The sequence below is a fragment of the Lutjanus erythropterus genome, chromosome 2 (assembly GCF_056507025.1).
Source record: "Lutjanus erythropterus isolate fLutEry1 chromosome 2, fLutEry1.hap2, whole genome shotgun sequence".
Taxonomy (NCBI): domain Eukaryota; kingdom Metazoa; phylum Chordata; class Actinopteri; order Lutjaniformes; family Lutjanidae; genus Lutjanus; species Lutjanus erythropterus.
In genome coordinates, this window is record NC_139318.1 from 11,838,173 (window position 1) to 11,979,538 (window position 141,366).

Here is a 141,366-nt window from a genome sequence, read left to right on the forward strand (position 1 = left end):
GAAGCTAAATACACAACACCAAAAATGTCATGGTGGGAATCAATAATGGTACAGTGTTACTTCAAGGCACCGTGTACATTTTAACTGTTTTATATTAATTATCAAATAAAGTGCATTAAACAATTAAAAATTAAAACCATGTGAGCAAGCTTGCAAAAAAAGGATTCAACATGACCTCCAGATAGTCATGTGACAAATGAAAACATGTCTTTTAAAGTATTGCACCATAACTGAGGATGTGTTGTTTGAGTGTAAGAGGACAGAATTAGATATGTCATCTAAAGGCAACACTGTACCATAATAATAGATTGTGAAGCTGTTGCTCTGCATCCTGTAAAACAGTAGGTTGCTAACAACAAGATATACAGAAACCACAACACTGGTTGTTGGAAGGACATCAAAATCTGCAGTTGTGTCCTCTTGTACAAGCACTTCCATCCCCCACTTGTCCCTCTGAGCTACAGGAGCCTGTTAGTGACACAACAATGCCAAGCAAAGCAAGCAAATTTGAGCTGAAGATCAACACAAGCACATGTAACCACACAAAACACAATCAGGGACCATTTCAGCATTTCTTCTGACTCTGATAGTGATAAATGCTTTTTTTATTTTGAGATATATGATCTGTCCAGAGCAAAATATAGTATGTAATAAGTAAGTCATTCTTGGTAGAAACCTTGGTCATCTCATTTTCACTTATGGGGAGCCAGAAAAGTGTTGTAAAAAATAAAATATTAGTCAGGTTGTAAACTGCACAATATTGTTAGGGGATTTCTTCTGTCTCTTTAGGGTCAAAGTTTGATAGCAGGAAAAGTACAGCAGAATGAGTATGGAGGACATCTACTTTATCCCCCAAACCTCTAAAGGGCAAATACAAGATCTCCCTGTACATAAAGGTCCATGCTACTTTGTGGCTTGCTTTTTGAATTAGACGTGTTGCTCAAATCATTTGTGAAAATTAGTCGTGTTCCTCACATAACTACAGTGAGGTTACACTGATATCAACATCAAAAATAAACGTCTGTGTAGATTAATGGAGGTCCGCGCAACAATATTGGCACATCACCAACATCAGTTGATAAAGGCCTTAAAATTTCAACCAATATGACAGGTTGATAAGATGATGCTTTAATTATGTGCACACAATGTGAATATGTCTGTGGTCTATTGCTGTTTTCAATACTTGCTCAGCGTCAATCATCCAAGGAGGAGTCACATCTCATTCCTTCAACACTACAAATTTAACTGTCCATCTTAAGAGCTCTCTGCATGTCTTTTCGTATTTTCCTATTATTTTGCTGTGCTCAGGATGCTTGGACCAACCCAAAATGTTGGTTTCTTTCTGGTGTGTTTATGAACAGCTCTGACAATGCTACTGTTTCTAACATTAAGTCAATATTATATTGCCAGATGATGAAACTCATTTATGATGCTTTAAGTAGAAGAAAAATTAAGTACAGCATTTAACAGAGAGCAGATAACTGCTAACGCTAAATATGACAGAAGGTGAATCAACCTAACTTTATCTGGTTGCTAGGTTACTGACGTATCTGATTGTATATTATAACAGCATTAACCATTTAAACACATTAACTTATATTTGCTGGGGCAGACTTGAAGACTTGATTTTCTCTTAAATAAGGTGGAAAAAATATGTGCATATATGGTTATCGCCATCAGCTATTGGCAAAAAAAAAGCTGTAAAATATCAGCATATTGGATACTGGCAAAAGCCCAATATTGTGTATCCATTGACTAAGGATTCAAATCTCTTCCACCTTAATTATATCAAACAGAATCAACAGAAGACGAGTGCTAGAAGCAGTGTGTTCATCAGGGACTGTAATCTGCCTCACATGCTGCCTTTTCATGGCTGCACATGTCCTACAGTGAGTTCAAGGGTGTAGATGTCATCAAGAGGCAATTAAGAGGGACAAGTGCAAAAGCAAAACACAACGTCTCTCTTACCCACTCGCCAAGAGTGTGGAAAACCCCCGTCAGCTTTCCCAACAAGCTCGACAAAGTCTTAGGAAGCCACAGAAGAAACGCACAGGTCATAATGTCATTATGATCAAGAACAAATGTCCTTAAAAAATGAAATATTAATGAAGAGAATAATAAATTTCAGGTTTCACACCTGTTTATCTCTGGAGCTTCTGTTCACTGGCAGGAGGTGAAAACATCAGCGGGGAATGTGATGCACAGAATCCGGACATGAGTGAAAAAAGCAGAACATTTTTCTTGCATTTAATCAAGAACACCTCCATCAGCCTGGTGCTCGCAGATTCCTTTATTATTGAACCTAAACCTATACTTGATTGCTAATGCAGCGTCACTAACCTGGGGAGCTGGTGACAGCAGGGAACACTGGCAGCTGCCACAGCTTGGTGTTGGCCGCCAGTTTCTGGATGTAAACGTCGTCCACTCTCAGCAGGATGTTTTCTGGCTTGATGTCTGTGTGGATAATCTTGCATTTAGTGTGCAAGTAATCTAAACCCTGCAGAACCTGTGATAAGGAATAAAAACACTGTCACTGTCACCGCACTCCATGTCAGCGAGGAGCAGAAATAGAAGATAATCTGTTCACAAACAGAGCTCAGTCAGTGGTGACAGACGGGGAAGATGGTTTAAGATGGAATAAAAGGTTGCACAGCACCTGTTTGAGGATGCTCTTAACGCAGGGCAGGGGGAGGCCAGTGTAGTTGGATTTGACGATCCACCTCAGCAGCTGGTGGCCCAGCACCTCCAGAACCATGCACACATCTGGGGAGCAGTTGAGGACCTTGTTTCATTCTGTACAGCGTGATTATTTAGAGCTTATTGGATATTTGGAGAAGGCAAAAACACCCTGCAATGTTTCCTAAAAGTTCTCTCAAGGTGATGAATGTCCCGAACCTTTACAGAACACTAGAGACGCTCCTCAAACATCCTCTTGGTTATGAAAGTGCTGTAGTTCAAAGTTCCTTAAATGGAGAATGTAAAACTAACATTCAAAGAGAAGATTTAGGACACAAAGGGCACATTTCCATATGGTCCCCTGATGGCCATATGAGTATATTTCTTTGAGGACCAACACTATAACATTTTGTTAGAATACAGAACATGTTGCACCTGCCCATTTGCCATTTTGTAATATTACAGAACATTAACGTTACAGAACCAAAGTGTTTATGAAGAATGTATGGAAATGTATGGAAAATCCAAAATAAGGTCAGAAATGATAAAAGAACTACTACTGACATGTGACTTCTAGCGTGCTTTGGGAGTACCAAGTCCGTCAGAATAATCAGAAATACTATATTTTAGCCATCCATGTACCATGTCAGCAAATGTTCTGAAAACGTTCTGAGAAACATGATGGAAGGACCTAAATAGGGCCAAAAAGAAGTATAGGTTGTTCCCTTGGAGGTTTCTGTAATGTCACTAAAGGTTCTGCAAAGGTTATAGGAACACAGTGTAGACCTAGAGGGAATGTCTTGTAGTAATGGTCCCGTAAACCTTCCCAGGATGGCCAGAATGCGAAATAACATCCTCCTACCTTTTAGAGAACTCCACATCGTGACCTTTTTACAATCTCTTTGTCTGTGTAGGCACTACCAAGAACAATACCTGGTACAAAAGCCATTCAGTATCTGCTCCACAGGTCACAGAGAAGGTGACTGCACTATACATCTCTGTAAAGGATACGCTCTCCATTTACTCCACTGATTCTGAAGTCATCAATGAGCTGCACGATTCTCTCACGTTTTGGATCTTTGGGGTCACTGTCTCTTACCTGATGGTCGTATAGAGAAGATATGACAATATCAACAAAAATTGAGATGTGTCAAAATGATACACAAAATCACACTATGATAAAAATGACTTCCTAAAATGCAATAACATGGCAACTAATAGCCAAAGTGAGAGATGCTGGCGGTGTTGTATTAATATTACCCAGACTGAGAGCTGTCAGAGAGCTCCAAACACAATATTATCCCAGTGTTTGTGCTATCACATACTCATTTTTTCATTCCTTTCAACAAATGTTCCATCCTGTCTTTCTCTCTCACACACACAGTGTAACCAGTGCATTATTTCACCCTCCTGTCTCTTATACAACCACCAAAATGTTCAGAAAGACTATCTTCTCCTTATGATAGACTTTCAATATCAAGTATAACCCACAAACCTATCTCTTATTTGAGAGTTTAAAGGAAAATCAAAAATACATTTTTCTTCTTACCTCTAGTGGTACATATCCATCTACAAACAGATTATTTTGGTGTGAGCTGCCCAGTTTTTGAGATATTGGCTGTAGAGGTGTCTGCCCTCTCTTGAATAAAATGGGATTATATGGCACTCGGCTTCTGTGTCTTTCTTAACACAGTGTCTTAATGCACAGAACCTGTTGAGACCAGCCACAGCTGGGAAGTATGCATCTACACATGGAGGCTCATGCTAGTGATGGCGTGGTATGTAAACATTAAAGGTCCAATGTGTGAGATTTACAGGGATTTTTTGGCAGCATATGACAGAAATGGAATATAATATGTAAATAAATATGTTTTCATTAGTGAATAATCACTGAAAATAAGAATTGTGTTTTTTCATTACTTTAGAATGAGATGTTTATATTTATCGGCACAGGTCCTCCTTCACAAAGTCCACCAAGTTAAACTGCCCTGAATGGACAAACCAAATATTGACTCCAGATTTGGCCTCTCACTTTCTGCACAGGTTTTGTGGCCACTGTAGGTTCTCCTGCACGCATCGAAGGGGAAAATGCGGCAACATGTTTGCAATTTGCAAGCTCACCACTAGATGGCACTAAATCCTACACACTGGTCCTTTAATGGCATCCTCCTTGGCTAAGCTGTGACGATTCATCCATAGATGCACTCTTTCCGCTTCACGTTGATACAGCAGGTGGGTGTAGTTCAGTAGAAATTAAATAGTTACATGAAATTGTCCACAACAAGGTCTATGGATTATCTTGAGAACTAGGTCATGAGTTCAGTGTCGTTGAGTTTTTAAATGTATGTGTCATCTAGTTCCATTTTATTGGACAGATGGCAGTCATCGCTATGGCCAGTATCTCCAAAACTCTGCAGCTCACACATAAACTATATAGCACCACAGGCAAGAGGAAAAATATGTACTTTTGATGTTGCAGTGAACTGTCCCTTTTAATTGACATAAGAAATGGCATTTAATGCTGCCATTATTAGTTGTGCTTATTAGTGAACCTTGCTGTTCCACAACCACCACAGTGGAGACAGACCACAGACCAGACACTTAAATTATTCTTTAAAGTACTCTTACACTAAGCAAATAGTAGACTTGTGTAGCGCAAGAATACTCTAAAGTGACTAAAGCCTGCTAAGTAGACATCTTAACCAAAGCAGTGTGGTCACACTGACACATTTCAGAAGTTTGATCTCATCCAGTGCCGTCTCTGTGAATGTTTGAGCACTCTTCACCACCTTCAGAGCCACAAAACGCCTCTCCCTGCATGCAAACAATTATGTCAGTTAGCTACTGTTATGTTTAGGCAACATTATATTATCACTACATTAAGTTATTATGTTTTATGAAAAGTGCAAAGATCAAACATGTACTTACACCATATCCCAGCAGAGCCATACTGTCGAGAAATGACCCCATCCCAATTTTTTGACCACTTGGTAACGGTCAGCAAAAATTTCTCCAATCTCTACGCGGTAGTAACCACCTGCAACACAACAAGTCACCTGCATCAAAGAAAAGATCTCAACCAGTGTGCTGCAGTTTGGTGTTGGGGTGCTGCCTACCTATGCCATAATCTGCAGGGTTCTCCTGCTGCTCATCATAAGATCCCAGAGGCTCAGTGTGAGGATGTATCTGTGCGGCTGGAGGGCGAGGGGCTGCTTTGCTGGGTAGGGGGGAAGGTTTATGACTCTGTGCTGTATCTGCAGAGGGGTGACGGCTGGGTTTGATGGGTGGATTCAAAGTGTTGGTTGTAAGGAGGGCTGATATAGCAGCAGCATATGCAGACGACATGTTTAACTGGAGCCTGATGATTTCAGGCACGGGTCCCAGATGACAGCAGTACTCAGCGAAGAAGCTACAAGAAAAATGTATGTGCATACTTTCAAAAATAGCAGAAAATCATGCTCATATCTCTGAAACAAGAGTTCACTGGCTGTTTGTCTCCGGCAGCTTGTTTAGTCACTGATTACACGAGGTTGTTTGCAATGACATTTCAAATGGGCCAGTGGATGTGTATGTGTATTTTTAGCTGGACGAATGGCATGTCAACGTAAATAGCTCCTGACATCGGCCCAGCTGCAACCGAACTCTTCCTGATTTTGCATGGACGACTCCAGTGTGGGTGCCTCTCTTGTAAACATGAACGGCTGGCAGTTCAAATTAATTCATGTTCACAGGATCCAGAGCAATTATTTTTGTTAAAGTAATTGGAAAAATATGGCCTTTCAGACAGCACTCACTGGACTCGATAATGATAAGGTTATTTTTGTGTGGTTCAACACATGGAACTGTGGGAGGAACTGGTGTCTATTAAATAGTTTTGGTATTCAAGTGTGGCTGAAGTTCATTGATTTAGCTGTTTTGAAAAATGTGTTGGATTTAATCATTGCTCATAAGCCACAGCATGATAACATGCAAAACACTTAAATTAATTAAAAAACCTGCTGTTGGATTTTGACAAATGCTGTGACCGCAACCTTGTAAAAAATTGGGTTATTAGTCAGCCATCTGATTATATATAAGTCTAAATTTTTTGCCAGCACTATATCTGTCTTAGTTTATAATCTGATACTTACATCCTGTCATATTAATACAGTATAAACATGCACTTAATAGCTGTACATAAAAGAGTTAGCTTATTTGTTTGAAGATATAGCTTGACCAGCCAAAACTGCACAGTCCTCCCATTTTTTCTCATGCAGTTGGGTATTTAACCTGGTTAAATTAAAAATGAAAAACCTTCGTTTCAGCAGCAAAACTATTGGTTTTGACCAGACAACATGGCTGGAGAAAGAAGCCCGGTCACACAACTGGAATGTTTCACGTTCAGCTGAAGCTAAAATAAACATTCATGTAAGGTAGTTTTGTTTTTAGTTTGCCAGTTGCCACGACGTGTCTACAAAGAATAACACTTTATAGATAGACCCTCATAATGTTTTCACATTCTTCAGCACTGCTTGACAGTTAAGTCGTTTAATGTTTAGCGGTGCATATTGAGTTTTAAAGTATACTTACTATGATACTTGCCGTTAATTAATTGATTTATGTTCCTTTAAACTCCCGCAGCGACAGTAACTCAAACATACTTTTATTCTGAAGGTTTTTACGGGAAGTCGTTTAGAAGTATTCTCGCGCTGGACTGAAGCGCAGTCAGCTACATGTTGCTAATGAAGAGACTTTGTGGTGCAAAAACTCAGTGAGCCTTATTAAATACTGAGCAACATAAGAGGAGGAGCTTACTTACCCTGAGTGTCTGAGATATATCCAGATTTAATATTTGTAACGCGGGAAAGAAGACGAGTCTGGCACGAGGACAGCTCAGTCCGTCAGCCCGCGTGCTCTGCTCCTCACTCTGCTGACCTGTGTGACTGAAAAACACTCAGGGACAGGAATAGAAAAACTGCTGCTGTGTTTCTGACAGTTATCACTATGTCTGCCAGACCGCGGCTATTTCCAGAGGTGGAGGAGGTCATTCTCTTATCTGTTCATTTATTATTTTATCAGTGACCTTCCAACAATTAAATTACACGTTTTTGAAGTACTACAGGCCACCAGGAAACAATTATGGTAATCCTATAAGAAATTTTTTAAAGGCAAATTTTCTATAGAAATATAATGTTAAAGAAGTATAATGTTACAGTTAAAAATATATAGAAATTAATAATAAAATTAATTTCCAACACTTTCCCTTTGAGATCATTCGATTTTTGTTGCGCCTGTTGTTATGTGACAACTTAGACCTTTTGCATTTTTACAAGTACGTAAGTGTGGTGACATGCACTTCCAGGAATTGGCTTTTTTTTCCTTTTTATTCAAGTATTTTTGTCCATTTCTTTCAGTAACAGAAGAAGATTTACTTAAATGAATTAATTTCCCTTGCATGGCAAGTTAGTTTTTTTTTTTTACTCCATGCCCAGGGGCATTGCAGCAAACATTTTGACTCATCATATCAGGAGAGCATCACTTTTAGCCATGATTCCATGGGTATTAACACACCCCTATACCATCACAGATTTTGTCTGGTTGGTCCTGAAAACAATCTGAAATGTGGACTCGTCGGACCAGAACATACTTTTTCTACTTTGCATCAGTCCATCTCAGATGAGCCCAGAGAAGTCTGGAGTGTTTCTGGATTTTGTTGATATATGGCTTCCCTTTGCATGAGTTTTAATTTGCATTTGTAGATGCAGCGGCAAACCAACAACTGTTTTCTAATGTGTTCCTGAGCCCATGTAGTATCCTTCATACAATAATGTGGATGTTAATGCGATTTTTAATGCAATGTCATCTGAGGGGTCAAAGGTCATGGGCATTCAAAGTTAGTTTTTGACCTTGTCCCCTTCATGCAGAAATTTCTGCAGATTCTTCAACAATAGATCCTTTTGACATTGAATAGTCGGGTAAAAACGAGGTCAGGAACTGGGTCAAGATGCTGCCATTGTGCATGCTGGCTCACTAAATGGAATGGGATCTTAATTATCATTGGTCACACCTGTGTTTACCCTCCTATTTCATATCAATATGGCTGCCATGAAAAAAAGTCTATAGAGAGAATGAGGACTGTGGATTTTGTCTTCCATTGGAAGTACATTATGAGGGATTTTCTTAATGGCAGATAGAATTGTTTTAGCCAGCAAAACCATTTATTCATTCATAAAAGCACCGAACATTGTTGTAAAACAGAAAAGTGAATCCCTCATTTAACATTTTGATTTTAATATAGTGAGAGAAATTGCCTGTCCTCTTTATTTACAAAAACAGTGGACTTAAAGAGTAAGACCCAGAAAGGAAAATGTATTTACGTGAATAAAAATTGATGTCTTACAATAAACAAACAATTGTCAGTCTGTGCTGATTTCAACATGACACTTTATTTAGTAGAATGAATGCACAATCTCATACATACAGTATAGGGCGGGCCTACAAGTCTTATTTCATAGGCCTGGTTATAAAGAGAGGAGGGATAGAGAAAAAAGCTGCACTTAAATATCTAAAAAAAAGTAAGAAGAATCAAATATTAACACGTCACACTGCTGAATGAAATGGTTTTAACACACAGTTCCCGCACTGATGAGAAAGAGCTACAGTAGATAGCTACAAAATGTTATAGGTTCATAAATATAATATAGTTTGAATAAATTTGCTTCAGAGCTAAATTTATATCATTTACTTTCAACTTACAGAGTACATTATATGAAAAATACATTTACGACCCCCAGTGCACAGCAGTTTGGTCTTTGATTTCAGGTTTTAACCAGCTGGAAGAAGCTGCATGAAGCTGGATACCGAGGATGTGAACACGTCAGACAGAGGAAGAAACCAGGTAACATTCAGTGTGCTACAGTTTCTGACAGAGTAGAAAACATCACTTATGACAAACAGAAAGAATTACATTCAAATGAATCCCAAGGTGGCCAACGTTAAATTGAAAAAAACAAAAACAAACCAAAAAAAAAAAAAAAACTTAAATATGTTTACCTTTGTTTACACCAAGACAAATAATTCCTTGAGGATTTCCTTTATTATTCTGATTTTTCTTCTTTAAATTGCAGCTGTTAAGACTCTGATTACAAATATATTATGACACATAACTACTCTGGTTTAAAAAAAAAAAAGAAAAGTTAATTCTTTAAACAATACAAGCACATGAAAGATGTAATCATTACAAATACAAAAATCAGCCAGCATGAATTCTCATTAACAAATTTACTGGTATGAGACCTGCTCACACCATCATTCAAAAACTGCAGCAGCCCTATTCTGTTCACACCACCAGCCTCACTTTTTTTTAACCAATTAAATAGTGCTCACTTGGGGGTGGAATGAGTGAGGGGAGGTTATTCTGATTAAATACTTACGTCGTTAGTTTAAAAATTACATTGTTAGTACGGGAATAAAATATCAGCTTGAAACTCATCAGTACAATCCACACTATGTACAGACTAACACTCAGGTAGACCTTCAGTAGATGTTGGCAAAACCCACTTTTCTCAACATTTCCAAGTTATAAACCCTGTCAAAACCATCCGACTGCCTGTTATCTCTCTTGGAGACAATTTCATAGGGAATTAAGGCTTAAGATGTTCATAAAGTGCTCCATATGACACTCAAATCCTCTGCAGCTAACTGCAGAAAAAAAACTGATTTGATATGAGGAAATTACTGTCATACAGTCTTGTGCTACTGCCATACAGTAGGTCTCACAAACAGCCCTCAAGTTTTTGCCAAAACGGGTCTAATTCACCCATCCTGACCCCTTTTTGCTCTGTGCTCCAATAATGTTGAGCAAGCTTGGTACCTGGCAGGACTCGGTTCAACTTTCTCCTTCCCTATTTGCTGCACTTGGATATGCTTTATATGTATATGTACTGTATATATAGGTGTGAGGCTCGTCCTTGTTGAAAAGAAAATCACATTTTGAAAATGGCCAAAAAGATATTGCTAGGGGTGCTGTGAAAGCAACCTATACAGACCAATTTTCTGTTTAACAAACAGTTTCTTAAACATATTAGCTAACACTAGCTTGCAAATTTTATTTGGCTGAACAACAACACAGCCATGGTAAATGTTCGCATGGTTATATGACATACTACTCTCATGTGATTTGTGTTCACCTTCAGTTTTTCCTTTGTTTTGCCTCCAGCAACACCTTGATGTAATCATGTGGTCAGTGCTACAAGGGTCCTCATAGTCACATTTTAAGTTAGCTAATGTTAGCACAATAGCCCACATCAATCATTAGCCAGCTAGTTACATTTGATAGTTAATATTAGCAAAACACACGTAGCTAGCTAATCTACATATACAGTTAGCTAGCTAGTTAGCAAATGTTTTGCTAACATTAGCTTACTGAAGATGTGACTACATATTTTGTTTTTACAGGTGTCCACGCAGCATCTTTTAAACGTCTTCAAAATGTAGTTTTCTTATCACTGCAGACATGCCTAGCATAGCATAAGTACAAGAAACAGGAAAGGAGAAAGTTGGCATCACGCTTGCTCATCTGTTATTGGAGCACAGAGCAAAAAGGGGTGGGATTTAGGAAGGGTCAATTATTCTGTCAAGGTCAGCACAGAGAAAGCTACATTTATCGGCTAGCACCGAGCTGAATCTAGAAAACAATCTGGAAAATCACTATATATATATATATATGACATCATTCCAAATACCCTAATTTAGTGACATCGTGAACTGCTTTTAGTTTTTGATTAAACTAAGCTCAAAAAGGCTTAATGCTAGCATTTCAGATCATTAGAAAGCACTTTAAAGTTCTCTAACCAAGGTTTAGTTTTGCTATTAAAACTTTTTAGGCACTCCCGTCTGCTACACCAGTACGCTACAGTTCATGGCCCATTTCATTTATCAAACATGAAAAATACAAATGGCTGTGAAATCAACGGCAGATGAGAGACCGAAGCATGTTTTTTGCGTTTTATATAGTTTACAAACACACATTCACCGGCATGTATTAATAATTTTTCAAATGATGTGAGCTCATATAACATCTTTGTATATCACACGATTAATGAGCAATAAATTACCTCTTTAATATAACTGTTCTTTATATCTGAGAAGATACAAAATAGTGATTTTAGAGTTGTATATATTCTGTAAAAAAGTATATCTTGGGAGACTTTTTAGGGTTATTAGGAAGGATTTTACTGCTCGTGTTGGACCAGAAATATTGATATATGAAGTACAGCATGACCATATTGTTATTACTTAACTCCAGTGCATGTCCATGTTAAGAGTACTGGGTTTGAAGTTCATATACTGGTGGGACTGCTTATAACACGGGGAACTTGCCAAGGCTTTTTCACACTGTACAGCTACAGTTTGTCATTTATTCCAGTCTCTTTCTGCTGAGGTTGCCGTGTTTTGCTTCGCTGTTGAGGTCACATTGTATCAATTTGTGTGTGTATGTGAGTCTGTGTGTGAACATGTGTGTGTGAGGCTACAGTGTTTTTGCTCATATAATGGATAGTGTGTGTGTGTGTGTGTGTGTGTGTGTGTGTGTGTGTGTGCACGTGTGTGTTCTGCTGCTTCAGACGAGGGTGCCTGGGTCTGCACTGGGTTCCTTTGGGGTCACCTCTTGCATCTGCGGATGAGGAGTCTCCTGATAGAGAGAGAACTCCATCGACCTGTTGGGGAGGAAAGACAGATCAATACAGCGTTACACAAACAACGGGCAGGAAGTGGAGGGTGAAATCACACTGAGAATACATCTTCATGAAACAAAGAGGATGGATCATGGTCGGAATATAACGGAGCCTGGAGAAAGACGCCCTTGAAAGTTCAGGTGTGAATGTGACTGCTGTGAGAAAAGTGAGTGTTTTTGATCAGGAGACATCCGAGTGCCTGCATGTTGGCAGACAGCAGCTGATAATGCTGACTTCACAAAATACCAACACAAACAAAAATAAAACGACCACGCTTGTAAAAGTCACAGGATGATGGATGGATTGGTTGGCAATAGAATGAGAAAGAGTAATAGCATCATCCCCTGCTGAAAGCCTTGCTGCCAGCTTCCAATGAGACAGATATTCAAGTTAATCTCAGTGGTGAATACTGAGTGAATCACTGTATTTCCCACAGATAAATGTATTCTTCCACAGCTCCTATTACATACTAGGAATGTATTTACACCTGGTATTACGATGAGATCTGTATCCAGACCCCTTGTCTGAATAAGAAAAAATGCCTGTCAGTGCAGGGTGTAAATGCTTCCTGATCAGATCTGCCTGACTACGTATGGACGTAGTTTGGCTTGTATTGTTTGGATCTTGCATACGTGTACCTATGATCTACAATGTGTTGGCATCTGTAAACAACAAAACATTAATACAGATATTTGTTTTTGCCCTATTATGGCCTTATTGTTGCTGCCCCAGTATTGTTAACTAAGCCATTAGTCGGGGAGAAGAGTCTAAGTCAATCATGTTTTCCTTTCTTCATTTGTTGCAGAAAAGAAAAAAAAACATCTCAAAATCCATTTGGGGGCTGCCCCTCACTGTTAGGCCTGGGGGATTGTTGCACTGGACACTGTAGTCACTAGTGCACTGCACTTAACTGTGCTGTAGCTGTTATGAGCTAGCTGGGTTAGATGTCCTACTGGACTGAGACACAGAGTCACAGACGGATGGAGGCAGTCTTGATGACTGGAAATACAGCAACTTTTCTGAGGTGATGCACAGGGAAGATGAAAACACAGCAGGTTCAGGCAGGGACAGGAGGCATAAAGTGATTGAGGAACAGGTTTATAGCAAATTAATTATTAAATATATATCATCCATGAGTACAAGTCCATGAGTATTTGTTTTTGTGTAAAGTTGGAAGTTAAAAAATGCTCTGTCTTTTTGCTGGTTTCTTTGACTCATTACTACTACTAAATAATTAAATTAATATGATTTTCTTCTGTTCCAAAAGATGCATTATTCAATAGGAAATGAATAAAAATGGCATGAAAAAATGAAAGCAAGGCTGAAGTGGGAAATAAATGATATTCAGAGAGAAATAACTGTGTGTGGGATGGTGGGAGCTGCACTCATCTGTGCAGCTGATCTGCTGTTCCCAGGGCACAATTTATCTAGGCACAGAGTAGTCTACATGCTGGTATTGCAACACACAAACTGACACAATATTTCTTACACAAAGAAAGAAATAATTTCATGTATAACATTTGCCTAATTCACAAAAGTTAAAAGAAGACAAAAAATTAAGAATATATCATAGACAACATTTCACAAAGTTTATAAATGTTCTCCTGACTCAACAACTCACAACATGTCATGAAGTCTGGGGCCGATTTGCCACCACCTCAAATTATTCCCATGCATGTTTTGCTCCGAAGATCAAGATAATAAGAGCAGAACAAAAATACATGTGTAATTTCAAAGGCACATTTGAATTGTTTATTATGCATAAAGATCCCATTTAAATACCAGGTGTAAATGGGGTCAAAATGCTTCTTAAACTCAGATAAAATTCTATCTCTTAAAGTGATGTACAACATTTCTTTTTTTTCGAGTGAAATGTAATTGTCAAACGCAAATTAATGAATAACAAATTGAATTTCCATTCCTTGTTTCTTTTTTCAGGTTTTTATGATGTGTGCTTGAATTCTAGCTCATGACATGACAATGATTCCCACCAATAGAGATGTAAGCAAAATAAAACAACAGAAAAAAATAAATAAATACTGACCTTCCGTGCAGTGGGTGACCGTGGAAGCTGGCTGACTGGGGTATCTGAGACCTGTGGAGGTTGGCTGATTCACCTTGAACAGACTGGGCCTGGTGCACCAGTGGGTGGGGGTGTGAAAGACGAGAAATCCCCGCCTCATGGCCCTTTGAGGCAGCGGGAGGGTAGCCAAGGGCGTTCCTCAGGTACCAGTCCCTCAGTCCCTCCAGAGCCAGGGCTTTATGCAAGCTTCTCGTCGAGTCCTCCGGGGTCGGGAGGGAGAACTGTGGGGGTCTGCGGCTGAAGGAGGGGCCAGACAGCTCAGTCTGGTATGGGTGCAGGTTGGGGATGGAGGATGTGGTGGTGCCAGAGGCAGGGAGGGGAGACTCGTACGCTGACAGCAAGATGGCATCCTGGGGGTGTTGCTGCAAAGGAATAAAGGGTCCACAAGATTTGGTTCTGGTGACTTTGACCCTGCGCAGCTCAGCCTGGGACCCTCTGAGGACCATGGGGCTGTACGGAGGTGCAGCACTGGGGAGGTGCACCTGGGAATGGGAAAAGCCGTTGGCATGAGGAGGCACGGCCGCAGTGGAGGAACGAGGAGAGGGCATGTCCTGCCAGATCCTGCCTGTGGACTGATACAGGTGATGTTGCACTTGCATCCTCTGCTGTTTCCCCCAGATATAGTCCATCAATAGCTCATTGTAGCCCCCACCTGCCGCTCTACCACCCATTGACAGACGCATTTTGGCCTGTTCCACAGAGCCATCGACGTGCCTCTCGGGGCTGCCCAAGTGGATGTGTCGCAGCTTGCCATCAGTCAGTGTCTCTGAGCTCTTGTAGGGCCCTCCTCTGGGGGGCATCCCGTTTCTGGGAGCAGGATCATCAGGGAGGCTCGATCTATCCAGCAGGGCCTCTGAGCTGTTACTGCGTCTGGCCCGGGAACTGTAAGGACAGCTTCGTCGGTCAGAAGAAGAGCCCTCCTGGGCCAGAGGAATCATGTAGGGCACATCCAGGCTGCCAGACCACTGCTTCAACCCATTCCCACCTGACGCATCCGACCTGAGGCGGAGATAAGCACAACAGCTTACATTAGGAGAGGACTCGGAGCAAGTGTGGATAAAGAAAGGCGAGTGAAAGCAGTTTTAATCAGAAGCGTGTAACTGCATTTCACAGAAAATCACTTAAGACGGGACACAATTTTTATGCTTAAAGAGCAGGCGATGAGCTCAAGCCCTCGCTGGTAGCTAAATATGACACTAATCGTTGTTACAACCCTGACTCTGTGTCTGCATTCGACTAAGTCATTAAGCCATTTTCAAACACACATTTACCACAGTGGGGGGGAGGTGTAGCTGTGCTGCATCAGAGAGAAGAGACTGTATCACAGGTTACCTGACGTGAACGCTGATTGGAGCAGTTCGGGCTAAGAGAGGAGTAGCTGGAACACTTCTGCCTTCAACGTTAGATGCACTTCTTGGTAAAGAGTGAGTTGGGCTGTCAGAAAAAAAACACAAGAAAACATGGATGTATGGCAAGACACTATAAGCAAAAACATTGTTTTTTCAGGCTTTGAGACTAGTGGAAAGAAAACATCCAAAATAGATGTTTTTTTCTAGCAGAAAAGCCCTTGCAAAGGATTTGGATGAAGCGTTTGTGCAGTTAGAGAAAAGAAATGCTCCATGTGTCTGGCCAATTTGCTACCAGATATGGGCTATTCTGTCTCTATTATGATGATGATGTTATGATTTCTGTCTGACATATAGACAGACATGACCAGAACAAGCTTCTACATTTTTTTTTGGTTACAAGGATGATGGGTCCCCATCAAGTGTAAGATTGGTTGCCTGGAAAGGAGTGACAGTGACAACACCAGCGCTTTTCAACTAGAAGCACTCCAAGCAGCCATGCTCTGAAAAAAAGACGCTGGGTGCAGTGCTTTTTGTCTTGGCAGCCACCCACTGTTGCACACGCTCTCTCGTCGGTGAAAAAGTGCTGGTGCTCAGAAAAAAATGCTACATGCACAAGCTGTCAAGAGTTTATTTTACGACACTTCTCTACTTGAATCAGTAGATTTCTCCTAAATTCACCTAAAGTTAGAATTAAATAATGCTTCATTTGCATATTTAAACATAACATTTCAGAAAATTTGCAATACAAAAAATAGTTAATAGTCCTAATGTAAGGAATCAACTGAGGAAGTTGCACTGTGACATATATTAGTTATTCTTTTTTACCCTATTCACCTGTAGTGTCTTGAAAAATATATGAAAATTTCGATACGTTTAAAGGTTTTTTTTCTCATACAGCAGCAGCTGTAAAACAAAAGCAAACTTTGAACCAGGCTTTATCCAATGCTCAGACTTCTGTTCTGGAAACATTTAATTAGATAATGAGTCATCTGCGTATTTAGAATAATTTCTGAAAACCTGTAATCCAAAAAATAAGTTTCTTAATTTAAATTTACTGGAGGAAATTTCATGGTGATATCTATTAGTTAAATTTTTGATAACTTTGATAATTTTTGATATAACTTATAGTGTCTCCCTTAATACCTAAGCATGAAATCAGTCATGACTGTATGTACACTTATACACATTCAGTCTGCACATCTAGCAGACTGCACAGCTTGCAGTATAAATTCACTTTAAGATAAGTACCTCACAGAGCTTGTGACGGAGTTGCGGCGTGTCCTCATCTCATAGTAAATCTCGACTGGAGACAGCTTCCTGCTGATCCTGTGGTCAGGGCTGCCAACAGTGAGCCGGGGCTGAGACAGAGAGCGCTGGTCAGCGGCCACGCTGGGAGAAGACTCTTTTGGGAGAAGAAACACAAAGAAATGATCTTTTAATGAAGCCCGCTCACAGATGACAAAAAGAACTGATCACTTTCATTAAAAGCACAACAACCTCAGTGTTCTATTTTGGGTTTACAACTGAAATGTGACTGCATTTTATTTTTTGGTGTCAGAAGTGCAAATGAGTCTCCCACCCACTAAGTGTGAGTGATGTATTTTGAATGGGATGCAAATATGTTGAGCTAATTCTGCTGCCTGCCTGCCTACTACTGCGCCAGTTAAGCTCATTATGAATATGGATATGCAGTATATCCACCAGAGACACAGATAGCTGTTCAAAGACTGTTTGTATTCGGTTGACTCACCATTGTCATGGGATGTTGAATCTGACATGGAGCTTGTACTCTCAGACATGACAGTGTCCTCTAAAAGACAACAAAACAATCAAAGCTCACAGATGATGCAACATCTAACTTGATATATTTGTTAAAGACAAGTGCAAAGCAAAGCATGTTTTTCTAAGCATAAATCATTAAAGGGATAATTTGGATTATTTGAAGTGGGGTTGTATGAGGTACTTAGTATAGTCAAGGAGAAGCAACCAGTGTAGGAAGCTATACAGTGCACTGCTATGAACAGAGTCAATAGCAAAAAATATTTTAACCACTTAAAAGAGGCTAACCTATAAATATCACTTCAAGTGAAAGCTATATTTATAATATTTTTACAGCTTTACATTGCCATCAGACAGCCTTTCTGGCAGGAAACCGCCATTATGTAAGCCACGTATTGCTCTCTCCAAAGCCACTGTGAAATCAGTAATTTTACCTCACAGAACTCAGACGTTGCTGGTCTAGCACACAAACAACTCAGCTTATTGTTTGTTTATTATTGTGTAACTTTGGTGTTTTCAAGGGTTAGCTTGGATTCACCAAAGTCACCCAATAGCAAAAACAAACTAACAGATCGAGGCAGCCACTCCTGTGTTTTGTTACTGATTTTGTCAGGTGAGTCTGGTTAATTTTGACAGAGTGATATTTGGCTTATATAACAGAGGTTTCCCATCAGAAAAGGCTGTCTGACAGAAAGGTAAAATGGTGAAAATATTCAAAATGTAGTATACACTGCAACTGATACATATTTTTTTTTTTGGAGGACCGTTTTTTTAGGTGGCTAAAATACTGTAATAATGTTTTGCTAAAATTGCATTTAAAAGACATGAAACATGAAAAACATGAAAAAGCTAAAGCAAACAAGTAAATAATAGGTAATACACTGACTATTAATCCAAACTATCCCTATAATGAGAATGTAGCTTTGTTTTTATTCAGTTATACCAGATATATTTGTTTGAAGTGGGTGTGTGGGTGAAGTTTTCATGTAACGATACCTGTGTGACAGCCCCGGTGAACTGTCCTCTTGCTGTTTGGGACATTTCTGTCTGATTCTGAGTGTCTGCACAGAGCACCGGTGAAGATGGCTTTCATCTGCTTTCTTTGGGCAGCCTCATCCTGCAGTCAGGGACAGCCGCCAGTGTTAGACCACAAGTACACAGCGAGGTACAGCTGCTGCGTAAACACAATTGATATTCAAGGTGTTGACTTACCTCTGCCTTGGTGTTGGGCGCCAGGCCAGCTCTGCGCTGCACCAGTGGGGGTTTCTCTCCCGTCTCCAGGGGGAAAGCACGTGGCAACTTCCCAGTCAGCTCCTGCAGAGGACATTCATTAGCCCCCAGTAACTAAAATCCATCTTCACACTGGCCTGTGAGCTCCAGACTGTTATATAAAATCATACCACTTAAGAGATTACTTTAAATCTCAATAAAACCAGCCTTTAAATAGTTGACTGCACTGAAATAGAAATGCCAGAAATGTTTCTATCATAATTTTCCTGTAAAGCAGAAACAATAAATGTGCATCAAATGTCTAAATTAGCTGCACAAAGACAACTTGTGAATTCCAGCAATAGTGTTCACAGAAACAGAGTAAGTCAGTACACACTGAGCTTTAAACAGGTGTTAATGAAGAGCTGAGGCAGCTGTGGCTTCATCAAGACATGCTGACAACTTCTCTGAAGTGATCAAGCAAACATTAAAGGGACAATTCTCTTTAAAATCAAATAAATGTTTTTTTTTCTCTTACTTGTAGTGTTACATATCCATCTAGACTAGACTTTTTGAGCTATCAGCCACATAGATGTCTGCCTTTTTTACAGTACAGGGGACTAAATTTCACTCGGCTTGAAAAATACAACAAATTCAACACCAGTGTCTTTTTCCAGAAATCACAACCCGGTTACTCAAGATAATCCACAGATTTTGTTGTGAGCAGTTTCCAGTAGGAAATATTGTTTTGCTAGTAGCAAACAAGTAGATCTGTTAGATTCTAATGCAGAAAGAAAGTTGTTCCTACATGTAACTGCTCATCATAAGGTCTGTGGATTTAGGTTTGGTGCTTTGAGCACCACAAGCTGAGTGCCATTTAGTCCCATGTAATATATTGCAGTATCTTTAGTAAAAACACAGTAAGTGAACAAATCAACAAACTTAAAATTTGACAGTGTTGTACCCTGAGCTACATATCATTGCTGTCCAGTAAAAACTTATCTCCAAATTTGAATTTTTTGATCAAACTGAAGGACAGAGTTCTCCTTTAGGAGTTGAGAAAATTATTATACTCTTTCTTTAGCCAAACAAACAAGTTACAAAGCTACTGGATGATCTGGAAAATGCACTGCCTCACAGCTGAAGACACGGCTGTTTTATTTAGCTCATGAAGATAAGTGACTGAGCAGCGACATTATCTTTTAAAAGTGAAGTGCGAGCCACTCACTGCTTCCTGCAGACAGACTTGTTTGAGCTCTCCCACTCTGGTATTGAGGAGAGCCTCCAGGGCCTGCTTCCTCTCTTGCAGAGCTGCAAGCCTCTCAGCCTGCAGCTTGCTGTCCTGGCAGCCTTGAACATCTACACAACACACACATGTAACACATCTTCACAAAGACTGAATTAAAGCTTGACTGGCAACATTCAATTTTTTTTCTGTCAACACATCCCACAAAAAGATTCAAAACAACAATGAATTGTTCCTATTGAGAAGTAATGCCTGTGTATCATGAGTTCATTTGTTGTCCGAAAACTATAAAACACATCAATTAGCTGTTGCAACAGTTTCTTCATGACCTTGTACATGCAAACTGTAGTTTATTCTGAGTTTTTTATTTTACTGCTTTAGTGCATGATATGAAATTTCTGCTGTGAGGTCTCTAACATTAAAACAATAACAAAAAATGTAGTTTGATGATGTTGTGAAGTAATGTGGAATCATGGGAGTTGTTCTCTTCATTATTAACGAACCATAATTGGAGATGAAAATCTATCTGACATGACTCAGGCAGATATCACGTTCATGTATTATTAATATTTAAAGTTTTATTCACTTTATGTTTAGACACATTTGTAAACTTCCTTTTTTACTCTCTAGATACATCTGACACATCCCATGTTTTTCTGGAAGAAAAAAAGAAACTCAACAAAATATATAAAGCAGATCTAGCATTTTTAGACATTCTAATGCAGAAATATTACACATTATAGCAAATATTAACTATATTAACAAATATACAACAAAAATAATATAATATAATAATAGATACAAATTTCCAGATATTTTCAGAAATTACTGGCTATTGTTTAAAAATAAAATTTTATATTTGATACCTATTTCCATCAGTACAAACCAGTTAGCTTGGTGCTGAGAACCACAGACAGGGTAGGGAAGTCAGAAACACTGTTGGTTTTTATCTTTTCATGGGATTTGTTAACTATAAGAAAAATTCAGATAAATAACAGACTCTTCCTTTAAGAACAGGAGACTGGACATTTTAAGCCAAATCATGAGAATAAAGATGTGACTGATTCAAATTAAGAAAATGTGACCATTTAAAATACTCTTATTGAATTAGGAAGGCATCATTTTGGTCTCAGCTCTCTCACAACAGATACTTTTTTAAAGTGGTTCTAACAATATAATGGCTGCTCAAAATACTCTGATAAGATTATCTGACAGCTGCCGTGACAACACGTGAACAAAAGGCCTTCACACATACAGCTGTTTTTTCAGCTGGCTGTTCCCTTGAGAAAAACACTTTTGTTTTCCTTCTGTTGGACGGTTAAAAAAAACACACGCTGATAGATTTGTCAGGCCATTTCAGGCTTGTCTAGACATGACAGTGTGTCTGTCTTTAAACTGTGAGTGAGGAGTCACTGTTACTCACCAGGAGCCCCCAAACCCATGGATGTGATCAGATGTCCTTTGACCTCCATGTGATGTAATTCTGGGGACTTTACAACTCACGCTCCCAGCCACACCCTCACCTGAAGAACAAGAAACTGAGAGTTAACTGCTGTTGATGTGCAGCAACAGAATATATTCAGGTTTAGATGTTTTCCTTTCCCCCTAACCTTGCAGTATCAGTCATGTGTTTTCTGGAGGTGTAAAGTCAATTGTTGCAGTTCTGGCAATTCAGCAGTAGATAAGCATGAGTATCACTTATATCAGGCACCATCAGGGGGAGCCACTGCACCTCTGTTCAGGTATCTAAAGGTGGATCTTAGAAAGGGTTAAAATATGTATATTTTTAATACAGCCTAGGGAGAAACCGGTGATGGAAAAATATTTTTATTTGTCTGTGACTATAAAAAACTATATACACAAATCATCAGAGACAGAAGCAGGGTGAAAGTCAATCTGTCATACCCTATGTAAAGAGAATCTATGATCAGGATAGCAACAGCTTTACTAGAAGCACTACAAACCCAGATTTAACTATATATAAAGCCATATTAAAAGGTATCTTTGTATTTTTCATATTGTCCCATGTTTTGTTAACTAATGGGGACATCTATTTTTGAAATTGGTCCAGTACTGAGGGAGACTGCCACAACAGTCCTTATGGGCAACTGTGCACTGTGAAAGTATGTCCACTACAAGTGTTTGTTTTTGCCACTGACAGGCTCAGATTGTTATTCTAAGTGTCTGACAACATTGTAGAAAGGACCTCTACAGAAAGAGACCCTGTTTTTAAGAGTAAGATATGTTTTGTTTAACCTGAAACAGCGATTTGATTTGCTCTCGCCAAATACACCCGACTCCCTTATGCAGAAACAGTAATTTTATCATTGTAAAATGCACGTCATTAAAACTCAACAGAAACAAAATTAAAGTCATCAAAAAACATCTTGGCTCATCTCTCTACTGTTTCAACAATCACCAACTCTGGTTGTTTGGTTGAAATAAACCGTGACCCCACAACAAACTTATTTCTGTGTGATAAGTTTACCACTTAACTTCAGACTGCTTTCTTAATGAGGCCTAAAGCATTCACTTCAAAACTGATGCTCATGAATCGATCAATACTGACTTCAAACTTGGAAGCTTTAATTGCCACTATTTTTGTGCTATTTTTATTTTGCAGGTTAGCCTGTTGTTGCATTAGCATGTTGCACAGTTGTGGCTAATATATATGAGGGGTGACTAATGTTGTAATATTGAGGGACAGTCAAGAGAAACTGTGAATGTTAAGCCTCATTTGAAGCCTGCACAGTAGAGGTTGATGTGGGACATCGCACTGCTTTTTGTGGAACTTCATACTGCAAAGCAAGCTCAGCTGACTTTGTTGTTTAACAAAAGCCTTACACACTTACACTTGCATACTTTCATTAAGGCTTTATTCTTTGTGTTTTCTGCCAAATAAATACTGTTGAGATGTCAAATCCAGCCTTTGTCTACCTCTGAGAATAAATCACATGACGGTTTTTAATTAACTTACATTATGGAGCAGGCTACTTTTCCAAAAACACATGCAGGCCTATACATAATTTTTATTAAACACATCTGTTTGTTTCATTATTTTTTCTTTCATATATATTTTCCCTTACATTACCAATAGAGTGAAAAGAGATAGAATCATGTCTTGAGTGAGGAATCACTTACAATACTGCCACTGTAAAAAAAACAAAACAAAAATACTGGGATATACTTTTTTGGTCATATCACCCACCTATAGTTGCTGGTTGTTAGAAAGACAAGCTAGGATATTTTTGGTGAGTTTTATTTTGTTTCTGTCAAGTTTGCATGAAGATGACAATGACAATGAAAAAATGTTAATGTTTTATAAGGGAGTCTGCTTAGTCTGGCAAGAGCACTAAAACAGCTGTCTCCGGTTAAACAAAACATATCTTATTCTTTAAAGTAAGGTTTATCTTTATTGCGATACGTTCCATAAAGTTGTCAGACACTTAGAATAACAATCCGAGCCTGTCAGTGGCACAAACAAACACTTTTAGTGGATGTACGATGTACAATTGCACCTAAGAATAACATTTTAGCTTGTTACTTGGCTTTCGGCTTCAGCATGCTCCCTCAACACTGGACTGATTTCAAAAACTGTTGTCCTCATTAGTCTCTTAGACACAGAAACATGAAAATAGGGTCCAGCCTGAAAAATACTAAAGTTACCTGTAGTTAAAAAAGACTTAAAGAACATTTAGAAAATAACAAATGTTCAAAAGCAAAAAGTCTCATCATAACGTGCAGCTTAAGGCATTCTCAAAGTGAGTAATACTCTAAAATTAGCTCTCAGATACAATTAGCAACCAATTACTTTGAAAAGAGAGGGAAGAACGAGACAGGAAAAGTAACATTAATAATGTATGAACAGAAACAGCGAGGGAGAAACTTAATCCCTGTGTGTTTTATGTCTCAGTAGCTCAATAGTTGCTGGTACAGAGAGAGCCAGAGGGATAGAGCCAGGAGCAAAGTGATGGAATAAATAACACAGGCAGGGAGTAAAAGCAATGCTCAGTGGAGTTTCCTCTTTGCTGCAGTCATAAATAGGAAGGTTTACATGAAATTCACTTTGCATGGAATTACCTTTACTATATTTTATAGCTTCTACATATCAGATTGTCTGGGATGGGTCTATTGAGAGGCAAAAAATTAAACTGTTGCCTAAAATTGATTTTAAAATAAAAAGCAGCCTAAGACAAGAAATGCTGCCTTCACTTGTCTATAGCAACTGAGCAATGTCTCATGTGCACTTCTTCTCACATAATGGAGGTTCATTACAAACAAAGCCTCTTCCCTAATACCCAATAGAGACTTGACATCCAAAAATAGCGATAGCGTTTTCTGCCAAAAGCCTCTCATTCAACGCTGCTCACAAATCGCTGCCATAAACAAGCATCTTGCCAGACGAGTAAATCATAAAACGACTCCATTCAACCCACAAATCTAGATGGAAGGCCTCGAGGGCTGAATCAAAATTACCCGTCCAAAGAACTGCTTCTGCCAGCATCACATATTTCAAACGGAAACATTTATCTATCAGTTACTGAGCAGCAGCTGTCTCAGAGATCTGCATGCAGCTGACCAGATTTTCGAGGGCTTTTTTTGGGGTCAGTAAGACACAGGGTTCTGTTTTCCTCAGTCAAACATAAAGAATGAGGCTCACTTCATGTGAGGACATACTTGAAATATTTGTGCCGAGTTTGCTCCTGTTCTGGAACTGAACCAGTGGCTGCTGTTTGCTCCTGTACGTGTGAAAACCCCCAGCATGCTTGACCGCCCATCGACAGACAAGTAGGAGCCTTTCACACAAACAAGTGGCAGAGTTACGACCGCTGCTCAGACAAAAGCTCATCACATGAACCCAGTTAAACAAAAAACGGATCCGTGATAATCAGATTTTAGGTTAATCTAATATACTGAGAAGGACTTTCACCTGGGAATGTACAAGGCAGTGTCATGTCTGCTCTCTGCTGAGCAGCGAGGCAGAGCAGTAAACCCGCTGAGAGAAGCAGTCAAGAGAAGACGGACAGAGACATTTGGTATTCATCTGGACAGTCGCTGGGCAGCTGAATACAGGAGGCAAAAGGCTGCTGTGCCTCTTAAGAATGGCTTTGTACAGCAACCAAAACATTTGCTTGGAAACTTGGTGCTTTCCTTTTTACCCACTACAATGTGTCCTTTGTCTCTTTTACAAAACTAACAACCCCTTGACTTAAGCACTCTGTGTTAACTAATGTTTCATTTACGCTACATTACACTACTCATCTGATATAATACAGTCAGTTAAAATGTAACAATGTAACTTTTGAAGGAAGAAAAAACTCATTCCTCCTCTTATAAATGAAAAGTTAAAAGTTATTAGCAGTAAAACCGACCTTTGTTCTCTTCAACACTCTCAGGGGTTTTGCATTTTACAGCCTTCCTTGGTCCAGTATGACCAGTAGCTGCTATGGCTAATGTGAGCAAGTAAATGTTTCAGTGAAACTGACATTACTAAGTCAGTTTGATGATATATATAATAAGATATATATATTTGCTTGAGGTCTAATAAGAAAAGATGCAGTTTGATGATGGGAAGTGGTGTGGGATCATGGGAGTTGCTGTCGTCATTGTTAAGCAGCCACCATTGCCGATAAAAATCTATCTTACAATCTATCTTACGTTTCAGTCAGAAATCATGTTCATGGATGAGATATATATATATTTATATATATTTAGTCATGTACGCTGACTTCCCTCCTCACTCTCTGACACTTTGGACGTATCCCCTGTTATAGTATCTAGCAGCCAGGTTGCAGTAGGAAACACACCTTGTTACCTCAAAGAAATGATGGATTTCTTTGGGTTTGACCATTTTTGGGAACATTTGGAATAATCTAAGTACACAACTCAGCAAACTATATACCTACATCAGGTGTTTTTAGGCATTTTATCTTGGAAATGTTCGACATTATAGCCTTAAAGTGTAAAATGTTACTTTTAATGAAAGAAATAACACATTCTTCCTTTTGCAAATAAAAAGTTAAATATATTAACAATAAAACCCACCTTTGTTCCCTTCAACACACTCAAGGGTTTTGCTGCTACAGCCATACTTGGTGTGGTATAACCAGTAGCTATAGTGGCTAATGATAGCAAATGTTGTTAAGCCAGTTCACTGACTTAATGACCCTCCTGTACATACTTCAGTATAGGTTAGCACACACCTGTGGCGTCTAAAGGTGTTGGATACATTACATGTCAACTCTCCAGAAAAACAGCAGTTTTATTACATCTAACTCACCCTGACTACTGTGCCATGACAAATGTGTCTGTATGTGTCTGGTGTGTTCTACTGGCATCAATTGACATACATGAAATAACATGATGCTGCACAAAACAGCCAGTGTGTGACATACTTCACACTGTGTTTTAGCATTATCCATTATCCCATAATTGCTCGTTGCTCAACAAAGGCTACACACCAGGTTACACTTATGTCTTACTTTAATATAACCTACAGTTCTAGTTCACGAAAGGTTTTACATTTGCTTCTTGTAACACTCTGGGCCCCGTTTCCCAGAGCCTTCGTAGCGCTACGTGCGTCGTAAGTTGTATTTTAAGGTTACGGGCTATTTCCCAGAGTTGGGACAACCTTAAGGGAGACCTTAAAATACAACTTACGACGCACGTAGCACTACGAAGGCTCTGGGAAACGGGGCCCTGGTAGGTCTCTCTGTGGACAGACATCCTAACAACAGCTGTTGGTATTTGTTTGGAATAAACAGAAGAACTTAATAGCAGGCTAGCAACAATAGTTAGGCCTATAACTACGTCAACAGCTAAACTGACAGAGAAAAGGTGGCAACTATAGACAGAAAATAGACTTTTACCACAGCAGCTATTCTGACATGAAATAGTAAACACAGGTGTGAGCAATGACACTGATTAAGGTTCTGCTCCATTCAGGTCAAACAGAGTCAGGGCGCTGCTGATGTACATGTTGGCTCACTGGAAAGACTCTCCTTCACCAAAGAGACTGGGACCTTAAAGATATGGTATATAACATTTCTACATAAAAATGTCTAAAAATGGATCCCTGGTAGCTCAGTTGGCAGAGTGTGCGGCACCAGTACAGAGGTTATCAGTCTTCAGCAGCAGCCATGGATTTGATTCCAGCCTGTAGCCCTTTGCTGCATGTTGTCCCCCCTCTCCCTCCCCCATCATTGTTTACATATTTTTATTTATTTACTTTTTTTTTTTTTTTTTACATCTCTCACTTCTTTTTTTCTATATTGTTGTATACAGTGATATAATGCACATGTTTTTACATACTTGATTTACCTCTATTCTTGAATGGGAGCAATTGGAACACAAACAATTTACCCTGGGGATCAATAAAATATTTCTGATTCTGATTTCCTGTCTACCTAAAGCTGACAAGGCAAAAAAGACAAAAAAATATTTTTAAAAAATGTCTAAAATTGCTAGGCAACTGTTATATTTTGTTGAGTTGTGTATTTACATTATCCTAAATGTTTCCAACAATGTTCAAACTGAAAGAGTTGCATTAAATCCCAGAAAGAAAGAAAGTCGAAAACATGACTAAAAGTAACGTGAAGAAAACTTAATACCAGTACCTCGTCCGTAAACACGATTTCTGTCACATCAGATAGATTTTCCTTGGCAATGGTGGTTGTTTACCAATGAAGATAACAACTCCCATGATCCCATGTTACTTCACAATGACGTCAAACTACAACTTATGTTACTGTTTTTTGTTTTTTTTTGCGAGAGATCCCAATTGGCAGAACTTACATGCTGTGCCCTTAATTAATATCATTAACACCTGTGTCTACCCTACTATTTAATGTCAAAATGGCAACCATGAAAAAGGTCTATTGCCAGAAGTTAATATAAAGCAAAAAAAAAAAAAGAAAATGGCATCACAATATGAGCCACAATGTCTGACATGACAATACTGCAGTACAGTGTAAAGCAATAAAACTAAAGAAGTGAGTACTTAGCACCAAATATACAACCAATCCCCCTAAAAACACACACATAAAGGCACAACAGGATTACCTGAAATATCGCTTTAATACAAAGATATATCAATCAGCTGCAATAGGTAAACCTCTAACCACTCCTGACTCTAACAAATGACACACCTGAGAGGATCAGTGGTCTCACTGGTTCAAGTCAAGCACTAACTGCTTAAACATCTGGCATGCAGATGTGTGCAGAGGTACAGGTACAACAGCACAAGTCTCTGCATCACATTCCAGAGAGAAGCCTGAAGCAGGAGAGAGAGATGGCGGGACAATGAAGAATCAGATAACCACAGAGAGTGGCATCAAAGGGGGGATCAGAGGAGAAACGCGTACGAGAGATATGAACGCAACACGACCATCAAACACATGTTGACTTAGCGTGTGTGAGAGGGCGTGAGGGACGATCTGGATGGTGGTATAGATAGCACTGAGGGAGCCATGTTGATTAAAACATGAGCTGTGTGCGATGAGAGTGAGCTGCCCCAGTGCAGTGTGCATCACACGAATGCAAATCAGCGAGGAGTTTAATATTCAAGTCCGACAGGCTGAACGCTGAAGCCTGTAAGGTAGGTTCAGTCCTACCGTGTCCGCACGAGGAATTGCGCTGCTCTCTCTTAGGCTTTGGAGTCATACATATTAGATCGCGACATTCATAGCAAAGAGAAACGACTACAGGCAACAGTTTTATATCCAGTTTTTATCATCCCTTGATAAACACGATGCCTCCCAGCTCTAAAAGAGATTCACTCTCTCTGCTGTCAGCTTTTATCTGGCCCAAGAGTCCCACGAACCGGCTACTGTTGTCAACAGCATTTATGTAAGGGATATATTCATGACTTACAGGACAGCATGTCTTAATATGTAACATCAGACTCTTCTGCAACACCCACATATCCGCTGCAAACGGCCGTGGATCCACAATATGTTTGTTAGTCTCTTTATAGAGCAGCTGAGATGTAAAAGAGCAGCTGAAATATCACCTCCAGCTCTCTGCAGACAGGTGAGGCTGGCAGCCCGCATGTTGACTGTTGGTGTTGACACAGCTGCTGCTGTTGTGAACTTACACATGGTAACCAGAGATCAGGGTTACAACTATGCAGCTCCTGCCAGAGATGAGCAAATGAGGAGCTTCTGAGGAGTCAAAACTAGGCCAAGAGTGTTGCCGACTGTGTAGCAGGGCTGAAACTAATCTATTATTCTGCTGATTATTTTTTACGATTAGTCTATAAAATGTAAAAGAAATTGTGAAAAGTGCTCATCACAATTTCCCAGAGCCCTAACTGATGTCTTCAAATTGCTTCTTTTGTCCAACCAACAGTCCAAAACCCAGACTCTTCATTTACTGTTATAAATGACAAAGACAGGCAGCAGAGGCTACAGCCAGAAAATGTCTCACATTTCCTTTAAAAATGATTGAGAAGATTAATGAGTTTTTGTACTTGCAATTTTATTTTGATCAACTTATTGATTAACTGACTAATTGTTGCAGCTCTACTGTGTAGCTTTGAAATGTCCATCTGTATTGTTGCAAGGTTGGCTCTCTTGATGCATTTAGTGACGTGCCATTACAACACAAAACACAAGTATTATTGTGCGACCCATTGACATATATATATATATGGATGGACAACTTCCCAAAAGTGAAGCCAAAGCCATAAGTCATAAATCCTGCCTTCTCTATATTAACAGATAGGGCAATGGCCAAACCAGAAGTTGAAAATAGATGTCAGATGGCCTAAATTTTTCTCAAAGATGGTTTCTGTCATTTTAAGTAGTTCTGTAAGTAAGTAAGGCTGGACAATGTGTACCAAAATGTCATATATCTATAGTGAAACTTCACGGAATGACTGTATCAGAAAAGCTGATAAAATCCTGTAACCAAGCATCTTGGGTCCGTTTAATTGAGCAAATTTAGTAATAAAATGATAAATGGGACATGGAGACATGCAGTGTAATGACGAGCAGCTACAATTTCTTTCCCACGTGTCAAAAACTGAACTTCATCAACAACTTCTGCCTTTTGGCAACTCTGAGGGCACATGCTGCATCAAATACAGAAGGCTTTTAAATCACGCTATTATGATGGTAGAGGGCTTAGTAACTGATGACTGTCAGCCATTGCAATGGACGATGGCATCATCCATCAGCTACAACCTATGTTTAAGTGTTCATTTTCAATTTGGTCAGTTTGGTCATAATTAGTTATTTGATGCTGTTAAAAAAAGGATTACACATCATGGTTGACAGCTGAGCTCTGTTTGTGAGTGAGTCGTCAGGCTGTATGGGCAGGAACACGAAAGCTTTTCCAACCCCAATCGCTACTGCACAGACTCCAAAGATGTCACCAGCACAAGATGACAGCACTCATATCCAGGATGTTTTGATTTTATTTTTCTATAGTGGGAGGAAGTGGAGATGCGTCATCCATCTTTATTTACAGTCAATGGCCTGACCTCTGAAACCTCGCTTAGTTCATTTGTAATAGAGCAGTAATGTGACCTTTATCTACACGCTCTCCTTGCCATTCAACCTCCCAGGATGTTATATACTAGGTCCACTGGTCAGTTGCAATGATGAGAATACAGAATGAAATGTCAACATCCAAATGTTTTTAATCTAAAGGAAATAAGGGAGATGCAATTCAGGTTTCTGTATAAAAAAGAGATCAGTCACGGTTCACCACACAGCTTATTCAGTGCAGAGGATTTACTGAACTACCTCCACCTGCCCAACCCCAACCAAAAGAACCGTGCAGGGCTTATAGAAGGTCAGGTGACCCGACTTCCCCACCCCCTGCACTAATATGATCTCTTCTTGTGCTCTCTATATCCATGAAATACTGATTTATAACACGCTTATCGGTGCACAGCAGGGCAGCTTAGCTGAGACTGACCAATCGTGTGGCCCTCTGTTTCTCCTCCTTTGGCCTTGATGCTCACCTTTGCACGTTTGACACAAGTACCACGGGTGAAACAAAGCAATCTTGGTGATTGCTATCCACCTGGATTCTGCTAAGCTGAGGTTGGGGGAGTAATAAAGAAAGGAATGTGGCTCTACCGTCCAAGGGGATTATTCCTATGCATTTTCCCTTTGCTCTGTAACACCTGGAGGGATTTCTGTACAGTATGTATTCCAAAGTCGCGTTTTTATGTTCCACTATGGCTGTAATCCGCCTTGTTTGGTTATGGAGGGAGTTCAGAGCTGCTTATGATGTGCAGCCACAGCCAAACACTTACATTCATTACTACACATGCATAACAGCCTGATCTGATTCTTTTGTGCTGAAATGTGGGTGAATTCCCTGTCTCATCTGTGGCACTACTGCTCTGGTATATTTCCAACACTTGATAAGGTCTGGGATTTGATTCCCTGAGCTCACATACTACGCACCGAGACACTTTGGACAAAGCCAAAAGCAGATTTTCATTTTAAATCCATGCAAATGTACAGGTAAAAGGCTTTGCTGCTGGGCGAGTGTGTGAATTTTCACACACAACACTAAACCTGCATGTTTGTCAGTCTACTGCCACAGAACCAGATGCTAAAATCATGTCAGTCCACAGCTTTAGGGTATCATAAAAGAAGCAGTGTCACCTTGATGTAGCAACATGGCAAAAGAACACAATTGTGTTTGCACCAATCTGGGTCAAGGTCCAATTCCATGGTGTTTTGATTGAATTGTAATACTCAAAGGTAGCATGAAAACCATCGGGAGGTTTTAAAGAAAAGTAAGAGTGCCATGCTACCAATTTGAAGATAACAGCAAACAGAGGAGGGGAGAAAACAAACACCAACACGTGTCAGAGAATCCCCCTGGACAAGATGAAACAGAGCATGAATGGCCTCCTGGCTTTCCCCTGCAATAAAAAACATCTAAACCAAACCTCTTTGCATGGTGCGAGAATTCAAAGCTCCTGCAAATAAAAGAACACAAAAATAGGAACGATCAGCACTTTGGCAGCAAAGTGGAAAATCCCCCTCTGAAAACAGAGAGGTGTTTCCCAGATAACACCAAAAGGTGGACTAGCAGTGAATCACCCCGAAGGCACTGACTGACCCATACACACACAACACCATTTGGAGGAATTCTTTCCCATCCAGACAGACATCCTTGTTCAGGAATCTGTTAATAATAGGGCTTAACACTGCAGCATGAGAACGAGCAGTATTTATATATGAGAGAACAGTGAAATCAATCTAGGCCTAGCAGACAGTAGCATGCTTTCTCTGCCTATTTTGCTCTATAAAAATGCAACAAGTCATCAACACAACCTATATTCTCTTTTCATCGCATTCTCATCATACAGAAATGTTGATTAATGTGACTAGTCCATGTACGTTAAAGTTTGAGTCAGTAGGATTTGTCCAAGCGGTACCTAAACACACGAGGAAGATTGTTGATTGTTGAGTTTCATTCCCACGATGTCAAATACCAACATTTTGGGTTGGTAAAATGTCCCAAGCACAGAAAATATGGAAATACAGGCAGATGGCAGGGTCTCTACAGATCAGCCACCACCACACAGTAGTAAAATGTTGCATATTAAGCCTTTAGAAAATTAAATGAATACTGGGGACAAAATGACACCCAAAACTCACTGTATGAAAATACCACAATAAAATGTCCATGATACAATATTTATTGCAACGTTATAAAACAAAGAACCACTACAAAAATTTTCTTTAGTAAATTAACACAAAGTGTTTTTCTTTCTTTGATGAAATAAAATCAAAGCAGCCAGCTAGAGCTGAGGTAGTTGATTTTTAATTGACTATTAAATTTATCCCAAACTGTTTAGATAATCAATTGTTTTGAGTTATTTTTTAAGGAAAAAAGGTCTAAATGATCTGATTTCAGCTTCTTAAATGTGAATATTTTCTGGTTTCTTTAGTCACTTATGACAGTAAACCGAATATCTTTGGGTTGTGGACAAAACAAGATATTTGAGAACATGTCCTCGGCCTTAGAAAGCTGATCAACATTTTTTAGCATTTTCTGACATTATATGGACAAAACAACTAATCAATTAACTGCAAAAATCATCTGTCGATAATAAAAAAAAATAATCATTAGGTGCAGCCCTACAGCCAGCTATGACCTGGTAATTTTATGAAATAAAATAAAAAATAATATGATATCATCAAAGTCCAGTACTGTATTGGGAACTTTTTTTAATCTCAATATTACAATATTCGATTTCGGCAGCATATTTCTATCACTCCAGAAAAAGAAAACCAGATGAGTATCACATTAAGTAAAAACTGTATTGTTATAAGATGTTTTTCATTTTAAAACAAGATTTTTAATGTTCTTAAACTTATCATGTTTGATATATGTATGTGCAACTGTGAAACAAAAACAATGCACGTCTGTTTTTTATTGATGCTTCTTTCTATTTTGTTATTCACTTTGCTGCTCTAACACTGCAGATTTCCCTGTTGTGGGAAAAACATAGGATTCTTATAATGGCATGATCACAGTCCAGTATGATATTGAGACCTTTTTATTGCCATATTCGATATATTGTTACATCCCTAATGTATGTATTTATCCAATTAGATTAGTAATAAAGAAATTCTTATAAAATGAATAGGGCCCAGCAGACAGCAGTAGCAGCTCCATAACAATGCAGTAGCAGGGAGAAGTTGTGTATTCCCAAGAAGCATGACACAGATTTTTACTCCTTTAATTCTGCCAGTCTGAATCCACGCAGATGCTGTTGCAATGCTGGCATTTCCTGCCTTTTAATGACTGTGCCACACACACACACAATATGTTGTTGTGTTTACAGGCACTGGGATGAAACACACGTTGGCTTTCATTTCCTACGGTCCTTGCATTTCATTAACAGGCGTGTTATTCGGCTCAGCGTGGAGAGCATAAAGCATGTGTTCCCACATTATTAAGCCCGGCTTCTCAGCCTGCAACAACAGCCATCCTGCATCTGCATAGTGGCTGCAGACGGACGGGCAGCACCGGGCTCATAATCAAACACACCGGACTAATTAACAGACACATATCGCAGGTGTGTCACTGACTGACACAGTGACGAACCCGCTATTTACAGTACGTGAAGGTAAAAACACGCCAAAATAATGAATAAAACTGAAAATAGCGTCTTGTATTCTCATATATAGGCCAAGCTATTTTTTAAAACAGGGAATTATAGGTTGTGTTGAGGGTTTTTCATTAAAACGCCCAGTCAGGATGAGAAGGACATCTTGGAGCTGAATCCTCTTCTTACCAGAGAGCATGACCGATGCCTTCCGAGGTCTCCATGGTCCTCTGTAGCCAAACCGAGCCGAGAAAAAGCATTCCTGCGTGACACGCCGGGACAAAATACTCCACCAGAAGAAAAAGAAAGCTTTAATTAATTGACCGTGCGGTAATTCGTAATACGCGAAAAAAAGAGCCCCTCGTTCATGGTGGCTTCGTATCCCAATTGTAATTCACAGGCAGCAGCAGTCTGTGCCGGAGCCCTGCGCATCTCAGTCAGCAGACCTGCTTTGAGAAAGAAGAAGAAAGGTTTCCCTTCTGCACCGGATGAAACCCTCTATTTCACACACACACACGCACACATACACACACATACATACTGACTCGACACTGTCACGGCAACGACGCCCCTCCCAGATGTGAGGTTACATGCCTTCAATGTGTGCGCCAGTTAATCCTGTCATACAAATATTGTTATCCAGTTGTTGCACAGGCACGCGCACAGTGACGCTGAATAGTACTGAAAACAGCCTTTGATGTTTGCTGCTCGAGCAGTGCTGCTCTTTAGCTTTATCCTTTTTTCCCCCGTGATTTAAATACATAAAAATTGACTAAATATAGCTGTATTTTCAGTGAAGGTGAAGAACCTTGTTATTCAATCAAACTAAAATTCACACGTGTGTAAAAATACAAATATACAAAATATGAAGTCTAGAATATTAATTAGCTTTAATCACTAATACCGACAATAGCTTACAGAAATACTGATTAAAGTGTGTTGTCCATATATATTATAGATTTATTTTATAAAATTAGCAATGAAAAAAAAAATCGTACGATAGGTTTCAACAATATATTTAAAATCGCATCTTTACAAATCCACGAATGCTGCATGTACAACAGGGATGTAAAAATCAAATATCGGAACGCCAGAAAAATAAATTTGATCTGTATCACGTTATACGATGAAAATTACATGTAATTAATTCTATAACAACATTAACAGCATTTTAAATTGAAATAGAGCCTTTCCGTTTGTTTAGAGGAACACCAACGCATAACTAATGTTTATGTCTACATAATAAGTTACTGTAAATCAACTGAACTCATCAGAGATGCTTCACTTCAAACACACAGACTTCAGTGGACCATAGATCTTAGTCTCTTCAGCAATATAAAATTTAGGTTTGGCTTCATTTAAAGGCATTAGCTGTGGTTCCCACGGAAACTATGCTTCATAATAAAACCACTAACTCTGCCAACAAGTAAACTGACACTCTGAAACAGTATCTGGCTCAGTTTACTGTAGTCACATCATCTCATACACTTCAACATACACATGAAGTAGCAGGAAATACGGATATCTTTAACTGAATATAAAATCTAGGGCTTTCAGAGTCAGTTCCCCCTAAGTTCTTCTCAGGATGTGTTTCTGATGTAGCAAGACCATCAGGTATGTTTGAAAAATATAAAAATGCAAAGTCAGCAAGAAAGGTTTTATTTGCACACTGCCTTCAGAAAGACACAGACAGGAAATATGGAAAACTTTAGTTTCAATTCTTTATCTATGCTTTAATTCAAAGACTAAATAACAATAGCTTTTTTTAAAGAATAATAAACAGATCCCAAACATTTCAAAATCTGCACAATTACTTGAGGAAATCAAGATAACAAAAATAAATCTGATATGTTAAAAATGCATAAACTTTCACATTAAAATCAGCGATTCACTCCATAAATATCCCAATGGAGAAGGGGACGGGAGAAAAATTCACCTATTATACAATTCAAAAAGAGCATAGAAGTGTACAACTGTCTTTCACCAAAGGAAAATAGGAAAACAGAGGGGGTGGACATTCTCACAGCACTAACAGAATATTTTTACACTGTTGTTATTTGTAAAATGTCAATTTGTTTTTAAATTAAACAGAATGATTTTACTGCATTGTGTTTTTAAAAAGTATCCCACTGATTTTCATGCCATTCACTCGGTCAGTTGATGTAATTTAGCTTAATAGTATGAATTAGTACAACAACAACAACAACAACAAAGATTGCATAATAATTAAATCTTGTTGACTCAATGTTCAGTAGTGGAACTTTTATTTAGAGGTACTTACTCTTACTACTTAATAAATATCAGAGGTGTCTGGACTGCAGGACAATAGCATTTCTGTTTTTATGCCCATATGACCACTGAACATTCATGAAGTTGGTCTCAAACATGTGACAATCACTACCTCAGATGTCTCAATTTTTTTTTTTAAATACTGGGATTCTCTTTGCCTCACTGACAACTGATAAAGCAACAGTTGTTGTCTGAAGACTCAACTCAGCCATGGATCCATGAGGGTCAGCATGACCAACTGACCTTTAGGTTACATGGGCTATTCAGTGTCCCAAAGATGTTGTTAGCATCCTTATCAATCGGTGGTTTTCAGTAACTCGGGTGAGAATTCAGAACTTTAGGTCATTTAAAACTAACTGACCATGGCTAAGTCCCTACCTTTTTTGCTCTGTGCTCCAATATCAGTTACAAGTTATGTTACAGCTTATGTTAGCATAATGCTGACTAACCCCAGTCCAGTGAAAAATCTCCCAAATGATCATTTTAGCCCAAATCATGATCTTTCATTAACCCTAGCCGAGTGTTTTCTGACCCTAAATCTATGCAGATGTCATCCACAGCGTTGTCACACTACAAAACATGAATAGTTTGTACAAAGTGTATGAATGAAGAAACAACGCATATAAATCTCGTTAAGTCAGTCAAATCAAGAGTTCCCTTCTTGACACAACTAGCTAATCTACAGCAATCGCTACTTAGCGTTTTGCTAATATTAGAGGTAACTTAACAACAAGCCTCAGCAACATCCTTAAACCTTCTTAAAGACTTGTTTTTATTTTCACATAGCACATGGAAGCACAGGAAACAGGAAAGAAAAAAAAAAATCTGACCAAGCTCAACTTTTATTGGAACACAGATCAAAAACGGACAGGAATCAAGAAGGGTAAAATGTGTTCCCATATAATAATTTAGATGTGTAATAATAAAGAGGGTTAATATTGAGGCACTCACTTAACTGTTTTATATTTGAAGTTATTTTATCAATTTTAGTTAATCCAAAAGGCTCCACAGCGGTGAATACATTTTTGTAAACACTGTAATATGTTTAATGAAGTCAGTCAGTCTCCTTTTTCAATTCCTACAGCTGCATATACCAGTACAAACACAAATTTAGACTTTTAAACATTAAATTAGCTCCGGTTTTCAAAAAAATATATATATCTGACCCTTTGATGAAGCAACAAAAATGTTCCTAAGTGAATTTGGGGAATATCAAAAAGTCAATTTAGTAAATTTAGTCCAGAAAAACCTCAGTCTGCTGGTTGTTTTGGGCTGAGAGACAAATTTTGGAGGGGATAAAATGACCGAAGTGTAAAAAGGGTGAGGGGGTGAGGGATATAAATTCCTCAAGTAAGTGTGTGACTCAACGGCACAATAACCACACACACACACACACACACACACACACACACACACATACACACGCCCCCACACACACACACAGCAATCTGAAGGACTTCAGCTCTACCCATGCCCAAAATCTGACATAACAGTCATAAAGAAAAAGCCCTAAACCAACAGAAGACATCTGAGAAGAAACACGCCTGGGGTATCATGTCACAGCTCCTGGAATGCCTTTGGTGATTCTTCAAATATTCAAATTATACTATTACTGTCCAGAGGTAAGTCTGTAAAACGTCATATGTATCATCACCAAAAGAGAAACGAAAAGAAGAAAACGGCACAAAGTTGCACCAGAGACCTGGTGGTCTCAGATCTGCTTGTGGCTGACGTTAAAGTCCCTGCAGTGCTCTGCAGTTACTACACACGCCCACTTTCCTCTTCACCAAGAAATCACACGTGGACGCCCGCTCCAGTATGAGTGGGTCTTTATTGGCCAGTGGCTCTTTGGGGGGCAGTCCCTGGCACACGATGTACGTCTCCAGGGCCAGAAGCAGGTTGACCACTTCGGTCACCGAGGTCAGGCGTCCCGGGTACTTATCGTACAGCGGGTGAGTGGGGAGCAGCGGCTGCTTCTGGACGGTGACCTGGTAGCAGAAGCCAGGGTCGATCAGCACCATGGTGTCAGTCATGTTGGATTGTTTGGAGCACTGGATGAGCTGCAGCTGCGGGCCCTCCACCAGGATGGCGTACCAGAGGATTGGCAGTACGGAGGAGCGCAGAGAGTGCAGCAGCTTCATTAGCTGGTTCTCCATGTCCGCACCACTCCCAGCTGGGCAATCAGCCAGACTGAAGATCTGTGTGATCTGCACAGAGCAACACAATAAAAAATAAATAGACAGAAGGGTTTGTATGCTGTTAAGACATCTAATATGAAAAGTCTCAGCCGGACACTTACCATGGGAAAATCGTCGTCGTCGTCGTCTTCCATATCTTCATCAACATGCTTCTGATCTCTGCCCATGTGTGATTTCTCTGCCTCCCACCTGCTGAACTGGTCCTGAAGTGAAAGGGGTGAAATCACGAGCTTAACTATTAACGACAATTGCTGACCATACTAAACCATGGGATAGATTTCCAACCTTTTCTACCCAGTGTCACTAAATTTTCATTGGCAAGTAAACCTATTCACACCATGAATACACAGAAACGTAGACACCACATGTGATGTACGTCTGCCTATCTGCCAAACTGGAGTGGTCAAAATCTGCTAGTAAACAATACAACATGCAGTGACAAACACTAATTTCTCTACAAATTCAACTGTAGCTCACTTGATTTTGAACTGATTGTTATAAATGTGAAAAATTTAACATGATAGTGATTACTTGATGGAATTCATCTATTTGAGGCAAACATAATCAGTTCTATGCCAAAACATTAACCTTCTGAATAGCCACAACTTCCACTGGGACCAGCAGGCTTCAACTTACGAAAAGATGGTGGTTCACTGCTTGAGCTAGCAGTGAACTAAAGCTAAAACTAATGCTGTCTAATTCCCACAATAAATCCAACCACTGTGAAGGTTATAAGTCTTTAAGCAGCATTAAACCTGACTGACAGTTTTTAATATTTTGTCTCCTTTTATTTACATAAATGGGGTGGACAAAATACTGACACCTCTGAGCGTAACACAACAATTCCACCAGAAACTACACCCTTTCTGTCTCATCAGCGTTTAAGACATTGTACATGACACAAATACTAAAACAATAACTTGTGCAACATCAGTATCTATAATAGAACCAGTTGTCCTGAATTGTACTTTCAAAGTAATAATTTTATTGGATAATTTTTTCTGCTGTCACACAATTTGTCCCAGACACCGCATCTCTGCATCTATGGAGCTTCTTTTTTATTGTCCCTGGGACAATGGGACCTCCTTTATTTTGAGCACTGGCTGTATAATTAAACATTATTCAGACCTGCAAAAAGTTACGCACAAAGCATCTACAGTGCAGAGTAGTTATATTTGCTGGAATGGTGCAGCCAAAAAAATGTTCTTAGTTTTAACTTTCACATACAGCTTCCATGAAAAATGCTAACAAGCTGATATAGAATATGCATGATAGTCAGTTACAACCTCAGGGGAAATAAATGAAAAACTAAAAGGAAAAAGGGAAAAACTGATTACTAAGGGGTCAAATAAGACAATCTACCATTTTCCTATATGTAATTTATACAGTCAGGGTTAAAAAAAAAAACACAATGACTGAAAGCTACAACACTGATAATGGGTCAGATATTTTTGTCTCATCAAGTGACTGGCAAACAAGTGACCACAAGAACAAACTGAAGGACAGCCAAGAAGAGTGAGCAAACAGCTTGGCAGTGATATGCATCCTTTATAAGGACATCAAATTAACTTTCGGTGATGGCCTGGTGCCAAGTGGGAAAGATGTGTACCACGTAATTGCAACATCCCCTGATCAATTCAGTCTGCCTTTGTTCCATATCATATCCCTCTCCTTATTCTGCCTTCATGTTTCCTGTCTCCATCCATCCCGTCAAACTGTTCATTAAAGCCGTAAATTCCCCTTAAAATTCACTTATGTACCATCACATCGACATACCCACAAGAGACAGCAGGATGGAGGGGGAAGACCACTCCTACAGAAATCTATACAAGAACGCCCACAGCAAAAAGATTCATCAACCCGAGTTGAACACTCAGAGGTACAGACTGAATTTCCACGGACTGGTAAGAACCTGGTCAAACAGAGTTGGAACCAGGCCTGGATTCATCCCACTAAGCCTCTGGCCAAAGAACAGCATGGCAACAGATACACATGAGGAAGTGGACAAGGTGCCAGAAGCGTTTGCGGAGGAAAAGTGTAAACAGGAGGCCACAATGATCAGTCAGGTTTAGTGTTATTAAGCATAAGGCTGCAAGAATTTGTCCACCATCAGCCAGAAAAGTAGAAACTCACTACAAAAACACTAACACCAACCACAGATTTCAACACATGCCCTGCCTCATGGGGAAAAAATGTGCATTATTACCAAAACAAAAAAGAAGGAAGAACGTAAACTGACCAGTTCAGAGTTGTGGTTGCTGATATGAGGGACTCTGTCCGCCAGTCCATTCCGCTGTCCATAATCCAAATGATTGAACTGTTGGAAGAGAAAATTAAGGTGACGTTGTGTTTGCTGAGATAAGCGTTGGTTGACAGAAACATGCGGATAAAAGCGCTGTACCAAATGTCATTCTTTAACATTTGAAGCTTCTATTGAGGTTTTCAAACAAAGCTTAGAATGTCTGCTGTCAACATTTTTGAAGTCATCACCCTAAAAAAGCATTAAAAAAAATACTTAGGACTGTGTTAGTCTATTTATTAAATCAGCTTTCTTTAAAGAACACAACTCGTCAGTTTGATCAACATAAATGTAATTTATGATAGTGTTGGATTTCTACTGTTATTACTGTGATTTTTTTTACGTCCCAGCAGCATCCTGCATGCCAGATTTTATGAGTAGTGGAAGATTGAAACACCAGCTTTATTCTCAGCATCAAATCGCAATTCACATTGTTAAACTGTTATTTTGTAGTCAGTTTTGTGGATGAGACCGGTCAGTTTTGGGGTTGTGGGGAAAACAAAACAGACTCTTTCCTGAGTGGACTGAACTCTGTGGGGGACAAACAGTCCCAATCCATCCATACTGTTGTTGCTGTATGTAAATACATCTATTGAAAGCTAAACTGAGTGGAGGTCTATTTGTTTTTGCAGTGCTGATTTTTTGGTTTCGGTGAAGAATACTTCATAGCTATTTGCATATTAGTCTGTTGGCACTATTTTCTTTCTATTTTTAACACAGGTATCGGATCGGTACTTGGTATCAGCCAATATGCAACCTGCAGGTATTAGAAGCTGAAGAATATTATGGGAATATCTCTAATTGGAAATGTTTGGATGCAAGTTGCAAACAATCTTTCCCAGCCACCACTGGGTAATATCATTTATAATAATAATAAAATATCATTATAATCATTTCTAACCTGCATAGATGGTTGGTGGTTTCTTGCATTCAGGTCATAGGAGTATTTGCTCCCACTGGGAGGCTCAGAGCCCCAGTTCATCTAAATAGTGAAACATAAGCAGAGTAAGAAAAAGCCCTAATTCTTCCTTGAATTTCTACTGCTGATGTGTTGAGGGTTTTTTTTTTCTAGGCATTTCGAGGAAAATGCAACAGTCTTCAAAAACAGCCACTACAAGCAAAAAGAAATAATAAACCAACACCAAAGGCATTGAGAACTTACTGGCAAGTTACTGTCATCGTCTTCATTGTCAGTGAAGTCAAAGCCAGATTGTGCTCCTTTGTTTCTCTTGAAATTTGACTTCCGACTGTATGTGTAGTGAGGTCTGGGCCTGCCCGGCAGCATCGAGCCATCTGTCCCATAGTCACCTTGTCCCATCTGGAAAGGCAGTAAGTGTCTCTGCCAAAATGTACGCAGAGAAATATTTAGAACTAACAGTATTACATCGTTTTGCAAAGTATCAACAAATTATTAGTTGTAAATTGGTGGGCTCTTACCATCGCCTGTCTCTGACACTGGCGTAGTCGACACTTCTGCCTCTTCTTGTTGCTGCCTCCAAATTTGGGTTTGTCTATACAAAAATCACACGTACCACAATCTTTCCTGCAGAGACAGGCTTTACATTCTCCACAGGATCGCCGCTTCCGCTTCTTATGCCACTGAAAACAAGAAGAATAGGAAAATTTAACACAAATACCAAGTCACTGTTGTGGTGTATCATGTATTTATTTATATAATATCAGGCTCTGTACACTCTACAGCAACAAGTTTCCTTGGAAAAGGACAATGAAGAATCTATCTATAATGTAACCAGACAACAAATGAGCAATAATTATATAATGTTGTCAACTATTAAAAAAAAAGAGAATGGGGCATTATAGTCAAATGTTGTCTGCTTAATTTAATTCAAAACCTTAATAAGTCTTCAAAACATTTGGAATAAAGTCATGGCAATCATGTCATTATGTGTAGCACAAAGGAAACACACTAAGCAAACAAACCATTACATTCATGAAGCATAAAACTTATGTGTCACTCAGGTGCAGTACTGTACAAGTTACTGAAATATCTTAAACATCATTAAATTGCTTTAACAATTACTGTATGTTAAAGTAATTAGTAGGAAAAGTAAGTTTTGCATTACATTTAAGATGTCTGCTTCAATTGTCTTATTAATGCATTATTACACAGTGTGGAACAAGATGACTGAGAAAACTGATCTGTACCAGTACCTATTATTATTACTGTCAGCCACCAGAGGGCAGCAAGAACTACTGCCTACCTGTAAGCTGTGCTTGTCTCACAATAGTTAGTATGGTTTGGTATTAGAAGACACATGCAATGCTAAATGTATTTGTTAACCAGGCTTTGCTACAGTAGTTAATAAATAATTATATTTGATGAGCCCAAGTTTCTTCAGTTTCTATTGGAAACATTAGAATCAATGTGATGAAAAACAAGCTCACATTGCCTGAACTGGCTTAGTCACATCTACAGTTACCACCAGAATCTCTGGAATCACAGTAATGCCTTATGAATTGTCTGCTCCACTGAAGATTTGAAATCAGATCTGTGTGGGATTATTACAAGACCATATCTGTCTTCATGTTTAGGGCTGCAACTAACAATTATTTTCATTGTCGATTCATCTGTCCATTCTTTCTAGATTAGCTGATTCATTAATCTTATCACAATCTTGTCAGTTTGAAACTAGGTTCAAACATGTGGAGCACACAGACATGTTTGGACCTATGTCCTCTCTACTGAACAATTAGTTATTTGGTCCATAAAATGCAAAGCCCAAATGTCCTCAAATATCTTGTTTTGTCCACAACCCAAAGATATTCTGTTTACTGTAAGACAGGAGTAAAGAAACTAGAAAAAAAAAATAATAATTTAATAATTTTAATTTAATTTGGATTTCTTTTTTCAGCATAAACCGATCAATCATCAATTATGAATAGTTGTTTAATTTAATGACTGATTAATAATTGATTCATCCATTTATCATTCTAGTTCTGCTCATGGTTCTACATTAATCTAATGGAAAATGCCATAATTGACACCACATTTTTCATGTCTTTCAATCATCTGAGGTTTGACTGGTGCTCTTTGAAATCACAGTAGCAGATATAAACATATAATTGCAGATTTTTTTAAAATTTATGCCCCATTTAGATGCAAACATACATCTACTACTACTGCCTCTTCTAAAAAACACACAATCATTCATTCTGTTTGCCACCATATGGGTTTTTGTTCTAAACTGTGTAATTAGCCACAGTCTGACAAAACCATGATCGTACTGAACATTCAAAGTGAAAGCAAAACAAGTACTGCAGATTTCTGTTAATGTTTTTCCTGCCATAAAAAGTTGTTCCTACTGAAGTAACCAATAACTGAGCTAAAAGGGCTGAGCCACTGTTACAAACTAGATTTTAAGCTGCCACTTTAGGCAAGTCTGTCCTCCTGTCTGTAGAACAGTGGGTTATAAAAAACTCACATCATCGTCGTCATCTGTTGACAACTCATCCTCATCATCGACGTCCACGTTGACTGAGAAGTTCTCTATGTCACTACTTTTGAGGCTCGGGTGCTGCGTGAATAAAACATCATTGGTCAGAGTGGGGGAAAAAAAGGTTACAGCAGTAAATCTGACTATTATAAATACGCACATAATTTGGTCTTGTGTCAGAAAATGTCACCGGTGGCTCTGCAGGTTCACTCTGAAAGATAAAATAGTTGTTGTTAGATTTTTGACCTTCCAGCAGACAAAGTAAACACGTACATTTTACAGTTTTAAAAAAGCTTTAAATACCTGAAAACTGGAAATACTGTCATCAAAAGCTTCAGGAATTTCATTATAAGTTCTCTGTGGTGGGAAGCCTACACTTCCAGGGCCCTGATGGGACACACAGGAAAAAGAAGCACAAAATAAGATTAAGTAACAATAAGCATCAAAATAATCAATAACTGTTGTGCACCTGTCAGCTTACCTTGCGAATCGGACATATACATTTGCGTTTCCGGCAGATGCGTTTCCGGGATTCGGGGCTCTGCAGCCCGTGCTTGCAGTTGGCACACTGCCCACAATTCACTGTGTTGTGGCAGCCCACACACTGTCCACATGGAATCCACTACAGGTGACATGAACAAGAAGAGGAAAGCAACTTTGTTTATTTATTAATATGCAGTTTTTTGAGTTAGTTTTCTAATGTTGTTGTTGTTTGTGGCTGCTTAATATTACACTCAACTTTGCTATCATGCATTTTTACTATTCCAAGTCAAATTTAAAAGTAGCACAAATGTAGCTGCTCATTCACACAGCTTGTTGTCAGACAGTGCTTTACCTTTCTGAAACGAATCATCGGATGCTCTTTTGTCTTTGATGCCGCTGGAAATAAAAAGACATAAACATTGCAAGATGAGTAAAACTGTAAGAAGGTTGTCATTTTTACCCCGCCTCAGTTATTTCCATGATTGTTTTCTGTGTTTCACAACATGTTTATCCCAGATGTATGTGAGTGTACACTGATAAACTGACTTACCCCAGCAGTTGGGGCAGCAGGGTCTCTTCCTCTGTTTGTCGTACCACGTGCCTGTGAAGGAAACACCACATTTGGCACAGATCCTGCAGAGAAACATGATAATTCTCAGTTCATGTGTCTTGTCAATCAATTCAACAGTTTTAATAATAAATTTTAAGACTTGAAGTATGAACTGAAGTAACACTGGACTCACAGAGTGTTTTCCTCTGACGCAACGTCTCCATTTATGGAGGGGAGTGGGTGCTTTCTAGATGACGATGAGGGAGCAGGAAGTTTAATTTTAAATTCTGTTGGCTCTTCTTTGCGAGGAACTTGGTTTGGAGTTGATGGCGTACTTAATGGGGAGACATTTGACTGGTTGTGGGAAGGTTTAGGCTGACTGGGGGTGAGTCTGTGGTGGGAGTCTGGAGTGTCGGCCCCCTCTCCTCTGTCCATCCAGCTGGACTCGGAAGAAGAGCGCTCCCGGACTTTTTTCTAATGGATTAGAAAGTGACTGTAAGACATCTGTACACATCTTACATGTTTTGAGTTTTAAGTGTTAAGAGAGGCTGATACCTTCACTCTGTTTCGAACTCTTGTGGGCTGGGCTACGCCATCACAGAACTTTCCGGTCTTGTATTCAAAGGTTGACAAGTCAAGGCCTCCCTCCATCACTGACAGCAGCTCTACTCGGCTTCTCACTCGCTCACCACGTGGACTGAAAAGGGGAAAAAAAAAGAGGTACAACTACAACTTTGCTGTTGTATAACAGCTATGCTTCTGCTTAATCAGTCCTAATAAAAGTTTATTTAACAATTTTAAGTTATTTTTATTATTGATTAATCTGCTGATAATGTCAGCACATTACCTGTATCGGGAAATAGAGGCTTAAAAATGAAAATGAATGAAAACGACAGACCAATAAGATGTCACTTAGAGTGGAGGTTTTCTGAAGTGCCTGAAAGTGCACTGCATAGCAAAGTTGCTGTGCAATGACTGCTCAGTGTACGTCTCGCAAGAACAATGCAAATCACATTCTTCCAACACTACAAATTTGTCCATCTTAAGAGTGGTCATCCTGATAATTATGAAGAATTTTGAAGAACAAAGAAAGCATGCACAAGCAAAAAAAAACTTGTCAGCAGTATCATTCATATTTTGCCCAGTGAATGTGAAAATTTTGACAGGCATTGTATTTTAGGTCTGCATCTGCCACACAAAGAGGAGGCATAATAATATTTCAATTCCACCACAGGCAGGACTTGATATTCTCTGACATTAAGTGGAAAAACACGTGTATGTATCGACAATTGGCAAGAATCCTATATCATGCATCCATATTAATAATCAATTGTTTAGTATATAAAATAATGGAATACTTCTGTTGTGTCCATCCAGTTCAAAAGCCAATGATAGTCAGATTATAATTATATACAGGAGAGAAGAGTACAAAAGCTTCACACTTGAGAAGCTTAAAGTGAGAGTTCACCCAAAAATGAAATTTCAGTCAATATCTACTCAGCCCTGTGTTGATGTGAGGATGGGTGAAGATCTCCAGTTCACAAAACACTCCCAGAGCTTCAGTGGAAAACAGCGCTGCAGCCAAACCCAGTACAATTGAAGTGAACAGTGACCAGTTTTAAAATGTAAAAGGAGGACACAAAAAAAACACAAAATGCCTCCATCCTGCTTGTGGGGTGTAACCCAAGTGTCCGTAAGCCGCAACATTAAAATCTGACCCAAATAGATGCCATTTACACCATGTTTTTAGCTGAAATGTCAACTGTAGCCTCTCAGTCCTGATCCTCATGCACACGCCTGAAGAAGGTACACAAACTAGCTTGGCTAGCTGCAAAACCAATCAGTGTTCAGTGACTTCCTCTGTGACAGCACTGTATGCAACTTCTTTTTTTTTTTTTTCTTAAAATAATTTTTTTTTCTATTTTGTGTGCTCATACTTTTTTCTGTTTTTGCTCTGATATTGAAATAGGTATGAAGTATAGCTTGTTTGTTTTTTTCTATTTTTAAACTATTACTGTTAACATTTCTGGTATCATGACAACTCTACAGTGGATGGAAGAGTATAAATGTAAAAGAAGGTGTAAAAGGAGTGGTTGAAAGTAGATAAAAAGTAGTGAAATCTCAACACTACAATCAACATTGTTGACCACAAAGTAAAAGTCTGCTCTAAGTATGTTCTGCCCCGTGAAATGAAAACAATAGTACAGTACTTACCTTAAATAATACACATCCTTCTGTCCAATGCTAGAACCTGAACGCCGAACAACTTCTTTCCGTTTCCAGCCCTCTCCAAGAATTGGCCATAGAACCCATCCTTCATCAGGATGTGATCGTTTACGGCGAGGAGCGTTAAACCTGCATTTCAGAGGAGGAGATGGAGTCATACACATTAGAAATATTTATACCACATGGGATAAACAAACTGCATGTGACACTATTCAAGAAAATGTTAATGTGCTTGGAATTACATATTCATTTTCTTTAAACAGACTGAGGCAAGTTGCCTAGAGGTTGAGTTGATTCTTTCAACAGCAGTTAAAACACATGGAAAGACACTCAAAAGCCCTAATTTTTCATCTCTGTTAAGGGATAGTTTGGATTATTAGAAATGGGGTCATATGAGGTAGTTATTGACAGTCAATGATTACTCTATCTATAGTAGATGCCAGTCAGCACACCCACAGTTTGCAGAAGCAAAGAGGGGCACCAGCACAGAAGCAATGTACTGCTGTGGACGCAGTGAGCAACAAAGGTGATTTAGCCACTAAGAAAAAGGGACATCTAAAAAAAAAATCAATCAATATCATTTTAAGTGTGTGCTATATTAAAAAAGTTTTTGCCAATCTACCTTGCCATAAGAAAGTGTTTTCTGACAGGAAACTGTCATTATATAAGCTAAGTATCACTCTCTAAATCAACCAAACTCCATACAGTAAGTGGAATCAGCACTTTTAACTCACAGAGAGCTGTTGGTCTACTGTTTGTCTAAGTTTGACTTAAGTGAATCTGAACTAACCCTTTACAACACCAAAGTGGCACAACAACACAAACAAACTAACAGATCGAGGAGTTTGGTTTTGGTAGTTTCCTGTTAGAAAATGTTGTCTGATGGCAAAGTAAAGCAATAAAAACATTAAAAATATAGTGTAGAATTATAGTGATTTTTTTTTTGAGTTGCATCTTTTTCAAGTGGCTAAAATACCTTTTACTGACCCTGTCCACAGCAGTTCATTGCTTAGCTTCTGTTGTGGTACTCCTCTCCACTTGCCCAAACTGGGAGCATGCTGACAGGCATTTACTGTTGGTAACAGAGTGACTATGGATAAGTATCTCATACAAGCTTACATCAAATAATCTGAACTATCCCTTTAAATAGTGATTATCAGTTCCTCTGAGTAGCACAACTATATCACTGTTTTCTACTAAGCAGCTATAAACTGTAACCCCCTTGCTGGTGTACATCATCTTGTAACAACTCCTTTTTATTAAATACGCTCTCTGTTGAATTAGGTTGGCAAAGCAGTCCCACACATTTGCTCATACGAACATAACATTGTGGCTCCTGTGCTTACACATGGCCATAAAAATCTACAGCTATCCAAAGATAATTGTCCTCATTCACAGACTACAGTACAAGACATGCAGGTTCTCATCTTACATGATGGCATATTGCACTATTATTAAATGGCCACTGACTGGAATGAAACAATATTATTCAACCTACTGGTAAATCTTTTTGAAGGCCTTCTCACTGCCCGCCATCTCGCTGATTTCACTTTCTCCTGCCAGGCTTTCTTCTTCTGCATTCCTGTCATCATCATCATCCTCTTCGAGCGGCTCAAACCAGTCAAAAGGAGGTTCCCCACTAGGGGTCTTAGCCTCCTCCTTTATCTCAGTCCTATCATTCAACTCTTCTGTTTTTTCCTGTACTGCATCTGAACTAGGCTTTTCCTGTTCTGGATCTGAACCGGGCTCTTCCTGTACAGCCTCTGTGCTTGGATCAGGCCTTTCTTGCACTGGATCTAAACTGGGCTTTTCCTGTGCTTGATCTGAGCTAGGGTTTTCCTTTGTCTCAGCTGTGTCTGAGGGTGTCAGGGGCTCCTGAGCAGGTGCTGCCTCAGGGGTGTTTTCTGCTTCACTGCTCTTCGTCTCTACGCTCTGTCCCAAATCCTCCTCCACAGGCTCTCTGCCAGGGACAGGCGGGCTCTCAGGAGCTTCTTCATTCATTGTCGCACCAGTGTAGGCCACAAACAGTTCAGAGTATCTTACTGGAGACAATTAAGATATCCTCTACAGTTGGTCTTGCATCCCCATTTACAGTGGTGTGCTTTCACATTGTCAGTGGATGTAGCCACTCGACCTTGTTCTCTTTGGTTTGGACAGGTAAATGAACCGTCAGGATGGTTGACAGCTGCTTAGTTTTTCATGACACTACCTAGAAAAAGAGAATATTTATACATAAAGATCAAACACACCTCATGTATAGTGTAATCACGTTCCAGTTAGCCTAACTCAATGATACTGTTGCCCTATGGCAATGTTAGCTTTAACAAGCGTTACCAACGAGTTGCTAAAACATCTGTTTTTACTCGATAGCAACGACTTAACGAGCAGACCTTCACGCAGTTAGCACGTTACTTTAAAAGTGTTTATAACGCAAACTAAGTTAACAGACGTCATGTATATTCCAGTATATTAAATGCCAGCTGGCTAGCTTCCATAAAAATATAGCCTGCTATTGCTAATTCATACATGGTTAATTATCCAGCACTGGGTTGTAGCAAATGTTAGCCGCCGCCGGCAAACACAACGTTAGCAACACTAACAGTAGCTACCAGCCACTGCTCAGAGTGCTCTGATTCTCTTATATTGGTGCCGATTATTTCTTACTAGCTAGTTTCACAACATGACAGTTAGCACAGACATCAGCGGTGCGATGTCAATAACACACACGTCAAGATAGCTGGAGGTATAAACAGTGAAACTGAAAACGGGAGTAACGTTAGCCACCATTAGCTATAGTCTTCCTCCATGGTTCCTGTATGCTGGTTATTCCTCTCAGCTGAGAGTTACAAATGTCTGCCTTTAAATGGGCCTACAAAACACACGCACCTTTCAGTGTAATGTTTCCCAGATGCTTGGGTCTCTGTTTGCAACAGACACCACTTCACTTTTCGAGGTAGAGCTAGCGTAGCCAGCTTTCATGCATCTAGCACTAACGGAAACAGTGGAAGGACAAAGGAAGGCTGCACACCAAAGATGCAAATCCGTCTAACAGGGCCGGTTACAGGCGCGTGGGCCGTGTAGGTGGTCTCCTACGGCGCCACCTTCTGGTGCGCCTCCAAAGATAAAATAAAAATAAATAAATAAATAAAACGAAAAAAATATATATTAATAATAATAATAATAATAATGATAATGATAATGATAATAATAATAATAATAAGAAGAATAAGAATAATGATAATATACATAAATAATAAAAGTGAGAAACCTGATGTTCTGTAATACATTTGATAATTATTGTAATTGAAAATGTATGACTCAGTGGTTTTCAAACTGGGGTCCAAGGGCCAACTAGAGTCCCTAAGTGAAAGCATCCTGTGTAAAATGTGTAGGAAAGTAGATCAAAATGATGCAACAAATACCAGACACACTCACATGACTGGAGCAGATTTAAGGTTTATTAGGGCAGTCATACCAAAAACAGCAATTTTCAATAAGCAGTGGTTCATCTACTAGTCAGGAAAATATATATTCATTTACATCTTAAAGTTCATAATCATACAAAGATTTTAAAATAATTATCTAGTTAGAAAATCATTTTCCATCCAAATGGTGGGTGTCATTCTACAAGTTTAAATCCTCAACACTCTGATCTCATGTTATGTACAGTAATCCACAGATCCACAGATGCAGACTAGGTTCACTACCTATCCTTGTTGCTACGGAGATCGGTCGTCAAGGGGTCGTGCTGAATAGTTTGGTGCAGCATTAGGGCAAGCAGACCAGCTCTGTTGGTCATAGCAGTCCTGACGTTACGCTCTTGTTCAAAGAGCTCATCCAACTTGTACCACTGTGGATGTAAAACAAAAGAGATCAGATAATCATCACTTCACTCATCGTGGCCCGAGGGCCAAGGGGAATCCCCCCTGAACAGCTGCAATTAGGAGATATTAATAGAAACTCTTCCAACATTTGATCAAACAGATAAAAGGACTTTCTTTGATGATTCCCATTGAAAATCTGCAGAATTAAATTAATCAAATTAACATCACAAAGTTCTGTCCTTGGAAAAACTATTCCTTTTGACAGCAAATTTTGATTTAGTTTTAGTCAGTCTTTTGACTAAAATGCCATAAAGTTTTTTGTCATATTCATCTGAACTGCTTTTGTTTTAGTTGACTAAATATCATAAAATATTAGTTATATTATTAAATCTAAAGTAGATTTCAACTCAAATCTCATGGGTTTAGTTTAAGTTTAATACATTATTCAAATGTTTCTCTAGAATTTCCCAACTCATCTTGTATACTTCTGGGCAAAACATCTATCAAGCTGTGATTACATTAAGTATACTACATTTCTACTCCCCTTTCCCATCATGTCTAACATAAACTACTCAGTGATGGGCAAGTTACAGAAATGTAATAATTAATTACAGATACTAGTTACTTCTGTCAACAGTGGCTTTACCAATTACTGCGTATTAAATTAATTACATAATAGGGAAAGTAACTTTTACATCACTTTTAAATGTCTGCTTATCTTATGAATACAGACATGGCTTTATTATTTGAGTGTAGCTATATCAGTTTAGTGACAACTTTTTTAATCACTGATAGGAGTTTTTAACACTTCTGACCACCACAGACCAGCAATAACTGTCATGTCTACCAAGACTTTTACTACAAAGCTGTGTTTATCCACTATCCTCTGCTTTCTGTCCAGTATTTTCAGTTAAGACAAGAGTAATGTGCCCATTTAAATTTGGACATTTATGTATATATCTGTTCTTTTATTTACCCCAAATATAGACATTTCTGTACACTTCGAGACATGCAGCAAGTGAATGCCAGTTGACTTCTTGCATAGATCAGTATTATCCAGTTGTGTGCATCTACCATACAGAGACTGGATCTCTCCCCGACCCGTCCCTCTCTAACATCGCCAATTTTTTTTAGCTGTCGAAAGCATCAATAGATTGTCATCATAAGTTACTTTTTGTTTAGTTATCAGTGCAAAAAAATGCCAACGGAAATGATCAGTTCACAAAACTAACAATGAAAGCAAATAAACAATGATGAACGGTGATTTACCACTCGGACTCGCTCCAGGTCCACCTCTGCTCTCCTCAGCTTCTCCCAGTTGTAATGTTTGTTGCATTTCCTTTTGGAGACCCTGCAGTATTCTCCTGTCAGCTCAAACACGTTCTTCACCAGAGGACACCCGCACACCTCGTCCACTGGGACCTTGTCACCAAACGAAAGAAACAAAATAAAACATCTCCATGTGAACACTACATCATGTTCACTGTATTTGTTATCAGTACAGTATCTATATTTTAAGTTTTAGACTAAGTTGATGTTTTTTACTGAATCATGTTTGAAGATTTATAAATGGCTGAAGGGGCTTTCACTGACCTTCGGATCTCTGGAATGTTCTGGACACAAAACTTGAAGCCTCTTACAGTATGTTTTACTTTGGGGATTATACACGTCGCAGAAAAGTCTGGTTGCCCTGTGGAAAGATACATTGTGAGAAATTATTAGTTAAAGAAACTGAATTATTAAAAATTTCTCTGCACTTTGAGAGTATTTATTTTTCTTACCCTTCTATTCTTGTAGGGTACATGGAACCAAAGGAGGTCTGACTCTCATACTGTCAAGATAATCATTGAGGAGAGAAATGTCAGTCCATATGCTTTTGTTTGTGTTTATGTCTGGCAAGTAGAGGCAGAAATTTTAAGAATAATCACCTTTGCATAACACCTCTCCATATGTCTCAATGCTACTTTTGGATTGATGGGATGACTGCAAGACACACAGAAAATCTGCAGATCGGTGTCCTCGCTATCACCTTCATTCACCTGCAAACAGAATAAAGTTACATCTGTTCTTCAAATAAACAAAGAACGACACCGACTTTGACAAGTCTGACAGGGAGCCGTCACGAAAGAGTCATTACAACAGAACAAGCTGTGAGACTGAATGCAGGCTGCTCACCTCCTCGTCCTGCTGAACCGCCTGCTGCTTGGCCTTGGCGATGATGCCTTCCAATTCGTGAAAGCGTCGCTCCATCTCTGTGAGGCGCAGCCGGGCGTTCTGCTGTTCGCGACGGATGCGCTCCAGGTGCTTCTTACCATGCTCCTCAGCGATGCATGGACTCTGCTGCCACTGCTGGATACGTTGAGGGAGGATCTCATAGATCCGGCTGTGGATCAAAATGCACACAGATTAAAGCATTTAAAAGCTTAAAACTCAAACAGATCAGGATTTCCCTTTGATCGTCACTTTGTTAGCTGAGCGTCCATGGGAGACTTTTCACAGGACAAAAAGGCAGACAGACGAATAAATAGTGATCCTCAGGGGCACATCAAATTTACAGTTTTTGTCAAATTGGGTCAGGTTCAGAACAGAGGCTAATGTAATACAAATCAGACAATACACAAGTAATCATTAAACTGCCACATTTCACCAGCAGTTAATTCTTCTAGCAGCAGGTGGAGCAATAGTACTAACATGCGAATACAAACAGGATACTGTTTGACCATGACCTTTATACCAAACACAGGTGTTAGACAAGATTCCAGTTAGTTCTCCAGATAGTGAAAAAATATTTATCTATTTTTTTTGCAAGCCGTTTTTCCTTTTTTCTCATCTTATTATTAAACTGAACTGTATAATCCTCTGTCTCTTTAGAGAGATGAAGGTCTGTATTATAACCATAATACAGTCTGTAGTGATGATGATATGGGTATATTCTAATTGACAAGTTCCCTTGTTTTCCTCTTCTTATCACTGTTCTGTCTTATTTTTACTATGCTTTCTTTTGTCTTTTGCATGTGTCTTACTTGTGTTTTACTTCAGTTTTAGCTTAATTTTTTGTTTTGCTTCTGTTTGGCCTCACTGTTTTGGATTCATGTTGTTATTTGCCTCCTGCTCTTTTGCTTTGCCTGTCAAAGCACTTTGTGAACTTTCCTTTTAAGGTTGTTATATAAATATAGTTATTATTATTACATTATATTATATTAGATTAGATTAAATTAGTGGTGATATATCTTTATTATTGTTGTTGTTGTTTTTATTATGCTTCGTGCTTTGGTATTATTGTTAACTAGGGATGGGTATAATACCAAACTTTTTAAATTTGTTACCGATACTTACTTGGCAGCTAACTTCATGCCGCAGTCCTCAGAGCAGTATTTGGAGTTGGGTCTTGCTGCCTCCACACAGCTCGGCCCCAGACACTGACGCTGCCCTGTGTTATCCCGGAGGTCCCCCTTCTCGCTGTACTTGGTTCTGTCTTTGTGCTTCTGCTTCTGTTTGTGGCGTCGTGACTCTTTCTGCATAGTTAAAGACAGAAGGGGTTACCATATGTGTTACCACTGTTTGCCATGTTAACACCTAGCAGCACTTCAAAATAAAAATGATCATTTCTATGAGGACACAAGTCTTACTTTCTTGTCGAACTTCTTCTCTCGTCTCTTGACGTGTTTCACCTTCACAGCTTTCTTACGCATGACGGGACTGAAAGGCGGCTCGTCATCGTCATCACTAGCCCATCCCTGAGTGAGAGGAGGGCAAACAAATGACTCAACACACAGCTCCTGATCAAATGGTTTGGCTGCTGATTGGGTGCATCTAAAATGAGCAGGTTTATATGCAGCAATACAGTGTCAAATGTTTTGCTACCATGTTGCTTTCAAGGCCTGCTGCCTTGTACTGCTGGTAGAGATCCGCCTCGCTGTCGTAGTCCTCAGAGTATCGTCTCCGTCTGTGGTAGGAATTGTCCCTTCTTTCTTGCAAAGAGAATTCCTCATCCTTCACACGCAGCATTTTCTGCACAGAAACAACAAGCAACAGGTTGCACACTTCCATGCTAGCCACAAAGGACTGCTCAAATACATAAAGGCTCAGGGAGGATCTGAAAGGACCAGTTTTTAATTAAAAAAGGATCTTTTAAGTTTCTCATTTAAAGACTACTCTGTTTTTGAACTAGTACCTTGCAATAGACTGATTATCTGGCATTTTGAGATAATGTCTGCAGACATATCTGCAGGTAGCATTGTCTTTTATTTATTTTGTTAGTGTGGCTGCTGAACGATGTTAGTGCTCCCCCTCATGAGTTTTGGGAAGGTGGTGAAAGATTTTTTTTCAAGCACCATACAGTAACTCTCATGGATCCTGGTGTAAATGTTTGCTCAATGTTCCACAACCATCATCATCTTCTTGAACTGTTAACACATATAATCTTATAGTGTATAGAATAAAGCAATTGAATAATGTCACCTCTGAATACCACTCTTCCTTAAATACCCATTCACATTCTGAATTGAAAAACCTTTATCAAACAATACTTTCAAAATGTTTCAATGAGAAAAGAAGTGTCTGTCAAATGAAGATGAAAAGAAAAAAAATAAAATGTGCAAGGTAGAAATTAAAATATTCTTCAACACTTCTGTGGCATAAACATATTTAAAAACAAAACAGAGATAAAGTGACTTACCCTGGCTCGAACCTCACATTGCCTAAACCTGCATTTCTGTCTGATTTTGTTGGGGCCTCCAAACTTCTTCATGTCCTTGCAAAAGTCACACTGAGCACAGTCCTCAGTCCTCCTGCAAGGCTCACATTCACCACACATTCGGACTGACCGTTTCACCTGACGAAAAAACAATGAACAATGAGACCCATTGCATACCAATAAATGTGCATCGTTTTACATCCTACTAATTAATTCATTCATATTGCTTGAAAACAGATGGGTGCTACTGTTACACAAAACAATATTTTCTGTAATATTGATTTTAAAACTACTGTAAGGAGGTTTTAACTGGTTATGAAACCGTCTCAATTTAATAATGATGCCTCTTTATGATCTACATACGCAAACAAGATCATCCATGAGAAGATCTGCTATTTCTTTATAATTATTCTTAATGTTTGTCACCAGGTTGGATTCTACATGAAATCCCATAAAAGGAGTCTGTGTTTACATTTTCTGAGGCACAGTTACAGTGAGTAGTGCATTAGCCAGATAAAAAGAAGCAGGATGAGATTTTATTAAGATAATTTTATTTTGACACTATATTTTGTGGTTATTACGGTGGAAACACTTTTCCTTTTGTCCACAGGGCCAACAAACTAATATGAAAGTTCCTCATAGTAGATTTAAAAGTCACAAAACAAGTCACTTTTATGAGACTCCCTGCAGGCAGCTTCTGCATCTCTCTAACATCTGGCTTATACTTTCAAATTCCTGTAAAACAGGTGTCTCTTTCATTTCTCTCTATTTTTGGAAGTTTCTTTTTGATGCTCTTCAGCTATTGCAATAAACCCTAATATTTAGGTCACAAGTACAACTTACTTTAGAACCACGACGCCTTTCACTCTTATAGTCAGGAGTACTCGGGGTGCTGTAATTTTTTTCAGGCTCTGATTCCTTGTCTCGGTTTTTCTTGGACCTATACTTTATTTCCAGTGAGGGATTTTTATCTGGTGAAAGGGAAAATAACAAAATTAAGTTTTATTATGTAGTTAATATTAAGTATGACAGTCTTCAATGCTGTAATAAAAGAAGACTTTTTCAATCACCTCGACATCTCATGCAGTACCATTCTTGAATTGCCTTCGCCGACTTCTCTGTGATGTTAATGCAATGGCCATGGAACCACTCATTACAGTTATCACAGCCACTGTCAGTGAGAGAAGCAAATGAAGAAAATTTGAGCATCATTGCATCCATTTGCAGTAATGGAGTAATTGAAACAACAACCCTGGTGTTGTGAACATACATCATGAAGCAGTTGATGTCTGGTTTCCGGCAGATACAGTACAGTGGTGCATTCTCTCCCTCCATATTACCGGTCTCAGGCCCCGGCACAGGGTCAATGTCAGACATTTCACTGTCCTGAAAAGTCAGACAAGAAGAAATGCCACAAAAGTTTAATAATGGCAATGTTTTGATCCCACTTTGATCTTAGTCAGACCAGATATTTTAAACAATGGAAACCACACCCATATTTATACATCATGCACATCAATAAGCAAACCAGCTCTATGACAGCAGGTGTGGATTACTATCTAAACCACCCAAGGTGTTAAACATTCAAAAAATGTTGACGATGACATAGAAAAATATGCATAAGGATAAAACACTATCCTGAAAAGTAAAAAAGCTAGAAGATGAGTACAGTGCAGGGAATCAAAGCCCATTCAAAGGAATGGAAACTAACACACACATCACACACCTGATGGAATTATACTTGATGTCAAAAACAATTGCTGAGCTGCAGCACATTTTAAAGCAGAAGGCTTTATGTGTGTTCTGCTGAGCAGTTAGCCACTTAGCATTTTAGTTTGCTGCAGAGTCTGCTGTAAAACCCACTGCTGTTCATTAACTGGGAACTGTTCCTACCTTAGTCACATTTCTCCTCCATACAAGTTCAATAATCTTAATCAGTATAGTATTCTCCAATACAGCTCTATGTATGTAACAGGAAGAATGGTCTCCAACACAGACCATTCTTCCTGTTACTATGACAACAACTTCTATTCTCTCCTGCTCATACATTATGTATGTATGGTATGGTGTAAACATGCTTATTACACTATAAGAACAATTTATTTATATATTTTATTTTTATAAGTTATGTCATGAATTTAGACCATGATATTCCATGATGCACAGTTCCAGCGCCTAGTTAAATTATTCAGTCAGCCAGCTGTATGATCATTAGCTTGTGATATCTAGAAAGAGAAGGGGAGAAAACACAGGAAGTTGGGCGGCTAACCACCACCAACAGTAAAAGGCTAACTCGAGTAATGTTAACAGCTGCTTTGTTTACACACAAACCTACAAGCTAACTCTACTGTATGCGCTGTAAGTTAGCTCGCATAGTAGTCAGTTAGCATCGGCCAAACTGCCATTTACAGTTTACGTTTACCAACAAGGTTAGCTTACTTTGCTTGTGCCACATAATACACACAAAGTTGTCAAAACAAATTTAAAGTCAATTCTATATCATTCTGCATATAACGGACTTATATTCAAACGATATAAATTAATGTTAGCTAACTTAATTTGATCTGTCGGATGTATACAGTTACAACCGTGTAAAAATTTAGCTACTATGTTAGACTAAATTAACTTTACCAAATCCTACGTTTTACAGGAATAAAAGTCTTTATGTCTAATACTTACCATTATACAAGATCTGTGCTGTCTTTGGCCCTGAAAAAATAAGGAAAGCCAACAAACACAAAGCGAAACACTGAGGCTATTAGCTCGATAGCTAGCTTTCTGCTAACATTTACACGGATATAACATCGTTGACGATCGGCTAAACTCGTTACAACTCGTAACAATGTCATTGCTCATTGGCCAGTGCTCTTCTTCGCTGGTCAAAAAATTAACATCAAAAGCTATTCAAAAGCAATGTCGCCACCTGTTGGATTGAATAGAAATAGCCTTTCTTGAAAAGAATGCATCCTTGAAATAATAGACCAGTGTTTCCCAATCCTGGTCCTTAGGGCCCACTGCCCTGAATGTTTTAGATGTTTCTCTGCTCCAACACACCTGATTCAAATGATCAGCTCGTCATCAAGCCTCTGCAGAAGCCTGATAACAACCTGATCATTTGAATCAGGTATGTTGGAGCAGAGAAACATCTAAAACATGCAGGACAGTGGGCCCTAAGGACCAGGATTGGGAAACACTGTAATAGAATATTATTCGGCCTGAGAAGGATATATATATATATATATAGATATACATACACAGTGGTGGACAAAGTACTCAACCCCAGTACTTGAGTCCTGGTCAAATATTACTCAACTACAATTGAAAATTGCTCAGTCAAAATTTTACTTGTTCTTGTTCTGTATTAGGCGCCGTGCAAAAATAAATAAATAAATAATTAAATAAATAAATAAAGGCAGCCTGTATGGCTGTTTCTGACTGGGCGTAGGATTCACGCCTGGTCTAAGTTAGAGGAAGGCTTCAACAGTGTTGGTGCAGCAAGTCCAGTGGTGGACAAAGTACTTAACCCTAGTATTTTAGTCAAAGTATAGATACTCCTGGTCAAATATTAGTCAACTACAACTGAAAGTTGCTCAGTCAAAATTTTACTTGAGTTCAAGTACTAGAGTACTCGGTTCTAAAAAATACTTAAGTATTCAGAAGTACATGTTTTTTAATAATAATTAAGTATTCAAAAGTACAAATTACAAAGTACATTTTCTAATATCAATACACGCTGTATTGTTTTCATGATGCATTTACAGAAGCTTGTAACTCTGAAACCATCTAATGATGCACTGATGCTTGTAGAACCACTCTGCTACACAAAGCCTATAGAAACACCTATAAAAACTTCAGCATAGAAATACAATCAAAACCAAAAGGGACAGTTATTGTCATTTTCTGATGTAACTGTATTAAAATCACTGCATAACATTAGATTGAAGATAACTGTAAGAAGTTCTCCAAGTCTGCTAAATAACAGATTTCTTTCTGTCTTCAGAGGCAGTATATATACATGAATTATGTGGTATTTTTCACCCCAATAAAACAATCCAACTTTAAAAGCTACCTGGAATAATTAATAATTATAATAACATCTTGAGGTTTAATTTTGTCTTTCTCCTGCCGTCACCATTACCGCTTTTTGTTTGAATGAAAGAGGCAGAGTTTGCTTGTTCTTGTTACAGAGAGCGCCTGGATGATGTATTTCCACTTTTACATCAATCCCATTTGAGAGGAGCTACTGTGATTGGTTTCCTTTTGCGAGGAACACAGCATGTGACCAACTGCATTTTAGAAAAGAAAAAAACACCAACAGCTGACTTCAAAGCTCAGTCGAAAAGTAACAACAACCTTCCTACAAATGTAGCAGAGTCAAAAGTGCAATATTTGTCTTTGAAATGTAGTGGAGTGAAAGTCAGAAGTTTCCAAAACAACTAACACTCAAGTAAAGTACAGATACTCAAAAAAAAGTACTTAAGTACAGTACTCAAGTAAATGTACTTCACTACTGTCCACCACTGTATATATATATGTATATATATATATATATATATATATATATATATATGTCTATGGTGCTGCCATTCGTGTCTGTTGGCTCACTGGAAAGGCTCTGCTACACTAAATGGAACAGAACATTAATAAGTATCATTGGCAACATCTGTTTACTCTACAATTTCATATCAATATGGCTGCCATGAAAAAGGTCTATTGTGTCCTGTGTAACAATATATAGAATATAATGGAAATGGAATAAAATAACAACGATAGTGCTTGAAATAATCATGTTAATGCTTATCAAAATATTAGATATGATTATTACTTACTGCTAACTACAATATGTAGGATGGAAACGCTTGATTTTACATACACACATGCGCACAAATGCACACACACAAACACAAAGAAAGAGAGAGAGAGAAAGAGAGAGAGAGAGAGAGAGAGAGAGAGAGAGAGAGAGAGACTATAGCCTTTATTAAAGAGCCTGTGAGATGCAGTTACACCTCTATTGCTGACAACTGACAGGTCACTGAAGGATGCATCTCTGATTATCACTGCATGCTGGATCGCCTCGGCTTTACTTCATATGTCATGAAAAGTGAGTACAATATGTTTCTTATAAAATGTTTATCATACGCAAAGGAGAGATAAATACAACAGGCTTTGTGGATTTCTGCACATTTCAGTAATGAATAACATAAAATGTAAAATTTAACAGATGTGGCTACTGAGTCCATTCATCACCTGTGCTAAATATAAATAATTCTGACACAATAGTACATTATACCCTATTTACAACCCTTTTCTCACTTATAACATATTAAAAGTACACCTAAAAAGAATTTGTTAAACTATAACATAGTTATAAATTTGCATAAAACACTTCAGATTGCTGAACTAAATATATTTCCTCCAAAAACCATAAGGTAAGTATTCTTTGAAGACATGAATTATAAATGAATAGTAAAATCAATGTCTTACATTCTCATATAGCTGTCAGGATATCTGTGTGCTGCCTTTCATCTACTTTATGTTTCCAAAAAGGTGATTAATAATAGATTAACTTCTCTGCAATTTCCAAGATGTCCATTCATCACTAACAGCCACAAAACCTCAGCTATAAATCTGACCCTGTGGTATGAAGAGAGAATGATGAGGTTTAATTTCACATTATAATACTAATAAGTAAATTATTTCACTTCAATTGAAAATATGTAAAAAGAAATATGTAAACTGAAAGCATGGCAAATGATCTTGTAGTGTATTTAAATGATAGATTTTAGATAGGGAAATTCTATTTTATAATTTCCTCTCATTGTTTTTGTGTCTCTTGAATTCCTTCATAACCCTGGTTGGTTGTCTTTTAATTTTTTTCACCAGACTGAAGCGTGTGGCATGTTTAAGTGGACGCCATGATGGATTCCAAGCCGATTTCGTCAGATGTGAATGAGAAGATGGATGATGGAAATGATGACAAACCAAAGTTCCTTGATTCACTTACTGCTGTTATACCTGTCAGCTCCATCGCAGGTCAAACAGGTGTGTATACAGAGAATTAAAGGAATAGTTCTGGTGTTTTGAAGTGGGGTTGTATGAGGCACTTGTTTATAGTCAGTGTAGGAAGCTATGTGGACAGCGTCAGCAGCACAACATATTCTAGCCACCTAAAGAAAAAATTAATATCAGTTTAGGTGTAGGATATATTTAGAATAATGCCAGTGCTTTATTTTGCCGTCAGACAGTGTTCTGCTCTTATATAATAATATATCTTGCTTTTCAAAACAACCAGACTCCTTTGGTGAGTTCATTCAGTCATTTTATGTTGCAGAACACAAGAGTTGCTGATCTACTGCTGCCTCAAACTGTTTGTTTGTTTGTGTCATTGTGTCACTTTTGTGTGTTAAAGGGTTAGTTTGGATTCATTAAAGTCACACAATAATGCAAACAAACTAACCAATCACAGCAGCCGTAGACCAGCAACTCCTGTGTTCTGCAAGGTAAAATTATTGTTTTTGCTTGGTTGGTTTGAAGAGAGCAATATTTGGCTGGCAGAGTAAAACAGTGAAAATATTCCAAATACACATTTAAACGAAAATACTATAAATATGGTTAAACACAAAAATGACATATAGACCTCGATTTTTCAAATATCAGCAAACTAATTTGCCTTTCTTTGTGGGTCTTTAGATCACGGTGAAAACACAGACAGCAATGGGCTGAATTAACCTTTTAGTGCCCTGGAAAGTAGTTCCTGGAACTAAAAGTTCTGGGTACTTTGGGTGAAAACGCAGATATACAATAAATAAGTACCTCATACAACCCCACTTCAAAAAGTTCAATCTATCCCTTAAGAAGTGCACTTGCTTACAAAACACTCCATCCCTTTCTTCTCTTAACAGGATCTTTGACTGAAGTCACTAGTTGTTCAGAGCAGCTCTCAATTGAGGAGACTGAATTATCTTCAGCTGACATCTCTGTGAATGTAATCCCAAATAAAACAACAGGTATTTTAATCTACGACTGTATATTAAGAGCTATGTAATCTAAAAGCAGTTTTCATAAGGATTTGTTAATCGTTCATTTTTATTTCCAATGCAGAAGCCTCTCTTGAACCCAACTTGCATGGCAACCCAAAAGGTGTAGTGACCGGCGCAGTACCCATGTGTAGTCCACATTCTGTAAAGAAAGACCAGCCAAAGCCTCTCTGTGCCCTGCTGCCATCCTCTCTGGAGGCCTGCACAGTCTATGAAGTGAGTCAGTCATTCACGTCAATCAGCAGAAGTCAAGACAGCCTCAAAACCACCACGGTCCACACCGAGCCAGACGCTGATGGTAAGAACAGTAAACTTTTATATATTTATTCTTGATCTCCTCCTTAAAAGCTTTTCCATTGCACTGAAGCGGCCCTCTCCCACCTTTCTTTCCCTGAGACCTTTGTGCTGCGATGCTTCTGGCCTGTCTCTTCTGTCACCCACTGGACTGTTTACTGGCCACCATGAGAGGGTGTAACCAGTGCGTTTGGTCGCTGTGCTCATACCTGTGTGGCTGCGAGCCCACCGCCCTGCAGCCTCTCCTGAACATCACCCAGCACTGCGACCTCTGCGGGTGTCTGGGTGTTCGCTGTTTCCTGTGTGACTGTCCCTTCTGTGACGTCTGCATGCAGGCTACAGAGTGTCTGGACCTCGCTATGGAGATCTCTCAAATGCTTTACCACTAAATCAAAACTTTAAAATCATGTATGTTTGGCAAGTTTCTCCTGGCAGTGACCAAGGCGCTGGCTTAGAACTGGAGTTGGTCCACAGCCCAAAAGTTTATTTCCATTGTGGTCCATCTGGGGAATATTATCAAAAAAACGATTTGCCAACCATTGCATTCTCTTTTTATTTACATTTAAACAGTGTCCAAATATTTTTGGAATTGAAGTTGTAATTGAGATGGGTCAAATGTAGAGAACCTGTTTCACCATATACCTTGTGCTTTGTATGACTGTGTATGTGATAAATAAAGCTGACTTACCTTTATCTTTTTAATACTGACTGCCAGAAAATAACCGCAACCAGACGTGCATCAATGGGAATCATTTATTTGTTAAAATCTTCTAAAAGCCAACTTGAAGGGACAAGACACAAATGCTACCGTTTCATGGTTAACAGTCAATGTTAGCACTCAAATATCTGTCGGGGTAAGACGTGGTTAATATTGTCTGCGTGGAAAAAGGTGACCATAGGTACCATAGGCAGCAGTAGAGCTGCTTGTAGCTCAAAATCAAAGTAGTTGAGGTCTGAATGAAATGAAACCATCCCAAAAGTACAGATGTTTTTGGCTGCTTTAACTAATTTTGTTTACATTACCACAGCTGGAAGAATACTAAAATTTAAGTATATTAATAACTTGGAGTTTGTGCTGGAAGAAGAAAAAATACAGTGCATCAGTGTTAAAACAAAACAAAACAAACAAAACAACTACACTTATGCAGGTACTTTTTCAAACACACATTCATTAACTGTACATAAGGTTGCATCAAGCATCTGACAAATTAAATGCCTTTCTAAAGTTTGTGGCTATTTTACAGAATAATAATTGCATTGCAGGTTTCACACAACAAACGGTTATTATCTTATTATTACAGAGGTGAGGCTAGTGGTTGGTTTGAAAAGGTCAAAGCCCTCTGAATTCATACTACAATGAGCAATAATGCATTATTAGATATATCTCTTTTGATCGTCAAAAAAAGAAAGGAAAAAAAAGCCACAAGCTTGGAAGGTCATGCTAACCGGCAAAATCACTCAGTGACCACCAAAGTTAACAGACACAACAACCACTGACAACACAGATATTAGTCAGGAGAAACTATTATTATTTAGGTATCAAAAAAATATGTCATGAACTACAGTACTATTGTAAAAGGATAAAATTGTTCTGCATTTGTCATTCTGTCTTGCATTTCCGTTGACTGAGTGAATATATTCAAAAAGAAAAATAAAACGTAGATTTGTAATTTGTAGCTACTCTGGAAGAAGAAGTCCTGCTTTGGCTAACTAGCTGCAGCAGCGAGTGATTTTCCACTGCTGTTATTAAGGTTTATTACAAATACATGCAACCTGGGCATTTGCTGTCCACTGTGTGTAATAGTAATAAAAACAGACAAAAAGCTCTCATAAAATGCATAGACTGCCATAAAATAAGGTGCAATAAAATTGCTCAAAATAAAATATTCTTATATACAATATGCAGTAAATATTTCACAATGTGCCAATTCACTTTACAAAGATCCCTTCTGTAGCTGCTGGTGAAACAACCCAACATGGATGAGCATGCGACTGCTATTAACAAACCCTGATTCCAGTCAGTTGAAAAAATAAAACAAAACAACAAAATATACTGTGTGTTGGCATCTTGTAATCAGTTTGTCATGCCAATGTTGTTGTGAAAAACAAACCTCACAGCTTTCATTTACATCCCTATAAATGAGCACATAATAAATTCAAGCAAACTTTATATCCCTCTTATGTCTCTCAAGAAAATCTTAAAAACTATTTAAGAATGTGTTATTTCTTAATACTAAGTCCATGCCCCTATTATACAATATTCCATTTCAATAAGATTGCATTTATAAATCCAGACATAATCATGTGACCAGCTCCAAACAGGAACAATTATAATTAGGTCTGTATGGCAAACAAATTCAAGATACGACGTTTATGTTAGTTTTGATCTTAATGTTAGCTATTCAGTCCTACAGTCCTATAAATAGACTCACGTTAGTTAAGGATAGACTTCCTGCATGTCCTCACATTCTTGTCTCTACAGTCTTTGACCGTCACACAGAGTTCATCACAAGTCCTCGTCCATTTCAAGGCTGCTCCTGCGACTGCTGGTTTTAGAGGCACCTGGTGACAAAGGGGAAAACAGCGGCTCGGCCACCCTGTCCGGGGACAGTGCGCACCCGTCGTCCATAAGAATGTCTCCCAAGCCCACGTCGGGGTAGAGTGCTGAGGTGGAGGTGTCGTCGAGCTCGGCGAAGCTGAGGCTGCCCAGGTCTAGGGGGCTGCTGATGGTGACTCCTGCTGGGGAGTCCGAGGAAGGCGGGGACAGGAAGGTGGTCGGCAGAGACTGTCCGATGGCCACACCCAGACCGAGGAGATTTTGGGAGGAGGCTCCTCCTATGCTGGGAGGCAGAGACTGGCCACCCTGCGGGACCGGCTGCTGTGGGAGCAGGGACGGGTCGGAGCTGAGGCCAGATGAGATGCTGCTCGGGGAGGAGAGGCCGTGGAGCCGTGCCTGCATTTCCAGCTCCTGAAAAGAACAGCAATTTTGTTTGACTCTGGACAGTATTTACTGTGCTGTAATCAAACACAGTTTAAATGATAATAAAAATTTGAAAAGATACTGCTAATTGTCTGGAATTTTATTGTGATTTATCATGAAGCGGTAATCTTTTCACCCGTAATTGGCACAAAGATGCTTTATGGTGCATTACTGTGACCAAGTGTCCACATGTGGGACTGCATGACTGTCATAAAGCCAATTTCATTTAATACGACATGGCCAGACTGTGACCTGCAGGCCTAGCGATTAACAAACAAGATGTTTCCAGCCAAAGTTAAAATGTCCAAACAACAATAACCATTTAATTTAGGATCTAAAACATGTCAAGCCTAAATGGAGGCAAATACCTAAAAATAAATACCTAAATATACTTGCAAAACTTGCCTACATAGATAGCTGTGAACATCTGCAGACACTGCGGACGCATAGTAGTGTGATTTTCATGATGTTTGAATATTTAATTTCAGCATTAGGTGAAACCTCTTTATTAAATGAAAGCTGTTAATATAATGTGGTATCGTGCTTCCAAATGGCCACATGTTTAATGTAATATTCAGTCAAATTTTAGTAACAGAATTTCCTCATTTAATATTAATTTAATATAATAACAATGTCCTTCATGGTACACCGACTACCCACATTTTGATACCAACCCCAGTCTCTCTTGCAGAAATGTTATCCCTTAATCTCTGCACACATACACAGAAGTTAAACTATAGCTCACTGCAGTGTAGTGGCTTTGTGGACATGCCATAAACAAATCTGCGCAGCCACAACAAATACACTTATACGCAATGTGGACCCTTGCTTACTCGCAAATGCAGAGAGGATCATTTCAGCTTTATTTGCACGCTTAACTCAATAAAACTCATCTCTACAACAGAACACAGATTCCCACCACACATTTGCTTTCTACTGACCTGGATCCGTAACATTAGACTGTGGTTCGCCTGCTCCAGCTTTTTCTGACGCATCTCGATATCCTTGGCTCTGTGCTGCTCCTTCTGTAACTTCCTGATGTAGTCTACAGACGCCTTAAGGATGGTGCCTTTATTCCAACGCATCTCACTGTCATTGTGATATCAGTGAATAGATATGATAGAGGCAGTGAAAAAAAGGAAACGACAGAAAACACAGAAGAGATTACATTTTATAGCTGAAGGGACTTGATTAATTTCATATTTCTTCAGTGATTCATCAAAGGAAACAAGCATTCTGAAGCATCAGACTTACGGGTCACTTGACTTGGGGATCAGAGTACCCAGCTCCTTTATACGGTCATTGATATTGAATCTCCGCCTCCTTTCGACTGCAGACAAGCAAGAATGATGAGTCAGAGAGGGAAAGCAAAACGCTTGAGCTTACCTTCAACACTCAATTATCACTAAGCAAGAATTATTTGATATACATGGACATGAGAAGATCTCAAATGGAATGTCGAGCATATGCAGGATTCAGGAGTCTGCACCATCATAAGTGCTCAAAATGGTTGAAATAAAGCTCGACTTACTGAGATTATGGTTGTCTTTCTTCTGCCTTTCTTTCATTAGTGCTTTGGCATCTGAATCTGAAAGATGAATCAATACAATGAAACATTATCAAACCTAAATTTAAGTTCTCCTGACCGTTACAAAAGTCAAGACAAGTTTTTATGAAAAAAAAAAAAGTTACTGTACCTGTAATTTCCCTTTTAATTTTTGGAAGATCAGCAGGACAGGAGTTGCTGACAGTGAGAGTAGGTGCTGCCATTCCAGGGCTATGGTATACATCCAACAGATTTCCTGGGAGCTACGGGAGTAAAACATGTTACAATGTCATTTCATAAATGGACATGAACCTAGAAGCAAATATGTAAAAAAGATTTCTTCCCCATTCTGCTTAAATGTTAAAAGCAACCATTTCCTCAAGTGCAAAACAGACTCAAAGCTGCTTTCTGTGCCATCACATAATTCCTACGACATGTTGCACAACAGAAAATGCAGGAACAGTATTACATTACATTTTAAACTATTACTATTTTAATTAACCTGCTTAAGGCTAAAGCACAAAATCCAACAATTTCTGATACATTCTTGCATATTGAAAGGTAAACAACAATACCTTGAGCTCATTCATAAATCATAAAAAGCATTTACCTCACTGTACTTCTTTTTCTTTTCATCCACCAGCATCACCATAATTCTCATTTTCTGTTTTATAGCCAAATTTTGGCAGGCTTTCTATCTGACAAATCAGTTGTTAACCTGGCAGCTACAGTGTACTTTTTATGAGCTTCACTTCTCCCAGTCTTGTATCCTCTGATATCTCTGCCCCGCCCAGGCAGCACTTCTGTGACGAATAGTAACTGAGTGCCAAAAGTGTATATTTACTCCTAGACTTCAGAATTCCTCACTTAAAAGAGACCGTCCATTCACAGAAAAATCACTCTGGCTGTAAAAAGGTTAGTGGGTAAGACCTGCCTGAAATCTAATGTGTTACCCTGTCACTGCAAATCTAAAGAAGAACCTATGAGCCCTACAGGAAACTGTAAAGAGGAAGTATTCATGGTCAAATAAATAACATTGTTCTTCCTACCGTGCTAGGCAACTGGAGACCTGAGTCAATCAGTGTAATGATGTCATCATTAAAACTGGATTCAAGACTAATGATGTCGTCGATCACATCGTCAATCTAGATAAAGAAGATGAGAGAAAACACCAGAAGAGCTAACTCAGTAAAGCCCTCAGGGTTAAATGTAGCAAAGTAATCAACATGTATGCACTGACTGTATATGGTGTGTTTTGTAATCTAAAACAGACTTAAGTATACTGCAAATGCCAACACTACACATTTAAACCAATGTAACAGTTGGAAAGAGGCCTGATTTCAAAGAGAAGTGCTGGCATGCTTAAACTGTACGTGCAGTATTTAACATCTTATTGTGACAACAGGCCAACAAGGCTACGATGACAAAAGGCATGCATCATCACAGTGGGACCTTCAGCCACATCACTGCAGAGCAAACAGAAAGTAATTAAGCTAGAAGTGAGCAGAGGGTCAGACATTTAACTTCTCCAAAAATGCACTGGAAGCTTGCAGAAAGGCAACTATTGACAAGGTTGTGTAATCTGTGGTGGAAGCAAACCAAACCCACAAACAAGATGGTGAACCAGCAGCATCGAAGCAGGAATTTCTTTACTTACTTCCTCCTTGTTGGATCCGATGTTGAGCAGAGCCATGGGGCTGTTAGGGGCACTGCTGGCAGTAGGAGCAGCTTCAGGGGCAGAACTGGACTGCGGCACAGGTGACACACCCAGGGTCTGAGTAACCGCCATGTTTCCCAGAGTGGTGGAGAGGTACTGCTTCACCTGTTGCCTCTGTGCCTGCTGGATGTGGTACTTGGTGGGGTTTTCCAAATGGGTCTGCACCTGATCATAAAGAGCTGTTAAGGCCTAAGTTTCTGTAATACTCAGACTTCACTAAATAAAGGACATATGGAGAGGATGAGCTTACTTTCAGCACCTCCACGGGCACCTGTGCTGGAGGCGGACGGGCAGCATTTGGGGGCAGTGTGACAGAGATGGCTGGAGTCGAGTCAGAGGCCCGGAGCTGAGAGGCAGAGGCCTGCTGCTGAGCCTCACGTCTCTCCTGCTCCTGGGCCTGTTCTCGCATCAGCTGCTGCCGCAGCAACACGCGTGACGACATGGCTGAAGAGAGATGTCAAGATCTAGGGATGGAGCTGGAAACAAATAGAACAAAACCAGTATTACAGAATGTAGTCTTTTAATATATGTAATTTCTCTGTGTTCCACCACTACAACATCCACTATCATATTCTAGAGATTATTTCTTGCAGGCCTATCCAGATGGATACAGATTTTGGATGGAAATTTTTGATAAAATTTTCAATCATTTCAGAAAATAAGAACAAAACAACATTTATACAGGCCTTGATTCATTTTTACATGAAATAAATAAATACATAAACTGAAGTACTGTACTTAAAGAATCACTTTTTCATATCTTCCCTGCTACATACAGCAATTGCTGGCTTTTCTCATGGCTTTCAAGCTACTGTTTCCTGTTTTCTGGGACTTTGTCTTTAAAGACCAAGACAGTCTGGACTTGATATCATCTGAAGAATCAACACACTTTTTTTTTCATTTTTGAACATCATACAGCAAGATCTGAAGGTTTTTCAGGCTTGAGTTTACAACAGCTTATTATTTTCTACATAAACTAAGAAGCTGTAGGAAAATGATTTGGAACTCTAATGAGGAAACCACTGGCTCAGAAATGCTGACTTTCACTTCCAGATTTAAAGACTGTAATGTTCCATTTTCCCTTCTAGGCTATATGACTATAAGATTTCTGAGCGTGACACAGTGTTCAGCAAAACCTGTCACACATCAGCAACTCAACATCCTGCATTTTAAAATGGTTTTGTGCCTCACATCTTTGTCTGTCCTCAAGCAACCTCAAACTGCTGTGACTGTGGGTGACACATCTCTTTGTGTGTGTTACCACTAACAATGATGGGTCCATGTAGAAGACAGGGCTCATCCTTCTGCTCTGAATGCTGCTCTCTCCTTTAAACAGTATTATTAATCATTAAGACATAGATGACCAGTTGTTTTAATATGTAATGTCTATCTACTCTGGACATGGCTGCCTCTATCAAAATTGATTGCAGTCTACTGTTTAAGCAGCTTTTCTGCCTTAGAAGATCATACAGCAAAACTGAAAACAAGTGGACATCAAGTAACTGCAGGTTAATTATTTACTGATGTCAAGATTTGCTAATATAATCTGATTAGCAGTGAAGCTAGACAGGCTAGAGACCATTATTTCTCTATTCTCTGCCAACAAGCACAATCAAAGAATCTTGCTCAACACCATCAATCAGTCTGTACAATCCTCCTCACTTCCTGCTGATGATGATTCATTGGTTGCTGACTGAACAAAGACATGCTGCCTATGTCAGTAAAAATGATCATATCAGGGCCAACATCAGCCCACACAAAATCAGCACCCACCACACACTGGTAAAATATAAAAGTAGCTAGTAGATTAACTTCACTCACCACCAGCTATATAAAAAATGTTAATCTATTGAGTGGGTGGTAAAATTTGAATTCACAAGAATTTTGACCAGTGGACAAACAAGTTCTTTTTGCGTTCTGCCTATGAATTTGTAGACTTGCCTTCAGCTGATACTATTTCTATACTTCTTCTATATTATATTTGCCTTTTTTTTAAATTATGTGTATCAGACACTCTGAGGAAAGCAAGTGTTAAACTGCTGCTGAAAATTACACAGACTAAAAAACTGCCAAACTGCCATTCATTAAAAAACTGAAAAAAAAAAAATATATATATATATATACTAAAAGGAGCAGAACAACCCCTAAAAGCACTCAATAATGACAAGAATGAGTTCCAATTCAGTTTCTCTCATTTGTTATCTTCAAACTTTTTTATTCCTTGATTATACTTTGTCTTAATTCAATTATTTTTGAACAGTATCATTCCAAAACCTTCACTACAATATAGTGTGCACTCATAAAGACCCCTTCAGGCTGTTACCTTACACATAAACCAGTCTTAAGGGAAGATTCACCACTTTTTTCACCAGTCAGTGTTGATGGTAAAGGTAGTCGCTTGAAGCAATAAATTCCTTAGTGCTGCTACAGCAGAGTTCTCCTGCTCATGGAACTGTGCCGACAATGCCTACATGTATCAGGATGCCCCCACATATCCATGTATCACCACCCTCGCCTGTAGCTATGGTGGTGATCCATGACATAGAACACAGAACAATGAAGAAACAGCACATACAAATCCCACAAGAATTTCACAAATTTAGGGTTCACATCTAGATGCTAGAAATCCATGCTGAAATAGCCTGTAGTTCTTCCTCTAAGAACCAGTGTGTAGGATTTAGTGGCATCTGGTGGTGAACTTGCAGACTGCAAGCACCTCATCGCTCCCTCGCCTTCCCATCGTGTAAGAAAATCTACAATGGCAGTGAAACTCATGCAAAAGGTGAGCCAAACCAAAAAAGTGTTTGGCTTGGTTGTTCTGTGTTACTGGTGAAACATGGCGGCCTCCACAGAAAATGAGTGCAATATATACGTCTCACATTGGTACATTGATTCTCGTTTTTAAATGATTATACACTGATGAAAACGTATGAATATTATACTAAATTTCTGCCACATTCTGTCAACTAGTCTAACTCCTACAAATCTGACACACCAACCACATCACTGGTGGAGGAAAACGACAAATTTAGCAGCAGAAGAACTGTTGTCTTGGTCAATATAGCACACACAGGGATTTATTACTTCAACTGACTACATTTACCATCAACATTGACTGCACATCCACATAAAAGTGTTGAATGTTCCCTTTTACCCCTCACGCCTACCTACATTTTGCATGTCTGTCGTATCTGTGTACACTCGCATGTCACACTTTGCATAACGAAATTTCTTGTTATATTCTCTCGCTAGGACTAAAATGGATTGATGCACTATTTTTACTCAGCATGTTTCCAAAACAGCTCAAAACAGGTCGTTAGAAGCTGTGCAGATTTCAGAGTTGACACTGCCGTTATGTCAGGTTGGTTGTCTCATGGGAACCACAACTACAGCATAGCTTAAACGGCGCATACATGTCACTTTATTTCCTTCCCACCCTTTGGGAACTTTTTGAGCTATTTAAACACGAACATCAACTGGTTAGCTAGCTTACTTTTAGCTGGTTTCGTAATCTCTATTTTTGGCGAGCTGTAATGAAGCGTCATGAGTTAGCAGAGCTCACTGACAGCTCAGCTGCTAACGGGCCCACATTAACACTCTTAGTGTGGATACACAACATGCTAAAGCTAACTAACGTTAACGTTACACCACACATACCTCACAGTGTCTTTTCAGTTACATACCAGTTACCAAGTGAAATGAGGTTAGCTATATGTGTTGAAAGCAGTGATGTGTCCGCGGTATGTGAAGACACAGGCACGGCAAAGTAAAAAATAGGAAGTTGCAGGTTAGCTAGCCAGCTAACCTTGCTAGCAACCGATAGTTGCTGGAAAGCTAATGCTAACTAGCTAAATAACATTTTGAGTCAAGACAGAAACATACTGTAGCAATAGATTTGTTTGACGTAATCACAGCCATTAATCTCCGAAGTCCTCCGCTTTCTTTGCCATTTTGAAGGTGGTGGATACAGAGCTCTACGAACAGTCGCTACACTGTTGTTTATCTCAGGCCGACGGGCTGAGGTCATCTGACGCGTTTACCCGGAACTTGTTGACAGCTGCGAGGTTACTAAAGTTTCACAATGGCCTTCACAGTACAAGTTTACCCTAGGTACAGTAAGTAAACTACAATATTTAAATGCAGTCCAATGTGATTGTGAATGCATAAATACCAGTCAAGTCTTTATTGGCTATCTGGTTAATGTGTCATTAACATAGCTCCTAGATAGAGAGGTGAAAAGAGCAGTACAAACTAATGAAAACTACAATTACCACCTTGCAGTTGTATACCTCCACCCCACCAGTCAAGTTGCTGTTTACATTCATATTTAGTGAATACTGTTAACAGAAGAGTACAGAGGATTGATAGAAAGCAACAAGTGTTTTGTAGAAAATTATGACATCACAGCTGTCCTTTGACCTTTTGGATATAAAATGTCATCACTTACATCATGTTATTGGATATTTGTGTGAAATTCTGTCATAATTAGTGTAAGAATGGACAACAATGTGTTATGTGGCATCACAGTGACTTTGATGACCAATTTCTAGTCAGTTCATCCTTAAGCCCAAGTTTGAAGAAATTCCCTAAAATTGTTCTTGGGATATCAGTTGTGTGTGGAACAATAGTTGAACACAAATATCTAGTGAAAAATATGAAATATGAATATGAGAGGATGGACTGTAACACCTTTTTTAAATGAGCCAGAATATTGTGGCTGTATCCAAAAAGGACAAAACACAAAATTGTTTTTATCATTTATTTCCATCTATTTTAATCAGCTGTCTGAAAATGAGAAGTCCATTGCAGATGTCAAGGTGTCTGAGAGTTTGGTGGCAAGTTTGTCTGCAGAGGGGAAAAAAATAAAGAAAAAACATACATTTTATTTGCATACTGAAGTATTGTCAGGTACAGAGAAAACACATTATCCCTAACAGAAAATAAATGAGAAATGTGTAAAATTGAAAATTAGTAAAAAAAAATGAGGCTTGTTGGTAACAAAACTAACTAAACATGATGAATTTTTTGTTGACTTTTTCTTAGATTAGATTTATACAAACCAGCTCTTTTCTGTTGCTTTTTCCTCTTCTTGCTGGCAGCCAGCAGTGCCTGGCCCTGCTGCAGAGGATCTACTTTTAAAATATCCTGAAGACCTGGAGCCTTGGACACAGCATCATTTGCAGCTAATTCGGTCTTTGACTTCTGAGATTTAATCTCCACTGTCATTGGTCCAAACTAGTTTGAGCAGGACAGAAAGATAAGTTAAATGAACCACTTTTCTCTCAAAATTTTAAGTGTACGACATATTAGAATTAAGTAACCCTTTCACTGTTTCACACCTCTGGGTCCTGATCATCCTCCATAGATTCAGCTCCATCTTTAAGTTCTGGCTCTTCCAAGGACCCGCCCACCATTCCCAGGTCAGAGGGGGGCTCACCCTGCCCACCTTGTGTCATTCCACTGGTTTCCATGCAGAATCCCATTTGGACATCAGGACAAGATGACTCTGAAACACAGCAAAAATCCACATTTGAAGCAACTACTGCTTCTTTTGGGTATTCTAATTATGCAAGCCAGATACTCCAGAACTACTTCTGCCAAAGAAAGTAGCCAAATGAAAACTGTTGACAGTGGTCTGTGGTGTATTTTTAGTCACTGTCTGTTATGTTGTCTGTCTGTTATCCAAACCAGTTTTTCATCAATGGATTGTATATCTCATCAGTTGTAACAATTCTGAGATGAGAAATCCTATACAAAGTACACTTAAATAATTATGCTGACACTAACTTGTTTGACTCTATAATTCAAATTTTAATACAAGTAAAAAAAATTCATATAGGCCAACAATATCATCATTAATTGAAACTGGCTATTGTCATTACTGTCAGGTCAAGTGGCTGGATGTTCACATGCAGATTTATGCAAGTCGTTGTCCAGGGGAACATCCTCTGTTGCGATGCCTGACAGTGTAATATCACATATTATGGCACATATTCTGTCATCCATCTACATTAGGGTTTAATCCTGGGAAACAGGATTCCTGGGGGAATCAATCATGATCATTTCCCATTTCCTGGGAAATACAATGACGGATAACTGGAAATAAAAAAAAGGTTTTATTTATTTATCTTTTTTAAACACAGAACATATTAAAGTATATTCAGAAAAATGTAGGCCAACAGTTTACTGCCATAAAACATGCAGCGGGTGTGTGTGTGTGCGTGTGTGTGCTGGTAAAACACAACACAGCCTATTAATTAACACAAAGCGCTATGACTGAAAAGGGCCTTGTGGGATTGCACCTCTATTGTAGGTAGTACAGTAACACCTTTTTGGACATCAAATTCATTCTGTTTCAGGCTGACCTCTTGCGACTGCCCCAGTATCATAGTTAATACAGTTGGCTCACTGAATTCATCTGCTGTGGGTAGCCCACACTTGCAGCCTCGGCTCCCACCAGCAGAGCAGCGTAGAATACGTAGTTTAATAGAGTGGCTTAGAAAACACCAGATGATTTGCTGTAATGAATTTTGTTAGTTTATATAATGAAGATTTGTAAAATATCACTTTCATGAGGTTGCAATTCTCAGAAGACAAATCAAAGACAATAAACTTGTCATTTCATGTTTCTGGCAGTCACAGCCGAGCAGCAGATATAAAAAAGTTCAAGCTGGATGCAAAGCTTTTAATAATTCTAATGATGATGGACATACATTGTGTTCTTTTGCTTTAATAATAATCAAAATAATACACAAGAAAGGTCAGGTTGGGAACACATATCCGCTTAATTATTCTGGCTGCACTTAGTGTTGCTTGAAATGACCAGGGCTTAGCTGAAGTTATGCCTTTAAAAAAATATATGTATTTCCTGGGACTCCCAGGAAAATGGACTTATTTTCCCGGGATAGAAAAAGTCTCATTTTCAGGAAAAATATTAATCCCTAATCTATATGAAGGAGACCACCACTCCTACCTTTGCAGTTCAAGACTGGACTTGACTAGACCACTAGTGGTAAATGAGAAAAAAATGTTTTTGCGATTTCGGAGATTTTTTTACCTGCAAGAACCTCCTGATTTCCTTTTTCCAGCTCATCCCAGTCAAAAGCTTTACCCATCTCTGTCACAATCTCAGCACTGACGTGTGTGGGAAGAGTGTGTGTCTCTGGAGGGTGCGTGAAGTAGCTGATCCTTCCGCTAAAAAACACATAACATGCTGAAATTAACACCCTACTAAGAACATTGGTTGATTATTATTTGTCAAACTTCAAATATCTACACACCCTGTCCAGTCCATTAACACACTCTTGGCTGCTTTGTCGGTGTCAGGTAGTCCTCCCTTTCTCAGTTTGCCTTGACGTCGAGCGAGCAACGACAAGAAGTCCAGAGCTGTGTGGAAGTCTGGAACGCTGTAGTGCTCCATGATCTGTACATCCAGAAAAAGCACTGTAATGGCAGTAAAACACAACTGAACAATATACAAACAGGTTGTCATGCCGACATGATGTACCTGTGCCTTGTTGCAGCGTCGAAGGATGGCTTCAACAGGTGGAAGGGGATCTATGAGCTGTTCGATTTTCACACAGTTACGAAGAATCATCGCCGCATCAGTTGTTGAAGTTGCCATGACGATGCCGGGGCAATCCAGGAGCTTAATGTGTTTGTCCAAATGCACCTCCTGAAGGCACCTGAAATCCATCAAATCAATCAGCAAGACAAGTGTGATTTCACACGAGTACAATATTTTACTTAGTATATACTTACTTAGTGACACCAGGAGTGGCTCCGACGTTACACGCTCGAGCCCGTTTCAAACTGTTGATCAAACTACTCTTTCCCACGTTAGGAAAACCTGCAAAAGAGGACAGGCAAAATAATTTCACTTTGGACAAAATGGTGTTAAACACAGAACAAACTTGGTGTGTTACTGGATGTGGTGCTTACCTACAACTCCTACAGTGATGGCCGTCTTTATGTCCAGGTTGCGGCAGTAGTTGCCGAGCAGCTTCATCAAGCAATCTGCACCAATACAGGCACTGCTACTGAGAAGCTCTGTGGTGGCCTGTGTCACTGGTACATTACTGCGTTTCTGTCCATGGAACAAGACAGGAGGAAAAGTCATTCACTGCTTATATGAAATAATGTTATTCTGAAGCTTTGATGACTTGAATCTAAATGTGCATTTTCAGATGATCGAAATATAAAAATTTTACTGCTTACCAAGTTCTTATTCTGCTGCTGGGTCGATGCTTTGAAAGCTACTGTAGGAAACTCGTTACGAAGATACCTTATCCACTTCTCCACAATCTCCTTTGACACCAAATCTGTAATCACAGGAAGACCATCTCAGTCAAGCATCAAATATTTCACACAACAAATCAAGCAGTTGTTATCTATGGCCTACAGCTAACATGCCTGAAAATGAAAAATGTATCAATATCACATTCTAACATAAAAAGTTTATTGTTATAACAAGATATTTTTCATGTTATTATAAAACATTTCATGTTATTACAACATACACTTCATTTTTTTGTAACACTAAATTTCATTGAATAGCTCTGCAACAAAGGTTTTCTATTCTATCGTGCAATGACAAGAAACTTAACTTGTTTTTTAAAAAAACTACTATTTATCTTGTTCTAACATGAAATGATTCATGTTATGTGATAATTTCTTGTTATGACATGTAACTTATATTGTTACAATGTCAAGTTACAACAATATAAATTATCACATATTATATAATGTTTTATGTTAACAATAACAATAAGTAATAACGCTATAGCAAGATCAACAGTATATTGTTACAACAAGAAAAAAATCTATTACGTTATCACATTATAACACAAAACTTGTTACACTGTAATAGTAATAGTTATCACTTTTTAAAATGAAACTTCATGTTATAAGAAGATAAATACTATATTTTCATAATCAAAAAAGTTTCTTGTTATAATGAAAATATCTTGTTACAATGGAAAGACCCTCTTTTCATATAGAATACTGATCCATTTCTATTCTGCTGGTGAGGCAGCAATACGCTGTCGTATTTTTCCAATCAAATATGTGCAAATACATATATTTCCAAAAAGATATACTTTCAAACTTAATTTAGCTAACTTACCAATTTTATTAAGCACTAAAACAATTTTCTTGTTTGTTCCACTCTGAATGACTGCCTGTTCCACCTGAGGACATCTGCAGCCAAGAGGGTCACGTGCATCCAAAACCTCCAAAATCACATCTGAAGCCTCCACTACCTTACAAAAAAAAACAAAAAACAAAACACAATGTTCATTCTCAAAGGTCCACACCACCCTGTTCTATTACATTCCTATCATAGAAGAAGGAACAGTGCGATTTAGAAAACAAACTGTATCAGCCTGTGTGTTTGCTCTGTGCATGTACACAGACAGAATGTCTTTGACTGAGATGGCACTAGGCTTAAGGCTTAAGTATTGTTCAATAGCCATTGTCTTTTGACTGCTTCTAAAAAGGGTAAAAGAAAAAGTGCCCAAATTGCAGAGTCATAATTCCATATTTATGTCCCTGAAATTGTAATATTCAGCAGGTATGAGCCAGTCTGCAGCATGTATGAAGCAGTTACGTACCTTTTTAAATTCTCTGTAATAGGCTTTTCTTGAATTCTCATTTTCAAAATTAACATGCTTCTCCAAACTCTGTATCTCCATCTCCTGTGAATACAAAAAAGAAAACAAATTACTACAATGGAAGTTTGCACAGTATGCAGTGATTCTATGCGGAGTCCCTGTCCGCTGAACAGGCTGATATTTACCCGCTGCTCAAACTCTCTCTGTCGCTGCAGGATGTCATTCTGAAAGCTTTGCAAATTCCTCCTCTTCAGCATCTCTCGGTCTCTGGACATTTTCTGCTTTTGCTGAAGCTCCTGAAGCTGATTAGGAAAAAAAATGCAATGAGAGACTGGTTAACCTCAAGAAAATATCAGCAACATAACCTCAAGCACAAGTGCAAGCAAGACTTTTTAAGTAATTACCCTTTGCCTTCTGACATCCTCTGGGTTTCTGTGGGTTTTGACATGCTGCACAGATGACTGCTCTGAAGCCTTTGAAGAATCACCCTTTCGTCCATCTGTGTTCTGTAGACAGGAACACATGCCAAATGTATTAAAAAATCATCTTTACGTTCTTTTACGTCATTATAAGGCATCATAATGCAACCCAGAAAGCTAAACATCCAATCGTTGTGAACTAAATAGAAGCTGACACATTTTACTCTGAAAACCACTTAAAATCTTACAAATGAATAAAGACATGTCGTAAAATGTAGTGCCACACATCTGTTAAAGCAAATACCTCCATGCGAACCTAAAGGTAGAGTACGTAGGATGGACGCACCAGAAAAAACACTTTTTTGTTGCGTCTCATTCCCAGGATGTCAGATACTGACGTTTTGGGTTGCTAAAGCATCCTAAGATCAGTAAAATAGTGAGAAAATAAGAAGGTATGAGTGGAGGGCAGAGCCACTCAAGAGTGCAGACCACATAATTCTGGTGGGTCATGGACGATGACAGGGAGATTACTTTTGAATGCTTTGTTTTTGGGAAAATCCTGCATATTTTGCCGTTAATAAGAATCTTTTCTCAGCTAAGTGTATTTGCACATGCACTTTAGCATGAGGTATGTCTTTGCGATACAGTATTTCTTTTACAGATCCACAATAAATTATCAGCTGATAAAGGGACATTTGTGTTATTTATTACTCAATAATAAAATTATATACCATAAATATTAGTAATTATAACATCTGATTTGACAGATTATGTGAAAATGTTTAATCTGAATTCTTCGGCAAAATGCTCTATAAAGTTTTTTTTTTTTTTTTTTGACATGCTGCACCAGAAAAACATAAATGAAAAGTTGAAGAGTAAGCTCTTTTGTTGTTGTTGTTGTTGTTGTAATAATTATCCCAGTTAGATTTAGATCTGTAAGAGCTGTGAAATGTTAAATCACCTATTTTTGCTCACTACATCTTAGACTTTCTTACCCTCAGGTGTGCATAAACTACAGGTTATATGACCCTATTCTTAAAATACAAAAAGGGTAAATCTTTCGGTATCAGCTGTTACAAGCAGGTAATTATCAATTATGTGTATCAGCTTTTTAAAAAATCCATTTCGAGCATCCCTAATATATTTGACAACATCTAGAAACAATGTACAGTTGTCCAGTTTATTTAAAGACTTGCACATTGATACTGAAGACATTAAGTTTACACCCAAGAATAGTGATGGAGGCGGCTGAGACAATATCCCTTTATGTATTGAGTAGTACTAATAACACTCTTAGCATTAATATCAATATATCTTAGTACGCAGCTGCAAAATCTAATTTCTCCATAGTGTTGTCTCCAGGGATCTGAGGCTTCCTGATACCACACTTTGATATTTTATTGAAAGTAAAAGCTGCACTGCATTTAAATGGTTAAGTTTTTACCAGTCAGCCACAGAGCAGCACACCGAATGACTTGTCGACTTGTAGCTCCAGCTGTAAGTTAGCCACAGACAACATTAGCTGTGTAGCTCTTACCTTAAGTTTTCCGAGGAAACCGAGACGTTTGGCTCGTTTTTGTTCTGTAAAATGTGAGGAACAACAGCATCCATTTTAAATCACCACCAGTTATTCGGTCACTGAAAACATTAGGTTTAAAACGATAATATACGTACTGGCTTTCGACATAATTTCACTCGAGTTCTCCCTTGACTTCACGTGTATGCAGGAGGGCGGACATGCGCGCACCATGACGTCACCGAGAACTTCCGGCTAAATGTCAAAATAAAAGTTTAGATTTTTCCAAAATATCAAAGGACGTTTTTGGTTGGTAAAGCGTACCGAACACAGCAACAATAATGATAAAACAAGGAAGTACAGGCAAAGAGTGGACAGACAGACACCACCACACACTTCTAGGGGGTTAAGTGATGAACATATGAGCTGTACATTTTTATAAGGAAAATGTTGCAGATTATGCCTTTTGTTCTGAGTCATGCATTGACATGTAAGCAGCTCTGAATAATTTTTCACAGCTGACTCTTGTTCATATGGGTGGCAGTCACTGACTGTAAACAAAGATGGCTGACCTGTCTCCACTTTCCAGATACGTGCTGCCATCTTGCACTGGTGATGTCATTTGGAGCCAGAGTCTGCGCGATGATGATCAGCATTGCGGCCGTGCTGTTGAATTGTCCACACAGCTGGCTGACAGCTGGCTGACTCATTTCTATTAACACTGAGGAGGCAGGATTTATGACCCCTACTGCAGCCAGCCACCAGAGGGTCATCAATATGCTTTAGCATCACTTTTGGGGAGCTTCCTACCTCTGTTCTTATGTCTGCCTTGTAAAGCACTTTGAAACTGTTTGTTTGATCAGTCATTTATAAACTTTATTATTATCAGCCACAAAATATGCTAGTTGACACATTAAAACTTCATTACACAACATAAGACTAATATATATCTAGCGTTAAATATTAGAGATACACAGAAAATTTATTGTATTTTATATAACAGGTGGTGTTTGTTGTCAGAATTTAGAGCCAATAAGAGCCTTGCAGCCCACTGATCACGTGACAACCAGGCGTTTGCAATCTGTGGAGAGAAACTGTGATGCCTGGTTCTAAAAACTGTAACTGCCTCGATGTTGTGAGGTTATTGTTGCCTACATGTGCATGATCTCAGAGCAAGTCGAGATCAAGTCGGATACCAATCTAACCAGCATGCATTGTGCTGCAGTTGCTGGTGATAGATTCTGTGCAGGCCTGGCTCATCTCGAACGCACCTCATGTTCTCAGCTGAACCTGAAGTACAACTCTGTGATATTGTGACAAAGTGGGTGAGAACACAACATTTGTTCCATTTTCATCAGTTCCATATGTAACCTTTCTTGTTAATTGTTTGATTTAGCCACATTTCCATCATTCATTTGTAACTTGCAAATACAAGCTATTCTGGACCAGGTGTCCTAACACATTTCTAGCGTATCTGGTCAGGCCCCCCAACAGGTATTTATCAAGTTAAAGTGACCTGGAACAAGACACATCAGCTCCACTGTGTTGTGGTGTAGCTGATCCTGACCCCTAATCTGCCCCTGGAAGAAAGCAAGGCCAAAAAAAGAATATGGTGTTGTGTAATGTTTTAAGAAGTGGTGGGAAGTAAGTAGATTTACACAAGTACTATACTGAACTACTATTCTGAGGAATTGATAAATTATTTGACAGTTTTCATCCACTATATACTTCATAAATGCACCAGATTGATTGTCGAGTTTCATTCTCAGGGCATCAAATATTGATGTTATTGTTATTGATGTTTTTGAGTTAATAAAGGGTCCTGAATGCAGCAAAATAATGAGAAAATAAAGAAAATACAGGCAAGGGTAGAGTCTTTGCAGATAAACACCACCACACATGTGATGATTGAAAGGGACTGAGTCAATATGAGTCTATACATTGTTTTTTTTTTAGGAAAATGTTACCTTTTATGTCTTCAAGACCCACTATATTTTAGTTGGAACTATTAGCTTTTTAGTCCACATACCATAATCATCTAACAACTGTGGTTTTTTGGTTGCTTTGCAGAAGAACATGCATACAGGAAATGTGCATTGTTTAAGAAATAGATCAGATGTGTTGTTTCTACATTAAAGGACCAGTGTGTAATAATTACAGGAATTTATGTACATAAATGAGATATATTATATATAAATATTTTATTTATTATTATCAATCAACGTAAACTCATAATCTATATGTTCCCGTTACTTTAGAAATAGCCATTTATAGTTACATATTGTCGGGTCGACATACGGAGATGATCATCCTGCGCCGTCTACGGCAGCGCAGAGCGGACAAACTGCACTAACAGTGAGTCTTGGGAAGCCCATGGCGACCTTACGTAGACGCCGCAGTGTAAACATGGAAGTAGACGGGGGACGATAGACATGGGTGATTGCTGGTAGACCATTTAGCGTTGTGAACTTTGACCGGCACAGTTTTGACAAATGGAGGATCATTCATACACTGTACCAGAACAAAAAGCAGCGGACAGTGAATCCCCGTCATCCAAGAAGCGGAGACGCGAAGAAAGTAAACCCAAGCATGACAGGAAACAGCAAAAACACGAATCAACATTGGCATAGCGCTTACACAATGGAAATCGCTGATGGAGGACAAACGTTTTCACAGTGCTGCCGAGGTTGCCTGTTTTCTGCTGGACAGGTAATTCATCCTACACACATAATTGTAGTTTGTTGTGGATAGCTTTCGCTCGCCATTTTGTCTGCTGACAGCCACCGTACTCTTGGTGAGAGAGGGGCGGTGTCGGGGTATATCTTCTTAGTTGCAATCTAAGGTTTGAACGCTAGATGCCACTGGAAATCACACACTTCTCCTTCAATTTGTATCGAGAATGAATAAAGCTGGGGAAATAGTGCACCCTTGTGGGGCTCCAGTGATAGCAAAAATAGTGCCATTCACACTGACCCACTGCACTCCATTAGTCAGAAAGGACTCGACCCATCTGTTAATGACACCACTTACTCCTACAGAAAAATCTACAAAAAGCACACAAGCATATCTTTGGGCTGATCAAGGTGACATTAAATATTATGCAGCATATACAAAATGCATCCTTCGTACTCCTCCCCTTCCTATGCAGATTGTACAGGGTCGAGATACCTCAGGACATGGTGTAAAACAATCCTCTCAAACCACTTCATTATAATCAATGTTAAAGGAAATGATCAATCAATAATAATTTCAAAAAGATGAGTATGATTTTTCATAATGACACTATGATTGAAGCTTTCCATTCCCGATGGATTTAATATGTCAAATGAAATTTTAAAAAATCTGAAAATTTGCATTCACATTTATGGCTCTAATAACTCTGGTAATGCGCTGACTTTTCAGTAAGTTTCTAGATCAAATCAAAAGTTTAATTTGTCCAGTTCTTTGGTTCATGACCAAACACCTGTAAAAATAGTGACATTCCCATCAGCTTCATTTTTACTTTATTTCCAGTGCTGATTAGCAAATGTTAGCATGCCTTACTTGAAATATTTTTACTTAAAGGTAGACTTGACATCAAGACACATCAAACTGTCACTTACCAACGTTTTGGGTTGTTGAAACATCCTTAGCCCAGCAAAACAATCAGAAAATAAGAGGAAATTCGAGGAGAGGGTAGACCATGCACTTCTGGATCTAAATGCTTCCACCAATGGTTTTAAGAATGGAAAATTAAGAACTTCAAAGCCTCACACTGCATATCGATTGCATGCTGGTGATGTCATTTAATCTTCATATCATGCCGTGTGATGATGTTTTATGGTTTGGTTGACATTTAACTTCTTAAATTGTTGCAAATGAGATGTAAGTTTTGTGATGAAAAAGGTTTTATGCCAAATTTTGTATTTGAAAATGATAATTTTGTAATTCTGTGTTATTATTTATCCAATGAATACTAACATGTGCTGAACTTTCTAAAGTGTACCTCTGTGTGACTGAACTCATTTTAACTAAACCTAATTAGGGTATTAGAGAGTACTTTTGAGGTAAGCAGCTCTTCAAGCAGTTTCTCCCTGTTCTTGCACTGTGAACACCTTAGATAATGCGGGTGAAGACTCCCCACAGACCAAATGACATTAGAGGGACACCTCAGGTTGTTCCTATAAACTGATTGGCTCAGTTACCCCTGGCATGTTTACTACCGCCTTTTAATCTCTCCGGAATCACTTCAAGGGAAAGCAGAGGTTTACTAAAGCTGCTATGAAGGTTTGATTTGCTGTATTTGTGTTTTTCTCAAGTCCAGTTCCCTCACATGAAACCACCTCACCTCCTCCTAGCAGAACTCGGATTTGGTCCACACTACTGATGGGAATTTCTGTGATCACCATGACCCGAAAATCTGTTTTTTCACACTTGGTGTTTTAACAACAGGTCTGTATGCGTAGGAACAGTTTATTTCCTTCCATCTCACACGTCAGTATTGAAATTCCTTTATCACCTGCTTAAAGACGTTCCAGAAACACTGCAGTCCTCTCTGGTGACTGGGTGTTTTCTCCTTCAACACTCTGGTGGCATCATAAGCGTTTCATTGAATGTATATTTAGTATTTTAATTGTTTTCCAGGAGAGGACAAACTGAATGATACCGGGAAAAATACCCCAAAATACCAACAAAACAACATTGTTGTCATTTTTGGAGCAGATACTGGCATATAGATGACATATAGTTCAACACATGTATGATAAAAATCTTAAATATCCATTTTGATTTTATTGGAACTTAAAGTTTGCCTCCAGACACATTAGAGAGTATACTCTGCCATGATTATTTTTCATTTATTTTTAACATCGTTCCCCCACATTTAAGTTGAAGCACGTCTCCCCTAAATGACAAATTCTGTGTCTGGCCTTGTGTTCACCCACCATCGCTGCTTGTGCTTGGCTGGTGAAAGGGCAGTGTGCATCAAGATGGCTGGCATTAGTGTTCGAGGAAACATCACAGAGATTAATTCAAATAATCAACAATAAAACTGCATCAACCCTTTGGCCACCATGTTGCCCTCTGTTGCTAATGTTATTGCTAGTATAAACTTGGCTTCCACACATCTGGCTACAAGATGAACAACAGTCTAATATTCACTCTACTTCTGACAAACCATCTGTCTGTAGAACCAAGACGTGAGTCTTTCTTGACTGGCTAGTCGCTAATTTTTCTGTCTGTCATTATGTGTTGAGCAATTGGCATATAGACATTTGGTTTATTGGATCTTTTTTTCTTAAAACTGCTGCAGCTGTTGGAAAGATGACTGATAAAAGCCCTGAGACTGAATCTTACTGTAAATTTGCGTATCGTCGCCTATTTGGCAGAAAGCTTCCTGCTTAAATTGTTTTTAATTTCCTGATAAATGGCTAAAAGTAACAGAAACATGTTTTCAGTTGATTATACTTGAATACTACTAATACTAGTGAAAACATTATGAATATAATATTCCTTTTCTGTCATACCCTGCCAATAGATTCCTGTAAATATACACACTGGATCTTTAAGATATTAACATGGTGGACCTCCTCCTGCAGTTGGCAGGAAGTCACGTGACCTTTGGATTGGATTTAGTTAAGTTCATAAACTGTGTGATTCACATATCTTGTAGCCTGATCTGATTGTTGACATTTCACCATTCATTGTAATAACTAGTGGTGTGTTATAGATTTTGAGGAACTCTTTTCCATGATCGTGTCTGGAAGGGAATGTAGACTTATAATAGACTTGCAAAATCAGTCACAGGTCTGGGGTTCCCTTCAAGACTGGATCATCAGTCTCTCTCTCTCTCTCTCTCTCTTGTTTCATTTCCCTTCATGAATAAAAATGACAGTGAATTATGGTGATGTGCCTTAATGATGGGAGTGGGTATTCTGCATTATTGACTAATTGCTGTGTGTTCCTTGCTGATGTTCTGAAGTACAACCAACCACATTTTCAATTACAGTCATATTTGGAAGGTTTAAATTGCTGGGGTCAGTTTGACCCCAAACATAAAAGATGTCTGCTTATTTTAACATAATCAATGGGTTCATTTAGATTAAAATTAAAACATTAAACATTAAAACATTGTGTAAACCTTTACAGTCAATTGACTTTTAAAATATATAATGAATAAACTTTGTGTATACTTTTTAAAAAATTGCTAATGTGGCCTTCAAGTGGAACAAAAATGACAAGAAAAAAAAAACTTCAGCTGCTGAGTTTCCTGTCAACTGTGGAGGTCAGATGTCTGCAGCCAGGTAATCATGCATTAAAGACATGTCTCATGCCAAACAGTAACATCAGTGAAATAAGACTCACCAAAGGAAAACTTTCCATATGCTTGCTTATTTTATTTTATGTACATCTGAAAAAGACCAGTGATATAATCACATATTTGCATGATGTTTATTTTTTTTGTTTTTTTCCACTTGCCAGAAGCTATATTTACTAAAAAAAAATAAAATAAAATAATAGTTATAATAATAAATATTTGCTGTACAGTTTTATTTTTCCAAAAGGGAGCACGTGGAGGTCTATGCAGGAGCCACAGAGGAGACCTCTGTCTTTGATGTGGACACTTCAGAGCCTTCATCCACTTCTTTGCCAAAGAGCTTCATGATGCATACACGGAACTGAAAGGGAGACAAAAAAAAGTATTTTTAAAATGTAAGCCAAACACATTGGATTCAGGAATTTGAAAATGTAAATGTGCTGTGCCCACTTGTCGGTTCATGAAGACATAGATAATCGGGTTGTAGATGGTGGCACTCTTGGCAAAGTATGCAGGCATGGCAGCAGCCAGAGGATGGAAAGCATATCCAGGGTTGGCCGCAGCAAAGCAGGCAAAGAAGGTGTAAGGTCCCCAACAGAAACAATATGCAAAGATCATGACAACAACCATCCTGGATACTTCTCTCTCAGCTTTCTGGGTAGACTCTGATTCTTTCTGCTGCAAGGCAACCTGTGATTGACGAATCAACAATGCATGAGACTCTGTCAGGTTGTGGTCCACTTTATATCAAGTTTAAAACTGTGGGTAAGATAACTTACAGCACGGACAGCCATCCAGACCGCAAGGTAGCACAAGATGATGATAGCCAGAGGAATAAAGCAACATGTGATCATGAGAACAATCATGTAGGACTGGACTCCAGGGTCCTCACTTCCACTGAATACATCAGGTCCACAGGAGGTCTTCAGTCCATGAGGCCAGTACCTGACGCAAGAGGATCTTTAGTTTATGTTTCCACAGACAAATTCAAAACTCAGTTTTTTTAAAAGATAAACACCAGATTACCTGCTCCATCCAAACATGGGGGGAGCACACCAAACCGCTGCCCAGACCCAGGAGAACACTATTCCAGCTGTGGCCCATTTGGCATCAAACTTGACATTTCCAAAAGGTTTACACACAACTACCCATCTCTCCCAGGAGATGATAGTCAGGGACCAGAGAGCAGTGATACCTGAGAAAGGAAGCAGCAGATTCAGTATTCAGCTCACAACCTGATAACATATGCAGCGCCAAGAATTCACTTCTCCCTCAAAGAGACAAAACTGTGACCACTTACCACAAACTGACACAACATAGCCCTCAAAGACGCACATTGGGTGTCCCAGGACAAAGTAACCAAAAAACTGGTTGCATACACTGATGGTGCTGGCAAAAACTGTCTCTCCCAGATCAGCAATCGCAAGATTGACCAAGATCCAGTTCAGAGGGTGACGGAGTTTCTTGAATTTAGCTGTGGCCACCAAGACGAGACCGTTGGTGAAGACTGATAAGACGACCACAATGAACATCCAAACTGTTGCAACGTTGTAAACCCATCGTGGGGCAATGTGGTAATTGGGACCCTCAAAAGGATCTGGGGAAAACAAAACAAAACAATATCATGCTCTCACAAGTTATGATATCATGTGGTCTCACAAGTCCACATTTAAAGTGTGATTGCACTGTCAGGAGCCAACCAACCATGGGCAGGTGCCATCAGACTCTCTGTGTCTGTGGAGAAACACTGGAAACACAGAGACCACTGGAGCATTTACAGTAATAAGGACATTTGTGGTCCTTTTAAAAAAAAAAAAAAAAAAATCTGTCTTGTATCTGTGTTAACAGCTCAAAATCATGCTTATGTGTGTAGTACCTCACTGTTAAATACAGGTTTGAATACTATATTTGAAATGCCTCTGATGCTGCCTAAAATAATGAATGAGGTATCATCTATGCACTGATCTCATATCATGAAATATATGAGCCCTGACACAGGTCCCTGCACTTCCCAGCAGCACTCTGTTTGCCAAAAAAATAATTATCATTTACATAAGTTTTTAACACACTGGTTTCACATACATACTCAGTACTGACCAATACACAAAAATCAGGTATTGGAGTCTGTATTGATTAAGAAGACAATGGCATCAGACTATCTGTAGTTATTATGTATATTGTATATATTGTCTACTGTTTTTTAAGCAGCGCTGAACAATATTACACATATTCCTTATCAGTTTTTTTTTTTGACTCAATAACATAATAACTGCACATGTAAAAACACAATAACACCACATATATTCACATTAGCCAAGATCATATTTCTTATTTAAAGGCTTAGAAGCTCTCAGCAGCAGTCATCTGTCTTTCTGAGATAAAGTGTTGGGTCTTTTTCAGGTGAAGACACAGCAAAAATCTTTAATTCATATATTTCTATAGAATATTGTACTGCTTTCTCATCAATAAAATTACATACATGTCTGACACGTACAATAACATCACCATCTAACAAACTAAGCTCTACTTATGTTTTGTTTCAGCCACTGTAAAAAAATGTATTAAATTCAATAATGATAAATAATAAAATAAAATAAAGTGAAATAAATAAAATGATAGTACAGTACCTTTAGTATGATTGCTGTTTGTGTAAACAAAGGCAGATCCCCTAGTTGTTTCTTCACGGTACCGCCTGGCAGCAAAAGCCTGTTTTCCCCACTCCTCTGTCATTGTGATCTTGTGAGGAGGTCCCCGGCAGTGGCCTCTTTCGTCACTTGTAGCCTCCTTGGGTGACTGGTGCAACACATCTTAAGCTTTTATACTCAGGCCCCAGTGACTTCAGATAGGATTAGGTCACAATCAAATTACAGCCATTGGTTTCTGCTTGGCAGTGATACTCGCAGCAAAGCAAGCATAAGCAAACTGACTTTGAACTGTAATTAAAACTATCAGCTTATGAGGTTAAGACACAAAACGCCTGAATAATCTTGTCTGAAAGCGGATTTCCACTCATTCCTTTAAAATGGCGATTAGCTGAAAGATCTCTGACCAACACGTACATGTAAATTTACCAATCTTAAATCATCATTTGTCTTCATTGAGGCCTGCAGTAGCAATAAAGCAAATAACCTATACTTGAAGGCACATGTTTATTTTCTTATATATTTGCATGCAGAGGAACATTTGGATAGTTAAAATCAAGAATGCATGCATGACATAATATTAATATAAGTTCATTTGGGAAATGAAAACTGACACAGCAGAAATATGTTGACTTGTATGACTTGACTGTGCATATCACCTTAATTTTATATTGTGTATGATGTTGGAGTGTGGATAAGTATATGTGTGGAGTCATGGTGGGCAGGAGAGGATAGTCAAGAAGTTTAATTCAACAGGTAGTGCTCTGCAGAAGAACTTTATTAGCAACAGCTGCAGTTGTTGACGTGATGGACACAAGACACCTTTTAATCTCTCCGGATAGAAGAGGTCAGTTCAGAACACAGGATTTTTTAACACTCCATTGATCCTACAGCATGCGTCAATGTCCTCATGCCAATTAAGAGCAAAGTGGGTGAGTCAGCACCTGGATTTATGGATTCATGCGGAAGGACTCAAAAGAAAAGCAGTTTCAGAAGGATGGTGCCTGCACCGGAATATGTGGCAGGTTCTTAATCTTGTGTCAGTGAGTAAGTTAGTGGCTTCAACATGGCAGGCAGGATTTGAACAAAATAAGCAATAATTTGAAATCAATGCAATGTTGTGTTACTTTTGTAAAAAGACAAAAGAATCTCAAAAGATTTTTTGCAGTGTGTGTCTCAAATGCAGATCAGCTGGACTAAGCCAGCCCTGGTGACGGATTTGTGGACCTGTGAGGGTTGCCATGTGAAGAGGAGCCCAAGAGTCCTGTCAGAACGTCATCGCTGTTTAATTGCTGTCATTTACTCACGTTAAAGCACAGGCTTGATTTGGTTAAAGCAAAAACCTAATCATCAAAGTTTTAATATCAAGTTGGAAGCTTTTCTCCTAACATTAAGGCCATTTGACCACTACATGCTGCTTGTCAGTATATTTACATTTTAGTTGTGGATTTCAGATGCATGCTGTGCACAGATTTTTTGCAATGTGATCCTGAGTGACAGGTGTGTCAGTGCAAAGCTCTTTCTCAGTATTCGCAACAGGATAGTGTGTCTTTAGGGGATAAGAGCAGCCAGTCTTCTGGACGCTGCCATAGTTTCCAGCACGTGTTGCATTACACTTTAATTAAAAAGGTCATTTAAATTGTGCATTGCAAATTATGCAAGATAAAAATGTATTTCCGTTTATTTGAAGTAAGTGCCAACCAGCTGACATTCATCTGCTAGTAATATAATGATAGCTCTTGAAATCCGCTCTCTGAAAGTCCTCAGTATTCAAAAGAACTGCAATTTATGTAACACGCAATCCTGCTATCAAACCCATGTTATGCAGAAATTGACCACGTGTGTGACTGTAGTCAAGCTCTCATTTCTTAATTTTTTACGAAGCTACTACCGCCACTTTTTTTTGTGTGTAAACAAAAGGACAACAACAACAACAATTTAGACTGTCTGAATGTGTGCACTCTTATCTTTTCATGTGCAGTTCATCACATAGAGACTGCAAAGATGTAGGACCAAGTCATTGTTTTGCAAATCTCAACTAAGAGCTCAAGTCCCGAGTCCTAAATTTTGAGTTTCAAGACCTAAAAAAGTCATACTAAAACACAGCCTCATTGATTTAAAAAGTTACTTAGCTGTTAAGCTAACGTTAGCTAAGCACTATCTTGCTAACTATGTTCACATTTGCCTCAACTTAGTGTTCTTTGTGTAACTACAAATGTTGATCAAAACTGGAGGTTGCTGGGTCTCTGTCTGTTATTTTCAACCCATAATTTTTGCATACTGCAATTCTTTGCAGTGTTTATACATGAACAAAAGTATCTTTGGTATCATTTTTACAACTAGAGCTCAGCAACATCTTATTTTCTGTAAAAAGTTTTCTGCAACATGACTGGATGATGTCAGATTGGTTGTAAAAATTAAAATTAAAAGCATTAAAATTAAGCATCAACCTGCTGGGTATGAATAGCATTAACTTAATGAAGAGAGACAAACTGATTCGGGGCATACTTTTTAAATAACACACTCTTTAATTTAGTTGCTGGCTGCAGGATATCAAGAATTTTTTAAGTCAAAAGGCTCAAGTCCAGGTGAGGTCAGAAAGACAAGACCATAAAGCCATAAGATTCACACATTTTATTTTAGTAACTATGTGCTGTCTGTGATGTTAAATAACGGGTCAATGTAACTATGTCTGAAAATTATAAATTGGTTTTGAATTGATTTGATGCTTTGACAATGTTGATGACCTCTAATGAGATCTAAAGATCTCTAATCCGTTGATCACTGTATTTCAGTAGCATGATTAGGTCTAAATCCACATGGATCCGGATGAAGTCAGTGGTGCCAGATGGGTCAGTTTAACTGTTAAGATACCTACACCTTCTGAAAGACTATTAAACATTTCTTATAACTCATAAACAGACACCAACTAATTCGGAGAATGTTTTAATTCAGTAACAATTTTAGCTCACTGTAAAGTGGACATAAATTTGAAACCGGGAGTGGGAAGAATTACACAGGTCGGACTAGAAAGGAAATTTTAAAGGAGAACAAACTGGCTTTAGTGTAGTTATTGAAGAAGCCAGAATTTCAATTTACCACCTTTCCTTCATCTCTGATAACATCATGGTCATTTTATGATTTAGAGCTGTAAATATACTGCATATCTTTAATCCTTCCGGATAGAAGAGTTCACTTCAGAACACAGGATTTTCCAACTCTCCATTGATCCTACAACATACGTCATAGTTCTTATGTCAATGGCAATGTGGAGTTGGTAACACACCCTGACTTCTGCCATATGGGTCAGAAGCTGCATTGTTCCAATTTTTTCAAACTGTTTAGAGCGTCTGATAGTTCAGTAGCTCCAAACAAAATAATACACTTTGCCAGACTTCAGGATATTTACCCAAACATTTATTTTCCAATTTATTTATGAATTAACATTTTTTTCTTCAGATATGCCATATCCATTTCAAATACTCATCTTTGGACTGCGTCAAACTTTTATTGGCACTTAGAAATGGAGCATAAAGACACAAGCTGGCTAAGTTATGTTTTTGTTTGTGATAAACAATGACAACACAGACCACATAAAGCCATGTAGCTAATGTATATAAAGGTTGTTTAATCATTATGTAATGTCTGGCTAATGTCAGTTCCAACATAAACGCTACATGCCATAGTACATACAGATGTGAGAGCACTTGGTCTTGACTTGGTTTCGGTCCACAGTCTTGGTCTTGTCTCAGGCTCAATACCTTCTTGGTTGTGACTTCTCAATATCCAGAAAAAAGGCAAGTATTCAATTTTAAAAAAGTCAACTCCTCATAAGTCCGACACAAGTGTCTAGTCATCAGTACTAAGTCAAAGTCAAGTCTTTTATCAGTGTTATTAAAGCAAGTCATGTCCTAAGATTTGACTGACTTGAGTGAAGTTATATGACTCCAGTCCCCCACCCCCGTATAACATTTTATCAAATAGACACTACATGAATTTATCTTGCTTAATGGTGTGTTTTAGTAGAACTGGGAAGTGGGAATGTCCCATGTTCCCAGTTGGAAATTTCAACTGGAGTGTCCCACTAATTCCGATTTCTGACTCAGAGGAACCTCATTAACCCCAAAACCAAAGACGGCTGCTCTGTGCATCAACAGTGAAAGTTGTTTACTAGCACCTCTGTCTGTTGTGTCTTATTAAATCAGCCCTCACACAGTACTGTATACTAAAGTATCTGTCACTGCGCTGCATTAATGTAAATCATAATGAACTGTTCAGAGCTGTCTCTTCCTCTTCATCAATATTCAGTTTGCTGTGATCTAAAACATCCTCACTGATACAAACTGAGTGAAAGTGATGTGAATTATCTTGCTGCCTTAATACAAAAACATGAATATCACACGCTGCTTAGTCATTATACAGACTGATCTGAAAGAAGGTGAAGATTTTTCCCCTCAGAGGACGATAATTTCTTAACAAAGTGGACCATTATTAACAATAATAATGGTGAAGAAATAAATAGATACATATGAATAGCAACTTTTCATAAAGAAATGCTGATTCTATGATATGGTGAATTTTAATTTAAAATCTGAAGCCTGCCATATGGGATGAAATCTGCTCCACTCCACTCACATGCTCAGGTCTCCACAACCCAAAACAGATTATACGGACAACTGAGGTTCTTCCACAAAACAGATTAACACAGAATAATTACTCCTGGCATTCTTACTCCGTAACACTTTAATCTCTGCGGACTGACAGTTCACTTCTGGAGAAAGCGGAGGTTACCAAAAGTTGCTGTAGTGGCCTATTTAATCCGTTGATTCTGTGTTTTTCTTGAGTCCACTTCTTGCACAGGTTGCCGGCTTGCAGATATTATAAGAGCTCCATGTCAGACCAGGACTGCACATCAAGAAGAGGATGGCTTCTCAAACTTAAGAAATCTGTAAACTTTTCTCTTATTTTCCTTTATTTGCAAATGTTAGTTGGCTAGTTAATCCTGTCAGGTTTTCTCTAGTTTCTTCAGCTGCTTCATTATTTTGTAATTTTGCTTCACAGTTTTGACAAATGTAAAGTTAACTAATGTCTTAAGGTAGAGTATGTTGCTTTCAGTATCTCACGAGGTGTAATTAATGCTAGTTAATGTTTTTTACCCCTCTTGACATCTCCCATGTGATGCCGTGACGAGGGTAGGTCTGGAATTCCGCTAGTTCTGAACTATTCATGTTTGGCAAAAGTTCACTACTAGCAGAACTCAGATTTGCTCCCGATTACCGACGGGAATCTCCAGGGGACTGGTGGCTTATACTTACACAATAACAGATGGAGTACATGTGTAGTGACACTGAGTATCTGTAAATGATTACACTAGTGTGAAGTGAACAGAGCCCACCTTTGCCACTTATATGGTCTCTTGTTCACTTCACATCAGGTAATAATGCTACTCTTAGTTTTGTGTACATGTGTTGTTGATGTAGCATTTGGTTACGATGTGGAACACATTTTTCTGTGACACATTTTAAATAACTTTTTTTTTTCCCACACAGAAATAGTGAAAAATCTGTTTATTCAGACTGAGATCATGCATTTTTTTTTTATTGTAGAGACAATTAACATAAACATTTGAACTTTTCCACCACAGGGACTTATGTGAGTGCTTACATCGAGGTTAATAGCTAATCTTATTAAGTTAACCCTCTTTAGCTTATTGTGTTAAAGAATCCAAAAATGAAAATTATTATTGTTGTTGTAAGCGTTTGTCTGTGTGTGTGTGTATACAACTGTAGGCTATTTTCAGGGACACACTTAAGACCAATTAATTGAGGACGGCTGGTGCCAATAGGCAATGGAAGTTGGCGAGGTAAGTGGTTAAGATTAGGGTAAGGGCTCATGGGTAGGGTATAAGCTCTGCAACCTCTTTTGGCCAAAAAGGGGGGGTGGGGAGTCGAAACTATAACATTCTCTATTTTCCTGACACTATTTTAAATTTGATATTCATAACTACCCCCAGGGAAAGACTAGCCACAGGCTAAATTGAGAGCCATGAGCTGCAGAATCAGGCCATGACACACACTCCTGAAATATTAAAACATTTTATTTTCTATGCAGTGTAAATGCTATACTTTTTACAATTGGAGGATGTAGCAATCACTATAGACCTACAAAAATTCTAAATGAAAATGAAAATGTGAATAAAATTAGGAAAATTTTAAGAATTTTAGGTTGAAGAGTTGGTTTATGGTCAGAGTAAGTTTAGATTTAGGTTAAGGTTAGGTTTGGGTTAGGGTTAGCCAAGTAGTGGTTATGGTTGGAAATGGGTATGATGGGTATAATGTAATGTCCTCTGAAGTGAAGGAAATTTCTCTCTCTCTCTCTCTCTCTCTCTCTGTGTGTGTGTGTGTGTGTGTGTGTGTGTGTGTGTGTGTCTGTTTTCACCTTTGTCTGTCAAGTTATCACTTCAACTCTGCAGCATTTAAAAGTCTCTGCTTGGTTAGTAAACTAGTGAACTACAGACCTGCAACAATGTGTGCAATCTGTCTGGAGTCTGGTTGTGTGTTTCCATAAAACAAGATGCCCTAGAATCAAAAATAATAACTATATCTATTTACTCTGTTTACCCACATTTTAGGGTTACAGTACAGCACACACGGAAGATGAAGCTCCTTCATTTTGAAGTATGGCACCACTGTAGGCTGGATGATGGACTTGTCTACATCTTTAACATCACTGTGTATTTTATGTATATTTGAATTTAATGATGATGATTTGTTAACGATCTCATTATCACTAATCTTCATAAAACCTGGTACAAACCATCTTGTCAAATTTCTTGCCGTTGGTATCAAGTGGAAAGTTTTTTGTGTGTATAATGTCCTGTTCTTCGATACTTTTTTGAATATTGTTTTCTTCATGTGCTTGGGTGCTCTTTTTTATCTCAGTGCTGATGTTCTGAAACATTAAGTTTCAAAATATCCACAGTGAGATCGGAGAAAATATGCAAGGAGGAAACACATCTTTTCATCTCTTGGCACCGTGAGTTTCCAAGTGGTATTAATGTGTGTGCTGCTGTCGCAAGGACAGCTATGTCACTTTACAATTTTCTTCAGAGCCTACCTAAGGAACACCACTTTGGAAAGAAAAGGTACAATGATATTGCCACACAATGAACTTGGGAAGAGGTGAAACCTGTTGTGATGATGTGCATTGTATACTAATAACAGTGTGAGTAACGTTAACATCGTTTTACCCAGAAATATTGTGCAGACAGAAATGCATAGTGAGGCTCATTGAGCTCAACAGTGAGGTTCTGGAAGTGAAAATACCATTTATATTTTGAATGTTGAATTTTGATTAGATTATTTTGACAGTCATAATGTTGTAACCATTCAAGGTGGACTCACCATGAGTTATGAGATTGTGAAACAATGGTATATGCTCCCGTAGAATCTGCAAGTCAGTATGATATCAACCTTGTTTTGAGAAAAACTTGTTATTCTTGCAATGTCCTGGAGAAGTGGTACATTACCCACAATCCTAAAGCATAACAGCGACTTTTCTGATTTGTAGAGCATTATACTAATAATGTAATTAAGGCTGCAATGAATATAATTTATATACACGCACACAACACAAAAAACACTATGATAATGGCCTAAGTTAATGTGAAGAAGAAGCTCTATTATTTGCAGTGGTTTATGGGATGACTAGTTCCTTCACTCTTCAGATAATTACGCACACAGCTTTGTGTCTTTGCCTTTTTATCCATTTTTCAGTCTTTTTGTTGTTTTTGCTCAAATGCTTTATGGTCATGATGCTTCTTGTAGTTGGTTTGTTTGGTACCGGGGTTAAAACTCTTTATGTAAGTATTTTCTTAAATACAGTGGATAAACAGGAAATTCTCTTGCAGATCCTGAGCTCTTTTCAGAATCAGTCTATCATGTTTATCATTCTGTAGCCATTACAATTGACATTTACTTCATAATAAATTAAAGCAAGAAAGTTATCTATTTCAGAGGTGTAAATAAAGCAGGAATCTGGATTTGGCTTCACTCTCAATGAGATGTAAAATAATATATTTTTTTTTTTTTTCATAAACCAGAGATCAGTGATTCAGTGACCATATCAGCAGAGAATAACATGCACCAACACAAGACTAAATACTTTTTTTTTTTTTTTTACTGGGACAATACTGAATTATATATGTGAGCTTTCATTTTTCCCAAGTACATCGTACTAATCTCACAAACAAACAAACTATCTGATGATTGTGTGTTTGTGTGTAATTTCTCTTAAGCACAGATATAAACTGTGACATTGTAGGTCAACTGTTAATAATTCTCAATATGCACACGAATCCCTGTATAACAAATGCAGTACAACATTTCAAACTTATTCACAAAGATTTAAACTATAAGCATTTGCTTGCAAAGATGACTTGAGCAATAACTACTATGGGTTTCAGTGACCTGAGTCAGACATCTTTGTTTCTTGTAATAAAGAGTTTAGGACAGAGACAGAGGTACTGTCATGTCCATTTAAATGAAAAGCCTGGTAAAGACACAAATAATCACTGGCATCAGAAATTTATTTCTTTTTTTTTGTACATTTTTCTGTGCATCTAAGTATATCTGTCAGAATAATATAATCCCATTTATCATATCATGTGTCCATTCAGTGCTATTTACAATATGTAAGTCATTAAAATTAAGCTTGAACAACTTAAGAAGGTCCGACTTTAGAGACTTCAGTGACTGAAGACTGACTTGTGGATGACTCGTCATCATCGCCTTCACCCATCCCCAGCATCTTCCTTATACATGAGCGGAACTGAAAGGTGAAAACAACATGAACACATTTGTAGCTGAGGGAAAAGTCTTTGCAGTATTGTATGTAACTCTGCAGGACATTCTCTTGTTATGTGTAACGTAACAATATATGGTGATACAGCTGGAAAATGTATCAAGAAAAAATTTCATTCAGTTTCATGTCAGTTAATACCAATAATTATTGATAATAAAGACAAGGAGGCAAGGAGAAAAAAAAAAAATTAAATATATTTTTTATTTAACCACTTACTATGAATTTAACCACTTTATTTTTTGTGTAACCACTTTATTTTAAATTTGACCACTTTACTTTAAATATAACCACTTTATTTTGAAATTAACTACTACATTTAACATCTTACTTTAAATTTAACCACCTTATTTTGCGTTTAACCACTTTATTTTAAATTTGACCACTTTACTTTAAATATAACCACTTTATTTTGAATTTAACTACTATATTTAACATCTTACTTTAAATTTAACCATCTTATTTTGCATTTAACCACTTTATTTTAAATTTGACCACTTTACTTTAAATATATCCACTTTATTTTGAATTTAACTACTATATTTAACATCTTACATCATCTTACAAATATTAACATCTATATTTAACACCTTATTTTATGTTAACCACTATATTTAAAATTTGACCACTTTTTACCACATGTTTGAATAGAACCACCTAACTTTGAATTTAGTCACTTTATTTATCAAAGCACACAGGTTGTAGTTGTAATATCAACACAGCAGTGAAAAACTGACACAAATAAATAAATTTTAAAAAAGGCATGATATAGGCATTTGTTGTGTATTTTTTCATTTCATCATTTAACGCATTTAAGTGAATCCATTGAATATTCTATTGAACAATTTTCTCATTGCAATCAATGAAGTGACTATTACAGATATATGTCACTTTTGTTTTATTACCCAGGTCGAATTATGCTCATGGTTTCTTTGTCTATGTAATTTACATCAATAAATAATTAAAAATCTTTCAATTTTTTTAAATTTGTGTATCAGGTTTTCCCTCTGAGGATGAGGATGGAGCAAGCTTTGTGTTTTATAAGCCGCCATTAGAGGGCACTACTGGTCAGTGATACATTTCAGATAAAATGTCTTAATGCTTTTTTGTCTCTGTGTTAAAACACAACACGACTTCAGCTGAGTTGAGTGAAAAACAATAAGTTGAAATAGCTTCTGAATCAGAGTGAATGAGCCCACCTGTTTGTTGAGGAGGATGTAGATGACGGGGTTGTAGACTGTGGAGGCTTTAGACAGACAGGACGGTATGGTCGCCAGTCTCAGGTCAAACGGTTGCCCACGATTGTTGACAATCCAAAGAGCGAAGGAGGCGTAAGGCATCCAGCACACCAGGAAACCCAGCACCATGACCACCACCATCCTGGTCACCTCCCTCTCTGCCTTCTGGGTGGAGGCAGACTCAGCCTGGGCCTTCGCTGCCTGTCGGTGGAGAAGTAGTAGACATTTTAAGTTTGATTAACTTGAGTAAATTAAACTTGTTTTACACTAGGTTAATGGGAAAAGATTAGTTGATTCCTCTGAGTTCCTGTTTGATTTTTATAGTGTCGCTTACCGATTTCAGTATGAGAAGCAGCTGCGAGTAGCAGAAAACAATGGTACAGAAAGGGACAGAAAAGCAGAAACAGAAGAGGAACAAAACATAGGACTCGTTGTTAAACTTGTTGTTAGTTGTGTACCAGTCTGGTCCACAGGAGCACTGCATTCCCTCTGGGATATACCTGCAGAGACAGACAGTAAATCAGTCCTGCACATGTATGTAATGTAGATGCCTGTGTGGTGATTATATGTGTATTTGGAGATTGCAGAATAAAGAAGTTGGTTGCAGAGAGACTCATCTCAAATGTTGTAGTTTTCTAAGAATATAATTGGAGAATAATTGTACTACCATACCAACTTTGTAGGTATATATGTATACAATATAGACAGAAATAAAGACAATTATTAATATATACATGAATATGTTTGTAAGATTTCACTTTGTGTGAGGTGTTTATGAATAAGATTATATCAACATATCTAACAATTCCTATGTATATTATGTATAAGTATATATGAATAAGTAATATGTTTGAAAATAATAATAATATTTATATATGAGTGTATCTGAGTAAGAATATAGTAATTTGTTGCAAGAAAGAATGCTGTTCGTCATACTTTCTTATTTCAATATTGTGGCTGTTTTGTCTGTAAGTGTCTTAACATTTGTCACGTTTTATGTTTTGTGTGGACCCCAAGAGGAGTAGCTGATGCTCTACATCAGCTCATGGGGATCCAAATAAAATCCTAAAAACCATTCTGCGTTTGGTCTCTATATACTGACCTGCTCCATCCAACCAGGGGAGGAACTGCAGCCATCAAAGCAAAGACCCAAGTCAAAGCGCAGCAGGCTATAGCATGGTGAGGCTTGAAGGCAAAGTTCCCAAGTGGCTTGCAGACAACGAGCCACCGCTCAAATGCAACCACAGCAAGAGACCACAGGCTCACCATACCTGCAACGAGACACGAAAGAAGAAAGTACTTGTGCTGATTACTGATGAATAGATAAAACATTATTGAGGTTGTAATAGTCACTTGTTTTGCTTAATATCAGCTTACAAGTATTATTAGAAATATAATACAGTCCACTCAGTCAGACTTCAGCTGCAGTTGCTTGTTTGGCATTTATCTAAAATTATCTGCAGAGTCTTTAATGATGTATTTTGCACTTGCATTGCCAGTGACAGCATGAATAGACTGTACTTGCATGAAAAGCAGTTTGAAAGTGTTATTGGGCAGTTGAAACCATAAGGATCTGATGAGAAACACTCGAGCAGAACCAGGATCTGCTGGGCGGCCTTCTGCTGTCCGTATTTCAGGTTGCACTTCATACCTTCATAAGATGCTAAAAGGTCAGAGATTTAGCAGAGCCTGCTTTGACATCTGATGAAAAACGTGAATATTTCATTTCTTAAGCAGGAAGCTCATAGTAAAGTTGTTAAATAAAATAAATATGTGTTTAGCACAAGCTAAGATGGTTTTCATGCAGGAGACACTTAAGTTACAAAGTGTTGCTTTGGTACTAATGATTTAAAAAAAAAATCTGAGGAAAAATATAATTTCTCAAGGAATGTTGCTATTAAAATTAAATAAAATGTTAAGGCTTGTTTTCTCATATTTTCATACAAGAACAATAGCATTTCAGTAGTTATCTGTCATGGGAAGACGTGACAATTTGAACCTGTTTCGTCTGACATTAAAATCAGTACAGTGGGGTTCAGAGTAAGCCTGCAGTGTTAATTTAACCGTGCTTTACAAACAATAACCAATGGCAAATATTGTGTGCATCACAACAAAAATAATATTATACATGTAAAAATATCTTCCTTTATGGTATATTAGATGTAAGTACAAGCGGGTCTGAACACATTTACCATAGATGTATGCAGACCCTCCTGTATAGACGTCTAATTTATGGCAATATAATAGTGATGTAGCAATATATCAAATTCACAATATTGCACCGGATTGTGCAATATCTAACAAGATATTACATGGTTAATTACTTTTATTCTATTTTATAAAAGGACTGCTGTTGTTTTTGCTTTGAAATTGTACAAATATTGATTACCAAAGACAGTTTTTTGCACATGCTTAGGTCATGGCTGGCTATGTTTATTTTTTAATAAGAATGGAAAGCAGAAGCACTTTAAGTAAAAAAAAAAAGGAGAGATGAATTTAAACAGAAATTGCTTCACACATCAGATGAATTATTAATTTGACAACAGACATCATTTTTCTGTTTTTTAATATTATGATAATATCACTGACTTTTTATCAGGGTATTATTGTGCCTTGAGTTTTTGGCATTGTCACATCCCTATACTGCAAGTTTTTTTTCCTCAGTACAATTAATGCCATTCGTTTAACTCCTTACCACCAACAGTTGCAGTGAAGCCTTCAATCTTGCAGCCCAGTGGACCCAGAATCATGTATCTGAAGGCGAAGCAGTAGAAGCAGGTGAAGGAGCCCACAGAGGACACGAGGAGGTTCGCCACAGCCAAGTTCACCAGGATGTAGTTGAGATGAGACCGCAGCTTCTTGTATTGAACAGTACATGCGATAGTGATGGTATTAATGGCTGTACCGGCTACAAATAGGAAGAACATAAATGCTGACATAGAATAAAAGATGCCAAGGCTCCCTAAGTGATCCTGGGGAACCAGGTACGGGCTGAGGGCAGTGATGTTGTTGGTGTCCAGAGGGATAGGGATCCAGAAGTCCTCTGGGAGCTCCTGCTCACGAATTCCCCTCATTTTGTCTAGTTCTGCGTCAAAATAAAAATTCAAACAGGTTTCAAAAGGATGTTAAAATGGTATTGTAGTACAACGACAACAACTGATTTATAATTTCAAATAATACTGATGCACTTGTCTTGTCTTCTAATAGAGGTAGGTCTGTCTGTCTCTGATGGGGTCAAAGCCGCATTTATAGGAACTTTGTATATCAACTTAATTGGCTCATGGAGAGGATTTACAGTAAAGCTTTTGTTCACACAACACACACAAACCATGCACGATCTGATAGACAACACATATGTGTGTACATGTACGCACATCACACACTCCCGTACACACATGCACCACCTTTGAGCTAATACAGAGTTAAGTACCAGACCTGGCAAAGTCCATCTCATTAAATCCCAATGTAAGACACTTTGTGAGCCACATAATCTGATCATCAGTGGTGTTCATGAGGAAAGTCGCATGCATTATTGGTTTACCTCAGGATTTTGACATTTTCAAGGAAGTAGCATCCCTTTTTCATTAGTGTTTTCGGAGAGGATTAGTACATTTGAAAGTTGGACGAATATGACACAAAAAACTGCCCAACATGAGGATAGAAAGGCAAAGTTATTGTAAAAATAGACTACTTGTTTTAACTTAAAAAAAAAGTTAGTGTCCAGGTTGCTTTAAATTTTTAAGTTGACTGAATTTGAAGGCAACAAATCATCAGATTTTTGTACAAAGCAGAAAAAAAGTAAAAAAAAATAAAATAAAAAAAAACTTTTTTTCACTTAAAAAGTTCATGTTCAGGCTGCCTTAAAACTACAGTAGGCAACACTGTTTTGGTATGATTGAGAAATAATTTAATAAAAACCTTTCAGCATATTGTAAATCAGGTGTTCTGGGAGAGAAGTAGATTTCTGCACCTCCTCTTGGCTGTGTTTTCCACATTTAGAGAATATGGCCCGTGAATATGCTGATCATGTTTCTACAAAGACTAGATGTAATGAGTTGATTGAACTGTCTACAAACATTCATTCAACTCATTTCAAGTCAAAAGGCTTCAAGTTAGAAGAGCGCATGTATTTAAGTTCTGAACTGTTATGAAAAAAAATCTATATAATGTATTTCAAGATGAATTAACTTGAATAAATAAACTTGTGTATTAACATTAAGCTAGTGAGAAGAGATTAGTAATAAGTGGATTGTTTCTCTGGATAAACAGCATACAGACACCTTGTACATGGTTTTAATTTTTTTATTTTTCACTTTGCACATTCTTTAGGATTTCTTACCTAAGTTGCAACATTGCAGATAGATTTTTCATATACATTCTCTTATTATTTACAAGTCACAATCAATGGCAGAGAAGTCAACAGTTTTTATGTTCAGTCTAAGCAGGTCCAACTTTGGAGACTTCGGTCACCGACTGCGTCGATGAGGAATCATCCTCACCTGAACCCATCCCGAGCATCTGCATCATGCATGAACGGAACTGAAAGGGAAAAAAAAACAGTTTGTTGAAGTTCACAATGAGTCTGAAGAACGGTCAATCATCTCAACAAACAAAACAACAAAAAGTCTGCCATCCAGCACCGTATTCCTGTGTTCACAGATGATATTTCTTTGAAACAACACATTTATATAACAGGCATTGCAAGGAGGTGACTGGGGCGGATTGTAGGCTTGCAAAGTGCAGGACTTTAACACCACAGTCCAGAGTTCGAGTCCAGACTCCTGCAGCAAAAGCACTTTGGTTAAGTTGAGGAAATATTGTGATATGGAGTAGGTTTTGGCAATTAAAGCACTTTGATTAAACTTAGGGAAAGATCGTCCTTTCTATTAAATATTGAACAAATCTAATTTCTGAAGTCACTGCTGACTTCTGAATAATTTTATAGTCACTATGACTGGATGTTGTATTGCAAGATTGCCTATTTTGGCAGAAAATAGATAAAATATTTTCTGAACATTTACTGATATGTTCAGTATCAACATTTTTGTAGCTTGCCATATACATTAATTAACAACATTTCTTCATTATGTTGAGACAAAACATATTCCAGTCAGCATTACATTTCCCTCAAAACGTATTTGCGGTTGCAAATCATTTTACATAAACATATTTTCTTGGAGACATGGCGATGCTGGGTGTGCAACTTTAAAGTTTACTTTGACGCCCCCCCTAGCGCTTGTATCAAAAAAGGCGCTATGGAAAATAACACAAATTGCACCAGTTCTCAGCAGGACTGTTATATACAAATAAATACTTATTGTTATCTAAATATTTCTACTCGTCACATCTTTAATTTACATCGTAGTGCTATGAAGTCTTTACATTTTTATATAAAGATGTTGCAGTAATAAGGTATACTCAGATGAATACAATACAGCATTGACTCAAAGTTTCTGAACATCAAGTCATTTTCCAAGTTACTGCCTGGTCTGCTAAAAGCAAAGTTAAGGAAACTTTAAGATTATCTATCATACAACATGCACTTCAGACTAAGCTGTCTGTCTTAGACATATAAGATACAAAAATGTAGAGTCTCTTGTAGTCAGACCTAAAACAGAATACTCTTATATCTCTTGGACAGTTTAGGAATGTACTGAATAAGTGTCCGGTACCTGCCTGTAATTGTTTTAAAAGATTTTGTTTGAGTTGTACGGTTGTATTTCCCATGGAAACCATTAGGACTGATTCTGCTTACAGATTTTGCGTATTTGTATTTGATATGATGTAATCATAGCATTATTGTAAATGGCGGTGGCCCTCAATATTTTCTCTAAGAATCTGAAATAAAGGTTGAATGAAGGGTCTGTTTTAAGCCAGTGAGGTAAGGCTACAAAAGGTTGTTTCCCATATCAGCTTCTTTCCTCAGTTGTCCCTCACACCTCTTAGCAAGAAAATAAAAAGTTCATCCCTTTTCAGATTAGTCACATCATAACATTTAACAGACCTGTTTGTTGAAGACAACATAGATAACGGGGTTGTAGACTGTAGAGGCCTTTGAGAAGCAGGACGGTATGGTCGCTAGTCTCAGGTCGAAGGGTTGCCCACGGTTATTCACAACCCAAACAGCGAAAGAGGCGTAAGGCATCCAGCACACCAGGAAACCCAGCACCATGACCACCACCATCCTGGTCACCTCCCTCTCGGCCTTCTGGGTGGAGGCAGACTCAGCCTGGGCTTTCGCTGCCTGTTGAGGAAGAGAGGTGAGATTGCGTAAAAAAAATTGTCTACAAAAGTATTTCCTGATACATTAGTTCAGTTTGTATTTCGATCATAGATATCTTAACTATATGCCTGTCAGAGCCACGTGTTTATTGATGGTACAGCATCACAAGGAATTTTATATGGATACATACTGACTCTAAAAAACAGTTAAAGGTCATCTCCAGACATTCATTAAGACATAACACTACAAAAAAAAAAAAAAAAAAAAAAAAAAAAGAGAAATTCAAATTTTAGGTTCAGCTTTGAAAAACTATTACCAACTACTAATCTTTTGTTGAGATGATTTTCTTCTTCAGATAAACTTGTATCTCTGAGCTTTCAGAAAAATCAAAAAACAATGAAATACACTTTTTTGAGTTTCTAAAACTCAAAGATTCTAAGATTCTAACCTTATTTATCCAAACAAGAAAAGTTAATTATCTCAGCTGAAGATTATAGGTAGGCAAAACTTTTTTTGTACCTCATTGAAAATTCCAGAATCTATGAATATGCAAATTTTGTTAAAGTTTTCCTGAGAAACTTTCCACCTTTAGCAGGTGAATGTGAAAACATGCTTCTAGTGTCAAACTCTGCACATACATCATTCTGCACAGTGAAGAGCAAACATCCAACTTGGTGGAACAAGAGGGAAAAAATATTTTTGACTGGAGGGGGACTTAAAAATCAGTTTTTTGATTATAGATTTGCACTGATAAACTTTGGCTTTGATAAGATTTTGTGCATTCAGATATAAATGTTACTCCATCTTGAGAACTCCTTTTAAGTAATGTCAAATTATGACTTTGCAGAATGTTTTTCAGTAAATCAAACTAACTAAATTTAAGAGTTATATTGTTTGATGTAAGGTGGATTTTTTAATTCTCACCATTTTCAGTGTGATGAGCAGCTGACCGTAGCAGAAGACAATGGTGGCAAAGGGAACAGCAAAACAGAAGCAGAAAAGGAACATCACGTAGGATTCGTTGTTGTATTTGTTGTTGGTGGTGTACCAATCTGGACCACAGGAGCACTGCAGGCCTTCTGGAATATACCTGAAGAGATCGACACAAGGGTCAGCAAACTGTCCTAGTTGTGAGATGGTTTTCAGTGTGTAGGTTGGTTTCTGTTGACTTACCTGCTCCATCCGAACAGTGGAGGAGCTGCAGCAATCAGTGCAAACACCCAGGTGACTACACAGCAAGCCATAGCATGGTCAGGCTTGAAGACAAAGTTACCAAGTGGTTTGCAGATAACCAGCCATCTTTCAAAAGCTATCACAGCTAGAGACCACAGGCTGACCATACCTGAAATGGCAGAAAGTAGAATTAAACATCAATTTAGTTCCTTAAAGCTGCTATAAGTGATCCAGGAGAAAGATAGCTGATTGTTGAGTCTCATGTCCAGGTTTTGGGTTGGTGACTCGACCCAGGCCTCAACAATAAAATATTTTTCTCCAGAATCACTTGTGAAACTCAAGTATTTACTGAACTATTTGCGTCTCAAAGTTCGTCTTACCACCAAGTGTTGCCATAAAACCCTCAATCTTGCATCCTAGTGGTCCAAAGATGAAATATCTGTTCCCAAAGGAGCAGCAGGCAGCAAAGGAGCCCACACAGGACACAAGAAGGTTCGCTATGGCCAAGTTCACCAGGATGTAGTTAAGGTGGGACCGGAGCTTCTTGTACTGGATGGTGCAAGCGATGGTGAGGGTGTTGATGCATGTGCCGACCACGAACAAGAAGAACATGAACGCTGCCATGGAGTAGAAGATACCTGTGCCCCCCAAGTGGTCCTGAGGAACCAGGAAGGGACTGAATGACGTGATATTGTTGGTGTCCAGAGCGACGGGAATCCAGAAGTCCTCTGGCAGCTCCATGGCACGATTTGATCTCATTTGATCTTTATTTGAATACTGATCACAAAATACCTCAAGTTTTTCTCCTTGCTTAGCTTAACTTTATCCTTTATCAGGCAGACATGAAAGCCTGCGTCCCTAACGGTCCTAATGTCAGTCTATCATGGTGGGACAACGTTTATAAAGCTCATCAAGATTCCCTTGATCCTTTTTTACAAGGTGAACTGAGTCTGTAATTGATTGAATCATAGTAGGCTGCATTAATTGGAATCAGTCATTAAGTAATTTCCTTTTCTGGGAAGCTGCCAAAGATGTTGGCCTTACATCTTGTGTATAGAGTTAAGGACAGCTTCTACCAGATGTTCATGAAAATAAACCAGTTGCAGCATGCAACAAATATAATATTAAATGTTATTGTCATGGAAAAATACACACACTTACATGTATTAATAGTTGGAAAGTGTTGCACTGATACTTATTGCTGCTTAAGAGTTAAAAAAGACCTTTGTAAGAGGTTGTGTTTTTTGTAAGAAAGATCATAGTAAGGTAGAGCCTAATCATATTGGGCTTATGATAACAATCATTACCTATAGATAGCTGGAGAAACACATACAAGGATGCATGTACATGTACTCCTGTGTAGATACACATGGACAGTCGTCCTTAACATCAAACTAGGATAAACAGGTTAATCCCACTTTCTTAAGGAAGAATGCAGCAGGTCTTTCTCTGCTAATCTGGTTTCCAATAACATTAACTCTGGTAATCTCCTGCACTGTAGCCCTCCGTAATCCACTCCAGTGGTTTTAACTCAAGCTTTGTGTTACCTTTTTGGCATTTTGCCTCCCCTCCTTGAGCTTAAAGGGTGCATAAGACGCTGAGAACATGGTGTCATTGTACAATAACCCTTTCATTCCAACAACCCCAGTGCAAGGAAGGATATTATATGTCAGTATGTGAGAGGAGGCGGATGAAAGATAAAGCAGAGGCCAGAGGATGAACTTAAAAACAGCAATATTAATCTGATATGGTGAACACATTGATTTGAAATGATTTCTACTTTTTATTTTTTTTTATACTTGCTGTGCAAAAACTTGTTAATCATTCCCTGTAGGAACAACACACGATATCTATGCAATTGATTGTGCAAAACATGTGTACATATTCACAGTACATTAATTATCAGTCACCTGTGTATTTTTTAAAAAATAACATAAACAAACTGTACACAATCCCAATCTGAGAATGTGCTGTTTTCTTGTATCAACAACATACAGACTCCATTTGCATGTTTGTATTTTTTTTTTTTTTTACTTTGCAGATTATTTATTCCTTTATATTTTGAAATGCAACATTGTATATATATATATATTTCATATGACAAAACACAGGTATATTTACTCTTGCTTACAATTCACATATCATTAGTGGCAGAGAGGTCTTGATGTGTGGTCTTAAGCAGGCCCAACTTTGGAGACTTCGGTCACTGACTGCGTCGACGACTCTTCATCCTCACCGCTGCCCATCCCCAGCATCTTCATCATGCATGAGCGGAACTGAAATACAACAAAGGAAAAACACATTTAAAATACACCTCTACTTTTTGATTTACAGAAATCAAGACCCTGTGACTCAAGATAATCCACAGACCTTGTTGTGAGCAGTCTTAATGTATGAACTGTTTTCTTTATACACTGTAAAAATTTAAAAGTTGAGAGAACTCAAGGGAACTTAGCCAAACTCACATGCTTAAGTTTTGGGTTGGTGACTCGACTTAAGTTTTGAAAAAGTTTCACCAACTCATAATGTAATTTTGACTTGATAATTTTGTTTTCTTCTTTAGATGAAAATGAATCATTGAGTTTTAGAAACCCCACAAAAAATATATTTCAAAAATTGTTGAGTAAACTCATCGAAGCAAAAGTGAATGATTTTCAGTTGCAAGCATTTAATTTTCAAGCACCCAAACAATCACAAATCAGGTTCACGGCTCACTGTGATCAATTTTTGAAAATTCTGGGGGGGTTTCAAGAAAAGCAACAAAAGATATTAGTTATACAATTTTGTTTCGTTTATTTCAAAACTTGAGAGTTTGACTTTGAATCAAAACTCAAAAATCTATCAAGTTGCCTTCTTCAACCTTTTTTTAGTGAACAGTCCTTTTAAATGGTCTTTTTGTGTATCAGTAATACAGATGCCTGCCCTTAACAGTAATATGTTTTACAGGACATCCAGCTGACCTGTTTGTTGAGGAGAACATAGATAACTGGGTTGTAGACTGCAGAGGCCTTAGAAAAGATGGACGGTATCGAAGCAAATCTTAGATCGAAAGGCTGCCCGCGATTGTTGACTACCCAAAGAGCAAAGGAGGTGTAAGGCATCCAGCACACCAGGAAGCCCAGCACCATGACCACCACCATCCTGGTCACCTCCCTCTCGGCCTTCTGGGTGGAGGCAGATTCGGCTTGGGCCTTCGCTGCCTGTTGAGAGAGAGAAGTGGGTTGAGTCTCATGACTTCTGTGTTAGCTGTCCATGCACCGAACAGTTACTTCACATGGGTTTTATCTATGCCATCTGTTCAGTACATATTATCAACCATCCCTCCAGTTTAACTTTGTTAAAGCAGCATTACACAGTCTATAGACAGGCTATGCAATAATCATGTAGGGAGCAGATTTTTAAAATAAGAGCTTGCTGTGGAAAACTCTTAGTTCATATAACTATTGTAATGATTATAAAAATCTTGTTTTTTATTTTGTAACAATGTTAAGACAATACTGACCATTCTGATTGACAAAAATAGTCTAATTCTGTCTTTGACAGACATTGCCTCACCATTTTCAGTGTGATGAGCAGCTGAGCGTAGCAGAAGACAATGGTGGCAAAGGGAACAGCAAAACAGAAGCAGAAAAGGAACATCACGTAGGATTCGTTGTTGTATTTGTTGTTGGTGGTGTACCAATCTGGACCACAGGAGCACTGCAGGCCTTCTGGAATATACCTGAAGAGATCGACACAAGAGCATTGAGTGTACACAGCAGCTGAGCAGTACAATCGGTGCAAATGTAACAATGTGAGAGCAATGCTGACCTGCTCCATCCGAACAGTGGAGGAGCAGAGGCGATCAGTGCAAACACCCAGGTGAATACACAGCAAGCCATAGCATGGTCAGGCTTGAAGACAAAGTTACCAAGTGGTTTGCAGATAACCAGCCATCTTTCAAAAGCTACCACGGCTAGAGACCACAGGCTGACCATACCTGAAATGATAGAAAGTAGAATTAAACATCTGTTTTAGCATCCTTCTCCAGCACATCACTTGTAAAACTCAAGTATATACTTAACTATCTGTGTATAAAAGTTCGTCTTACCGCCGAGTGTTGCCATGAAACCCTCAATCTTGCATGCTAGTGGTCCAAAGATGAAATATCTGTTTGCAAAGGAGCAGCAGGCAGTGAAGGAGCCCACACAGGACACGAGAAGGTTCGCTATGGCCAAGTTCACCAGGATGAAGTTGAGGTGGGATCGAAGTTTCTTGTATTGGATGGTACATGCGACTGTAAGCAGGTTGATGGCAGTGCCCACAGTAAATACAAAAAACATGAATGCAGCCATTGCATAGTAGGTGCCTGCGCTTGCTAGATGGTCCTGGGGGATCAGGAAGGGGCTGAGAGATGTGATGTTGTCCGTATCCAAAGGCACGGGGATATAGAAATCCTCTGGAAGCTCCATATTACGGCTGTGCTTCATTTTTGCGAGGATGCTAATTTTAAATAAAAAAAATCTAGCTTAGCTTTTAATGTGATGGTCAGTTCAATGTCACCTGCGGGTGCACTTGTTAGGTCAGTCAGATATGGAGGACTAGCAGTGCCTTTATAGGTCTCCCTCACTGAACATTTAATTAATGTACTGATTGACTAATTAATTGCTTGATTTACTCAGCAAGAGGAATTCCAATTTTGATCAATGAGATTACCACAAGGAGCATGTTGACATTTACTGAGCACTAAAAAACAAGCTAGAGCTCGCTACAAGAGTTCACAATGTTATCAGTTGTGCGCTGTTTTTATCTTATTGTAACCCTCTTTTCTTGTTATTCGTGTTCTCCAGTTCTTCCGGGCTGTGGGTAATAAGCGGGCTACAATGTGTCTTTGTTTCTCTCTCATTTAATATCCGCCAACACGGCACGACAGTATAGAACAACTCCAACTTAGGGGTACAGCAACACCTCTACACTAGCACGAGGCACTCTCTCCGAGTGTGTCACCTATATCTGTCCGTACTAAGACAAGAGCAGGTAGGAACCAATTAACTTAACCAAGGGGATACGTCACTTAAAATAATGCACATGAACATACAAATAAAATAATATACAAAGTAATATAAATGACAATGAAATAATAATTTACAGTAACTCAATGACGCTGTAAAAAATATTACTACTTAAATATAAATAATATACGTACTGAACTGCTAGATAAGAAACATAAATTTACACAATAAATTAAGTAATAAAAATAACCCAAAATATAATGTGTACAGTATTTACAGTTACATTATCAACATTTTAGGTTGAAAACAATGACACACAGCACACTAAGACATACACACAGACAAATCCTAGATGTGCTGTCATAAACATGTCATGAACATGTCACAAACATGCAAAGTAAACATATGAGTTGAGTTTGGTCTCCCAGTGCACAAGCGGTTTCACCTGGATATGATCTGGAAGGAAGGACATTGTTTTGGATTCAGATAATCCAGTCATCAGAGCTATTACGACAGCTAATCACATTGAGTCTGTCCTTGGGTAACCTGCTTGCTGTTAGCATTACGGTGGATGATCTCTACCTTCATTATCGTATCAGATCAGGATCAAGAAAGGATTACCCAATGGTTGAGTGTAGATCTCAAGACAAAGTAGAGCACTTCCATTTTTCCACATCAGAATTAGATAGACTGTAGGGCAGTCTTATCTTTTAAAAAAACAAAAACAAAAACAACTTGTCTTAACATAAAAAGTTAGTCTCTGGGCTGCCTTAGAATTTTAAATTGACTGAATTTGAAAAGATAAGTTGAGGTAATTTGTCATGATCAAAAAGAAATATATTTTTCTTGTCAAATAAATTTGATATTAATTTAGTTGTACACCGTAAAAATGAAAGAGCTGAGAAAACACAAAATTCAAGGCAACTTCGATTTCAGGGTTTGAGCCCAACTCAAACTTTTATGTTTTGAAAAAGGTTTACTAACAAATAATGTTTTATTAAAATTCAAAATTGAAAAATCTAGTGACAGCAGGTGCATTGAAATGATGAGTTTTTTTCAATTTTGCTTTGAAGTGTATCTGAGAAAACATATTCAATAAGCTCAAGAAATTAAGTTGAACCACAAACTCCGATCAAATTTATAAAAAAAATGATTTCCTTTGACATTTTCTTGCAAGATAATATGTGAAATTACTCACAGTGAATTTATTAAATTGTGTAAGGGGTTAGAGACTGAATTCAATACTAACTTTCATCATGGTTCACAGTTTTTTCATTATTATTATTATTATTGTTGTTGTTGTTGTGCTGATTATGTTTCTTTAGACACTTAATTTAATGAGTTGATTGAACTCTGTACAGTACATTCATTCATTGCATATTTACATTATGATCATGAGAAAATATTACTCCACTTAAATTCCTGTGATTTTTTCAAATGTTTGAGGTAAACTTTGAACTTCAGTTTGGTGACTTCAGGTGACGAGTGTATGACGTGAAGTGAGGAATAGTCTGTGAACAGTCTGTGAAGCCTCTACAGTTCTACAGGGGTTCTTATTGGACACAAACATATCTTACTGCACAAATATAGATAACATAATGAACAGCAATGATTGTTTTCTCCAGTGCTACCTAAAGGTTAATATGCCAAATATCTAAACAGTTAATACAACCGATATACAAGGAATTTGCCCCTTTTATTTTGAAAAACATTAATAAAGGACTGGCAGAAGAAGGTGCAGAGAAGATGCAGTCTGGGAAATATCTTCTGCTGTGACAGAGTTAGCTCCAGAGTTGAAAAGTAGACCTGCAAATAAAAAAATAACTGTATCAAAAATAGGTTAATTTAATATGTTTAAGTGTGTCTGTTGTATTTGGTATTATTAGTTGTAAGAGTAGTATGTTATTGTAGTATGTTATGACCAGAGCAGGGTCAAGGGGTCTGGAAAGCTGAATTGGCGGAGTTGAGACAGCAAAAGCAATCTAAATGTTCCTAGTTCCATCCCAGGTCTTGGAAGACTGTATCGTGTATAAAAAATGACCCTCATTTCCTTGAGACTACTAATGCAATATAAACCCCTCAGGCTAAACCACACTTCAAACTAAAATTAAAATCTTACGCTCACATAGAGGCAATGTTGTAATCATATGGGGAACAGATTTTCAGAATAAAAGGTTGATTTGGAAAACCCATACAGCTCTTAATACAACAATAAAAATGTGGAGGCAATAGTATAGTCATATAAGGAACAGATTTTCAGACTAAAATACTGATTTGGAAAACTCTTAACACAGTTTTTCTTGTGTGTAACAATATTGAGATAACATTGTCAAATTTAGTGTCACTGGACATCACTGTTTAAATCTCTCAGCAGGTGGGACTTTGCACATGACGCCATCTCAAACAGGACAAAAGCAATTAGGATAATTGGTATTTAACATAGGAGACTATAAACAGTGGGCTTACAAGAGCATTAGGATGGAGCTTGTTCTTTCATCATAAACACTGTGTCATTGAGTTCATGCGGTGCAAACTGCTGAGATTCTTCCCTAATAGTCACAACAGCAGGAGCACAGCATGTGCAGCTTCCACACATTCAAAAAAATGTTCTTTAAAAAAGGCTGACACACTGATTTGCTGTGATGCTTATGGCGAGTGAAAACCCACATACACCTCCTCAAAAGACTTCCACCTCCTGCTGCCATAAGCCTTGATCCATGTCACTTGTGAGGCTTTACATCGTGATCTCTTGCGTTCAGCTCTCCAGCCGCTTCTTAAGACTCTTACCACGTATAAACCATTACAGGCAGCTCGGATCAGTATGGAAGGTCAAGGTGTTTGTCTGAGCTCCACTGGCCTGTTTAACTCTGTTGTCCTCGCTCAGTCCGGGTGAATGCACTCATGTCCTCGATTCAAATCCAAATGGCTTCAGTGTAAGACACATGAAGTGCATTACTTTTTGTAGACTACAACATATGATTATAGATTTCTTTTTGTGGCCCAGACTGAAATGTCTGCAAATGAAAAGTGTAACATCACATCCAATCAATCATGATGATCATGAATATGGCATTCATTCACAGACCAAAAATACGATCAGGAATAGAAAAGACATAACTACCAGGAAAGGTCTATATACAGTAGAAACATACATGACGCACAAAGTACAAACAACATAAATGAACACCATATAAACAAGTCAGGTGTTTCAGTTGTAAACATTACAAATAAAAGTGCAGCTAATAGATGCTGAATGGATATTCATGGAGTTGATGGCTATGTACAGTATGTGAACATATGTAAATACAGAATCAGTGGTGGACAGTAGTGAAGTACATTTACTTGAGTACTGTACTTAAGTACATTTTTTGAGTATCTGTACTTTACTTGAGTATTTGTTTTTTGTTTTTTTGGAAACTTCTGACTTTCACTCCACTACATTTCAAAGACAAGTATTGTACTTTTGACTCCACTACATTTGTAGGAAGGTTGTTGTTACTTTTCGACTGAGCTTTGAAGTCAGCTGTTGGTGTTTTTTTCTTTTCTAAAATGCAGTTGGTCACATGCTGTGTTCCTCACAAAAGGAAACCAATCACAGTTGCTCCTCTCAAATGGGATTGATGTAAAAGTGGAAATACATCATCCAGGCGCTCTCTGTAACAAGAACAAGCAAGCTCTGCCTCTTTCATTCAAACAAAAAGTGGTAATGGTGACGGCAGGAGAAAGACAACAATCTCAAGATGTTATTATAATTATTAATTATTCCAGGTAGCTTTTAAAGTTGGATTGTTTTTATCGGGGTGAAAAATACCACATAATTCATGTATATATACTGCCTCTGAAGACATTAAGAAATCTGTTATTTAACAGACTTGGAGAACTTCTTACAGTTATCTTCAATCTAATGTTATGCAGTGATTTTAATACAGTTACATCAGAAAATGACAATAACTGTCTGTTTTTGGTTTTGATTGTATTTCTATGCTGAAGTTTTTATAGGTGTTTCTATAGACTTTGTGTAGCAGAGTGGTTCTACAAGCATCAGTGCATCATTAGATGGTTTCAGAGTTACAAGCTTCTGTAAATGCATCATGAAAACAATACAGCGTGTATTGATATTAGAAAATGTACTTTGTAATTTGTACTTTTGAATACTTAAGTATTTTTAAAAACACATACATTTGAATACTTAAGTATTTTTAAAAGCAAGTACTCTAGTACTTTAACTCAAGTAAAATTTTGACTGAGCAACTTTCACTTGTAGTTGAGTAATATTTGACCAGGAGTATCTATACTTTGACTCAAGTACTGGGGTTGAGTACTTTGTCCACCACTGTACAGAATACAGAATGTGGAGTTACAGGTTTAAACTGTATAGACTGCTCACTTTGTTAAAAAGTAAATGTGCACTTTGTCTTTTCTGAAAGTTCAGACATCTCCACTCCTCTCTGTAAACAGAACAACTTGGGTCGTGTTTGGAATCACAGTGACATGTCTAATGAGTCTCAACGGCATCAGAATAAATACCTCACCTACAGCGCACATCAGAAGCATGCTGACATGTTTCCACCAACCTAGTTTTTTGGTTTTCTTTAATTCATCTTGGAAGGACAATATTGTCCTCTGGCCTGTTATGCTATTTATCCATCTAGTTTTGGTGTGAGTAGCAGAGTTTTGGAGATACTGGCCGAAGAGATTTCTGCTTTCTCTCCAGTGTAATGGACCTAGATTGCACTCGGTTTGTGGTGCTCAAAGTACCAAAAAATATCCCAACTCAACAGCAATGTCTCTTTCCAGAAATCATGACCTGGTCACTCAAGATAATCCACAGACCTTGTTGTAGGCAGGTTCATACAGGAACTGTCTCATAGAAAAGACAGTAATTCTGGTAGTTTCTACTGCAGAAAGAAAGTAGTTCCTATATGAAACTGCTCACAACAAGGTGTGTGGATTATTTTGAGCAACTGGGTCATGGTTTTTGGAAAGAGACGCTGGTTTGGCTTTGAGCACCACAAGCCAAATGCCATTCAGTTCCATTATATATGAGAGAAGGAAGACATCTTTATGGTAGATATCTCCAAAACTTGGCAACTCATAACAGAAAAAAAAAAATCTAGCTGGATAAACTACAAGCCAGGGGGAAAATATGTATTTTTGATTTTGTGGTGAACTGTCTCTTTAAATTAACTTTGATTAATCAATGTCACAAAACTAAACTTTTTGCAAATTATATCAGTCAACCAAGAGGAATAAGTGAAGGTTCTCAACTGGCTTCATGGCAAGACTTAATGTCACAACCAGAGACCCAATGATAGATGAGTATTTTACACTGATTCAGTCGGTGGATTTAGGGACACAGTTTGGGGTGCAGTCCACCAGCTTCAAGACTAAAAAAGGGACAAAAATTGTATGTGGCATAGTAGAAAATTCAAATACCTGAAGTAAATGTAGATTCATTGGACCTAATCAGATTTTATGTAGGCCTAAGTGAGAAATAAGGACTGACTAGTGGTTCTACAGTATTTTATTAAAAAGGGGTACATTAAATAGAACTACATATCACGAAAGATTGGTTCCAACCTACTGGAAAATCAATCAGTTAACATTTTTCTTTGAATTCATTTGAATAACTTTTCAGTATACAAACAATATATGTATGATATAGTTTTTCTTTTTTTTACTGAACAGCAAAGGAAAAACCAAGTATTAATCACAATATTGTGTTTTGATAAATTGCCTGCCTTATACATTGGGTAAGGTTGGGTTCTGTTAGGGTTAGGGTTAGAATGTGAGGCTGTGAAGGTGAAGCCTTATGTTGTACACATTAGGAAGTGATGTCATTCAATCAGGCCTTGACCTGAGCGGCTGCATTAGTGCTCACCTTGAAGTTTGGCAGAGGAGAAATTATGAGGACACTGTATGTTAGCAAAGTGTGTAAAATGTATACAAGATATATGTTGAAAAACTACTCCTGCACAAACTAGTTTACATTCTGTTAGGATAACACAATGTGTAAAAAGAACACAATTTACACAATATAATTGATTGGGTTTAAGTGGATTTCTATTGTGACCTTTTCATCTTTCAGTCACTAATGAACTGCAGCATGCTTTGTCATTGTGCTCTTACTGCTTCATAACCAGAATAAAACAACCACATTTAAAGTCACTGCGCACCCATAACATAGATATACAGGTGATTTAAATTAGCAGGTGACTCGAGCTCTGCAACTCCTGTCAGTCTTTTGAACCGATTAAGACAGGTCATAGTACACAACTGTCATTATTTCTTCACAGCTTACCAATGTTACCAGTGATACTAATTAAGGCTCTGTTCCACTCAGGTCAAACCAAGTTAGGGTGCTGCTATTTTGCATGTTGGTTCACTGGAAAGGCTCTGTTACACTAAATGGAACGGGGCCTTAATTGGCATCATTGGTGACACCTGTGTTTACTATTTCAAATTAATATGGTTTGCATGAAAAAGGTCTATTCCCAGCACAGTTCAGCCAGTCTTCAACCTGAGTAGAGGTCTCAGGAGACAGAATACGTCACAACTCCTGTGTGGGTATGCAGGGGCTCTAAGTTCTACTTATGGTTCTTTTCATTGATAAAATATGTAAATTATGAGAACCAAAGCCTCCTTGTTCTAAACTGATGTATCTGTATGTAACTGTTTCATTGCAGACTGTAGATCACGTTCACAACAAAACAAAACAATGCAAGTCTGTCATCTAATGGACATATAGTGTATTGCAAAAAACGGATGACTTTGCAAAATTACAGTTAACTTCACCCCCAGGTCTGAGCCACTGCATAATTTTAAAAAGTGCTAAAAAGTGGACAAGGGGCTGAGAGTGGGGACGAGCTGAGGAGGGGTGAAGTGTGGGGGGTGGATGTGTGAGGAAGGAGTTGAACTGATGGCCGTCATCAGTTGGCCATCAGAGAGTATTAACGTTCTTTTTTAATAGAAATTTTAAAACGTAAATTAGTCCCAGCTGGTTGACTCTATGTCAGCATTGGTCTTACAAGGTTCAGGGCTGCTTAAAACAGTAGATTGTGTGTTGAGCCATTTTCAACCTATGAAATGCAGGTTTTTATACATTTGGTAAGACATTTTAATATTAACACTAGTATTAATGTCTTTCACATTACACTCAGTGCAGAACTTCTTTAAATACTTGGTGAGAAAGACTGTGTTCTTCACTTTACACCTGTTCAGCCTACAATTAGATGGCTTTTTCATATTTGTCATTTAATCAATGAATAATAATATATGTACTGTATATTTTATATCAACAATAAAATTAAATAATAAAAACACAACAAAATAAAACTAAGGCTTTAAAACTCTTTGAAGTCAATAATATGAATGTATATTAAAAATTCTATTAAATAGGGAACAGAGGAAAGTTCAAGTCACAGAAACAACAAAAAGCTCACAAATATTATAGTAATACTACTACTACTACTACTACTACTACTACTAGTAGTAGTAGTAGTAATAATAATAATAATAATAATAATAATAATAACTATTATTATTACTATTTTTATAACTACTATTACTATTATCATTATTATTATTATTATTATTAGAAGTAGTAGTAGTAGTAGTAGTAGTAGTAGTAGTATTTAACTAAATTAGAATATAATCAATTTGAACATTTAACAGTATTGTGTTGCCTTTGAAAACGTGATTGACCATACACTGTTTTGACAGAAGAGGGACACTGGGGTTATTGTTGATGTTCATGGCACTGTGTTATAGTAATGCAGTACTTGTATCAGTGGAGGGCGCACTGATGGTGGATGTGGGCGTGGCAAGTTTAATATGCGTGAGCGCTAAATCTCTAAATTAGTGCTTGTACACTATTATTATACATGTATGGACACATCTAAGTAGGTTTATGGTACAGTAAAATCAGCACCACCTATGATGTTAAAATAAAAGTTGTTTCAGCACGGATGGCGCCATCTTTAGTAAGGGACAATAAGCCTATTGCCATAACACAACTTATTGTAATTTGCTGAAACTCGCAATATGTTTACTTTATATGGGTTTCAAGTGTTCTCTGAAGCACCTCGGTATACCGAACATCTTTCTCCCGGCCAGAATGGCAAATAATAAAAACCGTACGTGCGTTTCTGTCTGAAATGGTCAGCGAGCGGGTCTCTGTCGCCATGTTTAGTTTGGGTGACGCCAACTCTCTTCCATTTTCCTCCGCCTCTGGTTGTCAAGAAGATGGCAGCTTCCAGGCAGGCATGAGAGGAAATACTTCTTCACAAATCGAATGAATTTGGATTATTGCCGCAAGATCAGACCACATACCCGTGTTTTTGCAATTACTGCATCGAAATAAGTAAGTAAACACGTGAAATATTTGTGCCCTTTTCGGTTTGTTATGTTTTGTTGTGGCAAACCGTCCGGCCATTTTTCTTGTGGGAGCTGTAGAACTAGGCCGATTGTCGAAAAGATGGCTGCTTCCAGAGACGGCATGAAACATAATAACAATCTGTTTATGCAGTTTAATTCCGTTTAGCTGCGTTTTAAGAGCGGTGTTGCAACTACATTTGTATCAGGTAAAATATGCATGTCAAAGTACAACAAAATTGCATTGCATTTAATTGTAAAATTTGGCGACGCTTTGACAGATGCCAGCCGTAAAGCTAACGCTGTTAGCTTCGGCTAATTAGGTTGAGCAACTAGCCGCTAGTGCTAACGGAGTATAGCTAGCGTTAGAAACCGTTTGAGTACTACGATTACGTACAGTTTTCAGTAAAATGTATTAATTATTCGACTGGGGTTACGGCATGTGGTCTCCACACTGTTGCGACTGTTAAAGTAAGCTTCGGATATTTTTCTGATGTTAATAAATGCGTTAAAGGGGTTGCAGGGAATGCTAAGCTTGCTAGCTACAATATGGCGACTCCCAGAGAAGCATGAAAATAGCCGACTCTTGATAACGGTTTTAACTGTGGGTTAATTATCTGTTGCAAATATGTATTGTTCTGCTTTGTTGTTCGGCTATTAATTTATATAATTTGTTTTTCATTGTGGCGTGTTTCTTCGCTGGTGTAGTTGGCTAGCTATCATGTATTTTTCTTTCTCATTCGCTTCCGCCATTTTTCAGACTGGCAGTAGCGTTAGCGGTGGTTTGTTTGTTGCAAGATGGCTGCTTCCATGAATTGAATTCAATGATTAGAAACAACTAAGATAGCCAATACACAACTTATGTGTTTCAAAGATTTTGTGTGTCTTTTGCACAGGTGCAACGTCGACTTCACAATTGCTTGAAAGCTCTTAACGAGAACTTATTTGATTGTTTTTTTTTCAATGAATGTATTCATTAGCCAAAGCTAACTGCTAACTACGAAGCTTTTCAGCTGCTATGGGCGCACAGACTGTTTGAGAAGTTAGCCACAGTGCACGGACAGATGCTGCTGTTGAGTTTCTACTGTTAGTTAACCGTGAAATATCAGGATTACTTGAGCAGTTTAGACAAATGCTCTTTCATTTTTCCCTGTGCCAGAAGTCATGTCTGCCCCTGGCTCCGCGGTGTCTGGGACCACGGCGTCGGTTCTGCAGCCGCGGTGGAAACGGGTCCTCGGATGGTCCGGTCCTGTTCCCCGGCCCAGACATGGACACAGAGCTGTGGCTATAAAGGAGCTCATGGTTGTCTTTGGCGGTGGAAACGAAGGAATTGTGGATGAATTACATGTATACAACACTGGTAAGATGAACTTTTGAATGCACAACTTTATCGATTATTTTTACAGTAAACATAATGTTTTACTTAAGAAATCTGCAAATGCGAAAACATGTAAAACGCATTTTCACATTGAGTCTTTTACTTAAAACAGCTGAAATTTCTTTCTTAAGATCGATTCGTGACGTGCAGAACTAAATAGTGCACAGGCCTCAGCAGGCCAAACAGATCCGTGTCTGTTTAGATTTGGCTCCCTCTACTGGAAAAACTGTTGTAATGCACATTAAAAAAGGCGGGATGAAATAAAATGGATGATGCTGGTTGGTTTAAGCATATCCCCTGCCCCAATTTCCTGAACAGAAAACCAATAAGGACAGACAAATTAATCAGATTTAGTGTATGTATCCCAGTCTTTAAATGCAGATTTTGGTTTATGTTCTTATGTTAAATAAGATAGTTGTTAAGATTTTATGCAGTCAGAATATTCACAGCTTTGTTTGGATCATAACACAAACTTATTGCACCATTACACTGACTTGACATGTGCAAGCTACAACTGATAACTTCATGGCCATTATTGTGTTTAAATTTCTAGCAACAAATCAGTGGTTTATCCCAGCGGTCCGTGGTGATATCCCCCCTGGTTGTGCCGCATATGGTTTTGTCTGTGATGGCACAAGATTGCTGGTGTTTGGTGGAATGGTGGAGTATGGAAAGTACAGCAACGATCTCTATGAACTACAGGTAATCTGTCTACATTTAGATAATGAAATGTTCAAACATTAAATATGTTCTATGCAAAACATTTCCTCCCTGGGGCTCCCTGATAATGTATCAGTGATGAAACCAAGGCAGGGCATCAGGACAGCACTGTGCTGTAAGGCTAGTAAAACAAGGACAATCTGGTAGTTTTAGAACATTTATTACGTGAAATACATTAGGAATAATCACTATAATTATTTGTTTTTATATACTCCAGTATTTGTTTATAACATTTTCTATTGTGCAGTAAGAGTCTTAGTAATTGTTTTAATCATGCTTGTTTGATTAGGCTTCTTTTGCTCATAGATGGTTGAACATTGAGTTAGACACTGATTTTACATTACAAGTCCTTCATTGAAACAATAATACTCTGAAAAGTAGCCTAACTGTACAACAGTGCCTTGAAGCAACAAAGAGAAAAGTCCTTTATTATACATACAGAAATGTTTTTTTCTCAAAAACCTGTCAAATATGCTTATTTGGAGCTTCACAAACATATTATAAACACATATATAACTTACTTAACATACTTTCATCTGCAATTTATCTCTTTTTAAACATGCAAAATAGTGCCATTTATCTTGCCGTCCACTCAGACCATTTGATCACTTCATTTGTTTTTGTCTTGAAAGGACTCACTGCCAGGTTAAATATAATTCACATTAAAATGGAATTTTCCAGATGTGTTAGGTTAATTTTGAAATGACTTAATGTAGCTCATGCAAGCATCAGATGGAGATGAAAATGTTTACAAGACTAAACAAACATTACACGTAGGCTGTCCTGCTGATATTATAAGATCCTAGTCAAGCCATTATAGTTTAAATGTTATTGCAAATAAGATTAGCGTATTTTTGTAAGGTCTAATTTTCAAAGCCATGCATGTTAATGTTAATGTGCTGCATGAAGTGGGATGTGGGTTGCAAAGTTGTTGGGGTGCCACTGAGTCTGTCCATTCTGTCTGTGCTCTTCAGAGAATTCAGTTAAATGCTTAATGCAGTGTGATGGTTTCAGTCCATCCCCATCCCACAGTGTCTCACTGGTATAACTGTTAATTGTGAGAAAAAATAATCGCTTCTTAGATGCTTCGCTAAAAGTTCTTATTCAGAAATCAGACAACAACTTACAGAAACTGGCTACATATTAAAACTACTCAGCAGCTGCTTTTAAAAACTACAGTGAAGTCACATTTTGAGGGGGAAGGGGAATCTAGAGAGGCAATGAAATTAGTTGTTTAACCAAATTTAATTAACTGATCCTCACAAGTGCCAAAAACATGTCTTTGTCCTCTTATTTGCAAATGCTTCACTTTGTAGAAACATTTAAATATAATTATTGGTTTAACAAATGAGATGAGGTCACCTTGTGACTTGTTTGTTACAGCTTCAACTGTGACCTAAAAAATCAATAATGTGCTGTTTCTGTTACAGGCCAGCAGATGGGAATGGAAAAAGTTAAAAGCAAAAAACCCAAAGAATGGCCCCCCTCCTTGTCCTCGTCTTGGCCACAGTTTTTCCCTGGTTGGCAACAAATGCTACCTGTTTGGCGGACTAGCCAATGACAGCGAGGACCCAAAAAACAACATTCCCAGGTAGAGTTTTTTTTTTTCCCCAGCAGGAGCCAGCAGAACAGCTATTTCAAGCTGCTACATGAGCATGACTTATGTCTTTGTTTTTCATTCTCAGATACCTGAATGATTTGTACACACTTGAGCTTCGTGCTGGTTCCAGCGTGGTTGGATGGGATATTCCAATCACATATGGAGTTCTGCCTCCGCCCCGTGAGAGCCACACTGCTGTGGTATACACAGAAAAGACGAGCAGAAAGTCTCGCCTGATTATCTATGGAGGAATGAGTGGTTGTCGTCTTGGAGATCTGTGGACACTTGATATTGGTAGGTTTCTAAAAGTGTGACTGGAACAAGTATAATTGCCCTGCTAGTTCCACTCAGAGACAATGCTGCTATTTACACCTAATCAGACCAAAGGAGATTGAACATCACCACTCATAGAGTCCCACACTTTCAGAGGGGATAAGAAGTCCATGATTTACAATGATGTGTTTTAATTTATGTGGTTGCACGTCAGAAAACATCAGTTAACATCTAAATGCTGGTCATTTGTCTCCAGATACCCTGACATGGAACAAACCATCAGTAAGTGGGACAGCACCGCTCCCCAGAAGTCTTCACTCTGCCACCACCATCACAAACAAGTGAGAGAACAGCTGCACCTAAGCAATAACTTATTGAATGTTGTTTTTAATCATGTAGCAGCAGCTCACTGTGATCTCATTTTCTCAATGTGAAGGATGTATGTTTTTGGAGGATGGGTTCCTTTAGTAATGGATGATGTCAAAGTGGCCACACACGAGAAGGAGTGGAAGTGCACAAACACTCTTGCCTGCCTAAATCTTGGTTTGTGAAATATTTATTGTACTAGATTTCACATTGAGTAACTTGGAGTAAAATGGGCTTCATGTTAAGGTTTCTACCTCATGTTTGTCTGTAGACTCCATGTGTTGGGAGACAGTGTTGATGGATACTCTTGAAGACAACATCCCCAGGGCCCGTGCTGGCCACTGTGCTGTGGCCATCAATTCCAGACTCTATGTTTGGAGCGGCCGTGATGGTTATCGTAAAGCTTGGAACAACCAAGTCTGTTGTAAAGACCTCTGGTACTTGGAAACAGGTAGGGTTGCTGAAACATGATTGGTTTCATCATTTATAACAACTTAAGTGGCTCTGGATGTCAAATAGTATCATTGTTAATCAATTTTTCTGTCTTCCATCCCCCCAGAGCGACCACACGCCCCTGCGAGGGTGCAGTTAGTCCGTGCCAACACAAACTCCCTGGAGGTGAGCTGGGGTGCCGTCTCAACTGCTGACACTTACTTACTGCAGCTTCAGAAATACGACATCCCCGCAACTCCAGCTGCAGCCTCGCCAGCCATGAGTGCGACCCCCTCACAGCCTGTGAACTCTCCAAAGAGTCCCGCACCAGCTGCTGCAGCACCCTCTGCTCAGAGCCTCCCACAGACAGGTATTACACCAGCGATGAAAGGATTCCTTGAGAAACTAGAGTACCTCGATTACTAAAAATCATTTGTATTGAGGCTTTGTTTAATCCATATATCTATATACAGCGCAGGAGTGGTGCAAAGAAATGTAGTTGGTCTGTGATCCATATGCCATTGACTAAATTTTACCATCACAGTGCTGGACAACACAGGTGCATGCTGTTTGGTATCAGAATCTTAAAAAAAAAAAAAAGACTGATTTAAAAAGAGTCGCTTTCATCTCCATTGAATACTGTGGACTGTAATATCGGGCATTTTCAGTTGGAAACTGGGCGACTGAGCATGATTGTTATCATAGAAATAGGTCACATTTCGTGATGTTAATTGTAACTTCAGCGATGTCTGCGGTTTTCCTTCAGCACAGTTCCCTTCGATCACCAGAGAAGTTCTGTCTTCACCTGTCACACAAACTTCGGTGTTGATTGACTATCTTTTGTTAAGTATAACCAATGAGATAGTGCTGTGGGTGCGACTTTGAGCAAGACTACAGAGAGTAGTTTTATATTGTACAGTGGAAAATCATCTATAATATGTATTATAGTATACAATGATACAATGGAGTATGGTAATAGAGTATATACTGTATTTTATTCTAAAACGTTATCTTTAAAAGTTATTATTGTAAAAAGTTTTTTGATTTTTTTCTAAAGCATAGAAACCAGTTAGTTAATTTTAAGAGATTGTCACTGCACCGGCAGGGTTAACTGTAAAAGTTTAATCGTCTGTTCTGTTGTTTGACAGCTGTTTTGAAGGTCGCAGCTCAACAGTCTGCCACAGGCACACCTGTTGTCACAGTCCGCCCCAGTCAGCCTGGGAAATCCCCTGTCACTGTGACATCACTTCCTCCAGGTGTCCGAATGGTAGTGCCTGCACAGACTACCCAAGGATCGGTATGCACAATTTGCAATTTTGCGCTGCCTTTTAGCTTGTTTTTGATTTGCTGTGAAATTTATGTTATTGATAAATGAGCAAAATTTCTTGAATAATTGTTTACTTTCTGTTTTCAGCCAATTGGCAGTAGCCCTCAGATGAGTGGCATGGCAGCTTTAGCTGCAGCAGCTGCAGCAACACAGAAAATCCCGCCCTCCTCTGCAGGCACTGTCCTCAATGTTCCTGCAGGTGCCACCATTCTCAAAACAGTCGCTGTCTCTCCTGGCACAACCACAGTCAAAGTGGCTTCTCCAGTCATGGTACAGACCCCACTGAACATTATAATTTCTGATACTGTGTGCGTTCTGTCTGTCACAGGTCGATTGTTAAAAAAAATGTTGTGTTTGTAGGTCAGTAACCCGGCCACTCGGATGCTGAAAACTGCTGCAGCCCAGGTGGGCACAGCAACTGCGTCCTCTCCCACCACCACCAGACCTATCATCACTGTGCACAAGTCTGGTGCTGTCACAGTGGCCCAGCAGGCCCAGGTGGTCACCACTGTGGTGGGAGGAGTCACCAAGACCATCACCCTGGTCAAGAGTCCCCTCACCATGGGCGGCAGTGGCACTCTGGTAAGAAAACAGGACTCTGTGGAGATTTTGCAGCACAATATAATACTGACACTCTGAGAGCACCCTTTGGTGCTGTCACACGCATGCTGTAAATCATGGGATCCATAAATTGTTTTTACACACTTGGTGTGTGTGTGTGTTTGTGTTTTTTGTGAAAGTCTTGTCACAAAACTGTGACAACATGCACTGAGCTTGAGCCAGTGGGGGAGGGAGGAAAGGTTGGCCTACAGTGACTGTTGGAGAGCTTTACTCAGAAAACAGGGAGCATGATGTTAGTGATCTGCATGACTATCAGTCAGTTAGGGCTAGAATGATTCATAGAGCCGCCAGTTTGGTGCTCCACCTTCCCTGTGCTGTCCGATGTGTTCTGGTGACTCATGAACTTGAGTCTCTCTCCTATGTCGGCAGATCTCCAACCTTGGCAAGATGATGTCTGTGGTACAAACCAAGCCAGTGCAGACATCAGCTGTCACAGGCCAGGCTTCCACTAACCCTCTCACACAGATCATACAGGTCAGATATCTGCATGAGTGCAGGAAACAAACAGGAGGTAGCTTAAAACTCCTGAGACAGGCACCAGATGTCTTTCTCCAAGTGGTTTACATAACATGTGCCTCTCTCCCCAGACGAAGGGTCCCCTGCCAGCCGGCACCATCCTGAAGCTGGTGACCTCCGCAGATGGCAAGCCCACAACCATCATCACCACTTCCCAGGCTGGAGGCACAGGAAACAAGCCCACGATCCTCAACATTAGCGGCGTCTCTCCTACCACCACTAAGCAGGGCACCACCATCATTAAGACCATCCCCATGTCAGCCATCATGACCCAGCCTGGAGCCACAGGTCTTAATGCACTCAAGTGTCACAACTACATATCAGTCTGCACATTTATGACTGAGATCAGTAACACAATATAAGTGATGTTCATGTAATTTATGGAGTTTAAACAAACACCCAAATCATATGAACATCTAGAAAAGTGGTATTCTGTGTTTGTTGGTTGAATTTCCAGATGTTATAACAGAAGTAGTCATGTAGTCTCAAGTATGACTGTGTTTAAACCATTGCAGGAAACAGTATTAAACATTTTGGCAATTAGTCTGAATAAAAACAGAGGCTAAGGATGTGTAAATTAACCAAAGTCTTGTATTAGGTTTGACATAATTAGACTTTCATACATGTTGTCTTCCTTGCAGGTGTGACAAGCAGCGCAGGCATGAAAACACCTATCACAATCCTTACTACAAAGGTGATGACCACTGGAACTCCTGGTAAAATCATCACCGCAGTGCCCAAACTTGCCACTGCAGCCGGCCAGCAGGGACTTACACAGGTAAACGGGCTGTGTGTACAGTAGTATTTATAGATAGCATCATTGTTTGATATTAACCTGAACATTTCTGACTACTGTTTATTAGTATTTTTGTCTGCCATTTCTGAAATCTGGAATGATTTAGAATTGTAAATACCAAGTCAGTGGTACTAGTGGTGACTGTTCTTAAGAATTGTGTTTTAAAAATAATATTATTAATGCAAGAAAAACCTGCCGTAGTGGTATATGACCTGATTTTTCTTTTTAAACCTGCTACATCCAGCATTCACCTTGCATTTGGCAGATAATGTTAATTTCATTCCCCGAAGATAATCTTTGTCATTTGTGATGCCCATTTGTGTTGAATGAGGAGGGTAATCCTGAATTGTGTGTGTCTAGGTGGTTTTGAAGGGTGCTCCTGGGCAGCCTGGCACTATTTTACGCACTGTGCCCATGAGCACAGTGGGTGGTGTTCGACTTGTTACACCAGTGACGGTATCTGCTGTTAAGCCCACTGTCACAACTCTGGTTGTCAAGGGGACTACTGGTAAGAGTAACTATGTTTGTGTGATTTGTTTTTAATTTTTTATTTTTAGATGACATTTGTTATTTTTATGGATTTTGTAGTATTGAATTTTTTTTCCCAGTACAACTCAAATCTGAATATTTCAGTTGTCATTTTCGCAATATCACATCCCTTAGGAACAGTTTTGCTGTGTCTTCTCTCTGATAGTAGCAGAAGATATGTTGTGGGTTGAAGGGAGGGAATTCAGGGGAGTGTTAAAAAAATGGCTGATATCCATCATTAACTAAAAAGTATTTAAGGACTATGAAATGAGATGGGCATACTCTCTGAGACAATGTGAATACTAAACATCAAGTGTTATAGGAACTGCTATTGTTTTGTCACTTTGAAACCTCATTAACTGTGTGTTCACAGTGATACAGTGCAAGCTAATTAGGCTAGCCAGTAATCTTAACTCTTATCAAGGCTAATGAAACAAGTCTTTACTGACATGACAGCAATACACTGAACATACTGAACACCAATCGGACAGTGCAACATCATAAACAAGAGAGAGCAACATGAATCTTATAACTAATAGTATTTATATCATTGTTGACTTCTGCACCAACAGTCTACATACAGTCTGCTCATAGCTTGGTGTGAGTGGAGCAAGACAGAAGTGGACACAAACCCAGTTCAAAGTAAAATTTAAAAATAAAGGCCTCTGAACATATACTAAATGTGAGGAAAAAACGTAACATAAAATATGGTGTGGGAAATACTGAATTTATCTTTTAATTAAATTCTAATCTAGTCATTTAATGCCACTTATTCTAACTTCCAGGTGTCACCACTCTTGGCACGGTTACCGGTACCGTCTCCACCAGCCTGGCAGGAGGCACAGTGGACAGTTCAAACGCCTCTCTAGTTACCCCCATTACTACGCTGGGAACCATCGCTACCCTGTCCAGCCAGGTCATCAGCCCGTCTGCCATAACTGTGTCAACTGCTCAGACCAGCCTAACCTCTGCCTCCACACTGCCCTCCTCTACCATCACAGTGCAGGTAACGAGACCCTGCAGATGATATTCATCATTTTAGTAATTAAGACATCAAATCATGGTAGTAGTGTGCATCATATCCTTTTAGTTACATTACAACTAAAGAAAATTTCTCTAACTACAATGGCATAATAGAGCTGCTGCTAGAAAAACTATGGGTTAAAAGCTGGAGAAAGAGAATAAAATGAATGAATGAATGATTTTTGAGTATGGAAACATGCTATTAGATTTAAACGAAACTGAAATCGCTTTATCCTCTCCTGACCAGAACCAGCCCACCCAGGTGACTCTCATCACAACCCCCAGTGGTGTAGAAGCTCAACCAGTGCAGGATCTACCTGTGTCAATTCTGGCCTCACCGACCTCTGAACAGCCCAGCTCCACTGAGGCTGGAGCAGCAGGCGAGGGCTCCGCAACCGTCACTTTGGTCTGCTCCAACCCGCCCTGCGAGACGCATGAGACCGGAACTACCAACACAGCCACCACCTCCTCTGCCACCATCGGAGCAGGACAGGTCTGTTCTAACCCGCCCTGTGAAACCCACGAGACCGGAACCACCAACACAGCCACCACCTCCTCCGCCACCATCGGAGCAGGACAGGTCTGTTCTAACCCGCCCTGTGAGACCCACGAAACAGGCACCACCAACACAGCCACAACTGCATCTTCAAACATGTCCGCGCTGCGTGTGTGTTCCAACCCACCATGCGAGACCCATGAAACTGGGACAACTAACACAGCCACCACAGCGTCGTCTAACATGGGTGGAGTCCAGCAGGTGTGCTCTAACCCACCCTGTGAAACCCACGTCACAGGCACCACCAACACAGCCACCCAGGCGTCATCCAACATGAACGCAGGCTCAAGCACCACGCAGAGGGTGTGCTCTAACCCACCCTGCGAAACGCACGAGACGGGGACCACTAACACCCCGTCCACGGCAACCTCCAGCATGGGAGGCGAGCAGACCAGCACAGCGTCAGGACTGGTCCAGACAGTTTGCTCCAACCCGCCCTGTGAAACGCACGAGACCGGGACCACCAACACAGCAACCACCGCCACCTGCAGCATGGAGACAGGAGAAGGCACAGGTATAGGGGCACATGTCATGGCATGTAATGATTCTCCAAATCCATGTTTCAGTTTGACATTGGGTTTTAAGGTCACGATTCAGTTTGATTTAAACCTATTTATTAGTACAAATGGCTATGCCATTGTTTGACAATTTAGTCTCGAGTTGGAAAGATGAACAAATCATTGGTTTTATGCCCTGACAACTGTCATTCACATGTTCAAATTCCTCTTTCTTTTAACAAAAAAAAAGTCAGCCACATCATTATTAGAGCATACATCTATGCAAAAAGTTATGAATTTATGGGGTGCTTGGATAGCTCAGTTGGTAGAGCGTGTGCCCCATGTACAGAGGCTATGAGTCCTCTGCTGTGGTTTCAACCCCCGCCCATGGCCCTTTGCTGTGTGTCATTCCCCCATTCTCTCTCCCCATTTCCTGTCACATCCTCAGTTGTCCTGTAGTTAAAGGCATAAAAGCCGATTTGCTAGTACTCATCGCCTTTATTGGCCAGGTTGGTTAGAGAGGATATTTTGCACTGACATTATTAGGCTATAGTTGTGCCTTGAGATTTTGACTTGCCTTTTGGAGTGCTTTCAGCACAAAGGTTTAAAAACCACTGGTCTTTAATGTATAAGGTGTGATATAATGGTCAGTAATCTACATGGTGTAATTTTTTAAGTGTTCTTTCATTTCTTTGGACACGTGCCAGGCGCTGAAAGTAGCTGGAAGAATCACAGATTCTGCCTTCGATTTTGGTTACTGAAATTGAAAGTAAATTTCGATTGATTTCCTTTTTAATATTGAAATAGTGAATGTCTATTCTCTCCTAATTTGTTCTTGCTCCTTACCCTGTAACAGACGTAGCAGAAATAATTTCATGTCCAGACATGCTCATATTGGTAGCTGGTAGATGTCACATGAAATTAATCTATTGGTATGAAGTAAAATTTTAAATTGAGTTTTTTTTTGGTTTTTTTTTAATCTATCAGCAACCCAACAGACAGAGGAGGGAGCAGAGGACACCAGCAGCACAGAAGTGGCCTCAACCACTGCAGCAACTGGCATGGTTACCACCACCCAGGGCAGGGCCATCACTACTGTCACTCAGTCTACACCAGCCCCCGGACCCTCCGTACCTGTAAGAAATGCACAAATTTATTGGCAGAATAGTCTTAAGGCTTTATGTCTGCATCTGAAGGCATTATGTGAGATAAACACATCATTTTCTGTTTTAAACTGTTGTGACCAATCTTTGTTTTATCTTTTTTTTGTCTCTAGTCGATCTCATCAATCACAGAGGGAGTGAGCACTGCTGCCAGCACCACAGAGGAACCCATGCAGACAGATGAGACGGCATCAGCAGAAGCTGCACCTGCAGAGGAGGGAGCCTCAGCTATGGAGACACAAGCAGAGGTAAAGACTGTATAATGTCACACAGACATGTTCATGTTCAAGTTCACCCTATCAATCAGGCATTCATGTGACCTGCAATTTGTTGTTTCAGGGAGAAGCCGCTGCAGCAACAGCCTTGAACCTGCCCTCTGAACTGATGTCTGAGGGTCAGGGAGCCACACTCATGGTGACGGGGCTGTCAGACGAGGAGCTAGCTGTGACCGCGGCCGCAGAGGCTGCCGCTCAGGCAGCAGCCACCGAAGAGGCTCAAGCCCTCGCCATCCAGGCTGTCCTACAGGCAGCTCAGCAAGCTGTTATGAGTGAGTTCAACCATCATCTTATATAGTTTGATTTGTCACTTGGTTTGCTTTGATTTTGAACAGTAGCATCTGTAGTTAAATGGGGGAATGGCATGGAAAGAATTCCAAACAATTAGTGGTTGTCTGACATAAGATGGATATTACAGTTTCTGATGATGCTGTCATTTGTTGTAGTTTGCATGAATTCTTTAACATTTTCTGTTTACAGATGAAGGTGACTCCACTGGAGAGAGCCAGCAACCCACCAACATCCCCATCATGCTGACCCAGCAGGAGCTTGCCGCACTGGTCCAACAGCAGCAGCAGCTGCAGGAGGCTCAGGCTGCTGCACAGCAGGCTACCGTGGACACCAGCCTACCCACTGAGGGCCTCGCCCCCGCTGACAGCCTCAACGACCCCTCTGTCGAGAGCAATGGACACAACGAGATGGCCGCCGCAGTCACCAGCGCTGTGGCGTCACTGTTACCACGTACCACTGCAGAGAGTAAGACTTTATTTTTTTGATAGTTAGTTTGGATGTCTTTAGTACAGTAAATTGAACTTTTGTGTTGTTCCTTTGGCACCTCAGCACTCGCTCCATCAAGTACATTTGCACCCTCAGTATCGGTGGCAAGTCCAGCCAAGCTGCAAGCAGCAGCTGCTCTCGCAGAGGTTGCCAATGGCATCGAGGGAGAGGTGAGTCACTGTAGAATTATTACAGAGTATCTGGCTGGTTCAGTGAGGTCAAAGAGAAAGGACATATGTATTATTTGTTTGTCTTACAGAAACAAGGTCCTCAGCCAACCCCAGTGAAGCCTGTTGTAAAGAAAGAGAACCAGTGGTTCGATGTTGGAATTGTTAAAGTGACAAATATGGTTGTCACCCACTTCTATGTGCCAGCAGATGATTCTCAAGGAGATGTAAGTGTCTCAGGAGGCCTTTTCTCATTTAGACGGCTGTATGTTAGTATGCCCTGTCCGTCTCTAATGTCTGTTTTGTTTTGTTTGGTAGGATGACTCTGGCGTCATACCAGACTACAGCCAGATGAAGAAAATGGAGCTGCAGCCTGGAACAGCTTACAAGTTCCGTGTAGCTGGAATCAATGCTTGTGGTCGTGGAGCTTTCTCTGAGATATCTGCATTCAAGACATGCCTACCAGGCTTCCCAGGGGCACCTTGCGCCATCAAAATCAGCAAGGTAAACCCACCAGCAAAGCCCTACCCCCTTGCTTTCTTCTTCATTACTTGTGGATTTGATGTACAGGTGTATGGTAACAGCAGCCATACTTTGAGGCACTAAGTATGTGTTCGCTGTCCCTTTGCAGAGCCCAGACGGTGCCCACCTAACCTGGGAACCGCCCTCAGTGACGTCAGGCAAGATCATTGAGTACTCCGTGTACCTGGCCATTCAGAGCAACCAGACAGCTGAAGCCAAGGCCTCCACCCCAGCACAGCTAGCCTTCATGCGTGTGTACTGTGGCCCGAACCCCTCCTGCTTGGTGCAGTCGTCCAGCCTCTCCAACGCCCACATCGACTACACCACCAAGCCAGCCATCATCTTCCGCATCGCCGCCCGCAATGAGAAGGGCTACGGTCCTGCCACCCAAGTCCGATGGCTCCAAGGTGAACACATAGTCACAAACTAATACTCAAATATTAATGTGTAATTTATTAAAGGGATAACTTGAATTATTTGAAGTGAGGTTGGGTGTGGTACTTCAACATGGTCCTGATAGCACTAGCACAGAAACAATGAAGTGCTGTAGATGCAGTTAGCAACAGAAAAGGTCCACCTAAAAAAATCTATTTTAGTTCATACTGTAGTAAGAATATTTTCAATATTTTATTTAGCCGTTAGACAGCCTTTTCTGATGGGAAACTGCCTTTATATAAGCCAAGCATTGCTCTCTGCAACCCAACCAAACTCTACAGGCAAAATCATAAATTTTACCTCACAAGAAACGGGAATTGCCGGTTTAGAGCTGACTCGATCTGTTAGTTTGTGTTATTGTGTGACTTTGGTGTTTTACCTGATAGTTCAGATTCACAGAATACAAACAAAGAAACTGAGTAAGGTAGTGGTGGACCAGGAACTCCTGTGTTCTGAGAGGTAAAATTAGTGATTTGTGATAATGACCTGTGGAGTTTGGTTATTTGGCGTTTATAGCGGTGGTTACTCACAGGAAAAGGCCGTCTGACAACAAGGTTAAGTAGTGAAAATATTCTGAATATAGTGTGCTCTATAACTGATATTAAGTTACTGTAGGTAAAATGCAGACTATTGATAAGTACACCATACAACCCCACATCAGATAATCCAGACTATCCCTTTTAATAGATAAAGACGTATGTTAACCATTTCTTTTCGTTGTAGAATCTGGCAAAGATGCTGCCTCTGCGAAACCGGCCCCCAAAAGACCAGGCACCTCTCCTGATACGTAAGTACAGCGTTAGTGTCATCCTGTGCACATACACACATTAACACTGATGAATAAAACTTGCAGTACTCATTGTGCTCTTATGTGTGCTCTTACAGTAAGGCTACTGGTCCAAAGAAAGCAAGGACGGACCAGTGAGGTTGCCCAGAGACCCCTCCCAGTCTTTTGTCCTTTTTTCCACTCGCTGTCCTTTTATCAGGAAGACTGACCTTCACCCCCTCCACCACCTCTTCATCCTCATCCTAATCTCATCCTCCACCCTCACGTCTCAGATGAAGACGGCAACGGAGGCAGAACAACCGAATGAAGCCGAGACGAGAGTCAATCTGAGAGATGTTTTCTGTAGATAAAAACCCTCCTTCCTCCTCGTTCTGTTGGTCGTACTATTTTTAGAGCAACACAAACTTAGAAGCACATTATCTTTTTCAGTCACATCCCCTTCCATCATTTTAACATCTATTTTTGGCTTGTTTCAGTAGTTGAGCAGTATAGAGAAGCATTTACATCTTTCACAAACTGGGAGCCAGCCTGAGCGCAATGTTACTTTTTTTTTTCTTTTTTTTTCGTCTTTGTTTTGTGAATCCTGGGGGGATGTAGAGAGAGACTACATGAAATGATGTACAGTGTTGGAAAAAAAAGGCTGTGGAGGCATTAGTTTAGATGAGAGGAAAAAATCGGTATGGAAACAAATAAAGCACTTGTCCTCAAACGAAAAGAGGACATCATTTTTTTTTTTTCCCTTTCTTTTTTTGCTCAAAAACAAATTTGCTTCATCGAGAACCAAGTCTGTAGTCATCATCGTACTGGACTCCAGTCTCCTGGTAATGTCATCACTGTGCGCTTTTTACCCCAAGATGAGGACTGGTGACCGACACTTCAAAGTGGACAAAACAAGAGTGACAAGAGGAAGAAGAGATTTGTAGAGAATGAACGACAGACTTTGCTAGGACTGAGACTTGCAGCACACACACAAAAAAAATCTTGCAAAATCTTCCCAAAAAATTAGCAAGCAATGACGCAGAAGATCTTTTGTGTAGTTTATTTTTGTATTTTTTAAGCTTTTTTTTCTCCTGTGTGTATGTGTATGTTGTGTGCATTTTTAAAAAACATCACTTTTTTTAACTGTTGTTCATCCCCATAGTTAGTATTCATGGTGGGAAGATGGGTGGCTGTGTTTGAGGTTGCCACTATATTTTTAAAAAGTCTTCATTCAGTTGGTTGTATGTTCTTGTTGTTAACAGACAGTAATGAAAGAGAGAAAAGACTTTTGTATTTGTTCCAAGTAGAACCGCAGAGGTTATAGGACTGAAGGGAACTTTGAAGTGGACCCAGGGAGAGGAGAGTTTTTACTTTTGTTTACTACTCAGATGCTTGTGTTGCTTTGTTTGCCAAACATGAAATTTCACCGGGGTATGAGGAAAAAAATAACACCAGATCCTTTCCATACAACCCCCACCCCCCCACCCCCCGCCCTGCCTAATATCCCCAATCAGTTGTCCTACACTTTTTATGCTCATGAATGTGGTGTCTCACCTCTTCTTTAATTTTTTTAGAATGGCAAATTATATTAGTAGACACATTTTCCCTATCCTATTGATGTATGTGAATCCATTTAATAAATTTTAATTTTTTTTCCTTCCACGGCTCTGTATTTCAGACTACAGATGGTGTGCAAGCTAACTGTGACGTGTAAAACCCGTATGTCTTTGAATGGGGGGTGTCTTGGGAAAGAAAGCTTACATAGCTGGAGTGTACTCACCTGTAAATTAGTTCGTTCATAGAGCAAGAATAAAACAAACAAAAAAAACATCTTGGCCTTTTATATAATTACCTGTAACAAACAGTTTTTACATGTTGGTCATCTCTTGATTGCCTTTTGTGTCTTTACTTATAAAAGAAACAAATATATATATAAATATATATAGTCTCCCTGATTGTTCTAATTTGCTTCTGTCAAGCTGATTCACTGTAGGAGTCTGAATCACTGCTAGGTTCATTACATACAAACTTGTACAGGGAGTAGGTTTCTGACTGGACATGAGTGTATATCTACTTTGTAAGGGCGGATTCAGTTGTGATGGTATCGGCCAGCAAGATCAGAGCCAAGGTTTTCGCCCGTGCCGCCTTTTTCTCCGGCCGGCACCTTGGTATCCGTTTGTGATTTCTCCCGATTTCTTTCTAGAAATGAACTTTCTCTTCATATGCATTCATAATTTTTGTGCGTGTCAGTGTGTCTGTTGAACAAAACTAGACATGCATGCAAAAAGCAGTGTATTTTAGTAGTGATGCCTTAAGTTAGACCATAAGCTGAAGGTTCTCAAAAAAAGAAAAAACATTTAATGAGTTTGTTCCTCTCTCCATGTGGTATACAATTGTGTCCTTTCCTTCCACAGTACCTTTGCTGGGTCACTATTTTTGCACCCTCGTTAGATAGGTCATCATCAGCAGTGCCGAGGTCTCTCTGAACTTTCCCTCCCACACTGGGACGAGTGCCGCTCTCTCAGCACTCACAGGTGTTGCGAGTTTCTCTCGGCTGTTTGCAGGTTATCTGGAAATGTCCTGTATTTTCCAATGTGTGTTTTTTGTACTGTAGGGAGTAATGTATCTTTTATCATCAAAAAATAAACATGTTAAACATAGAGAGATTTGTGTCTTTCTTCTTCTCAGTAGAAAGATTAAAAAAAAACATGGTGAAATCACCTGTTCTAAGCCGCTCTGAGCCGCTCTCAGGAACGGCTCCTCCACATTTTGATCCTGTTTCGCGCTTCCTTCAAAGTATTCTGCTCCAATCTCTTCACACCACTGCCTAGCCTGTCTGCCAGACACCTGCAAGGAAAATATAATACAATAATCACAACACAAACAGCAAGCAGTGCACGGCATGACATGGCAGCAGAGAGCTCAGTGTGTGGAATTATATCTTAAATCACAAATTCAGTTCTGAATTAAAGATGTAAACAATTTGTTCTGTAGAAATGTATGGTGAAAAGCAGTGTGGGAGGTAATTACTTCCACTCCTGTCAATGTATAAGAGAAACTTTAACATCAAAAACAAAACAACAGCCAAGTATTGTATACAACTACTTTGGAATGGCAAGACTTAAAGACCAAGTCACAGTTAATGAAATTTGCCTCTCAAGATGGTGTGGAGAGTGTACAGGCCTTTGACTGTCACAGTATCAGAATTTTAAACTTTGATACACCACTGTTATTTAAAAAAAAATAAAAAAAATACTCAATGCCATATTTGATACTGCAGCAAAAAGGAAAAAAATGTCCTTTTTTTTAGACTGAACTTAACAGGCCTTTTTTTTTTTAGCTTTGGTACTTTTGATACTATAAAATGTATAACTAACAGAGATTGTATTGTTTTTAAATATGTGGTATCAAAAAACAAAGTCTCTGTGCTTGTGTTAACATTAGTTGGGTTTATTACAATTTAAAAATTATTCCCTGGATGGAACATTTGCTAACAAGGGCCTAAATGATTAAAACCATGATTGATTCATCTGCCATCTTTTTTCTCAATTAACTGATTAATCTTTACGTCTATAAAATGTCAGAGAATTGTGAGAAATGCCTGTTAAAGTGTCCTAAATCCTAAGCCAGTGTATTCAGATGTCTTCTTTTGTCTGGCAAACTGTCCAAAATCCCAAAGACATCCAATCTACAATGACATGACAGAGAAAAGCATCAGATCCTCACACTGGAGGAGCTGAAACCAGAGAATAATTAAAATGTTTTGCTGAAAAATGACTGCAATTATTAATAATTTCTGAAAGTAGTCCACTCCAGTTATGCTCCAGTTATGGCTACATGTACTTGGACACGGCTGCACGTGCTATAAAAATATATCATAACATATAATTTATAACTGGAAAGAGGGAGCCTTATTATAAAATGTAAAACAGTGAATGCTGAAAATGTCAAGGTAAACAATACTGCCAAAGCCTTATGAATGTGGTAATCTGATATGTTCATCTGATGCCAAATGAAACTTGTTGACTATTAAGATATGCTGACAGTGGTTGAATACTAATTACTCATTAACAGATATGTGACATAGCTGGGAGGTATAAATACTGATGATGGAGGAGTCAAAGTAAGCTCAGTAAGCAATGAGATCTGAGGTTTAACAGTACAGATAAATAAGTCACTGTTGTCCTTTTCATCTAATGTGTTACAACAGGTTATTAATGATTTATAAAAGGTTTACCACCTAATTAATAAGCTAATTATAAAGGCAGTCTTAAGGTAAAGTGATATGTCTGTGGGTCACTATTTTGCAGTGATTAATTGTTAATGACAGGACGTCCTCTTCACTGACCTCCCGGTCGCTCAGGTCAGTCTTGTTTCCCAGCACAATGAAGGGGAAGTCAGCTGGGTCCTGAGGCTCCCCCTGGACCAGAAACTCCTTCCTCCACCCGTCCAGGGCAGAGAAACTTTCTCTGGACGTGACATCAAACACCAGCATGCAGCAGTGGGCTCCTCTGTACAGAGGTGTCCCCAGAGACTGGAACCTCTCTGTCCCCGCTGTGTCCCACATCTGAGGGAGGTAAGTGTTAGTTAGTTTGCTCTGTTCATCCTGTGTGTGTGTGTGTGTGTGTGTGTGTGTGTGTGTGTGTGTGTGTGTGTGTGTGTGTGTGTGTGTGTGTGTGTGTGTGTGTGCGTGGCTGTTTTTCACAGGTGGACTGGGTGAGGACTTACCTGCAGGGTGACCGTGTCCCTGGCTATGTTGACTGTTTTGGACAGGAAGTCCGTCCCCACAGTGCTCCGGTACATGTTGGTGAAGCGGTGATTCACATACCTGTTCATGAAGGAGGATTTTCCCACCCTGTGTAAACACACACACACACAGAAGGTAAAGGTACAACACACTCAAATCTCTGTCCCCTTCAGTTCAGTTCAGTCCAAATAACATTTAAAGACAACGCATTATATAGACAAAAAAAGACCAGGTGGCAGAGGTATAAGTGACAATCGTCTTTTTTTTCACGGCAGCCATATTGATAAGATATAGTGAACACGGGTGTCACCAATGACACTAATTAATGTCCCGTTCAGTTTCGTTTAGCAGAGTCTTTCCAGTGATAACAGCAGCACCCTGATTGACCTGAATGGAACTGAACCTTAATTAGTATCATTAGTAAAACACGTGTTTACTATTTCATGTCAACATTTCTGCGGTGATAAAAGTATATATGACAGCAGCGAGCATGAAGCAGAAACGTAGAGTAAAAGGGTTAGTGTGTCTTCTGTCTCACTGCTCCGTTTCTCGGTTCAATTTGACACTTTTTTGAACATCCATATCCAAGATTTACAAAAAAAATCAAAGCTTAAAATGAAAGTGAAACAAATGTCGACGGAGCAACAAATCCATTTTTTATTTAAACCTGTGAAACGAGAGTATAAAAGAAGTTAGTTAAAGTTACCCAGAGTTTCCTATGAGGATTATTTTCAGTGTAACCGGACTTTTCCCGTCGGTCATGTTCACGTCTGTTGACTGTTTGTTTCCACCGGTGTCAGCTGCTG

At 38.8% G+C, this 141,366-nt stretch overlaps 13 protein-coding genes across 17 annotated transcripts in view; 2 read left to right on the forward strand and 11 right to left on the reverse strand.

The window, feature by feature from the left end:
* Positions 1–6,080, reverse strand: part of LOC146331194 (SRSF protein kinase 3-like) — an 11,916-nt gene extending 5,836 nt beyond the window's left edge. Inside the window, exons 1-8 of the mRNA XM_084728091.1 lie at positions 5,793–6,080; positions 5,605–5,713; positions 5,403–5,490; positions 3,688–3,775; positions 2,657–2,763; positions 2,341–2,506; positions 2,138–2,163; positions 1,969–2,025 (exon numbers count right to left, since the gene is read on the reverse strand). Of these exons, the coding sequence (XP_084584217.1) occupies positions 1,969–2,025; positions 2,138–2,163; positions 2,341–2,506; positions 2,657–2,763; positions 3,688–3,775; positions 5,403–5,490; positions 5,605–5,713; positions 5,793–6,021 (870 nt within the window). The 5' untranslated portion in view covers positions 6,022–6,080. The remainder of the gene's footprint in view (positions 1–1,968; positions 2,026–2,137; positions 2,164–2,340; positions 2,507–2,656; positions 2,764–3,687; positions 3,776–5,402; positions 5,491–5,604; positions 5,714–5,792) is intronic.
* A 4,974-nt stretch (positions 6,081–11,054) lies between these two features.
* On the reverse strand, positions 11,055–34,700 carry ccdc120b (coiled-coil domain containing 120b). The gene is made up of 10 exons (XM_084728104.1): positions 34,331–34,700; positions 21,479–21,578; positions 20,038–20,168; positions 18,813–18,914; positions 18,597–18,717; positions 17,572–17,631; positions 17,070–17,223; positions 15,805–15,906; positions 14,434–15,471; positions 11,055–12,371 (listed from the first exon to the last, which is right to left on the reverse strand). Exons 2-10 carry the CDS (start codon positions 21,525–21,527, stop codon positions 12,275–12,277), a joined length of 1,854 nt encoding a protein of 617 aa, XP_084584230.1. The 5' UTR covers positions 21,528–21,578; positions 34,331–34,700; the 3' UTR covers positions 11,055–12,274.
* Positions 34,701–36,701: 2,001 nt separating this feature from the next.
* Positions 36,702–50,678, reverse strand: mbd1b (methyl-CpG binding domain protein 1b). Of its 3 annotated transcripts, XM_084728132.1 has the most exons (17): positions 50,528–50,678; positions 49,140–49,850; positions 47,630–47,770; positions 45,971–46,112; positions 45,609–45,889; positions 45,416–45,498; positions 45,218–45,261; positions 44,864–45,004; positions 44,686–44,769; positions 44,543–44,593; positions 44,371–44,463; positions 42,365–42,526; positions 42,090–42,266; positions 41,829–41,909; positions 40,868–40,945; positions 38,730–38,831; positions 36,702–38,637 (listed from the first exon to the last, which is right to left on the reverse strand). In XM_084728132.1, exons 2-17 carry the CDS (start codon positions 49,640–49,642, stop codon positions 38,164–38,166), a joined length of 2,637 nt encoding a protein of 878 aa, XP_084584258.1. In that variant the 5' UTR covers positions 49,643–49,850; positions 50,528–50,678; the 3' UTR covers positions 36,702–38,163. The 3 variants fall into 3 exon arrangements, with proteins under 3 accessions (XP_084584258.1, XP_084584250.1, XP_084584242.1); XM_084728124.1 differs by lacking the exon at positions 41,829–41,909 and having other exon boundaries at positions 42,090–42,245; XM_084728116.1 differs by lacking the exon at positions 41,829–41,909.
* A 399-nt stretch (positions 50,679–51,077) lies between these two features.
* cxxc1b (CXXC finger protein 1b) lies at positions 51,078–58,980 on the reverse strand. The gene is made up of 14 exons (XM_084728144.1): positions 58,841–58,980; positions 57,432–57,547; positions 57,232–57,332; positions 57,005–57,132; positions 56,144–56,299; positions 55,330–55,476; positions 55,095–55,202; positions 54,802–54,980; positions 53,641–53,848; positions 53,394–53,504; positions 53,247–53,296; positions 53,059–53,155; positions 52,735–52,887; positions 51,078–51,491 (listed from the first exon to the last, which is right to left on the reverse strand). The coding sequence occupies exons 1-14, from the start codon at positions 58,841–58,843 to the stop codon at positions 51,345–51,347; spliced, it is 1,704 nt and encodes a 567-aa protein (XP_084584270.1). The 5' UTR covers positions 58,844–58,980; the 3' UTR covers positions 51,078–51,344.
* A 3,099-nt stretch (positions 58,981–62,079) lies between these two features.
* LOC146331198 (uncharacterized) lies at positions 62,080–63,881 on the forward strand. The gene is made up of 4 exons (XM_084744150.1): positions 62,080–62,203; positions 63,064–63,168; positions 63,263–63,496; positions 63,595–63,881. Exons 1-4 carry the CDS (start codon positions 62,080–62,082, stop codon positions 63,879–63,881), a joined length of 750 nt encoding a protein of 249 aa, XP_084600276.1.
* Positions 63,882–64,231: 350 nt separating this feature from the next.
* Positions 64,232–73,771, reverse strand: tfe3b (transcription factor binding to IGHM enhancer 3b). The gene is made up of 9 exons (XM_084728155.1): positions 73,618–73,771; positions 69,986–70,211; positions 69,676–69,900; positions 69,068–69,163; positions 68,170–68,281; positions 68,004–68,060; positions 67,727–67,802; positions 67,414–67,561; positions 64,232–66,460 (listed from the first exon to the last, which is right to left on the reverse strand). The coding sequence occupies exons 2-9, from the start codon at positions 70,175–70,177 to the stop codon at positions 65,999–66,001; spliced, it is 1,368 nt and encodes a 455-aa protein (XP_084584281.1). The 5' UTR covers positions 70,178–70,211; positions 73,618–73,771; the 3' UTR covers positions 64,232–65,998.
* Positions 73,772–74,480: 709 nt separating this feature from the next.
* gnl3l (G protein nucleolar 3 like) lies at positions 74,481–81,483 on the reverse strand. The gene is made up of 15 exons (XM_084728166.1): positions 81,440–81,483; positions 81,303–81,346; positions 79,751–79,852; positions 79,532–79,648; positions 79,347–79,430; positions 78,860–78,995; positions 77,953–78,056; positions 77,677–77,821; positions 77,497–77,584; positions 77,243–77,420; positions 77,016–77,158; positions 76,793–76,929; positions 75,075–75,241; positions 74,796–74,970; positions 74,481–74,580 (listed from the first exon to the last, which is right to left on the reverse strand). Exons 1-15 carry the CDS (start codon positions 81,450–81,452, stop codon positions 74,513–74,515), a joined length of 1,701 nt encoding a protein of 566 aa, XP_084584292.1. The 5' UTR covers positions 81,453–81,483; the 3' UTR covers positions 74,481–74,512.
* A 6,195-nt stretch (positions 81,484–87,678) lies between these two features.
* Positions 87,679–90,306, reverse strand: LOC146331201 (red-sensitive opsin). Its single transcript, XM_084728230.1, has 6 exons — positions 90,204–90,306; positions 88,877–89,173; positions 88,603–88,771; positions 88,356–88,521; positions 88,027–88,266; positions 87,679–87,937 (listed from the first exon to the last, which is right to left on the reverse strand). Exons 1-6 carry the CDS (start codon positions 90,304–90,306, stop codon positions 87,839–87,841), a joined length of 1,074 nt encoding a protein of 357 aa, XP_084584356.1. The 3' UTR covers positions 87,679–87,838.
* Positions 90,307–98,807: 8,501 nt separating this feature from the next.
* LOC146331202 (blue-sensitive opsin-like) lies at positions 98,808–103,518 on the reverse strand. The gene is made up of 5 exons (XM_084728206.1): positions 103,011–103,518; positions 101,418–101,586; positions 100,650–100,815; positions 100,277–100,516; positions 98,808–99,047 (listed from the first exon to the last, which is right to left on the reverse strand). The coding sequence occupies exons 1-5, from the start codon at positions 103,387–103,389 to the stop codon at positions 98,940–98,942; spliced, it is 1,062 nt and encodes a 353-aa protein (XP_084584332.1). The 5' UTR covers positions 103,390–103,518; the 3' UTR covers positions 98,808–98,939.
* A 1,083-nt stretch (positions 103,519–104,601) lies between these two features.
* LOC146331203 (blue-sensitive opsin-like) lies at positions 104,602–108,527 on the reverse strand. The gene is made up of 5 exons (XM_084728239.1): positions 108,092–108,527; positions 107,712–107,880; positions 107,463–107,628; positions 106,320–106,559; positions 104,602–104,854 (listed from the first exon to the last, which is right to left on the reverse strand). Exons 1-5 carry the CDS (start codon positions 108,468–108,470, stop codon positions 104,753–104,755), a joined length of 1,056 nt encoding a protein of 351 aa, XP_084584365.1. The 5' UTR covers positions 108,471–108,527; the 3' UTR covers positions 104,602–104,752.
* Positions 108,528–109,811: 1,284 nt separating this feature from the next.
* Positions 109,812–112,206, reverse strand: LOC146331204 (blue-sensitive opsin-like). Its single transcript, XM_084728249.1, has 5 exons — positions 111,802–112,206; positions 111,522–111,690; positions 111,267–111,432; positions 110,672–110,911; positions 109,812–109,987 (listed from the first exon to the last, which is right to left on the reverse strand). Exons 1-5 carry the CDS (start codon positions 112,178–112,180, stop codon positions 109,886–109,888), a joined length of 1,056 nt encoding a protein of 351 aa, XP_084584375.1. The 5' UTR covers positions 112,181–112,206; the 3' UTR covers positions 109,812–109,885.
* Positions 112,207–120,909: 8,703 nt separating this feature from the next.
* On the forward strand, positions 120,910–138,473 carry hcfc1a (host cell factor C1a). 3 transcript variants are annotated; one of them, XM_084728177.1, is made up of 28 exons: positions 120,910–121,064; positions 122,235–122,435; positions 123,007–123,155; positions 124,604–124,764; positions 124,859–125,067; positions 125,303–125,387; positions 125,483–125,589; positions 125,684–125,863; positions 125,972–126,214; positions 126,993–127,141; positions 127,259–127,441; positions 127,532–127,753; positions 128,162–128,266; positions 128,380–128,596; positions 128,950–129,086; positions 129,465–129,612; positions 130,418–130,638; positions 130,903–131,725; positions 132,696–132,844; positions 132,985–133,119; positions 133,211–133,418; positions 133,627–133,902; positions 133,987–134,093; positions 134,183–134,317; positions 134,409–134,594; positions 134,722–135,019; positions 135,771–135,834; positions 135,933–138,473. In XM_084728177.1, the coding sequence occupies exons 2-28, from the start codon at positions 122,240–122,242 to the stop codon at positions 135,970–135,972; spliced, it is 5,133 nt and encodes a 1,710-aa protein (XP_084584303.1). In that variant the 5' UTR covers positions 120,910–121,064; positions 122,235–122,239; the 3' UTR covers positions 135,973–138,473. The 3 variants fall into 3 exon arrangements, with proteins under 3 accessions (XP_084584303.1, XP_084584320.1, XP_084584311.1); XM_084728185.1 differs by lacking the exon at positions 120,910–121,064 and adding an exon at positions 121,167–121,284; XM_084728194.1 differs by lacking the exon at positions 128,162–128,266.
* LOC146331206 (ras-related protein rab7) overlaps positions 136,859–141,366 on the reverse strand; it is a 4,518-nt gene continuing 10 nt past the window's right edge. Inside the window, exons 1-5 of the mRNA XM_084728217.1 lie at positions 141,267–141,366; positions 140,542–140,668; positions 140,162–140,380; positions 138,535–138,660; positions 136,859–138,421 (exon numbers count right to left, since the gene is read on the reverse strand). The exon at positions 141,267–141,366 is cut by the window's right edge and continues 10 nt beyond it. Coding sequence (XP_084584343.1) covers positions 138,335–138,421; positions 138,535–138,660; positions 140,162–140,380; positions 140,542–140,668; positions 141,267–141,322 — 615 coding nt within the window. The 5' untranslated portion in view covers positions 141,323–141,366 and the 3' untranslated portion in view covers positions 136,859–138,334. The remainder of the gene's footprint in view (positions 138,422–138,534; positions 138,661–140,161; positions 140,381–140,541; positions 140,669–141,266) is intronic.

Bases quoted from the DNA above. Each gene is read 5' to 3' on its own strand.
- ccdc120b (XM_084728104.1), bottom strand. From the start codon at position 21,527: ATGGAGGTCAAAGGACATCTGATCACATCCATGGGTTTGGGGGCTCCT. The intron at 18,718-18,812 runs GTAAGTCAACAC...CCCTGACTGCAG, and splicing joins CGCCCAACACCAAGGCAGAG to GATGAGGCTGCCCAAAGAAA. The intron at 12,372-14,433 runs GTCAGTATTTAT...CCTCCCCAACAG, and splicing joins GGTCACCCACTGCACGGAAG to GTCGATGGAGTTCTCTCTCT.
- mbd1b (XM_084728132.1), bottom strand. From the start codon at position 49,642: ATGAATGAAGAAGCTCCTGAGAGCCCGCCTGTCCCTGGCAGAGAGCCT. The intron at 44,770-44,863 runs GTAAGCTGACAG...GTGTCCCATCAG, and splicing joins GTATATGTCCGATTCGCAAG to GGCCCTGGAAGTGTAGGCTT. The intron at 41,910-42,089 runs GTAAGTTCTCAA...TTCACTATTTAG, and splicing joins ACGATGACAGTAACTTGCCA to ATGAACTGGGGCTCTGAGCC.
- cxxc1b (XM_084728144.1), bottom strand. The intron at 53,849-54,801 runs GTAAGTATCGGT...TTTGATCCACAG, and splicing joins GGCATGAAGTTAGCTGCCAA to CCGGATCTATGAGATCCTCC. The intron at 53,156-53,246 runs GTAAGAAAAATA...ATCTTTCCACAG, and splicing joins TACCCTACAAGAATAGAAGG to GGCAACCAGACTTTTCTGCG.
- LOC146331198 (XM_084744150.1), top strand. From the start codon at position 62,080: ATGGATTCCAAGCCGATTTCGTCAGATGTGAATGAGAAGATGGATGAT. The intron at 62,204-63,063 runs GTGTGTATACAG...TTCTCTTAACAG, and splicing joins CTCCATCGCAGGTCAAACAG to GATCTTTGACTGAAGTCACT. The intron at 63,497-63,594 runs GTAAGAACAGTA...TCTTTCCCTGAG, and splicing joins CACCGAGCCAGACGCTGATG to ACCTTTGTGCTGCGATGCTT.
- tfe3b (XM_084728155.1), bottom strand. From the start codon at position 70,177: ATGTCGTCACGCGTGTTGCTGCGGCAGCAGCTGATGCGAGAACAGGCC. The intron at 67,803-68,003 runs GTAAGTCGAGCT...GCTTGTCTGCAG, and splicing joins GAAAGACAACCATAATCTCA to TCGAAAGGAGGCGGAGATTC. The intron at 66,461-67,413 runs GTCAGTAGAAAG...TGTTCTTTTCAG, and splicing joins GTCTAATGTTACGGATCCAG to GAGCTGGAAATGCAGGCACG.
- gnl3l (XM_084728166.1), bottom strand. The intron at 79,853-81,302 runs GTAAGAGCTACA...TCCTGTCTACAG, and splicing joins GTTTCCTCGGAAAACTTAAG to AACACAGATGGACGAAAGGG. The intron at 78,996-79,346 runs GTACGTAACTGC...TTTTTTTGTAAG, and splicing joins ATTACAGAGAATTTAAAAAG to GTAGTGGAGGCTTCAGATGT.
- LOC146331201 (XM_084728230.1), bottom strand. From the start codon at position 90,306: ATGACAGAGGAGTGGGGAAAACAGGCTTTTGCTGCCAGGCGGTACCGT. The intron at 88,772-88,876 runs GTAAGTGGTCAC...TTCCTTTCTCAG, and splicing joins CTATGTTGTGTCAGTTTGTG to GTATCACTGCTCTCTGGTCC. The intron at 88,522-88,602 runs GTAATCTGGTGT...CTCTTGCGTCAG, and splicing joins CCCATGTTTGGATGGAGCAG to GTACTGGCCTCATGGACTGA.
- LOC146331202 (XM_084728206.1), bottom strand. From the start codon at position 103,389: ATGAGGGGAATTCGTGAGCAGGAGCTCCCAGAGGACTTCTGGATCCCT. The intron at 101,587-103,010 runs GTAAGGAGTTAA...GTCTCGTTGCAG, and splicing joins CTTCACTGCAACTGTTGGTG to GTATGGTGAGCCTGTGGTCT. The intron at 99,048-100,276 runs GTGGGCTCATTC...TTCACCTTTCAG, and splicing joins ACATCCTCCTCAACAAACAG to TTCCGCTCATGTATAAGGAA.
- LOC146331203 (XM_084728239.1), bottom strand. From the start codon at position 108,470: ATGAGATCAAATCGTGCCATGGAGCTGCCAGAGGACTTCTGGATTCCC. The intron at 106,560-107,462 runs GTGAGAATTAAA...CTTCCTCAACAG, and splicing joins TGCTCATCACACTGAAAATG to GCAGCGAAAGCCCAGGCTGA. The intron at 104,855-106,319 runs GTCTGTTAAATG...TTTCCCTTTCAG, and splicing joins ATGTTGTCTTCAACAAACAG to TTCCGTTCATGCATGATGCA.
- LOC146331204 (XM_084728249.1), bottom strand. From the start codon at position 112,180: ATGAAGCACAGCCGTAATATGGAGCTTCCAGAGGATTTCTATATCCCC. The intron at 111,691-111,801 runs GTAAGACGAACT...CTATCATTTCAG, and splicing joins TTTCATGGCAACACTCGGCG to GTATGGTCAGCCTGTGGTCT. The intron at 111,433-111,521 runs GTCAGCATTGCT...CGATCTCTTCAG, and splicing joins CCACTGTTCGGATGGAGCAG to GTATATTCCAGAAGGCCTGC.
- hcfc1a (XM_084728177.1), top strand. From the start codon at position 122,240: ATGTCTGCCCCTGGCTCCGCGGTGTCTGGGACCACGGCGTCGGTTCTG. The intron at 127,754-128,161 runs GTAAGAAAACAG...CTATGTCGGCAG, and splicing joins TGGGCGGCAGTGGCACTCTG to ATCTCCAACCTTGGCAAGAT. The intron at 131,726-132,695 runs GTATAGGGGCAC...TTAATCTATCAG, and splicing joins GGAGACAGGAGAAGGCACAG to CAACCCAACAGACAGAGGAG.